The sequence below is a fragment of the Oncorhynchus keta genome, chromosome 20 (assembly GCF_023373465.1).
Source record: "Oncorhynchus keta strain PuntledgeMale-10-30-2019 chromosome 20, Oket_V2, whole genome shotgun sequence".
Lineage (NCBI taxonomy): Eukaryota > Metazoa > Chordata > Actinopteri > Salmoniformes > Salmonidae > Oncorhynchus > Oncorhynchus keta.
The window spans coordinates 6,684,339-6,798,926 of NC_068440.1; the positions used below are offsets into that span (position 1 = coordinate 6,684,339).

The 114,588-nt window shown below is 43.2% G+C and overlaps 7 protein-coding genes across 19 annotated transcripts; 3 read left to right on the forward strand and 4 right to left on the reverse strand.

The window, feature by feature from the left end:
* Positions 1-954: 954 nt before the first annotated feature.
* LOC118399032 (claudin-7-like) lies at positions 955-4,597 on the reverse strand. The gene has a single exon (XM_035794789.2). The coding sequence runs from the start codon at positions 3,427-3,429 to the stop codon at positions 2,731-2,733; it is 699 nt and encodes a 232-aa protein (XP_035650682.1). The 5' UTR covers positions 3,430-4,597; the 3' UTR covers positions 955-2,730.
* Positions 4,598-5,963: 1,366 nt separating this feature from the next.
* LOC118399226 (protein argonaute-4-like) lies at positions 5,964-38,373 on the reverse strand. Of its 3 annotated transcripts, none has more exons than XM_035795133.2 (17): positions 38,167-38,373; positions 34,666-34,837; positions 34,116-34,236; positions 30,915-31,093; positions 25,453-25,589; positions 25,230-25,364; positions 24,076-24,163; positions 23,661-23,808; positions 23,180-23,299; positions 20,562-20,723; positions 16,198-16,346; positions 15,728-15,912; positions 15,240-15,399; positions 14,576-14,891; positions 10,745-10,879; positions 9,943-10,244; positions 5,964-9,634 (listed from the first exon to the last, which is right to left on the reverse strand). In XM_035795133.2, exons 1-17 carry the CDS (start codon positions 38,183-38,185, stop codon positions 9,526-9,528), a joined length of 2,637 nt encoding a protein of 878 aa, XP_035651026.1. In that variant the 5' UTR covers positions 38,186-38,373; the 3' UTR covers positions 5,964-9,525. The 3 variants fall into 3 exon arrangements, with proteins under 3 accessions (XP_035651026.1, XP_035651023.1, XP_035651027.1); XM_035795130.2 differs by having other exon boundaries at positions 25,212-25,364; XM_035795134.2 differs by having other exon boundaries at positions 16,198-16,331; positions 34,666-34,849.
* A 562-nt stretch (positions 38,374-38,935) lies between these two features.
* LOC118399227 (claspin-like) lies at positions 38,936-55,624 on the forward strand. Of its 2 annotated transcripts, none has more exons than XM_035795136.2 (23): positions 38,936-39,209; positions 39,892-40,006; positions 40,306-40,664; positions 40,776-40,922; positions 41,148-41,283; positions 41,450-41,552; positions 42,874-43,433; positions 43,709-43,885; positions 44,077-44,231; positions 44,499-44,704; positions 46,957-47,009; positions 47,213-47,403; positions 49,261-49,879; positions 49,971-50,031; positions 50,889-50,955; positions 51,035-51,126; positions 51,623-51,781; positions 52,051-52,172; positions 52,300-52,430; positions 53,561-53,687; positions 53,811-53,887; positions 54,047-54,208; positions 55,235-55,624. In XM_035795136.2, exons 1-23 carry the CDS (start codon positions 39,186-39,188, stop codon positions 55,352-55,354), a joined length of 3,963 nt encoding a protein of 1,320 aa, XP_035651029.1. In that variant the 5' UTR covers positions 38,936-39,185; the 3' UTR covers positions 55,355-55,624. The 2 variants fall into 2 exon arrangements, with proteins under 2 accessions (XP_035651029.1, XP_035651028.1); XM_035795135.2 differs by having other exon boundaries at positions 38,937-39,209; positions 50,886-50,955.
* A 3,444-nt stretch (positions 55,625-59,068) lies between these two features.
* Positions 59,069-63,071, forward strand: LOC118399228 (UPF0500 protein C1orf216 homolog). Of its 7 annotated transcripts, none has more exons than XM_035795143.2 (2): positions 59,069-59,167; positions 61,281-63,071. In XM_035795143.2, the coding sequence occupies exon 2, from the start codon at positions 61,405-61,407 to the stop codon at positions 62,497-62,499; it is 1,095 nt and encodes a 364-aa protein (XP_035651036.1). In that variant the 5' UTR covers positions 59,069-59,167; positions 61,281-61,404; the 3' UTR covers positions 62,500-63,071. The 7 variants fall into 7 exon arrangements, with proteins under 7 accessions (XP_035651036.1, XP_035651033.1, XP_035651035.1 ...); XM_035795140.2 differs by lacking the exon at positions 59,069-59,167 and adding an exon at positions 60,077-60,168; XM_035795142.2 differs by lacking the exon at positions 59,069-59,167 and adding an exon at positions 60,175-60,349.
* Positions 63,072-70,854: 7,783 nt separating this feature from the next.
* LOC118399230 (proteasome subunit beta type-2-like) lies at positions 70,855-83,061 on the forward strand. Its single transcript, XM_035795145.2, has 6 exons — positions 70,855-71,052; positions 71,743-71,865; positions 72,069-72,139; positions 80,622-80,784; positions 81,058-81,107; positions 82,868-83,061. Exons 1-6 carry the CDS (start codon positions 70,962-70,964, stop codon positions 82,970-82,972), a joined length of 603 nt encoding a protein of 200 aa, XP_035651038.1. The 5' UTR covers positions 70,855-70,961; the 3' UTR covers positions 82,973-83,061.
* A 1,770-nt stretch (positions 83,062-84,831) lies between these two features.
* LOC118399034 (transcription factor AP-2-epsilon) lies at positions 84,832-95,314 on the reverse strand. 3 transcript variants are annotated; one of them, XM_035794791.2, is made up of 7 exons: positions 95,156-95,314; positions 92,369-92,812; positions 89,812-89,866; positions 87,475-87,706; positions 86,652-86,770; positions 86,193-86,331; positions 84,832-85,860 (listed from the first exon to the last, which is right to left on the reverse strand). In XM_035794791.2, exons 1-7 carry the CDS (start codon positions 95,198-95,200, stop codon positions 85,599-85,601), a joined length of 1,296 nt encoding a protein of 431 aa, XP_035650684.1. In that variant the 5' UTR covers positions 95,201-95,314; the 3' UTR covers positions 84,832-85,598. The 3 variants fall into 3 exon arrangements, with proteins under 3 accessions (XP_035650684.1, XP_035650685.1, XP_035650686.1); XM_035794792.2 differs by lacking the exon at positions 95,156-95,314 and adding an exon at positions 94,159-94,404 and having other exon boundaries at positions 92,357-92,812; XM_035794793.2 differs by lacking the exon at positions 95,156-95,314 and adding an exon at positions 94,159-94,404 and having other exon boundaries at positions 84,833-85,860.
* Positions 95,315-102,607: 7,293 nt separating this feature from the next.
* LOC118399035 (neurochondrin-like) lies at positions 102,608-107,940 on the reverse strand. Of its 2 annotated transcripts, none has more exons than XM_035794795.2 (3): positions 107,337-107,940; positions 103,815-104,986; positions 102,608-102,894 (listed from the first exon to the last, which is right to left on the reverse strand). In XM_035794795.2, the coding sequence occupies exons 2-3, from the start codon at positions 104,049-104,051 to the stop codon at positions 102,694-102,696; spliced, it is 438 nt and encodes a 145-aa protein (XP_035650688.1). In that variant the 5' UTR covers positions 104,052-104,986; positions 107,337-107,940; the 3' UTR covers positions 102,608-102,693. The 2 variants fall into 2 exon arrangements, with proteins under 2 accessions (XP_035650688.1, XP_035650689.1); XM_035794796.2 differs by having other exon boundaries at positions 106,719-107,940.
* Positions 107,941-114,588: the final 6,648 nt, after the last annotated feature.

Consider the following 114,588-nt stretch of genomic DNA (forward strand, 5'->3'; position numbering starts at 1 on the left):
TCTTTGCGAACCACTGGAAAACATCCCTGGTCGAATCTGTACTTGAAATTCACTGCTCGACTGAGGGACCTTACAGATAATTGTATGTGTGGGGAACAGAGATGTGGTAGTATTTTGAAAATCATGTTAAAATCCTATTGCACACAGTGAGTCCATGCAACTTATTGTGTCCTGTTAAGCACATTTTTACTCCAACTTATTTAGGTTTGCCATCACAAAAGGGTTGAATACTTTGAGGTAAGCTTTCATTTCTTATTCATTTGTAAACATTTCTAAAACCTTATTTCCACTGACATTATGGGGTATTGTGTAGCATAATCTCAATGTAATCCATTTTAAATTCAGGCTGTAACAACAAAATGTGGAAAAGTCCAGGGGTGTGTATACTTTCTGAAGGCATTGTAATAACCCTCACTGAATTTAATAAACTAATGTAGTTATTCTTTTTCATTGAGTCCTAGTAAAATGAGAACTACAGGATGTTCGCAAGAGGACTACCCGGTGGATGTGATTGTAGACCACCTGAAAAGTAAACAAAACATTTTTTTAAAGACTCTAATGGCTTGAAGGGTAAAGGAACAGACTGTGTTCGGGTTGACTGAGACTTTGGATGTGTCAATCCTGATAGGAGCAGAGCACCTGGATGTGAACAAGGCAGAGGACCATGAGGTAGACAGAGCATGTTAGAATTGTCACAGAGCTCTGCTACAACAGCAAAGACCAGGGCCCATATTTACAAAGCATCTCCGGATACGGTAAAAGGTCCAAGGAATCCCGATAAAACTTGTTTTTAAAACAATTTTAAAAAACTCCCAGCTCAGAGTAGATTTTAAGACAATGCCCAGACAAACTCTCAGCTGGAAATCACGACAGTTTGAGGTACCGCAAAGGAAAGATAGTGAGGACAGTAATTGACATTGTTGCAAATGATGGGGGAAAAACTTCAGACAACCACGGTGAATGTGACTGTACATGTTAATGTTGCAATGGGAAAACGTTTGATATAATTTCACGTGACACAATCACTTCTCTTATCGCCGAATATATTGGCATGCATAACTTTTTTTTTTACCAATTCCGATGGTTGTTAAAAAGCATCATTGACAATATTGCAGTGATATCAAAACACTCGTCACTCCCGTTTTAAAAAGAATTTGCTTTGGCCCAGTTGGCCTCAAGTCACTTGCCAATAATGTTTCATACAACTCGTGAAAGGTCATTGTTATCGAACACAATCAAAGGCAACATAATTCCTCAAGTGCCCAATTTAGGCATCTTTTAAAAATAAAAATACAACGTGGTATTGCACTCCAAAGGGATAACTTGAAATACCGATGAAATTCAATAAATGGAAATACATTTATTTATGAACCTATTTGTTATAAGTATTTAGGCATATCATCTGAAATCATTGGTAGAGGCACAAGAGATACTGTTGCATATACTGTAGATCTAGATTATTTATGGATTGACGATATAGAATTAGAAAACACAAACGACTCCAAAGCAATTGCATGTGGCACAGGAACCACTGACTCACTTGATTATTGATCAAGACATCCGCTGGTAATTTAACTGTTTAGGACAGCTCATGAGGTGTCCTAAATATCTGTCGACTAGGTGTGACTCTTATGACAAAAGAGGCTTCACGCATTGCTTTTATTTTGTACCCATAAGAGAACAAGTAAAATGTCTCTGTTCTCAGCATTTATGACCAATTGTCTATTCTGAGATGCTTTGTGGATATGGGCCCTGAGCTAGAATAGTAGAACTTCTGACTAAGCGAAAATAAATGTGGAAAAACAATGAAATTAAATTATAAATATAACTTTAACACGTTTTTTTATTTCTCCAACTATCTGGTTTATTCAGGATGGCTGCTCCTTTCCCTCACCTCACATGGTTTGCCCTTGCTGCCCTGAAAGATACAATCAATTTGACAGGAATTCCAAACAGCCTGTAAGAGGGCTAGATTGATCCATCACTATGTGCAAAGGGAACACTTTCTGTTTGGAGGTGTGCACAGCTGAACATTGAGCACATGACACCTTCAATATTCTGGGGAAACTTCAAAACACCCATCAGTTTGTCATGAACTATAACATATGGAAGGAAAAAGTTCAAACTTACTAAAATACCCTTGGAATAAACAGTTTATTCTGTTACAATTTTGACTTATTCAAACTCAATGAAGTAGTGCCGAGACTGAATTATTTCACAGATTTAATAGTCATCTGAGAAGAATTGTGAAAGAAATCACTCCAATCTTCACACCACAAGTCACAAAACCATAATATCTTAAAGGTGTTTATGGTGATTGATGTATCTTCCAGGCAGAATATTGTGATCTGTCCACGCACTAATACCAAATATCACAGTGTAATAAATGTGTAATGAAGTCAATAAGGGAATACATGAGGCGGATAATGATAGGCATTATGGAAACAGCCTCAATTTTTTATATATATCAAATTGGGCCGTGACAAAATACATTTGAAATATTTACAGTACATCAAACTGCTTCACGCTAGAAGAACGCGAGAGAACTGCAGAGTTTCAAATCTAATGCGTCACATCTTCAAAAACCTTCCAAGTCACAACACCTCACCTCCACTACTGTCAGTCACAGTTTTTCCTTCTCCAGCCTTCTACTTCCTCTTCTCGTTCTCAACCTTGCGCCTTCCCATACTCCAACCCTGTTGACATTCTTCTTCACATCTTTTCTCTGGACTACACGTATTCCTTTAGGGGCACGCTGTTTGAGGTGATCGGTTTCGGAAGATCAGGTGCGAGGGGGGAGGGGCGCGTGTTAGGAAAGCGCCGGCCCATGTACCCCCGGCGGTACTCCCCTCCTCCGCTCTCGATATGGGGGCAGGTGCTGCTCAGCACGGCCCCGCTGATCATCAGAATAACCGCAGATGCCCAGCCCAGGTAGATCGCCTGGCCCAGCTCTCGCTTGTACATGACAGGAACTTTGGGGTTGTAGAAGTCCTGGACCACAGTGTTGGCGGTCCAGGAGACTGGCACCAGCACGCACAGGCCCGTCAGGATGAATAGCACGCCGCCGGAGAGGGCGATGCCTGCCTTGGCGCGGCGGTCGTCACCAGCGCACGTGGTGCATTTCATTCCACAGCAGGACACGGTGCAGGACAGCCAGCCCAGGAAAATTGCCACACACATGAGGGCACGAGCTGCCTGGAGGTCCGGGGGCAGAGCCAGAATGGAGTCGTAGGTCTTGCACTGCATGTGGCCCGTGGCCTGGTAGATGCAGTTCATCCAGATGCCCTCCCACTTGATCTCGGAGGTGAGGATGTTGCTGCCGATGAAGGCGGACACCTTCCACTGAGGCAAGGCCGTCACAGCGATGGCCATGACCCAACCTGTTACCGCACAGGTGAAGCTGATCAATTGCATGCCTGTGTTGACCATGATGGCTGCTCTTGATGTCTTCTGACCACCTGAAACAGACCTTTACCCTGGTCTATGTCTTCTTTCTCACTTCAAGGCCCACTCCTTTGCTATAACTGCCTGCTCTGTCTGGGCCTTTCACAATCCTGAATTTGAGTCACTCACTGTCCTTTTCTGAAATTACTTTCCTTTCTCAAGCTTCTTATGTCTCCGTTTCTTTTCAACATCTGGTCAGATGTCTTCAATGTAGCTTTTATTTTTTAACTCAAGGTTTTTCCCCCCCAGTGATCGGAGTGACAGGTGATGGCAGAGGGAGAGAAGACTCCATTGCTTTCCTCCCTCTATCTATTGAAATGATTCATTATTTAAGAACCAATGACTGTGCAGCCACTTGTGGCAGCTCCCCTATTTTGGATTGATTGAGCTTCAGAGACGTCACCATCAGACCCAGTGGGTTTGTGCGAAGGGTACAATTGGATGTCAGCAGTTCTGGCCCTGTAACCTCACACTAACCCAAGCGCGGAGCTGATTACATGAAAAGTGTCTATTACCCCACAGGTTTGGTGTGGCCTTACCTAGATGGGTCATGCCAATAGAACCTGATACTCGATCAAGGGACATCGCTGAAGATGTACGCCATCGCTGGAAGGCAAAAACAACTGATACAGTCCCATGAGCAAAGAGGTTCCACAGAAGGTAAACAAAACAAAAAGACCGATGTCTTGATAAAGCGCAAATAAGGGCTTGGTCCAATTCTGGCCTTTCTCCAAGTGCATCCAAACTATGCCTCCAAATGCACCAAAGCTTGATGGTTGATGCAAAACAAGTTACACCGCTAAAGCTTAAAATGGAGTTACGGTGTCTTGGAGAACAAAGCCTTGGAAAATGAAGCGGCAGACCTCAGCTGCCGCTGGCGCCTGCTGGAGTGTCTTCGTCACAAAGGGCTCAGCCTGCCGAAGCCACTTCAGACTCTTACGCAGGTTCAGCTTTCTGCCCCCCCCACCCCCTCCCCACACACACCCAATTGGGTCAGTCCAACCCGGGTGTTAGGGTTGATAGTAGGTAAGACTACTTAGTCAGACTGCCAGGTAAGTGGAATAGTCAGTCCGTCCCTCCCATCTTCAGAACAGCCTCAGTTTACTGTCAACCTGTGAGAGCAGCACTGTGTGCCTGGAGAGAGAGAGGGAACGAGACAGTAGAGGGGGAGGGAGAGAGTGGTATCTGTAGGTCGATCAATAAACAAAGCCAATCCAGGGGGCCCATACAATGGGTCTTAAATGCTCTGCTTTTCTCTAAAGGAGCATTTTACATCTGTTTTATGTCTGGGGGTTGAGATGGCTAAAAAGGGGGCTAGGTGGAGTGGATGTTGTGTGTGTGAGCAGAATGAACCGGACTACAAAGCTGAACACCCTCATGAGAAATACAGGTCAGGTGTAAGCATTCACTTTCCATCAAAGGTGGTGTTACCTAAAGAAGTGCTATTAAAATGTACTCAAACATTTCATTTATACATTACATTATAATGTAATTGAGGTAGTTTGATTCTTTCACTCTTGGATGAAAATATGGTCACAAATAAAATATAATAATAATGGCGGATATCCCACTTTATGGATTATAATCAATGGATTTACACTTTACTGCTGCCTTCAGTTACAACTGTGTATACTGGCCAATAGCCCAACTGTGATGGAGAACAAATTAAATTTTTATTTCTGCTCACGACATCATTGATCCTTGGTGTGCCTATGTTGATGAATTAAATATGGCAACAAGATCTGCGGTTTGAGTTTCTCTTGTGTGAGTAGGACCTCTCCTTGACAACGGTGGTCATGACAACAGCACAGGAGCGGGGGGGGGAAAGAGGAACAGAGGCAAAGGATAGCTGTCTATTGTGAAAGACATGTTTACCTGTGGTACTACATGTGATAAATACCACAGCATAAGAAATCCACTGGAGTCATTAGCGCATACACACGAAAGTCAAAAGAAATGATTGACAAATATATTGCCAGGTTTCCATTGATTTGTCTAGTCGGTGCTTCAAAAGGCTGTACACACAATGTTTTACAGAACAGGATGTGTGCGCATACACCCGAACACACATAAGTAGTACATTTAAGATGGACATCCGAGTGTATTCATCTCTGAGATAGTTCTATCCGCTGACCACATTACTTATTGTCCCAAGTCAACAAATGCTGTCAACAAGTACCCTAAAGACTTCAGATTTTTATCTTTGGAACATGATACAGTGGCATTGTCATAAAGTGACAGTTTCTTATCTTTGGTTACCTTAAACTGTGAGTAAGAAGGGTTTTTTACCCTAGGAGTCCCATCTCCTCAGACTGCTATTTGTCAGCCAATAACAGACCTGCCCTGCCCACAGAGAAAACAATGCCATCTACTGGGCTATGCATGTAATCACTCAACAAATGTATTAGTACATTTATTACTAAGAATATATTATAAAATGGAATAGAAGACTAGCATTTTCCCTTTGTGTCATGTGTGGTGTTGGGATAAAAATAAGGAATAAAGCGGAAACACCAGCATATGATATAGGCATAAAATACCAATTTATTACTTTACACAATAACACAAATATTCCCTGCAGGCTAAAAAAAAAAAGTTTAAAACATGTCACATAGCAATACAGCAAGTGATTGGGCACCCTTGTGGGAGGGGCCTGAGGAAGCCCCACCCCTCCCCAGCAGGTCAGACAGGGTACTGTTCTATTGCTGTTGGACAGTCACACAGCTCAGAACACTAGCAGAAAACAGCAGAGCTACACACGAGAATAAAGAACTAAAAAAAAATGTACTTACACTTACAATGTCAAATAACAAATCTGTAGACATATCAAAGAGGAATTAAAAAATAAATCATGCTCTCTTTCAAACGGGGCACAGAAAGAATGGATCGTTAAAAATGTTAAAAAGAGGTATTCCTGTGGCTGTGGACGCCTTGGGCGAGGCCCCCCACAGAGAGGAAATGTGCTTGTGTGGGTGGCCAGCAGGGTGGCGCCACGAGACTAGGGAGCCCCGAGAGGCGTGGCAGGGGCACAAACCAGGAAGTGGAGGCCTAAATGGACGCTACACTGGGGCCTGTGAGGGGGCGAGCGGTCAAGTCTTTACCGGGCCCACGTTTGAAGAAAGTACCTCGTTTGTCTTCGGGTCACGATGCAAAGGCTCGAACGCTCAACCTCCAGTGGCCTGTGCCTCTTTTTTTTTTTTTTACTGACATTTGTGTACGAATCTTTCAAAAACATCTTGAAGAGACTGGACAATATTGCTAGCCTAAAACAGTCTCACTAAATTCATATACATTTACCCAATATTTCTTCTCCTTCTGTCTCGCTTGATTCTAAAAGAGTTTATTTTTTAATATTTTTTAATTTTATTTTTAGGGACAATACTCTGGCATGCAGGTGAGAAAAGTCTAAATGTTTTGACCTTTTTTCTCAGTGCCTAAAGAGCTAGTCCACCGAATGCACATTCCCACTGATTGATACAGGCAACAAAAAAAAAACTAGTTCCAGAAACGGCGACAGAGAGCAGACCAACAGCCACGTCGACAAGAAGAATTATACATTTTTACACATTCGAAAACTGGATTTAGAGTTCATATTGCTTTGCAATGATAATATGTTCAAAACTGAGGAGTCATCACCGCCTTTTGGATCCCCTGCTAGGAGACCACACCCACATCCTGCACACTCCTCCAGTCTGGTCACACCCACAGAGGGGCACAGACTACAACACCTGGCTCTCTGCAGCCCCCTTTCCCCGTAGGAAAACTAGTGCACGTCTTCAACAGCTCAGCCCCACCCCTCAAAACTTATTGCATGCAATGCCTGGAACCCCACCATGCTTCGCTCCCACAGGCCCGGCGCCCAAGCCCTCGACAGGCCGGCGCCCAAGCCCTCGACAGGCCGGCGCCCAAGCCCTCGACAGGCCGGGGCCCAAGCCCTCGACAGGCCGGGGCCCAAGCCCTCGACAGGCCGGGGCCCAAGCCCTCGACAGGCCGGGGCCCAAACTCATTCATAGCAAACCCGCTGCTTTACGGATGGTTTATTACAAAAGGGTTTTTCGCAGAGCCGACCCCCCTGGCGAGGTGGGTGCACCGCAGTCGACCCCCCCCTCCCCATCCTCACCGCAGTCTTGCACGGCAATAACCTTAACCACGACTGGTTAAATAGGATCTTTAACCGTGGTCGTGACTGGTCAGGTGTTCTTAGGTCCATGGGCAGTGTTTATGCTTTATGTCAATTCATATCCGGTTTTCAAAACCTTGTTTAAAAAAAAAATTTAAAACACCAAAAGTTTAGACTTGAATAGATATACTTGTTCAAATACACACAAACAGTCATAGATACACATTATGAAGTTCTAAAAATTCTACTCATTGCCTATTGCATACTTCTTTTTACCACTCGCTCGGTCCCAGTTTCTTCCTAATGCCAGCTTGGATTGTCACCTTTCTTCCATTTCGAACCGAAATCCCCTGCTGCCAACAGTACTCTTCTGCCTCCTGTTTTACCAGTCTGGGGTAACGGTGATAGCTCAACAGAGATCTTTCCTACTGGAGAACACAGCCAAACCCTTCCCTACTACATCACTGAGGAGCAGAAGGGAGCATAAACCGATACACCTTGGGCCTCCCTCCACCGTAGGCCAGAATGCTACCAAAGTGTGCAAATCTAAACCCAACCACTCTTACCCTGATCTAATAACTACACATCCGATTGCTGCCAGTCTGATAATTATCATAATCGTAGATAACAACATCAAATCTAACTACTAAGTCTGAACAACAGTTAAGATTAGCCACAAAACGGTTTTATATTAAACTCTTACAAATTCAGATTTTTGATTCTGATGTATAAATGCATAAAAAAAAGGTAAGAGAGTGTGCCCTCTGTTGCTTGCCTAGCGTCCCGGGTCAGTGCAATGAATTGGCCGGTAGCAAAGGAGACCTCAAAAGTTAAGCGAATGGGTTTTCCGCCCCCGAAAAATTCAGACGACTAGCGCCTTGCTAAAAAACCATGCGCCGCCCTAACAATGTCATAACCATTCAGACAAACAGGTTTAAGGGATGAATCCCCTTCCTCACATGGGGCACCAAATAAGGCGGCTTAGCCCAATGCCGTAACCCCGCAAAAGCTCTCAACCATTCAATAGGTCCCAATGCAGAGTCAGTCACATCGGCTAAACCACGGTTGCTACTGCTACACATACACCCACCGGCCTCTGTGAAGCCTGTATAGTTCAATCCGTTCTATAGATGCAAATATGTATATATATATATATATATATATATGTCATGTGTGAATATATAAAAAAAAAACATCAAATCTGAGGCATTTACAGCAGTTATTGATTTTCCCTTTACAATTCAGTGGCCTGCCATGAAACACACACACGTATATACACAAACGCACACGCACACACACGAACAAACACACACACACACACACTCAAGCACTTAATTCTTCACTAAATGGGAGAAGACTAATGGGTATGGATACCCAGGTGACCTCGCTTGTAAAAGACTGAAGAAAAGGAGAAAGTTAAAACACGATCATAAAAGAAAAAAAATATACATATATAAATATATCATTCTCAAAAGATCCTCTCCACCCATGTTTCCATGCAAACCCCCCATGACCCCCCCAACCCAAGAACTTGACAGATTTTCGCCCTGAAAGGGCTTTGAGGTAAAAAGTAGTCCTGCTTAGCTGGGAGAGCTAAGAGCTGCCACTGACAATTGGCGTCAGTCCGCTCCATTACTCAGTGTATCTTTCAAAAGCAAGAGACGTTCAAAAAACAAACAACCCCCTCCAAAAAAAAAAATGGCTCAACTTGTGTTTTTTGTTTGTTTTCTCTGTGCATCGGAAACCCCAACGGTCTCTCGGTGCCGGATTGCTGGTAGAGGGCGGCTTCGATCGGGAACGCCGGATGTCGTTTTTCCCAAAAAGGAAAATACTCCACTGGCATACTTCACTGGCTTCGAACCGCTTTGGTGCACATCAAGACGCAAGACAAAGATAGAGAAAGACTGGCAAAAAGAGAGAGAGGAGATAGAGGACAGAACTGCACACATTGCTCACGTGGCTCAGGCGAAATACATAGTGTGCTGAGTGTCATAGTGGATCTGGACTGCCTTGGCCAGGGCAAGGGGGTCCCGACCGTTACTCTGGCCCGACACGTGGCTGCCCTCCGCACTGCAGGACGAGAGAGATGGGCCAGATACATGACAAAAGTAAGAGAAAAAGAAAACAAATCCACTACTGTTGGGCTCCACCAACTGTAGTCATATTGAACAACATGTACCGTAATGTATTTGTGTCAACATGCCAAACAAAAACGGTATAGTCAGTAAAGCTAGATACACAATGTTGCAGATATAAATCGAACATATAGGGCAGCTAACAGAGTCCATTCGTGTCTGTTCTGACTAAAATAACATTTCCTGTTTATCCGTGATACCCCTCAGTATTCTCGCCTTGTGCCTTGCCACTTTCATCATTACCTGTCGTGATCTTTGTCCACCAGGTGGTAGCGGGCGCGGAAGGCCACCAGCCGGGCGTAGTAGGCTGGCGCGGGGATGGAGACAGAGCGGGTGCAGCGGACGTAGGTGTGGCACAGCTGGTAGGTGAGCAGCTGGAGCTCGTCGGCCGTGAAGCAGTTGTCGTCCCACAGGACATGGTAGTGGGAGGGCCGGCTGGTGCCCTGGATCCCAGCATGGCTGCACAGGTAGAAGTCAAACTCGGAGGGGTGGGTGATTGTGCTGTCCACCGTGGTTCCGGCTGGGACGTTGCCACTCTTTCCAACCTGTAGGGGGAGACAGTTGTGATTACAGACAGACATGCTGGAGTGCTCGTCGAAAAAGGGGCCATTGTTGCAACCCCTCTAACTTCAGCTGTGTCTAAATCATCAATCCAGTGAAATGCCAGCTCAGAGGTTACTCCAAGAATATGTGGTTGGAGAGGTGCATTTAAAAAGTATTGGAACACTGCCACAGCCCTCAAAGCCCTCCCTCATGAAATACTGTTCGTAGAAGTTGCCCCTAACCACAGATACAGGGTCAGAGGTTTCATCCCCCTGATACAGTTGGGTAATCTGATCCTATACCTGCGGATAATTTAAACCTCTACATCAGGGGGGGGTGTCAAACTCAATTCCTGGAGGGCTGCATGTCTTTGCTCCTCTCATGTACTTGAAAGATCTGATTTATTTTTAAGTTAAATTGCTTAGGATCTCCCATCAAAAACCAGACACAGCCCTCCAGGAATGGAGTTTGACAGCCCTGCTCTACACGGGTCTCCGCTCACTCTCTCGGTCTTGTCTGAGCAGAAGAGGCGGGTGTGGTGGCGTTTCTGAACCACGATGTAGGAGATGCCCGGTCGGTAGTCCTCCTCTAGGCTGATACAGGCCTTCCTGATGGCAATCAGCTCTGGCCACGCCACCTACACACAGTCACACATGGGGAAGAGATTAAAAAAAGTGAGCTTCACATTGAATGGAAAAATGCATTGCTATGACTCTCTGGTTGAAGCGAAGTCGGCTGCGTTAACATTAGAATTGGGCTGCCTGTGTATTGCCCAATTATTAGCAAAAGATCAGATTGGTAAAAAGAAAAACAAAATCATTGCAAAATAACTATTTATTTATATTTACTTAGTTTTAACTGTTAGTTTGTTTTGCCAATATTTCATTTGTTGTCAAGTTAAGGTTTCTTTTATTTTCAAATATCAGTTTACTTTGAGGGAAAATGTACTTACTATGACTGATATGTAGTCGTCTCAGGTAGCCATCTGAAGATGAATGCACTAATTGTAAGTCGCTCTGGATAAGAGTCTGCTAAATGACTCAAATGTAAAATCAGAATTGGGCTGCCTGTGTAAACGCAGCCAGATCCTATATCCAGGGCACTATGAAAAATTCAAATATCTATCTATCTATATAAACACACACACATTTCTTTGGTCTCAAAGTTGTAGAGACAGGCTCCAATTGGAGAGGGAGGTCCGTCCGAATATACTTTTGAGTCACTATTGCACCGTCAATGCCCCTGACAGGGTTTCGGCTGGGGTGAAAGCATTTCATCAACAAAATTATTACAATATCGCTCCCAGTATGTCAAGGGGCAGGGCTCCAGACTGCGACCATTTAGTCACATTTTGTGACCCTTTGACTTGGCTGTGCGAGTAAAGAAAAATGGATTGGTCACATTACATGGTCACATCACTCAAATTTTAAAAAACGTCCTATTTGTTTGCCGGCTAAAACCATGATTTGGTCAAACAGTTTTATTTATTTCACCTTTATTTAACCAGGTAGGATAGTTGAGAACAAGTTCTCATTTACAACTGCGACCTGGCCAAGATAAAGCAAAGCAATGTGACAAACAACACAGAGTTACACATGGAATAACAAACATACAGTCAATAACACAATAGAAAAAGTCTATATACAGTGTTTGCAAAGTGGCATAGTGGCAAAATAATTACAATTTGGCAATTAAACAACACTGGAGTGATAAATGTACAGAAGATGAATGTGTAAGTAGAGATACTGTGTTGCAAAGGAGCAAAAAAACAAAAGAACAGTATGGGGATGATGTAGTTGGACAAGGGGAAATGCATTTACATAATGGAAGACTATATAATGAATGTAAGGGCTGGGGTCAATTTGCTTCTCACATTGTATTATTTTCTTGATCCTTTATTTAACCAAGTAAGGCACCTTGTGCTGGGCCCAATAAAAGCACACTCTAAATTGTTCAGTTTTGTCACAACAATGCCACAGATGTCTATAGTTGAGGGAGTGTGCAATTGGTACGCTGACTGTAGGAATGTCCACCAGAGCTGTTGCCAAAGAATTGATTGTTCATTTCTCTACCAAAAACCACCTCCAAAGTTGTTTTAGAGAATTTGGCATTACATCCAACCCGACATCAACAGCAGATCACGTGTAACCCACGCCAGCCCAGTATCTCCACATCCAGCTTATTCACCTGCAGGATCATCAGAGACCAGCCACCCAGACAGCTGATGAAAATGAGGAGTAGTTCTGTCTGGCTCCCCAGTGGGTGTCCCTGGCTCCCAGGTGGGTGGGGCCTATGCCCTCCCAGGCCCGGCCATGGCTGTGCCCCTGCCCAGTCGTGAAATCTATCGATTAGGCCCTAATTTATTCATTTCAATTGACAGATTTACTTATATGAACTGTAACGACGAATTGCAACAAACACTCAAACTGGACAGTTTTCTCAATCTCTTCATTCAAAGACTTAATCATTGACACTCTTACTGACAGTTGTGGCTGCTTTGTGTGATGTATTGTTGCCACTACCTTCTTACCCTTTGTGCTGTTGTCTGTGCCCAATAATGTTTGTACCATATTCTGTACTGCTACCATGTTGTGTTGCTACCATGCTGTGTTGTTTTGTGTTGCTGCCTTGCTACGTTGTCTTTAGGTCTCTCTTTATGTAGTGTTGCCTCTCGTCGTGATGTGTGTTTTGTCCTATATTTATATTGTATTTATTTATTTATTTTAATCCCAGGGCCCCATCCCCGCAGTAGGCCTTTTGGTAGGCCGTGATTATAAATAAGTATTTTCGGCACTAAACTACTTCCATACATTTTTTCCATTAGTTTTGTGTTCGTGCTAGACTAAAACAACCAACATGTACGTGCTCGTGAGCGACTCACCTTTCCGTAAAATGGTGAAGCCCAAACTGTTCGAACGCTACAGACAGACGCTGTAAAAGCAGTAAAATCGAGTACCGTGACGATTGTGTGGGTCGTAGAGCAAAACGGAAAACACTATCGAACACCGTCATATTTTGAAGGACAAACCGTTCGGGCGCTACAGACATTTGTTCTAAGACTGATTTTTCGGGATGTCTCATTGGTCTGACAAACACCGCTGTTGCTCTGCCGCCTTTCACCGCAGATGCGGAAGGGCGACATTGGTGGATTGAGATAAATAAACTCCTTTCATTGAATGTATTTTTTAATTGTTTTAAATGTTCTCTCTAGATTAAAACAGACAGATTTGATGGGGAAGCACGTGAAATGCACATCTGCCACTGAGTGCAAAGGGTAACAGGCTACAACATTTTTTTAGGACACTCAATTGACTGTTTAATAGATTAATACATAGCCGTGAGTAGTATATGTAGTGTCAGCGATCTACCTCATGTGTTCTGAGTTTTCACTTCCTTGTGGTGAATTAAGACCCCTATGACATAAGTGCACAAATATTTAGGCAAATTCATCTCTATTGAACAACAAAATTGAGAAGCCCTATTTCAAAAGAAAAATATAACAATACCCACATTGGTTACAATACATGGCAATCACTGGATTAGGTTGCACATCAAATTATCTTGAATCATGCATTTCTGCTTGGATGTGTTCGATGAAACGACTTACTTCTTGACTAGCCTACAATCTCAGAAATCTACGACACAATCTAATGACTTCAGGGGATTACAAAAAAAAGTAGAATCCATTGTGTGACGCTGCTGGGGGGGGGAATTGGTGCAACTAAATCACGGGCTGGTGAAACCAACTGAAATAAAATGTCATCTGGGGCCCAGTCAAGGGGTGTGATTTTTTTGATCTGCTGCTGAGTAATGAGTTCTTCTGCCAATGCTATGCAAAACAATCTGTCGGTAGGACAAGGCCATGTATGTTTGTGCACATGGAAGTCAGTGATTTAGGTGACTAAAATGGCCCATTGTTTTGTTTATGACACACACACACACACACATACATATATAAAACTAGACGAAATCATTGTTCAAATGCCAAAAATGTGACTTAATTATATTTTAGTCAAAATAACAAAAACTAGACTACATAAAACAAAAAAGCGGTGCCAAAATAAACACTGGCACCTTCTAAACCCTTGGAGTACTGATAGAATATGCTACCCTTTACACCACTTAAGGTATTTCAAAAGGGCTGCGAATTAAAGCCTTATTTCATCTGAAATTTTAACAAAGAATAACTACTCAAAGGGTTAACCAGCCACCGACTCAATACAACACGCCATTTTGATCATGTAATTCAATGGTCAATTCAGTCCAAGGAGAGAGAACTGAACCTAATGGACCAAAATGACACACCACAGACGCGAATCACCCTCCCTGTTACCTGCTTCATTTGGCCCTCGGACACGCCGCCGCGGTAGTAGATGATGCGGGTGGGCTTGAAGCGCGTGGACTTGTAGAACTGGATGAGCAGCTCGCGCACCATGTTGGTCAGGTCCTGGATGACCTCCTGGCTGTACAGCTGCTCCTGGGACAGGTCCTGGCGCGACGTCTGCACGCGCACCGTGGCACAGTAGCGGCTGGGGTGGCCGTCCATGCTGCCCACCACCGCCGCGATGGAGGGCTTCTTGCCGTCGCCGGCTGGAGGGTGAGTGACGTCTGCCCCCAGGAAGATGACGGGTTGCTGGAACACAGAGGGTCTGGGGAGAAGAGGTTGCAATTTTTTTAAATTAAAAAAGGCAGATTTAGCAAATAAAATAAACAGAGTTTATGTCACGTGTTGCTTTGCTCTCAGAGAAGAGGTATAGGTCTGACACAATACAGAACACATTTGATTGACATGTCATGAGGTAATTGTATGTTGTGTGGGTGTATAGTGCCTTCGCTGATGACTAAGCAGTGGGTGCATTATTCCCAGTTTTACTGCATTTTGTTGCCTGCAGGCAATTTCGTCAAAGCAACGAAGGCTTGGAAGACCATCGTGAGAACATCCGTGAGGGTCAACAATGAGGGTCAACCTGAGTTAATGAGTGAGTGAGTGTCGTCACCTCTGGTGGGGCACCAGGACGTTGTTGATGCCCCCCAGCTTGGCGTTGATCTTGAGGCAGAGGTTGGAGAGGGTCTGGGGGGATGTCTTCACCACGTTCTTCACCTGGACACACTGAGTGGCCATGCCCAGGAGAGTGTCTCCTACCCGCTTCACCTCCGCTGTGGCACCAGGACCACAGAATAATAATGTAGCGCTAATAGTCTCAAATGCAAAGTGAAAAGAGTAGCTAGCAGATTGGTTCTCTTAACATACTAAGCAGGAGGAGTGAACTGGTGTTCCCTCAATTTCCACTAGTGACTTGAGGGTGTTCTTTCCCCAACCGCCATTTTCAACTCTTCCAATTACATTTATCAAATATTTTAGGCAAAGTCATTCAAAACCGTAAGACATAGGAAACGCATCAAAAGACAAAAGACTAATTGAAGTTAGTTTGCCCTTTCTACAAAATCGATTTCCCAAACAAAGAGGTATGAAAGTTATTCTTACCGTAGACAGGGGTTTTGCCAGGCAGGATGACCACGATAAGCTGCAGTCCCACATAAGTCAGCTTGAGGTGTTTGAACATGGGTTCCACGCTGTCCGCTCCCTGGGCGTATTTACAGAAACACGGCTGGCCCTGGATGGGCATACCGGCATCCTTCGAGATCTTTCTCAGTTGGTCTGTGAAGCTCCTAGAAAACCCATGAACAAACCTTTAGGGACTAGTCTAGAGCCAGAATACTGCATTCAAACTGTTGAACAATAAGTTAAAGTTTTGTGGTCCGAATCCTAACTTAATACATTTGCTCAACTAGTTTGCGTACATCATTGAGAGATGTGAATCATTTGAGATAAGCCCACAGATCTCAAGTTTGGATTTGGCCCTAAAATGAGTAGTGGTCACCACACAGACTAAGGATATGGGGATTTTTGGGTGGAGTGGTGCATCTACCAAGGTTGACGGGCAGATGACTCACTTGAGCAGGTCCTCTCTGCACTGTTTCTGTGGGGCGAAGCAGGCCACGGCCCACACCTTGATCTCGATCCCGGCGTAGAACTGCTTCCCCCGCATGTCCCACACGCCCTGGTTAGGCGTGGCAACTGTCTTGTTCTGCGGAGAGAGTCCCTACGCTCTTAGTGAACCCCCCGGTTTAACCAGCCGACACAGCAGATACAACTCCCCAGCACACACACACACACACACACACACACACACACACACACACACACACACTTGGGGTAGAAGATGACTCTTACCACTGATACAGCGACAGATCATTTTACATGTGTGTCTAAATGGGGGTGATTAGGATTGTGAGGGTAGGAGAATCTGACCCTAGATCTGTGTTCAGAAGGAAACTACTGTGTGCTCCTATTACACACTATCCCGTAGCAAATGGCTTACAGGTAAAACCTCCACAGGCTAGACAGCACCAGAAGCTTATTCAACAGGGCAGAACATTCATGTATAGAATAGACATGACAGTCATAGTTACGATTGTACAATACAGGATATGCCCAGAATTTTCCAATCTACAGGTGAGCAAATACTTGACAATGCAGGCTTCCACCCTTCCAGTTATAAACATATTTTGCTGATAAACACTTAGGTGCCATGTGTTATTGATTTATCACAACTTAAGGAATAAGGCACTGGGGGGTGTGGTCTATAGCAAATATACCATGGCTAAGGGATGTTCTTATGCACGGCACATCGCGGAGTGCCTGGATACAGCCCTTAGCCGTGGTAGATTGGCCATATACACCACAAACCCCAGAGGTGCCTTATTGCGATCATAAACTGGTTACCAAAGTAATTACAACCGTAAAAATATGTTGTCATACCCATGGTATACCACGGCTGTCAGCCAATCAGCACTCAGGGCCTAAACCACCCAGTTTATAATAAAAGCACATAGGGTACAGGTCAAAAGTTGACACCTACTCATTCAAGGTTTTCATAATTTTTTACTATTTTCTACATTGTAGAATTATAGTGACGACATCAAAACTATGAAATAACACATGGAATCATGTAGTAACCAAAAGTGTTAAATTAAAATATATTTTAATTTGTACCCACCCATTGCCTTGACAGTTTTGCAGACTCTTGGCATTCTCTCAACTAGCTTCATAAGGAATGCTTTTCCAACAGTCTTGAAGGAGTAGCCAAATACGCTGAGCACTTTGTTGCCTGCTTTTCCTTCACTCTGCGGTCCAACTCATCCCTAACCATCTCAATTGGGTTGATGTCGGGGTGATTGTGGAGGCCAGGTCATCTGATGCAGCACTCGATCACTCTCCTTCTTGGTCAAATAGCCCTCACACAGCCTGGAGGTGTGTTGGTTCATTGTCCCGTTGACAGTCCCAGTGGGAACCACATGCAGAGTTAATCTGTTCATCTACTCTGTGTCTCACAAAAACATGGAGTTTGGAACCAAAAATCTCAAATTAGGACTCAGATGAAAAGGACAGATTTCCACCGATCTAATGTCCATTGTTCGTGTTTCTTGGCCCAAGCAAGTAGTGGTTTCTTTGCAGCAATTTGACCATGAAGGCCTGATTCACAGTCTCCTCTGAACAGTTGATGTTGAGATGTGTCTGTTACTTGAACTCTGTGAAGCATTTATTTGGGCTGGTAACTAATGAACTTATCCTCTTCAGCAGAGGTAGCTCTGGGTCTTCCTTTCCTATAGAGGTCCTCATGAGAGCCAGTTTCATCATAGCGCAAGATGGTTTTTGCGACTCCACTTAAAGAAAAGTTATTGAAATGTTCCGTATTGACGGACCTTCATGTCTTAAAGTAATGATGGACTGTTGTTTCTCTGCTTATTTGAGCTGTTCTTGCCATAATATGGACTTGGTCTTTTACCAAATAGGGCCATCTTCTGTATACCCCCCTACCTTGTCACAACAAACCTGATTGGCTCAAACACATTAAGGAAAGAAATTCCACAAATTAACAAGGCACACCTGTTAATTGAAATGCATTCCAGATGACTACCTCATGAAGCTGGTTGAGAGAATGCCAAGAGTGTGAAAAGCTGTCATCAAGGCAAAGGGTGGTTACTTTGAAGAAACAAACATAAAATATAGTTTGATTTGTTTAAAACATGATTCCATGTGTGTTATTTTAGAGTTTTGATGTCTTCACTATTATTTTACAATGTAGAAAATAGTACAAATAAAAGAAAAACCTTGGAATGAGTAGGTTTACAAACTTTTGACTGGTACTGTATATCAGGATCTGTATCCACAAAGCGTCCACAAAGAGTATGAGTGCCACTGCTAATCTAGGACCAGTTTTTAATTTCAGTTCATAATGAAAATAAGATTATATGGACAGATCCTAGATCAGCATTCCTAATCCGAGATGCTTTGTGGATACAGGCCCAGATATTATCAGATCATTCTAGCTATGAATAGAAGTACCTTCAGTGTTCAGTGCCCATAGCGTCTACTTACATTTTGCATTGTGTCGAGTTAGCTACCCTCTCTTGTAACAATTGGGCAACCATATTGTGTTCTCCAGCAAGCTACACATGTACTAAATGTGCAATTCAAGAAAGAAACAGCCCCGAATACTGGGGTGCTGATCCAGCATGGAATCACATATACATTAGATTGTGATTACACTGAATACTAATACAGTCGTGCACATCACATCAAATGAACAGCAAGTGATGCTAGAGAAAGGTTATCAGTGAATAATTAAGCGATGATTAGCAATGCTCTCCACTGTAATTACAGCAACATTTTATAAACACCAGCATGATAACACGGTGATGGAGTGACAAACACAAGGAGAGTCACTTTTCCCATCACAAACCTATTACGGCTACAACAATATAACAGTTGAAAAGATCTGAAAGACGTGCCAGTCAAACAAATGAATAACTAACTGCGACGACAAAAGCAATCAGTCCACATTTCAGAGGATGATAAAACTCCATTACCCAGCAGGCCAAACCACTCAAGAAGAGACTGTAAAATGGGCCCAATAAAAGGCGTATAACCCAGCAACACTGTGCCAAAACTGTTAGTACATCTCTATAGCTATTTCTGTGACCGAATGTTTTTCTAATGTGCAATTTCAAGCCAAGTTCAGATCAATTATCCATATGCAACGTGGTTTTTACAGTCCACATTGGACCTATAACGATGTCTGTGGAAGACGTCTACCCAAACCGAACACAATTACATTATATAAAGACTGTACTGAACTTATGTAGAGACCGTGTATATTGCCTACATCAACTCAGCGAAAAAGAAACGTCCTCTCACAGTCAACTGCATTTATTTTCAGCAAACTTCTCGTGTTCAAAATCAAAAGTAACAGTCAGTATCTAGTATCTCCCCCTCATGGACTGCACCAGATTTGCCAGTTCTTGCTGTGAGAATTCTGAACATGGTTTGATTTCGTTTAATGTAATTTTAATAATTAAAACCACATTAATTATCATTGAAAATTCAATTGGTTTAAATCTATTTCTCAGTTATCACTTGGCTTGTGTAAATTATGTAGTTAAACATCCTAAGGTCAACATCCCCATAGTGTTCACATCTCTCATTTTATTTTGTATTTTATTGTACCTTTATTTAACTAGGCAAGTCAGTTAAGAACAAATTCTTATTTTCAATGATGGCCTAGGAACAGTGGGTTAACTGCCTGTTCAAGAGCAGAACGACATATTTGTACCTTGTCAGCTCGGGGGTTACTAGTCCAACGCTCTAACCACTAGGCTACCCTGCCGTCATGTAAATATTGTAGATACATAAATATATTAAATAAACAATTTGGGAAATCTCCGGACTTTGCTCTTTTCTTCATTAGCATGATGATTTTAAAATTGGATTGGATTTTTCTAATCTGTTAAGACCTTGAATACATGTATGTTTAGTTTAGTTCTCTGTGTGAAGCAAGTTCATTTAAAGTTAAGCCTATGTGATTGATCTACATAAACAATGTTAACACACGGTAACCAAAAACCTGATCTAATTTACATATTCAGACAGCATTTTCAGCAAAAATATCGCCACAAATTTACCAGAATTATTTGCCAGAATTTCACACGTTTCCGCAACAGTTTGCCAAGAAACTAATTTGCATGTGAAAATAGGAGCTTGGAGCACATTTGAGGCAAATTTGCCAAACGTTTGCCACAACTGTTTGCTAGAAGCCTGTTTTTTTGGTAAGAGTTATTTAATTGAAATGTGTTGTGTGGCATGAAGTCTCATCCTCCTCCCCTTGGTTAATCCACTCACCGTTTTCATTCACACACACGAACACCAACAGCCCCTCTCTCCCGTGATTGGCCCAGCCCAGTGCCCTAGTACTCACCCTGCCACAGTCCCGCCCAGTGTCGGTACTAAGCCGGCCCCCATACTGCAGCATGGGTGCTGGGAGGACTCGGCCCGTCACCTCTGTCATGTCGTTGTGCACCACGATTCCGAACTCCTTCAGGTAAGGGTCGGGACCGCCCACCATGCTGTTGCTTTTGACCTGGGGGGGGGGGACGAAGAGGGAGAGAGGTTGGTGTGAAAAGGAGGAAAAGGGGTTAGAGGCAAGCAGAGAACACAGATTTCCTGCTAGTGTCTAGAACATTTGTGACCCGTTCCAGGAAGCCAGGCGTATGTCGCACGTCACAGGAAACGCATTTGAACAGCAAAAAAAGTTAACATTTTTGGGGGCAAGAATTCCTTCTGGACAATGTGAACTTTCATGTGCCTTAATAACAAACTTGTACCATCTGTAAATATGAACAAAACATGTGTTTAAAAAAATGACAAGTCTAGTTAGTTTAGCCCTGGAAAAAGACAGGGAACCTTCCCACTAGCCATGATTGGCTGATGGATGGGCCGAGAAATTAGTTCGGAATGGTCTACCATTAGCACGCGTCCGTCTATAACAGGAGCTGCTCATTATGTGTAGATAATCCTTTCTACCGCGACATTTAAGAAATCATGAACTGCAAAAACAAAAACGTGTTGCTACTGCTCTTATTAACATTGCTGCCCTGAATTTAACAGGTTCTAATCAATATAGAGCGCACACAATGCGTTTTGTGCGTGGAAGTGCTAAGTAACGAGTCTCAAAACAACACGTCCTGACCAAACATCCACAGCATGACAGTAAACACAGGGAGTTCTTTCAGAACAGTGCACAACGCTTCGACAGTGGGGGGGAAAAAAGCAGAATTAAGGGAGTACTATCGCTCAGTAGTAGTAGTAGTAGTAGATGTGAGTTTCTCTTTCAAAACAATCCCCTTGTACACAGCTAATAGCTAGCTAACGTTAGTACAGTAGCTAACTAACTTGTTTTGGCGAAGTAAAACCCTAAGTAACTGTACAGCTGAAGATGGAAAAACTCTGGCCTACTTCCTGTTGAAAACAAGTCTAGGTTGGAACTAATCATTTTTATTCTGGAATCAACTGATTGAAGCAAGATGCTTTTTGGAGGCAAAAACCATCTACAGCAGTTGGGTTGCTCATCTACAGCAGGAAGCAGTTCCCTGCCTGACTGAGAAAGCAGTAGATGTTCTGGTCCTCAACTCTGGTGTACTTAAAAAATAAAAACAAGTACAGAAACGCTCAATGCTGAGGATTACCTCAGGGTTGCACTGTCCAGAATTTAGCCCAGAACAAACATACTTGTTGAAAACTTCAACCAGCCACACACACCTCTCATTAGAACAGTGTGTTTTCTCTGTGTGATGTGATCAATCAGTTTATTCCAGTTCAAAATAAAACATTTATTGTATTTTAACAGCAACAGTTCCAACCTAGACTTTTTTTAAACAATACTTTCTACAGTAATTTGTTATCTGTACTGTTACTTAGGGTTGCACTATCAAAAACTGAGCAGCAACTGTTTCAACCTAGACAGATAAACATGAATTGCTATTTATTTCATTGTTGTTTGTTTGTCTGTTGCATTTGTTTTAGGCATAAGGGCAATTACATGTAGGGATATTTATGTGTAGTTGCATGTTGTTTTCATATGCTTGGGTCCCAGGAAAAACACAGAATTTCGAATTTGGGTCCCAGGCTGAACAAGTTTAAGAACCCCTGGTCTAAACAAAAGACGCCACTACGCAGGTAACCATTTCACTGTACCTTTTACACCTTCTGTATCCTGTGCATGTTTACCAGAGACGGTAATGTTAACATGACCTGCACCAAAGACCGATTATGATGTAGGCCAAGGACTAGATTGTGTATTTCTACTACTAATTTCACCCCTTTAAGTCTTTATCTTTGGTTGTTTACTACACTAACTTACACTGTTTAGCACACGGCCTAACACGTGAATCCTGAAAGAGATGGGCGGAGCTAAGGATTAAGAGGGTGTGAACGATGCTGAATGGGTGTAGACAAAGAAGAGCTCTCCAGTAGGTTTACCAAAACATTCACAGGCCATTTTCTCAAAAGTGGGGTTACAAGTATATCAAATGCAGTGTATGATATACCATTTTCTAGCTCAAGAGTCTCTACTTTTATCCAATGTAAAAAATAATGTAAAAAGTTACTATAAAAGGACCGAATCAAGATGGGTCACATTTTTAATCGTGAATCAATCATTTAGAGTTCTACCTAAAATCGACTGTCACAAATACCAGTAATGGCTCAATCAATTCATAAAGCCTTTTTTACACAAACAGTTACTTTACACTAACCCAGCCTCAATGATTTGGGGGGAAATTTAATATTCAGAGTAGAGAAACCATATGACGCCAGGCAAGAGATATGTGTACCGAGGTTGGCGTTTCAAGACTGGGGACCATTTCTGGACAACCACACACACCTTTAGAAAACAGTAACACTGACATGGAAAAACACTCAAAAGACCCAACAGGGCATTTTCCTTGCAAAAAACCTCCCGGCTGCCTCAGACTACAGCTCTCCACTTCCTGTGTTGCAGTTCACACTTGCGCCACTGAGGGAGTAGTAATGACTCACCAGTCGGCTGATCTCTTCCTGCCTGTCGGGTGCAGAACGTGCTGTAGCTTTGATCATGGTGGAGGTCTGGTTGTCTGTCAGCTTCTTGATGCAGCGCTGCCCGGCCACAATGTTACAAACCTGTATGCGGACGGAGAATAGCTAGTTACTGAATAACGCCGTATTCAAGTAATGGAGAAACATGAAAAATGATTGTTTCTTATGGGACAGGTACTCTAGTTTCCGTCCATTTGGTGCCTAATGAACTGCAGTAAACTGGAAACTAAAGTCTGGCCATGCCTACGTCCCAAACCATTCCTTTTTTTCCCCCAACAATGCATAGGTGCATCAGTGAGGCCTTCGGGCAATTTCGTCAAAGCCACGAACGCTTGGAAGGCCACCGTGAGAGAAACTTGCAGCGATATCTTGAGTGCACTCTATACATACAGTAGGAGTTAATTTGTAGAGTGTGTGTGTGTGTCTTTTAGAGCCACTCTCTTACCTCCAGGGGTAAGTAGGTGTGCTTCTGTTCCTGTCCCACTTGTAGGCAGGGCAGGTGGGGATATTTCAGCTGTAGGCTGTACTTCTGCTTGAAGTACTGAGCCACGGTACACTCCATGGCCTGGCCATTCTCCAGCTGTAAGGGGAACCTGAGCAACAGGCAGACAAGGACAAAATACATACCAACAAATCGTATTAATAAACCAAAACAGAAAAATAAAAAGGAAAGAGCAATGCATCTCGTCATAGGTTTTCTGCATCAAGAGAGAAATTTAAAAAATAAAAATAAAAAAATAAAAAATAATAATAATAATAATAATAGAAATCAGAAGAGAAAAGTCACGTAGGACAGCTAGGGCCGCAGGGACATGTGAAAGCCCCTAACTGGAATGTGTAGCGACGAGTGCAGCACTTACGTTTGGTGGCTGGCGGGGCGGCGAGTGACATTACACACGCGATACTTCCTCTTCATCTGACCACAGTGGGTGACCTCAACTTTCAGACCTGGGAGCGAAAAACATACGCATAGAAACACCCAGAAGAGCACATCAAAATACGGCCACAGACGAAGACGGGGGAGATATAACGAGTGGAGTTTGAAAAGAGACATTTAAGCATCATTGACATTGAAAATGTAGACAGTTGGCGAGTCACTCTGACTGTCAAAATGGCCTAACTCGAACTTACTATTGCTGTGCATAACTCAAACCCATTCACAGCAATGCATGGTACAACAAAAGTTACAGTAAGTTAGAGTCAAGCACGCATATCTTACGTTAGGATTCAGCCCACAGTGCAGATTATGGGTGTACATCTCAGATGGGTGTCAAATCCATCTCAATTCATTTCCATTGAAAGTTATAAAAGGGTAATTTATTTTCAGTAAAGATTCTTCACAATGCTTAAGCTTCCTGAATTGAAATGGACTTGACACACGACCCTGAGGTACACTACAATTGTCTGGGTGGGTGGATGCTGTCTAATAAAGGTGTGGTTCACCTCCGAAATGTCACCCGTCCCTATGTAGTGTACTACTTTTGACCAGGACCCATAAGTAGTGCATTATATAGTGAATAGACTGCTTGGTTGCTTAGCAACAAAACCGATGCGTGCACAACTATGGGGCAAAACAGACGGGGTTGGCTTAGACTGTTGACAACATGTAAACTAGATTTAGTCTCCCAATATTTATTGAAAACAAACTTACATTTGCACAATGAGCACTTGTCTCAAATACATCATTACAGTTGTTGAATAGCGAATTTTTGCGAATTTTTGACATATTTGCATAGACGTGACATCAGTCAAAACAAGACATTGTATCAAGAGAAATATAAAACTAACTGAAACGAGACACCTACGATACCCCACATGGCAGCTTCTTGTCATTGTTGCTAGCCATCTGGCCATCCAGAATCACAACAACACAGAGCCTTCTGCCCCATTGAAGCGTGCGCATAGTTTTCTTGACGTTGTCAGCTAACACGTCTATAGGGTGCCATTTCAGATGCAGACTTGGTGTGTAGAAACACGGTAAAAACATTGGTCTGACCTGCAGGTCCCCACCCACCTCGGATCTCCTTGGTGAACTTGACGCGTTGGGAGTCGGTGAGTGGCTTGGTCTGCTCGTTGATGTTCTGGATGTCGAGCACCTCGCACATGAACTCAATCACGGGCTGGGCACGGTAGAAAGCAGTGGCGGAGACTGTGGGGGGGGGTGAAACCATCAATCTATGTTAAAGCACACAGCCTGGGATTTTTTTTTTTGTCAATGTATTGACTACTGCTCTTACCATCGATGTTGAGCATCATGTTCCACATGGCAGGACGGACCGACTGATGGAAGCCGAACCACACCTCCCTCCCTCCGCCCAAGGGGTGGTAGTAGCCCTCCGGAGGGGAGAAGAAGGAGCGCCCCACTGGGGTGTACCTGGAAACAGCCACATGGACAGTCCGTTAGGAGCTGAATAAATAAATGCCGGACAAGCTTATTCTGTGAGAGATCTTTATGACACAACGCAAGTTCCCTCTGGGGGAAAAAAAATACATCTCCAAAATAAGGTCTCACTTTTGTTCTTATGGAGTAACTCAATAGGCAGAGTTACTCGTTTGGTCATTTTGTATGGTAACAGGCCATAGAGTTATTCACTGTCTATATAGGCAAAGCCATTTGATATAGGATACCAAGCAGTAACAATGCCAAGAACAACAACTGATAGTATGATAAGAGATGTTATGGGGCCATGTTATAAAAGCCATGGGGGTCATGACATTTTGTCAACCGGTCATGCGAAAGACTGTCGATCTCACGGTAATTGACCCGTTAATTAACAGACATGTTTAACATCTCCAATCCTACAAGCCGCTGAGGCGCCGCCTTTGGAACATCTACATTAAAAAAAAAAAAAAGTTAAATAAATCAATTACAACACAATCGCAATCCTTTATTTACACTGAACAAAAATATAAATGCAGCATGCAACAATTTAAGATTGATTTTCGTTATATGAACTGTAACGCAGTAGTCAGTTGAAATACATTCATTAGGCCCTAATCTATGGATTTCACATGACTGGGAATACAGATATGAATCTGTTGGCGTGGATCAGAAAAGCATTCCATATCTAATGAGACCACCATTTGCCTCATGCAGTGTGACATCTCCTTCGCATAGAGTTGATCAGGCTGTTGATTGTGGCATGGTTGTCCCACTCCTCTTCAATGGCTGTGTGAAGTTGCTAGATATCAGCGGGAACGTGAACATGCTGTTGAGCACGTCGATCCAGAGCATCCCAAACATGCTCAATGGGTAACATGTCTGTTGAGTATGCAGGCCATGGAAGAACGGGGACATTTTCAGCTTCCAGGAATTCTGTAAATATCCTTGCGACATGGGGCCGTGCATTATCATGCTGGAACATGAGGTGATGGCGGCTGATGAATGGCACGACAATGGGCCTCAGGATCTGGTCACGGTATCTCTGTGCATTCAAATTGCCATTGATGAAATGCAATTCTGTTTGTTGTCCGTGGCTTATGCCTGCCCATACCATAACCCCACCGCCTCTATGGGGCACTGATCACAATGTTGACATGAGCAAACTGCTCACCCACACGATGCCATCTGCCCGGTACAGTTGAAACCGGTATTCATCTGTGAAAAGCACACTTCTCCCGCGTGCCAGTGGCCATTGAAGGGGAGCATTTGCCCACTGAAGACGGTTACAAGGCTGAACTACAAGCTTGCAGATGAGTTTCCCTGACGGTTTCTGACCATTTGTGCAGAAATTCTTCAGTTGTGCAAACCCACAGTTTCATCAGCTGTCCGGGTGGCTTGTCTCAGACGACGCTGCAGGTGAAGAAGCCGGATGTAGAGGTCCTGGACTGGCGTGGTTACAAGTGGTCTGCTGTTGTGAGGCCGGTTGACGAAATGCCAAATTCTCCAAAACAACATTGGGGACTGCTTATGGGAGAGAAATGAACACTAAATTGTCTTGCAACAGTACTGGTGGACATTCCTACAGTCAGTATGCCAATTGCACAATCCCTCAAAACATCTGTGACATTGTGTAGTATGGCATAACTGCACATTTTAAAGGGGCCTTTTATTTTCCCCCAGCACAAGGTGAACCTGTGTAATGATCCTGCTGCTTAATCAGCTTCTTGATATGACACACCTGTCAGTTGGACAGAGTATCTTGGCAAAGGAGAAATGCTCACAAACAGGGATGTAAACAAATGTGCACAACATCTTAGAGAAATAACCTTTGTATGTGACTGGAACATTTCTGGGATCTTATTTCAGCTCATGAAACATTGGACAAACACGTCGCATGTTGAGTTTATATTTTTGTTCTGTATATTTTAGGCAGGTCAAAAGAAACATGACTTGAAGAAAAATGTATTTCAGATGAACAGAAGGAGTTGCTATCTGGCTATGCGCCATGCCTTCTTTGGCTGTAGGCTTGTTAATTTAGCAGACAAGATATGCTTAAGTCCCGTGCCATTATCTTGTGATTTTATAAGAATATAACTGAACTGAATAAAATCGGAAGGAATGCTTTTAACCATTCCGGAGCGAGTGTGCATATCAAGTGGCTATGTTGAGCATAAAAGTGATCATTTGAAACAGGTCCTATACACTAGATTTAGAGTTATTTGTCAACTTTAATTATGAATGATACAAACCTTAGAATGACTTAGAAATCAGAAGATATGGGCAGCATGATGCAATGATAGGCTATTGATGACTTGAGCAAGTACCAAAACAGCTTGCCCAACGCATCACCGGGGGCAAACTACCTGCCCTCCAGGACACCTACGGCACCAGATGTCACAGGAAGGCCAAAAAGAGCATCAAGGACAACCACCCAAGCCACTTCCTGTTCACCCCACTATCATCCAGAAAGTGAGGCCAGTAGAGGTGCATCAAAGCTGGGACCGAGAGACTAAAAAAACAGCTTCTATCTCAAGGCCATCACACTTTTAAATAGCCATCACTATCACATAAGAGGCTACTGCCCTATATACAGACTAGAAATCACTGGCCACTTTAATAAATGGAACACTAGACACTTTAATGTTTACATATTTTGCTTTACTCGTCTCATATGAATCATTTGTATTCTATTCTACTGTGTTTTAGTCTACGCCGCTCCAACACTGCTCGTCCAAATATTTATACATTCTTAATTCCATTCCTTTACGTTTGTGTGGGATGTGAAAGTGTTCGATATGGCTTGTTACTGCACTGATGGAGCTAGAAACACCCGCAATAACATCTGCTAAACACGTGTACGTGACCAATAAAATGTGATTTCATGTCATCCGTATGCACTGGAACGGAGGCCACTTCCCCACCGGTTTGTTTTTCACTCATGTGAGGGTAGGATACTCCAGTTATTTCACTCTCTCACTGCAAAGGTGATATTCCACCCAAACTCTGTGTGCCATGGGCTCTCCAATCCTGTTCCTGTAGCTACCCAGTACATACTTTGGGAAACCAAGTGAAATCTGTTGTGGAAAATGAATAGTAACCTGTTTACAGAAGGAAACCGGTGTCATTAAACGGTTGACAGCCCCTCTCGATGCGCGCTCGAGAAAGCAATGAGGGAGAGAGGGGAGGAGATTGAAATGCACAGTGGTGAGATACTGTTGCTAAAGGGAATGTGTCAGTCAATGAACTATGCAAATATAAAAATGCCCTATTAGTAAGCTATTCAAAATAAAATACAAAGTCACTAATTGTAGGCCAACTCTGAATGTATTTTGGCGTACAGGCTAGAGTCCAATTATGTACCCAAGACATTTTTGTAAGTTTTCCTGCCCTGCGTAATATGCGGGACACTGTATGTTGTTTAAAAAGCACAATCATTTTAATTGGTGTGTGCGTTTACTTACTCTCTCTCACACGCGGCAGCGTAGCCTAGTGGTTAGAGCGTTGGACTAGTAACCGGAAGGTTGCGAGTTCAAACCCCCGAGCTGACAAGGTACAAATCTGTCGTTCTGCCCCTGAACAGGCAGTTAACCCACTGTTCCCAGGCCGTCATTGAAAATAAGAATATGTTCTTAACTGACTTGCCTGGTTAAATAAAGGTAAAATAAAAAAATAAATATGAAATACAAATGGTACAGAGAAATAGTCCTATAATAACTACAACCTAAAACTTAGCTGGGAATATTGAAGACTCATGTTAAAAGGAACCACCAGCTTTCATATGTTCTGAGCAAGGAACTTAAATGTTAGCTTTTTTACATGGCACATATTGCACTTTTACTTTCTCCAACACTTTGTTTTTGCATTATTTGAACCAAATTGAACATGTTTCATTATTTATTTGAGACTAAATTGATTATTGATGTATTATATTAAGTTATAATAAGTGTTCATTCAGTATTGTTGTAATTGTCATTCTTACAAGAAACAATTAAAAAGACAATTCTAAAAAAAAAGGCTGATCAATCGGTATCGGCTTTTTTTTGGTCCTCCAATAAATCGGTATCGGCGTTGAAAAATCATAATCGGTCGACCTCTAGTTGTAAGGCAGGTCCTCACCAGACATCACTGGCAACAACATCGCCTATGGGCACAAACCCACAGTCGCTGGACCAGACAGGACTGTCGAAATGTGCTCTTCACTGACGAGAAGGTGTTTTGTCTCACATGGGGTGATGGTCAGATTCATGTTTATCGTCAAAGGAATGACCGTTACACCGAATGGAATGTGATCGATGTGGAGGGTCTGTAATGGTCTGGGGTGGTGTGTCACAGCATCGTCGGACTGAGCTTGTTGTCATTGCAGGCAATCTCAACACTGTGTGTTACAGGGAAGACATCCTCCTCCCTCATGTGGTACCTTTCCTGCAGGCTCATTCTGACATGACCCTCCAGCATGTCAATGCCACCAACCGTACTGCTCGTTCGGTGCCATGGCCAGAGAAGAGCCCGGATCTCAATCCCATTGACCACGTCTGGGACCTGTTGGATCGGAGGGTGAGGGCTAGGGCCATTCCTCCCCCGAAATGTCTGGGAACTTGCACGTGCCTTAGTGGAAGAGTGGGGTAACATCTCACAGCAAGAACAGGCAAATCTGGTGCAGTCCATGAGGAGGAGATGCTGCAGTACTTAATGCAGCTGGTGTCCACACCAGATACTGACTGTTAATTTTGATCCCCCCCTTTGTTCAGGGACACATTATTCCATTTCAATTAGTCACGTCTGTGGAACTAGTTCAGTTTATGTCTCAGTTGTTGAATCTTGTTATGTTCATACAAATATTTACACATGTTAAGTTTGCTGAAAATAAACACAGTTGACAGTGTTATATATATATATATATATATGGACAGTGTTTTCTAAGGTGGTGATTAATTTAAAACACCCATACACATATTAGAGCTTGTGTATAAACATAATACTGTTTTGATGTGGTTGATGTTATTTTCGATTTCATTTGCATTGATGTCAGTGGTCAGAGGAACAAGGAGTACCAGGCCATTAGTGACCTGATGATCGTTAGCGAATTGGGTACTACCAACGCATGTCCAGAGTGCATAAGAGGAGAATAGGGTGACTCAACACTCACGTTGAATTTTACTGCAGCTGACTGCCAGTAACACGGCCACCGCAACAGCCCTACTAATGACTAACCTTAAATTAAGACAAAACACATTATTGTATTCATATTTCATTTCTCACATTATAGCCAATTTTGACTCTGTAGCTTGGCAAATGTATAGCATAAGCCATGTTTACCTCATGGAAGGCAGGTGGCGGGTGATGACATCCAGGGCCTGAACAGAGTCCTCGGGGACCTCGTTGTGGCCTGACAGGGCCTCCAGGAGCATCTGCAGGCTCACCACTGACACCCACTGCAGAGACACCTTGAACATCTGGTCCTTACCCTCCCCCGGCAGAGTTACTTCCAGATCCACCTAGACAGGGAGAGGGCAGGGTGTTAGGAAATGGTTGAAAAGCAAGGAAAGCCACAAATAAACACATTTGTGACACGCTTCGAACCACACTGAGTGTACAAAACATGAAGAACACTTGCTCTTTCCATAACAGACTGACCAGGTGCATCCAGGTGAAAGCTATGATCCCTTATTGATGTCACTTCAAAATCAGTGTCGCTGAAGAGACAGGTTAAAGTATTTTTAAGCCTTGCGAGAAATTACCTATGAATTGTATATTTACAGTGCATTCGGAAAGTATTCAGACCACTTGACTTTCCCCACATTGTTACATTAACACCTTATTCCAAAATGGGATTACATTTTCTTCTTTCCTAATCTACACAATACCTCATAATGACAAAGCAAAAATGTTTTGCAGATCCTCTAAAGCTGTCAGGTTGGATGGAGAGCATCACTGCATAGCTATTTTCAGGTCTCCAGAGATTTTTGAGCAGGTTCAAGTTCGGGCTCTGGCTAGGCCACTCCACGACATTGATACTTGTGCCGAAGCCACTCCCATGTTGTCTTGACTGTGTGCTTAGGGTCGCTGTCCTGTTGGAAGGTGAACCGTCGCCCCAATCTGAGGTCCTGAGCGCTCTGGAGCAGGTTCTCATTACTTTGCTCCGTACTTTGCTCTGTTCATCTTTCCCTTGATCCTGACTAGTCTCCCAGTCGCTGAAAAACATCCCCACAGTATGATGCCACCGCCAGGTTTCCTCCAGATGTGACACTTGGCATTCAGGCCAAAGAGCGCAATCTTAGTTTCATCAGAGCAGAAAATCTTGGTCTGAGAGTCTTTAGGTGCCTTTTGGCAAACTCCAAGCGGGCTGTCATGTGCCTTTTGCTGAGGAGTGGCTTCCCTCTGGCCACTCTACCATAAATGCCTGATTGGTGGAGTGATGCAGAGATGGTTGTACTTCCGGAAGGTTTTACCATCTACACAGAGGAACTCTTCAGCGCTGTCAGAGTGACCATCGAGTTCTTGGTCACCTCCCTGACCAAGGCCCTTCTCCCGATTGCTCAGTTTGGCTGGGTGGCCAGCTCTAGGAAGAATCTGGTGGTTCCAAACATCTTCCATTTAAGAATGATGGAGGCCACTGTGTTCTTGGGGACCTTCAATGCTGCAGACATTTTTTGGTACCCTTCCCCAGATCTGTACCTCGACACAACCCTGTCTCAGAGGTCTAAAGAAAAATCCTTTGACATCATGGCTTGTTTTTGCTCTGACATGCACTGTCAAAACCTTACAGTGCATTCGGAAATTATTCAGACCCCTTGTCTTCTTCTGCATTTTGTTACGTTATGGCCTTATTCTAGAATAGATACAATAATTGTTGTTCTTCATCAATCTACACACAATGTCCCAAAATGAAAACAGCTTTTTTTTTTATTCAACAAAAACATTTTTACATAATCCAGACCATTTGCTATGAGACTCAAAATTGAGCTGTTTCCATTGATCATTCTTTAAGTATTTCTACAACAGGCGGCAGGTAGCATAGTGGTTAGTGCATTGGGCCAGTAACCGAAAGGTTGCTCGATCGAATCACCAAGTTGACAAGGTAAAAATCTGTCATTCTGGCCCGGAAAAAGGTAGTTAAACCCACGGTTCCTAGGCAGTCATTGTTAATAAGAATTTGTTCTTAACTGACTTGCCTAGTTAAAGGTTAAATAAAAAATAAAATTGGAGTCTACATGTGGTAAATTTGACTGGACATGATTTGGAAAGGCACACACACACCTGTCTAATATATACATATATATAATTTATTTATATTTTATCCAACCTGATATATATAAATTAAATATATAATAAATATAAATAAATAATATATATATTAGACAGGTGTGTGTGCCTTTCCAAATCATGTCTAGTCAAATTTACCACATGTAGACTCATATTTATAAATATATATATAGTCCCACAGTTGAGGTCCCTCCAAAGGTGCACCTTCCAACAGGACAACGACCCTAAGCACACAGCCAAGAAAACGCAGGAGTGGCTTCGGTACAAGTCTCTGAATGTCCCAGCCAGAGCCCGAACTTGAACCCAAACAAACATCTCTGGAGACCTGAAAATAGCTGTGCAGCAATGCTCCCCATCCAACCTGACAGAGCTTGAGAGGATCTGAAGAGAAGAATGGGAGAAACTCCCCAAATACAGGCGTGCCAAGCATGTAGTGCCACACCCAAGACGCTGTAATCGCTGCTTCAGGCGCTTCAACAAAGTACTGAGTAAAGAGTCTACATACTTATTATTTACTTATGTAAATAAGGTTGCTCTGTCATTATGGGGTATTGTGTGTGTCCCCCTTGACAAGGGGGAAAAACTCATTATAAAACAGATTAAAAGGCTGTAAAGTAACAAAAATGTGCTTAAAGTGAAGGGGTCTGAATACTTTCCGAACACACTGTACGTGTGCCTTTCAGAGGGTGAATGGGCAAGACAAAAGATTTTAGTGCCTTTGAATGGGGTATGGTTGTAGGTGCCAGGCAATCTGGTTTGAGTGTGTCAAGAACTGCAACGCTGCTGGGTTTTTCAAGCTCAATTAGTTTCCTGTGTGTATCAAGAATGGTCAAGAATGGTCCCACCACCCGAACAAATACAAACAAATACAGCCAACTTGATAACTATGGGAAGCATTGGAGTCAACATGGGCCAGCATCTCTGTGGAAAGGGCATGGACCTTATAGAGTCCATGCCCTGACGAATTGAGGCTGTTCGGAGGGCAAAACTTAATATTAGGAAGGCGTTCCTCATGTTTTGTACACATTAAACAAACTTGTCAAGGACTGGAAAACACAAATGATGACAATCGAGTTTGGGGCAAATCAATCGTGTGGTTCTGGATGGGGCAGGAAAAACACCTATCGAAACAAAGGCTATTCAAAACTCTTCCAGGAACTGATAGGGGTGCCTGGGAGGAGAAACAGACCCATTACATGGTCACAAAAACTAGAGGTGCCAGAGTCGTTAAGACCTTAAAAGACGATTGCTTACCCTGTCTCTCCCGATGGGTAGTGGATGGGCCGTGTACATGTTCCTCTTCCCGTCGTAGCCCGGCTGTCGATCACCAAAGATCTGCATCTTGAAGTGGCGAACCATTGTGTCCACTACCTCCCTGTGAGAGAGGGGGGAGAAATCATGAGATGGCCAGATAATGCATTCACACAGACAGTACTGCTTACAAAAAGAGCCGTCTCGACTGTCCTTCCCTATACATTCAAATTGTTCAAATAGGGTTTGGCCCGGGGTAGGTCGTCATCGTAAATAGGAAATTGTTCTTAACAGACTTGCCTAGTTAAAAGGTTAAATAAAAATAAACTTCCCACCGGCTGCTCTGTTAAAGACCCATTTTTATTTTCACACGTACAACTCACTTGAGTTTGACTTGTTTCACTGACAAATACACACTTCCATTCCCTCAACTCCACCCCCAAAAAATAAACCCTCAACGTATCAACTTAAGCTCCCCTCTCTCTGAAAATCCATTTCCACCTTCTAGTTCTCCTCAAAAAGAGACATTTCTCTCCTTCCCAGTTGTATTTACCTGTTAACCCTCCTTGGCCGTTTCTCAGGCTTGATGTCGATATCGTAGTGATAGACATCAATCTTGGGAATCTGCACCTGGAAGTGGTTGGCCAGCAGGCGGATGGGCTTCCCCACGGTGCCCATGCCAGGCCTCCGTGGGGGCTGGAAGAGGGAGGGCGGGGCCGGCGGGCCTATAGGGGGGTCCAAACACAGAAACACACACATTTGTTGGTTGATACATTCATTTCATATTCACTGTGTACCAAATGGAAGAAAACAGACAACAGTGAGGAGCTACCTGAACTTATTCAATAAGAAATGCTTGTTTTGTCTGTGGAGCAAAAATTGCTGCTACGGTGTGCTCTAACGAATAAGACCCTGTTAAAATGGCACTAAGAGGAAAGGACAAGTAAGTAGTAGTTAAGAGGCCTTTAGGGCTCAGACTAATTTGTTTGTTTTGGCAATGAGACTAAGCAGCACGGTGACCACTGGTGGGTGCAATTATTGGTACCTAAGCTATATGGATAGGATGCTCAGAAACTCATCAAAGCTGACCAACAAAAATTGGTCAGCTTTGAAGCCAGAACATAAACTGATGCACAGGGCTCGCCTCAGACAAAGAGCAGCACGTCAGACAGACGGCAGCAAGGCCAGATGAGGGTCTGCAGAGACAGCGGGGATTACCACTAGACACAACACAAACACTGCCTCGCCACACGTCTTATACAGGATGTGGCTCATACATTCAGTGTATATCCCACAACTTATTGTGTAGTCCTATTGTACCAAGCCCCAATACTGACTCACAGGCATGTAGTTAGCAATTTATACAGCCAATGAAAATGAGACAATTACTTGGGTGGATGTTGGGAAGTGAGATGCACCACTATTGTATACTTGTTTTACATTTCAATTGTCCTTGGTGTTAAAGACTATTACAAAATAGGGGGGACTATCCAATTTAACCTACCTACTCTGTAGACACTTAAAAAACGTTTGTCTTAGGCCTAGACATTCAAGATTCAGAACATAGAGGGAAAGGGGAGAGTTGAGTTTATCATGATTGAAGGCTGGGTGCAAGGGAGGGAGGGCAACGCTTACTGCTTTTGTCCTCTGCTTTCTAAAAACATCCTCATCCCCTCCTTAAAACACTCCACTCGCACCCGTCTTCTCACACCACGTCCCTGTAATAGTAACTGCGACGGGACCAACCACAACAGCCACAGGGATACACGGTGTGTGTGTGGGGTGTATAAAGGTGTGCATGTGCTGTAGGTAAGGTTCAGAGAGAGGGATCCCAGCAGGTGTAAGTCAGGTTGGGTCAACCCGACCTCACCCACTTTCACCAAGAACAGCACCGGATCTATATATAGCCCCCTCAGCTGCTGCCTCAGGGCAGTTGAGAGGGGCTGTCAGTGTGTCACTGTGTGATATGCCTGGACCCCTTCCGTGTCCTCAAACCTACACCAGATCCCTCCCTGAATGGGGGGTCTCACACTGGTACCTCAACTATGGATTCAAGTCTGCAGCAACAACCTGCAGGGCTTGGCTGGCTGTCACATGCACTTCAGGCAAATTGCCCCTGATCAAGCCCACTGCCCACGCAAATGAGAGCATTGTACATGGTCACGATGTGAGAATGCGGCTACATCGTGATTCTTTGGTGATCAAATCCAATCAGGGACAATCTAAAAAAAATAAAACAGCCAATTGGTTACCGTGGTTGCACTGCACCAAACGAGAATGCCATCAGAGAAAGCGGACCACTGCCAAAACTGCTGTCTGGTTATTTAATAAATGTGAGTAAATTACTGAGCATACCCAGCTTAAAATAAGGAGCACTGGTTGTTGACTAACTAACAGTCTAAATTGACATAAAAAAAAAGTCTGAAGAGTGACAGTGTGGCCAACAGTCTTAGGCCTAGCGGTTGGGAGTTCCAGGTAAAGGCAGTAGGTTAGGGTTCGTGGTGGTAACAGAAACAAAACCACCTTCAGTCATGGTCAACATACAGGCCCAATGACCATAAAACCTCCATGCTTTTACTCTGGTGCAAGTGAGAGACTGGGGAGGGACTTAAACCTGCAGACATGATGCACTGGGCTGATGAGTCAGTTAAACAATCATTGAAGCCTTCCAGTATACCATAAAATGCTAATTACTCCATTATATATGCCTAGGCATAAATGCCCAAGCTTGTGTATGGATGTAGCCATTGTGGCCATCAATTCCACCTAAAGTAACACTTAACATCTGCGTGGCAAACAGGAAATTGAGAAGAATGTATATGCTTGTGGTAGTAAACGACCGCATGGGTTTCATTGCTGGGGGAAAATTGTTTCTGTAAAGATCAGGCGACAAAAAGGCTGATAACTTGTTAATCGCTTTTAGGGGCGGCAGGGTAGCCTAGTGGTTAGAGCGTTGGACTAGTAACCGAAAGGTTGCAAGTTCAAATCCCCGAGCTGACAAGGTACAAATCTGTCATTCTGCCCCTGAACAGGCAGTTAACCCACTGTTCGGAGGCAGTCATTGAAAATAAGAATTTGTTCTTAACTGACTTGCTTAACTGACTTGTTTTTTAAATAAAGGTAAAATTTAAAAAATAAGGATAGGAATTCACACCAGCTGCATTAAAGTTATTTGTATATCAGGTGTGAAAGAACCAATTGGCAGTGCAGCATCTCGTACGTGATAGATAGCCTTTAAGTCAACTAGTAGCCATTGCGTCACAGTAAAAATGGTTTTGTTAAAGAGTACGTATGGAGTACACACGATCTATTCAAAAGCCAGGCTCCACTCCATGCATGCACGGGAGCATGATCATTTACCCCCAGGCGACCAAACCACTGACAGAAATCCAAGAAAGCATATCAACACGTTTTTAAAATAATGTACTGCTAACTAACAGTCGATGACATTTAAATATTTCAGCGTGAACAAAGACAGTGCTGCAGCATTGTAACGTTAGTTAGCGTCTCTCGTCACGTTCAATAGGTAGAAAGGAAGACAGCTAATTGTGCAATCGACACACTAACTACCAGGCTTCATATTAACATTTTCTAAAGCTATGTGGGCTTGAGGGCATACGTATTTCAACTGGAATCGTTTTAAACGCATCATAAAGCTGAAAAAAAGCGTGTTTGATGATGAAACGATAGGCTGGATAAGATACACGACACGGAAGGCATTGGTTAACCCCCCCCCCCACACACATACACACACACATACACACACACACACACTGCCGTCTAGCCCTAGTATCGAGCTGCGCGCTTCAGTTAGAAAACCAGCAGCCAAGATTGACGAAAACAATGTCTTGTCTTGCATAACATGTGTTCATCAAGCTGTAGTAGCCACGGTAAGAACCTGATCTCCGTTGTATTCATCTTACACGCGTTGGGCCTGATATGCTCGTTTGTTTTTTTTCTCTGTCGTCGAGGCCTACCAACAACCACGGTCCCCAGTTGAGCAATGAATAGGGGCACACTCTCCAGACACCGGATTCTCATATCATATTCTTACCGGGTCCGAGCGCTTCCATGGCCGAGGGCTCTCTCTCCGTCTCTGTCCCGGCCTGGCGGCTCCGTACCGACACTGAAATTGGGGGCGGTATCGCGAAGCTGAGGGGGGATAATTTAAGAAAGGGAATATAATGCGTAAATGTCCAGCAGTGTTGTGGATACGTTGTCTTCTGAGTGATTTAAAACAGATCCTGTAGATTTGGAAATGCGCATGCGCTAGGAGGTGCTTATAAATTCATTATGCGCTTGCGCAGCAGTATCAAAAGAACGCCACCCCATGTACAGTTACGGTTAGAACACTACTCCACCCAATTAGACAACATACATTTTTACTGTAAATGTGACTCATAATAAAACAGGTTACTAAGTCATAGTACAGTACTTAAAAGTAGCTGTATCTGACTTGTTTGTCATTAGACTATACATCATTTCATCCCCTATCTCCAAGTCATCTTGCTACATTTTCCCCAAACTCTTGTTTACCTTACCAGTTAAACACTCATTGTTATTTTGATTCCACTTACTTTTACTAACTCAGCTGGCAATATTTTCTTGACATTGCATTGAAAACAAAATGTACATTATCTGTGTTAGAAAATAAAATACTGTTTTTGTCCTGGAGTGGGGGGGTGGACATGTCTGGTCAGCTGTAGATTTACCAATCAAATGCTTCTGCTCTGTCATTGGCATGACCACCATCCAACGATTGGATGAGAGTGGATATCAATTGTGAGTATCATCCAATAGAAAAGCACAACGACAATAATTGACAGATGTGAGGATAGACTATCATTGTCAGCGCGCGAAAGATAAAACATGATAATTCAGAACAGGAACAAGCGGGAGGGAGAGAAAGCTAGCTAAAGGCGGATCAATAACACCATTCAAATTTATTAGGCAACATTTTTTATACCTATATTACTGTCTTGTGGTCGGAAAGAATACGGAAGTCTTGATTTCACGGTTTTAATGCAGGTTCACTCCAACTACACAAGTAAAAGGAGGATAAAGTAATTTAAGATGAGTGTGGTGATCTCGCAACAGGTAAGAAATGTATATTTTCAAATTGTTAGTTACATTAGCTAGCTACATACAATACATAGTTCAACACATTAAACCAACGTTAACTTGGTTAATTTTGACTAACTTTAGGTGGGGATTGAGTCCGCCATAACCCCATGCTAGTTAGCTCGCTAACTTCACCTGACTTTGTTACTGATTGAGTTGGATTAGCTAGCTAGCAATCCTCGTCCTTTGGCTAGTTTGATCGACTGTTTGTTAGACATTTGTATAGGGAAACAATGTGACTGTGTAACCAATTAACATTGTGTGAACTAAAAAAAACTATTCTAGCCAGTTTTCTATGTTCTGTGTAACATTAGCCACTATTGAATGTCCAGCTGGCTAACTACGGTAACCGTATGCTCTTTGTGGCAGCTGAGAGAGAAGGCGCCACAACAGCCATTTGGCGACCCAACATTGAACCACAGACAAGCATCACATTTAAGCAAGCAAGATCATTCACCTAAATTTACAATAGTTTTTTTTCTTCACATTTCAATTTTTCTATGTTTACGTCAGTTATACTTATGTCTTGTCACTAGAAAGAAGAAGACCAAGAAGACCATTATTATTTTGTAGGAAAGAGAGAAGGGCATCGTCACCAGCATGGTTCCCTCAAACAACATAAACATTTGGTGAATTTCTGACCCCCCCCTCTGTCCAGGCACTGGAGCTCCCTGCTGAGGAACCAGTAGCCGAGAGTGATTCAGACAGCGGGATGGGCTCACCAGTGGAGGAGATTGCTTCTAAAATGATTACCAATACTGTCGACTCGCAAGGTACAGTGACACAACATGGTTGATCAGTGGCTAAACAGACCACCTGACCAGAGCCCCCTTTTAATGTAAATAGGCTGCTCTGGACTGGGCCGCTTGCTTCTTGATAAGAAACAATAGATTGTCTAGTCTTTGACTTTAGACAATCCAATCATTGAAGCAAACTACGGTACTTGGCTGTTCAACTACCAATGCAAACTAACCTACTTACTTTAGTAGGAAATACTTTGCTTTGTGACGTAAACGGAATGCCACCTTTCCTGCATTTAGTCATTAAGATGGCTTGTAATATTTTTCCCCAGATTCAGATGATGACATCACAGTGAACCGGCGGTCCAGTTGTCGGAAGGCCCTGAGAGACAGTGATAGCGAGGAGGTTGTGCCTGAGATAGCAGAGGCTTTGGTCCTATCAGCATCCAGCGGGGATGAGATGGAGACTGCTGAGGAAGAGGTCAAAAGGGCAGAATTAAAGAGCAAGAAGATATCCCGGATAGCCCCTATCGACAGTGATGGCAGCACGCCAGAGGAGGAGGAAGAGCTGGTCAAAAAGGATGTGAAACTGAAGGAAGGGAAGAGGGAGAAGAGCCAGAGACACAGAGGGAAGAAAGAGAAGCGCCGCAATGCTGTGGAGCGACTGAAGAACAAAGAGAGACCTGAAGAGGTGAGAGGTTGTGTTATAGTGACAGTGTAAAATTCAGAGTTTTGATACAAAGTAAAGACTATTTTTCTAATGAAGTAAAGACTCCTTTTCCCGTCACTCTCTGTTTTGTAGGAGACCCCTTTGCCCCGTGCTCTGAATGACAGCGGCTGTCTCCTTGGTGACAATGACCTATATGATGCTGGTCTCGATGATGATGAAGAGGAAGAGTCTCTGGACGCCATCAAAGCAGCAGTAAAGCAGAAATCCAAGAAGCACAAGGTAAGAGCAACATTTTAAAAGTCCTATCTGTAGTTCAGGAGTAGGTGTGAGGTCACTAAAAAGCAAGCGTATGCCAGAAACAAATCACCCAGGATAACTTTTTGAATGTGAAGTGGTTTGTGAGTTCATTTGAATTTGACTAATCTTACATAGCTTTGTGTCTGTATATTGTGCTGTGCAGGCAGACGATGTGTATCAGAACTGGGCTTTGTATCTTTTCCTCAGGAGCCTTTATTTGATGATGATGATGAGGGAGATGATGAGGCTGGACCGAAACGGCGTCCCCAGGAGAGAAAGGCAGCTCGGGCTAGCAAGGAGGCCATGAAGCACCTGCACAGTGAGACCCAGAGGCTGGTCCGAGGTCAGTTTGTTCTTACGTGCATATTACAATAGCGTGTCCCTATACGGAGTGCATTGCCCGTGTTCCAATATGCTTTGTTTCTACATGGCTTGCTATACACTTTTCCTGTGTAGCTTCTATTGTCCAACTCAGTGCTTCTTGTTGCATGTTCTTAATTCCTTTGCAGAATCCACATGCGGGCTGCCCTACCACATGCCTGAGCCCAAAAGCATCGACCAGTTCTTCAAGAGGAGAGCCCGACCTGAGGGTTCTGCTATGGCACTACTGAAGTGGGAAGACATTTATCTACCAGGATTTCTTTACTTCTACCTGCTTTGTCTTTGCAATTACTGAACTATGCTCATCTAGTTTTGTCCAAATAATTTAAAGGGGCAATCTGATATACACATTGATTCTTTAAGAATATAACTTATAAATGCTTCATGAGGTTGGTTCAGCTGTCGTACCCTATCAGAACCCAAAATAGCTTGTTTAACTCCTTTGTGAACAATATCATTGTAAACAAATACTGTATAGTCTCAAAACATAGTTAAAACTATAATTGCATATAGATGTGGGGGGGGGGATCAATACAGTTACATATCGCAATATTATTTCCGGTGATATTATATCGATAGTTTGACTCCAATAACAACAACATACAGTGGGGCAAAAAAGTATTTAGTCAGCAACCAATTATGCAAGTTCTCCCACTTAAAAAGATGAGAGAGGCCTGTAATTTTCATCATAGGTACACTTCAACTATGACAGACAAAATTAGAAAAAAAATCCAGAAAATCACATTGTAGGATTTTGAATGAATTTATTTGCAAATTATGGTGGCAAATAAGTATTGGGTTGATGTCGGGTGATTGTGGAGGCCAGGTCATCTGATGCAGCACTCGATCGCTCTCCTTCTTGGTCAAATAGCCCTTACACAGCCTGGAGGTGTGTTTGGTCATTGTCCTGTTGACAGTCCCACTAAGTGCAATCCAGATGGTATGGCGTATAACTGCAGAATGCTCTGGTAGCCATGCAGGTTGATTGTGCCTTGACTTCTAAATAAATCACAGACATTGTCACCAGCAAAGCACCATCACACCATCTCCAGCTCCATACTGCATCGCGCCAGCCAGATTTTGTAACAATGCGCAAGGCTCAATATAGCTCCGCATTGACGTGATTGGTTGATGGTAGTTGGGGACAGGAGGTATAAACACACACTCACTTCCTTGACAACTTCCTTCACAACAGCTCTGCTTAACAGCTCTGCACTGCTCCGCGAAGAAGTATGAATGCCCTGACTTCTGTAGAGGCCGTATCCCTGTAAATGCTGCACGGCCAATGCGGACGTCGTATTGACCATGCATTGCCTTTTAGTATCGTGATAATATGGTATCGTGAGGTCCCGGGTAATTCTCTGATCTAATAGGTGGGGTCAGTCCTTGCATCCATATCGCTGTCTATGAATTTGAATTGTTACATTTCTCCTGCCCTATCCCGTAGCTTTTTACCAAAACAGTGGCGGGGATTCCATTTTGTTATTGTTTGAACTCCATATTGCCCCTTTTTAAGCATATAAACCCCTTTTATTTGTATTTATTTTTTAAGGTCTGCCAAGTATCAGGACTTGATAAAGGAGGCAACCCCAACACCTCCTCCCCCCAACCCACCCAAGGAGTCCCAACAGCCCTCAGCCTCCCTGGACCCACCCTCCACCCAGACCCAAGCTCTCTCCCAGCCAACGGCCACTTCCTCCCCACACCAGGAGAACCACCGCAGGGCAGGGGAGACCTCTCCAACCCAGGAGCTCGACGACAATGAATTCCCACTACCTGAACTGGCCGCCATTATGCAGGGGGCTAATATTTCAGTGTTTGGTGGTGCTGAAATTCCACCACCAGAGTATATGGAGGCTGGACCCCCAGAGCAGAACCAGGCAGATCCCTCTGACTCCCAAGCCCAGGAGATGGAGGCAAAGGCAGGGGATTGGGAGGGAGCTCAGCCGCTACCTGCTAGAGCCAGCGTGGACCCCATAGCACCACCAGTCAGAAAACTCAAGAAGGACAGGCTGGCCAGACTGAGGGAGCTGGGGGTGGAGCCCCCGCCTGTCCCCAAACTGTGTGCTGACGATGGGTCCTTTGATCTAGAGCCCCTTCAAGTTAACTCAGGTGAGAGCACCACAGCAAATGTTCAGCTCCATAAGGTCAGAGCTCTATAGCGCATTATTTTCCAAATGGTGGGTTTGGGTTTAAAGCCTTGTGTTTAGATGCATGCTTTTGTACATTTCATGTGGCACACAAAAGGATTTTGGTGGGTCACAACACAAGCACACTGTATTGTGGCGAAATGGGTGAGCTTGAATTGATTGGGTTGAGAAGAAACCCAGTCAATTTGCTTGTCATGTATGGTCCTCTGTCGTTAACCTGTTTGTTTCCCCCCTCAGGCGTGGAGGCGTTGAAGGAGCGTTTCCTACGTCACGTCCAGCCTGTGGCCCAGCCCAGAGGGGAACGCACCGTGCAGCTCAGCGTCATCTGTAAAGACAGCAACGAAGAACTCCACCAAAACACTGTCACCACCACCATCAGGGAAGGGGAGGAGGAGGCTGCACACACCGCGCCTGGTACAAACACACACACACGTTCTCTCTAAACCTCCACACACACACACTCGCTAGAGAGGCATCCCATACAATGCATAATAAGCCAATTTCCTGAAATCCACCGCCACACACACATTTCCAAATGTCTTAATTTCTCTGTCCACTGGCAGCAATATTCTTTCCTAACCAGCCTGGTTTCACCCTTTCCTCAGGTGAGAAGCTGACCGACCTGAAGTCCCGTTTACAGCAGGCCATGGCCGTAAAGAGACGGGAGGATCGAGAACGCAAGGCTGCCCTCCATCGCCTAGACAACGAGGACTGTGGCGAGGAAGAGGAAGAGGAAATGACGGATTCCGAGGGGGAAGAGGTAAGAGTGGATTGGCGGCTTTGACCTTCTACCTCCATCCACCGCACCTGCCTCAGGCAGTCTTGGGTTGCGTGTCAGTGCTTTCCGTACACTTTTCGCAGTGATGCTCCGCGATGGGAACCTACACATTGAAGACCAAAGCATTTTTAAGTGGAAAAATTAGAATAAGGGTAATAGAGGGAATGTCTTGTCCAATTAATGGTAATGGAACCATTAATTGTGTTTGTGTGTTTTCGGAGTTTGTCAAAAACCTATTTCTCTCCACAGGGTGTAGATGAGCTACTGGGTGGTGATGCTGATGGCGAGGATGAGGATGACGACCAGGATGATGATCAGGAGGAGGGCAGTGAGGCACAGAGGGGTGTGAGGAGCCCCTCCCTGTTAAGATTAAAGGGTCCCTCTCCCACACCAGACATGCTCAACACAGACGGAACCCTCATGCTGTTTGCGAGCAGTTCCTGCTCGCGCACGGGGTATGTGTGTGTGGCGCTGATATATGGGAGTCTCGGCGACGTAAATAGGCTGACAATACGTGGCCTTTAGATTGCAGGCCTGCATAAGGCAAAGTAGAATGCGAGGTAGTGCTCCATGTCGTTGGTCATGGGCAGCCTTGTTGTGTGGAGAAGGAAGTGCTGTCTATATTCAAGTGTCCAGATGTCAGTGTCCTCGACTCATTCTCGACTGTACTGGATTCAAGCAATGTATTGAAAAAGTGTAAGTCAGCCAATTAATATTAGCAGCAGATATGCACAGGCTTTTTCAGCAATGGGAAGATAGTGCCTCACCTGGCACACCAGCTGGTGAGCTACCGGGTAGCACGCGATGCGTGTGGGCAGATGGGCTCCGTTTGCAATTATACACTTCATTTCTGTTAATGTCATTTACTTAGGCACAATCTGTCAGTCAAATAAAAATCGGGATCGGATCCTAATGACACTTCAACTCGTCTGTGTTTGCGCATCACCTTGCATGTGTGCAAGACGAGTGGTCAGGTGCTCAAAGAAGAGAGCGAGACAGTCAGACATCGATCACACCGACCGCGTCATTGCGCAAAATGGTACGCGGCGTCATCTGGTTGTGTGTGCAACCAAAGTTCGACATTCACCTTCTGCTAGCATTTTCTGTCAAGCCCTCTACACATACAGTTTGATGCATAGGTTCAATAAATCCAGCGTACGCACCACACAGAACGCACTGCAACTGCCTCTGCATCGCAGCGGTACAAGGCACATGCAGTGTTCAAATGGACATCAATGTACTTCTGGTGTACCAAAATAGATGCACTGTCTGTGCGATTAAGACATTACTTTTTTTAAACGATTAATGTTTTTTTTTTTTTTTTTTTTTATCAATTATTTTTGACGAAATGAATGATCTTTTGGATTTTAATTTGTAGCCTTGCTCAACCTTTCCCCACTGCATTTCTTAGCCAGGTTCTGTAGCCGAGTCTCTCTCTTTTCCTTAGAGAAAATGGCTTCATTCTAGCTCTTACCGTTCAAAAGATATGATCGGTAATACAAGCGTATTTGTTTTTCTATCGTGCATTTTGCATTTAAAAAAAATTGTGTTCTAAAATTAGGCGACTGGGGGACTGGACCGTTAACCGTTTTATTAGGCTACACACTTGTTCATTCATTATACCTCATTAGCTAGCTATCGCTAACAACCTGGGGGCGCGCTCAGCAGGACACAACGTTTTGGAACGTTGCTAGAAATATGCTATGGAGAACAAACATGCCTCTGATGTATTGAATCATAATAAAATATATTTTAAAAAGTATATATTAATGGAATTTCTATCTTCAACATTCAAGAATGTTTTTCAACTTACGGTTTCCCAGGTAACATTACCAGTAGCCTATAATGGAAACATTTGGTGGCACAGAAAGGAAATGGGATAGCACACAAGTTATTGACAAAATTCCTCTTGCCATTACACTGACTGAGCAAATAACTTTTATTTTGAGTTCATTTGGACCCAGTGACTCCCGACTTGAGAGCTTGGACCAGGACTCCCGACTTGAGAGCTTGGACCAGGACTCCCGACTTGAGAGCTTGGACCAGGACTCCCGACTTGAGAGCTTGGACCAGGACTCCCGACTTGAGAGCTTGGACCAGGACTCCCGACTTGAGAGCTTGGACCAGGACTCACTGGGACTCAGATTTAAGCCATAGGGACTTGGGCCTCGATTCGGACTCAAGGTTTTGTGATTTGACTAAATCACTGGGCGAAACAGTCATTAGCTCCCATTCTACTTTTGGACATCTGAACCGGTTCATAACAATGGCAGTGACGGAGGTGCAACCCATAGTACTTTAGGAGACCATCTGGTGATCTGTGACCAGCTCGCTCTCGCAGAGCAAGATAATTATCACCTGGCCAAATAATTCTATATTGTTATGGTTGTCATATTTCTGCTATTGGGAGAGAATAGGATGTTCTTCCCGAAAAAGTTGGTAGGACAAGGCTATGTATGTTTGTGCACATAGAAGTCAGTGGTTTATGTTTACTATAGGTTAATGAGGCAATACTAGACCATCCATTATTCAAATGACACAAATGTGACAGACTGAATGATATTTTAGTCAAAATGACTAAGACTAGACTACATTTAAAATAGAGTACCGAAATGAACAGTGGTGTACGTTAAATGTGTATACTGAGTGAGTTAGTATGTGTGTGTTATCTCTCCCTCCAAGTTGTGACATTTTGTCTTTCTTACAGGGATGGTGTAAAGAGGACAGGGCCCGGTGGTCAAGACAGTTACACAAAGATGGGTGAGTAGACTGAACATCTCACTTTCATAGTAAATTATCATAACTATGCTACTTCATAAAATACTCTCAAATCCTTGATGCAATCAGGTGTCTCTTTTCCGTTCTAGGTTAAAAAATAGTGGGGGGCGGGCTTATGGTAATGAAAAAGAGAAGTTTCACTGGTAAAATTGTTTTGCAAGTTGTATGTCACTTTTCTACTACAGAGGAAGAAGATTCTCTGTCCCTGGCCAAGGACAACAGTCACAACAGTAGTTTTGAGCTGCTGGGCTCCATGCTGCCGTCCTACCAGCCGGTCAACCGCAGCACCACAGGAGGCAGGGGCCTGTCAGCCAGAACCTTTCGCTCCCCCTCACCCTGCTTCTTCAGACCCAGCTTCCTGGGATCTGCCTCCAAGGTGAGACGCTGACCGTTCAGGGGGGTTTAGATCCTGTATGTCTAGGGCACAGTGTTTTCCTTACCACTGTATGACAGTGTCAGAAGAGAGCCAATCGGAACCACACAGACCCAAGTATGCATGTCTCCTAGTAATGCATGCGTTATGTGAATTCAATCAGGGACCGCGGAACGATTTTGACCGGGGGGTGCAGTGACCTATGTGTGCTTGCCAATTTGTTTTCATTGGGCATCATAGTAAAGACTAATTTAACTGTAAAAAAAATTATTGTATTTTAAGGTGTCATGAACACAACCAGGCATGATGTTTCATCTGATGAACCACCTTTCCATCACGTCCACTGTGATGGAAACAGGAAGTTTCGGGACCGTTAAAAAAAAAAAAAAAAACCGCTGACAGATCATTTGTTTGTTCAACATGTGATCTTTGTCGGTAAAATTCATTACGTGAGAAATGGTGGTGGAAACGCCTTTGAGCCAGTATTGATATAATAACCATCATATGAAAGTAAACTATGGTGTGTATGTGTGGTCCTCCCACTACTAACTCAGTTTATTAGGCTACTGATGAAATAAGTTATGATGAATCTCACAGGGTGGCGAAGGTGGATGGTGACGAGCTCGATGCCCCCTTTCAATAAATAGCGAGGGTCTTATTCTGGTGACATGGTGATCGACGCTTGACTGCCATTTGACAATCTAAAAATCATTATCCATAATAAGCTAGTCTCATCGTGTGACCTAGCCTACCCACAATGTGTCTGCGAGCTGTTGGCTAGAGCGCACGTGCAAAGTCCACAGTAAGCACATTTGACTATTTAACGCCATGGTTTTTGGGACAAAACTATCGGTCGAGTTGAAAATGCGATGGAAAGACATTGAACTTTTTTCTCCTCTGTTTAAAAAAAATATATTTGTTATTTTTTTAACGCCGAACGTTCAGCGACTATTAGGCACACGTTGCCTGAATTCATTGATGCCTCCACTGCTGTTCGCATGCGTCACTGTCCCAGACAGTCGTCTCGGTCTACTTTCACCCCTGTTTTAGCGAGGGGGGGAATTCTGCATATCATTTCCAACATTTTGTAGGCTATTTGTTGACCGACTTAGGCCTGCAGCTACTATTCTCTCATTACTTGTTGCCTTAGGAGACAAAAAATCAGAGCTCACCAGAACAATGTAATACATTAATAGAATGGCTGTATCAGTAATAGTCCTAAACCTAATCCAGTTGACATTGGTAAAGTTTTGTCTTCCATTTCGACTCACAGAGCAAGGATGTGTAGCGACCGGGGCAAGCCTGCAATAGCCTAACTCTAATACAAATGTAAAAACATCGAAAGATTTTCCCTTCAAAATGTCTAAATGAAGTAGGTTCCACCGGTTTCAAGGAAACGAAAAGCTGTGAAAACGATCCAACATGAATCTGATTTAGATTTCAGTTTGTCCTGGAAGCATATGTTTATGTAGTTGAAATAGCCTACTGTCAGCTTTTGTCACTGACAAAGACGGGGACCGTGCTAACTGTGCATTCTCGTTCTCTCAAGATGCTGAAAGAAAGTCATATTTCTCCACTCCTATTCTCAAGGCTAAATTAACATTTGTTGTATCATTTTACTTCAGGAAATACCATTATATTAGGCAACATGTGAGAGTAATAGCCCTACAGTCAGTGTCTATATTTCAGGCTACGTTTAGGCTAAAACTTCTGTGTCCAAATGTGTATTTTTAGTTCAGATGAGCAGCAGCATGTTTATTGTTAAGTTAGGATTCAGAAAGGCAGTTTCTATAAATGTTGAGACGGACTTCTTTGAGACTCATCCCCAGTATCTCATCCCCCTCTCTCTCCATCCCACAGAGCTCAGGGAAACTCTCAGAGCCCTCTCTCTCGCTGCCCGTAGAGGACTCTCAGGACCTGTATGCTCCCCCCTCCCCCGGCGAGTCTTCTGGCCCCCTGGGGGCCCCGTCCCAGGGTCGCTTCTCTCTGGAGGAGGACTCCCAGCTTTTGGATGCCGACGGCTTCCTCAACGTGGGGCCCCGCACTGGCCCCCCGCGCTCCCACAAGAGGCAGCTCCTACTGGCCAGCCTGGATGAGAACGCTATGGACGCTAACATGGGGGAGCTGTTAGGAATGTGCTCTGGGGGGTTCGGGACTGCCAGAGAGGGCGGAGTGGGGGGGCTTGGGGCCTCGCAGGAGGATGAATTGTTAGGGCTGTGTTCTGGAATGTTCCCTACCACACAGACGGAGGGAGCGATGGAGAGGAAGAGCGAGGGAGGAGTTAGAGGGCTGGGGGCGACCCAGGAGGATGAGCTGCTGGGGCTGTGTTCGGGAGTGTTCCCCACCGCACAGGCAGAAAGGGAGAAGGAGGGAGCGGAAGGGAGGAAGAGGGAGGAAGCCAAGATGGAGTTGGAAATGGACCGAGACGATGACATGGATCAGCTGCTCGGCCTCTGCTCTGGGAAGTTTACTACTCAAGGTAAGCGTGTCTCCCAAGTACTGGGTGTACGTCTGGGTGATTGGGTGTAATAATGTATTGGTTCCATTCCTCTCAATCTCTCTCCGTATAGGTGTCTCCCCCTTGCGATCCAACTCTAGCTACGCCCCACACTCTTCAACTGCGGAAGACCGGTAAAAACAGCTAGGCTAATATTTTTTTAAACGCAGACAATCACTGACTCCAGACATTTAAAATGGAATTCAACAATATTGAATGTAGTGAACTTATTAGGAAATAAACTAAATGTATTGTAATTTATTAGAAAGTTCATTTATTTGTCCAAGTTAATAAGACAAAATGTAGTAATTTGTATTTTCCTGCACAGGAATATACCACTGTCTGTGTGTTGTGTGGTGCTCGTATGTCTAGTCTATGCTCTGTGCAGCCATTAGCGATAATGCTAATGATAACCTTCTGCTCTACTGGTAGATTGAAAGGCTTTTCCAAAAACCTTCTCAATTAAATGTTAACTACAAAGTAGCCTGGCAGAATGATATCATGATTATTTGCATTAAACCAACCATAATTTATTTTGCTACAGAAACACTGCCAACCGAACAACGCTTTCTGGCTGGTGTGCACATGCATTAAAAACTGTGCACTACACCTACAATTCAACATTTCTTAGATTTTACCAGACCTCAAGTTTTCTCCTGATGTAGTTTGAACATTGTTGTGGACTTAGAACATCCCATTCTTGTTTTTCTATTTTTTAAAGTGATTTTGAGGGTGAAAACCTGGGGGGAAAAGGATTTTTGAGAGAGAAAATAACAAAATCAGGCAAAAAATTAAACTGATTTGATAGGGCCCTGATATTGTATCTGATGACTAATTTACCTTCTCGGTATCAAAGTTTATTCAATTCCGTAACGGAGTACTATGTTATACTTCTTGTACTTACCACTATGATATGCTCAGGCTATACATTGAAAGAAATCTACAAATGTATCCCCGTAAGGCTAAATGCTGTTCTGTGCTGTTTCAGAAGAACGAGACTGGCGGAAGAGGATTGTGAGTTTCGACTTTTGTCAGACGTGGAGAGCCAGAGTGAGCAGGTAAGACACACGCGATCGCACCTTTTGCATTGATGGCGTATACCCCAATCAGTTTAACTCCTTCCTCCTTTCCTTCCAGGAAGACCATGATGGCGACGAGGATGACGAGAACGAGGTGGAGGAGGAGGAGAGGGAGGCTGTGTTTGCACCCCGGCAAGGAAAGAAGAAAATGTACGTAGAGAACTGTTCCTGAATGATGAACTTACACAGCTCAAGTTTGTCACATGCACAAGTACAGTGAAATGTGTTTGGTGCTTGCTTTTTCCTGACAATGCAGTTATAATAAATATCAGTAGTACTATAAAGATAGAGGTTTAAGTTAAGACGTCTGTTGGGTTTCCTTGACGGTAGAGCCTATTAAAAGATGAGCTCAAAGACTGCATAGCACAGAAGGCATGTTTTGCTTTGGCAAAGAGGATATGGGATTGATTTATTTTTATAGTATTTAAGACAACATAGTGCCTCTACATTCACCTATACCTTAGTCTGTCAATATAGCTTTAGATCTTAGGATGAGTGTCTGTCGAATGTCCTATTTTTGAAAATGAACTCAATTGCACAAACTGTAAACTCCTTTTAATGTATCAGAATGCGGTTTGCACACAGAAGGATAGTTCAAGCCCACTTTGTATTCATGTCGTCTGGTTGTGGTTTCCGCTCTCTGCAGGCACATGGCAGAGTTTGTGGACTCTGAGGCTGAGCTCTCAGGTAGTGATGTGGGCAGTGAGGATGAGGATGACGGTGAGAATGAATATGAGGAGGAGGAGCTGCTGGACGAGCTGCCGTCTGATGAAGAGCTGCAGGACCAGGTCAACAAGATCCACATGTATGTACTGACACAAATACCCCCACCCTCAAAAAATAGCATTCTAAATACCTCGGAAACAAAAACAAAAATCTTAAGAACTTCTATACTCAATACTATTACTATTGGGTTACCTTAACAAAGCACAATGTGCTTTATCTTCATAGGTAATGTTTGGTAGTAGAGAAGTTTAATTTGTTCATTTTTATTGGAAAAGGCAACCGATCATATGGCGTCTGTGTGGAAGAAAAATGTTACCCTAAAGCTTAGTGTAACCCGCTCGTCTACAGGAAACAGGTCCTTGACGACGACAAGCGGCGACTGCGGCTGTACCAAGAGCGTTACCTAGCCGACGGGGACCTGCACTCAGACGGCCCGGGCCGAGCTCGCCGCTTCCGCTGGAAGAACATAGGTGGGTGTGTCCTGAGTTGGCGTCCTCCTTCGACAGATCTCCTGCTTTTCTGTTCCACAAGCTTTATTCAACAGTCGTGTTTTAACCCAATGCTGTCTCTGTTTTTGTGGTGCTTTTCTCTCTTTAGACGATGGCTTTGACATGGACGGAATGGGGGCAGAGGGGGAGGAAGATGAGGAGGAGGAGGAAGAGCTGGACCAGGCAGAGCTGCAGAGGAGGAAAGAGAGGCTGGAGAGGGAGCAGTGGCTACGAGAACAGGTACACTTCATGTACAAAAGTATGTGGACACTCCTTCAAATTAGTGGCTTCGGGCTATTAGAGCCACACCCGTTGCTGACCGGGCTATAAAATTGAGCACACCGCCATGCAATCTCCACAGACAAACATTGGCAGTAGAATGACCTTACTGAAGAGTACAGTGACTTTCAACGAGGCACCGTCATAGGATGCCACCATTCCAACAAGTCAGTTCATCAAATGTCTGCCCTGCTAGAGCTGCCCCGGTCAACTGTAAGTGCTGTTATTGTGAAGTGGAAATGTCTAAGACCAACAACGGCTCAGCCGCGAAGTGGTAGGCCACACAAGCTCACAGAACGGATCCTCCGAGTGCTGACGCGCATAAAAATCGTCTGTCCTCAGTTTTAACACTCACTACCGAGTTCCAAACTGTCTCTGGAAGCAACGTCAGCACAAGAACTGTTCGTCAGGAGCTTCATGAAATGGGTTTCCGTGGCCGAGCAGCTGCACATTAGCCTAATATCACCATGTGCAATGCCAAGCGTTGCCTGGAGCAGTGGAACCGCTTTCTCTGGTGTGATGAATCACGTGTCACCTTCTGGCAGTCAGGACTAATCTGGGTTTGGAGGATTCCAGGAGAACGTGATTATGCCCCAATGCATAGTGCCAACAAGTTTAGTGGAGGAGGAATAATAGTCTGTGGCTGTTTTTCATGTTTCGGGCTAGGCCCAATAGTTCCTGTGAAGGGAAATCTGAACGCTACAGCACACAATGACATTCTAGATGATTCTGTGCCTCCTACTTTGTGGCAACGGTTTGGCGAATGCCCTTTCCTGTTTCAGCATGACAATGCCCCCGTGCGAGCCATGCTTAATCGCCCAACCGATACTTGGTCATGTAGTGTATGTATAGCATATGGGAGTGTGTCGAACACTTGGTGTGTGTCATTCTATTCTGTCAGGGGAAACTCACTAGGAACCAAATGGAATGTAACAGGGAGGCACCTACTTGAATTTCTCCAATAAACTCATATTCGTTGCGAACCGTTTTCCTACGGTTTGGACTAATGATTACTCCCCTGGTTTGTATCCTATGTAGTGTGTGTGTGTGTGTGGTGTCTCATGTTTGTCTAACACCCTTTGACGTTCTAGTCGGATGCTAAGGCCAAGAAAGGGGAGGACTTTGACATGGACGAGGAGGAGGAGAAGATTGGCGAGGAGGACAGCCAGTTCATGAAGCTGGCCAAGAAACTGACCGCCAAGAAACTACAGAAGAAAGGTGAGCTGATGTACAAGAGATGGGAGATAAAATATATAAGAAAGATGACTGCGAATTTCTCAAGTTACGTTTTGTAACCCTCCCCATATCTCAATCCCTCAGCCTCTCTGTTTTGTTTTCCAGAGCTGCCTGTTGCACCCCAGGCGGACAGAGAATTCCCAGCTCAGAACCCCTTCCAGAGACCTTCTCAACCCACCATGGTCAGTACTTTCCTCATACTAGTCTGGACTTGAAGTCACCCTCTCTCCTCTAGTGTGACACTTATGATTTTCACTGTTGTGTAATCGGATCCTTCTAAGAATCTTTACTAGATGACTATGACCGTTTCACCTCCATTTAACCTTTGAACCCCACCTCAGGTGAAGAGGGGCTCGTTGCTCAGCCAGCCCCGCTCGGTCCTGCAGAAGCTGGCCTGTATCTCCGAGGGGAACCCGCTAGCCCCCCGCAACACCCGAGGGTTCGTCTTCCAAAGCCTATCGCCAGAGAAAGAGGCCTCGGCTGCAGAAGCCCCCAAAAAACAGGCAGGTCCAACCATAGAGAGAAAATATAATGGTGCTATATGTAACCCTGTGGGCCTAACGCACATAGTTGGATGATAGTTGGTCAGTATTGTGGCTACAACCGTGTGTAGTGTTTCAGTAAACATGTTTTTTTTTTCTTGAAAGCCTCTCTCCATTCCCAACAGTTTTTTTTTTTCTTTTTTTTTCTGTAGAATAAAAACATCCATTACACATTTTAAGAGTTTCTTCTCTACAACTTGTGACGGTTTGGTCATTACTGTACTTGTAATTCTAATCATGGGACTTTGGACTGTAGTGTAGTACCGATGTCTGACCATAGGGTGGTGCCAAAAGCCCAAGCTGTCAATGTTTCCCTGGTAAAAAACTGTGTTAGTGCAGTCTTTGTTTGACTTGAACCATTGCTTGCTCTTATCCATACCTTTGTTTTTTTACTATGTTTACATATACTGCAACTGGGTTTTTAGCTGAAAATGTGTACAGCATGACATAATCCAAACTGGATCTGTGTGGAATATCTATATTATTGCATGTATAATCTCTGAACCGATCAGAGAAGACTCAGCGTCAACATGAAATTGTATTTTATCTCAGGGCATTGACATTGTCTTTTTAAAATTGACTCAAATTTGTATTCGTCATGATGACATTTTAATTACAATTAAAATGATGCCGGATCATGCTAACCAGGTTAAGACTTTTGGGGAGTTCTGTTTTAAACTGAGGCGTAATTGATGTTTTTAAATAGCTGTAGTACTGCTCCGACTCATACAGACGTCCACAAACACAGCTGGACATGTATAATTTTTAATGGGACTCCACGCTGGCGCCAAAATCTCCCAAATAATTACATTCCAGTAAGAAATTAAGAATCCCGAAATCTGAATATTATCGTCATGGGGCGTTTGCTTCTAACGTGGTGGAGAGTTTGTTGACAAGCTCTGTATATCTCTGACAAGTTTTGGTCCATTATTTTAGCAACAGGAGTCATTTCCGATATTTAACTCTGAATATCTCTTTATTTCGCAGATGAAGAAGAGGGGACAAATCCAGGTTTTGGCCCCGGCTGCTAAGCGGCCATGTCGAGAAAACAACGCACCAGCAGCCAAAGGACCCCAAAGAAGTATTTTCTGTTACCTGGAGAACTGAGGTGCCTGACAATTGTGCCTGATGTGCCAATCATACACACATCCAGAGTGTGTACTACCTTGTAAAATCTGGTGTCAACAACATTCACACTTTCTCCGGGACCCCATTGACTCTTTTGGACACTTGATTGTGTCCTACTTAATTTGTGTCCTGAATCTTTTTTTTTCTTTTTTTTATCATGTAAATAGAATGGGTTTGATTTTATAATTTTTTTTCAGATTTTTAAATGTACTTGTTTTAAGTTTGTAAATTAAAGCGTATTTTACCACATGCTCTAATATCTGTTTTATCCTGGTGTGTTCTATTCTACTCACATGCAGGTTGCTTGTAGGTACATTGAGGTACAGCGCCTTCAAAGTATTCCTACCCCTTGACTTATTCCCCATTTTGTTGCTGCAGCCTATTTTCAAAATGGATGAAATAGAATTTTCTCTCCCATTTACACACGACCCCATAATGACAAAGTGCAAACATGTTTTTAGAAACGTTTGCAAATTTTATTGAAAATGAAATGCAGAAGTCTAATTTTACATAATTATTCACACCCCTGAGTCATATATGTTAAAATCCCATTTGGCAGCGAATTACAGTGATGTCTTTTGGGGTACGTCTAAGATTTGCACACCTAGATTGTAAAATATTTCCCTTTTTTTTTTTTTGTCGAGCTCTGTCAAATTGGTTGTTGATCATTTTAGTAAAAACTGTAGATTGGCCTCGGGAATATTCACTTGTCTTTTAGGTTATTGTCCTGCTGAAAGATCCCATTTTATTGGTCACATGCACATGGTTAGAGGGTGTAGCGAAATGCTTTTGCTTCTAGTTCCGACAGTGCAGTAATATCAAACAAGTAATCTAACAATTCCCCAACAACTACCTAATTAATACACGCAAATTTAAAGGGGTGAATGAGAAAATGTATAAATGGATGAGCGATGGCCGAGCGGCATAGGCAAGGTGCAATAGATATTAAATACAGCATATACATATGAGTAATGTAAGATATGTAAACAATTTAAAGTGACTAAAACAAAACGACTGCATAGTTTCCTTAGGACTCGAAGCGAGGCGACCATCTCTGTCTGTTGAAAAGCAGACTGAACTAGGTTTTCATCTATGATTGTCCCTGTGCTTGGCTCCATTCTGTTTCTTTTTTATCTTGGAAAAACTCCCCAGTCCTTAACGATTAATTACAAGCATACCCATAACATGATGCAGCCACTACTGTGCTCGGTAATATTTTTGTGGCAAATCCAATAAAACACTGAATTGCTTTGCAAAATATTTTGCAGTATTACTTAAGTGCCTTGTTGCAAACAGGATGTAAAAATGCTTCCTTTTCACTTTCAATTCAGTTAGTATTGAGGAGTAACTACAATGTTGATCCATCTTCAGTTCTCGTAATCACAGCCATTTAAGCTCAAAATGTTTTAAAGTCACCATTTGCCTCATGGTGAAATCCATGAGCGATTTCCTTCCTCTCCGGAAACAGTTAATACTGGGTGTAGTGACTGGGTGTATTGATACACAATCCACAGTGTTCTTAACTTCACCATGCTCAAAGGGATATTCGATGTCTGCTTTTTTCTTTATTTACCCATCCACCAATACCCTTTGTGAGTCATTGGAAAAATTCCCTGTTTTTTGTGGTTGGATCTGTGTTTGAAATTCACTGCTCACTGAGGGAACTTACAATTATCTGTATGTGTAGGTATAGAGCTGCGGTAGTCATTAAAAAATCACGTTAAACACTATTTTTGAACACTGAGTGAGTCCATAGGGGCTCCCGAGTGGCGCAGCGGTCTAAGGCACTGCATCTCAGTGCTAGAGGCATCACTACAGACCCTGGTTCGATTCCAGGCTGTATCACAACCGGCTGTGATTGAGAGTCCCATAGGGTGGCGCACAAATGGCCCCATGTCGATAAGAATTTGACTTGCCTTGTTCAATTAAATAAATAAAGGTGACTTAAGCACATTTTTACTCCTGGCTTGCCACAGCAAAGGGTTTAATCCTTATTTACTCAAGACATTTTAGCTTTTCATTTTGAATTCATTTCTAAAACTTTGGAAAAACATAATTCCACTTTGACATTATGGAGTACAGTGGTGGAAAAAGTACCCAATTGTCATACTTGAGTAAAAGTAAAGATAGAAAATTACTCAAGTAAAAGTGAAAGTCACCCAGTAAAACACGACTAAACACTAGTAAATATTCTGAAGTACCAAAGGTAAAGGTATAAATACTTTTAAAAATAATTTCTTAAAGCAAACCAGACGGCACAATGTTTTATATATTTATCATTATCCAGGAACACACTCCAACGCTCGGACGTCATTTACAAACGAAGCAAACGTGTGGTTAGTGTGTCCGCCAGATCAGAGGATGTAGGGAAGAGCAGGGATGTTCTCTTGATAAGTGTGTAAATTTGACAATTTTCCAGTGTTGTTAAGCATTCAACATGTTACGAGCACTTTTGGGTGTCGGGGAAAATGTACGGAGTAAAAAGTACATTATTTTCTTTAGGAATGTAGTGAAGTAAAAGTATGAATGGTGAAGCTCAGATACCCCCCAAGAAAACGATTGAAGTTGTATTTGTATATATTTTTTTTACTTAAGTACTTTACACCACTGATGGGGTGTTGTGTGTAGGCCAGTGAAGACAACATCTCAATTGAATCCATTTTAAAGTCCGGCTCTAACACAACTAAATGTTGAAAGAGTCAAGCGGTGTAAATACATTCTGAAGGCACCTGTATCTGACTTAGCTTCGGTTGGGACCCTAGTTGGAGAAATGCCCCTTCCACCACCACACTAAGTTTTGTGCAAATTTTGCATCGATGTCAGTAGAATTGTGCGAAAGTATAAGTAACATACTTAGCGCATACTTAAATGTGTCCCTAATGTCACTCTCGCTCTCTGCACCTTAATTTTGCTCAGTCTTACCTTGGCTTCAGAATTCAAACAATAGAATATAAATAGACTTTGACGGAACCATGACTGCCCCTTATTACTCCCATCCATTCTCTGTTGACCTCTAGGCTCAGATAGGACCACTCTTGGTCCAGTAAAGATAATTGCAGTTTATAATCTAATGATTATGATAAGTGGCTAATAATAGGAACTCGTTAGGAGTACTTTTAATGACCGCTTTTATCTCTCCATCTCATTAGTCCATGGTGATTTAGCAGCAGGTCTCGGGGTTAGGGGCTGCAGGAAGGCTCATTACACAACATTAGGAGCAGGCATAGGGGCTGGAATGAACCCCATGTATACCCTCTTAGCTTTAGGCGGAGATGTAATCCTTGGTTTTATTTATTCAGTCATAACATTATCCCAACTCCCAAAACCAAGTCCCCCTCGTTTGAAAGATGGGGAAATATTATCTACATTTTTTACAAATGTGGGCCCTGACCAACCGCAAAATCTAATGGAAAAGTTTTTATTTTACTCCCAACTTAAAGGAGGCTAGAATAATTCACCAGAAACATGAGATCTTTCACTCTCCGTGATGCTTCCCAAGGGGTGGAAAATCTAAATCTAATTATTTGATTTACTTTGTCTTGGCTAATTGAACGATCTCTGTTCGAGAAGAGAGAGCTGTAGGTCCACTCTACTGTGGTTTTCTGTTCTGTATCTGCCGCTATGCATTGTGGTGTTGTGAGCTGACGGTATAGCCATGGGTCATTCCCCTTGGCCACTGTCACAGTAAGGACTGGTGTTGCTTGAGATGAAGCAGAACTGAGGGAAGTGGGTCATTACTCGGGGCTGTGTAAAAAAAAAACATTTTTTAAATAACAAGGTCTTATTCACTAGGTAAGTCATGCTCTTTTTATTCAATGCCTGTGTTGTGAGATGGGTGCTTATGAGTTGCCTCGGTTGCGCAATAACCGACGCACAATATTTATTTAGCGCCCCGAGGGACCTCGCGGATGACCCTTCGTGTGAACATTTGGTCCACATGCACCGCAAAAGCATGCTCTGTTTCCCTCTCTCTGTCTCTCAATGTTTGTATTTTCTGGCCCTGTTGCTATCTGTTTCTCTATATCGGTGTCCTGCTCCACGGTTCTGTGTTCGGTTTTGGAAGATGGAGATGATTTTGCATGTGATGAGGCCGCGGGCGGCCGCTGTGTTTGATGTATTTTTCATGTGCTTAGGCTACTATTGAACGATGGGGAGGAGGGGACAGCCTGGAGGTGCAGCACTTGAATGGGGATGTTGTTGAAGTGGAAAGGGGTTAAGGGGGGGTTGGGGTTGGGGGGGGGGTACGCTCTTCTGCCGCAAGCGACAGGAGATGGGGAGGGAGTATACTTGCAAAGTCTGTCTGATGTGCCACACCTCCTACCCGAAAACACACTCGCACTCAACACAGGCGTTCTCTCCAATCTAATACCGACAGATACAGTCACCAGTTTAATGCAACAAATGGCAGTCTGTCTCCCTTGGCAAAATTATGAGAATGTGTTATAGGTTAGTTACATTTGAGTAGCCTAAACAAATATGAGTTTGTGGTATATACCTCTCTAGTCGTACTTTCCCTTTAAAAAAACAAGGATATGGTGAGACATTCCAATGTCATTTCTGCTGCACTCTACTTTCTGCTCACCTCTCTGCATTTTCCCGTTCTACCGTCCCTGCCCAGTTTCGGAAGTGAGTCATTGGGTAGTCCGTTCTATCAGAGTGCTAGAAAGAGTGGATGAGAGAGCGAGAGGGGGGGTAGTCGCAGATAAACATCACATAGGAGGGTCGACCAGAGGAGGGGGAAATAGGGAGGGCTCCCAATCTACTTCCTCTACGAAGCACTTTACGAGCATACGGTAAGACAAGGCCCTCTTATGTATCGATTCACACAGTTGTCAATCCGAATGATTGTGTAATCAGCGAATGAAATAAGGAATGGTAAAGGTTGTTTTGTATAAGTGGAAGCGAGGCTATCGCTGCGGACGAGCGAGGAGAACAAGGATATGGGGTGAGCTGATAGCGCTGCTGATGAACTAGGTCTGGGCTATTACGTAACGCACAATGGAGATTAATTCATCTTTTATATTAATTTAATAAAACCGTGTTTCTTTTTTGTCATCTATTTTTCTCAAACAACATTGTGTAGGTAGGCTATTCTAATGATTTGTTTTATGATAAGTTATAAGCATATGCTTTCATCGGGGGTCGTCGTTCGTTCCTGTCAAATCGCACATCTTAATTTTGTATCTGCTTAATTAATTTAAAGGAATTTTATGGTATTTCACTTCTGACTGTCACAAGTCTAAGAAGACGTAATTAATGGTGCATAAAGAACATCCTGTAGTTGACAGCTTTTATAGCCTAGCCGAAATATAGGCTACAAGAAGGATGGGAGTGCGTTTTATTGTTGGGCTATTGCACGAACCTCAAACGAATATAAAGCATAATATTGATATGTTATATCACATCACCCAATGTCGATTTTACTTGATTACTTGATCCTCACCAATCGAGCTCCAATATTTACGTCAGTGCCAGTACCATATTTACGTCAGTGCCAGTCGCAACCCCGGAACGTTAGTCGCTGTCCTTCAGCACCACGTGCCTGCGCATCATGAGACAGAGCTGAGAATGAGTGGCAGTACCCCGAAGTAAGGATTAGTGAAATTTCCATTCTGAGGAGACATGTAAATATTTGATGTTAATATAGGCCTAAGTAGTGGGCAATTGGATGCACGGAGAAGCTACGATTTAATATATTAGAACGAGACGGAATGGCAGCGATGGCTAGAAGATTAACTGGTAGTAGGCTAATATCAAACTTGTGAGTTATGCAGCAGCGTACTGGACTGTATCAGAGAAATGAGTCAAGATTTATCTGATATATAGTGAAGGATTAACCTTGAAACAATTGCCTTAATTAACTTCCATATCTTATTCCCTTTTCTCTCTCTGCTTTTCTAAACAGTGACTCTCAGTCAAGATCAAGAAGTGAATCTTCAACAAGAATTGAGTCTCGGTCAAGAAGACTTGAATCTCATTCACGGAGAATTGAATCCCCAGCAAGAAGAAGTGAGTTTCAGCCAAGCAAAATGCTCCACCAGGACAGACCCGTAAACCCCCAGTACCGAGGCCAGGGAGGCACCTCGTCCCCACTGCGGATCCTCAGCAACAACAGCCAGCAGCAGGGGGGCAAAAGGAAGCAAGGCGAGAAGGACAGCAACTTCAACTTCCTGGGTCAAGACGATGACGTCATGACGGGGGGAGACGAGAATCGCAACCAGGTGCGTCCTCGTAACCTGGGCCCATTGGGCCGCGACCAGCCCCACCTTCCCTCCTCCTCCAACCACTACGGTCCGGGGCCCCTGTCCCCGCTCTCCCGTCTGCCCTGCTGGAGCCCCCTGGAGTCCCTGCCTGAGATTGAGAGTGGGGACGATGGATACGGAAGAGTGCCCCCAGATGGTGCGGAGGAGGGCAAGATCGAGGAGGAGATGGGGAGGATGAGCGATGACGAGAAGGAGAAACAAGACCTGGGGGGAGGTGTCATGAAACAGGGAGTGGTGGTGGAAGAGGAGGCGGAGGAGGAGGAGGTGGAAGTGGAGGACCCAGAGGAATGGGGCGACAGCGACTCAGACTTTGAGTTCAGCTACAGGTCCAGTGGTAGCCTGTCCTCTCTCAACATGGAGAGCGGAGGTGAAGGGGCTGGCATGGGAGGGTGGGACCGCATCGGTGTGGGGGAGCCCAAGCCTGACCACCACCAGGGGGGCAACCAGGAGACCCCTGCCGCCCCAGCAGGCCCCCTTACCCCCTCTTTGACCAGGAAGTGGGATGACAAAATGGAGAGGAAAAGGAGCAGCAAGCCTCTGAGAACGGGGAACAGCCTGCTTGACGGAGGAGCATTGTCGGACTCGGACACGGACTGCGGCGAGCTGCCTGAGCTGGAGGACGCCGTGTGGACCCTGAGGGACCGCGAGCGCTTCAAGGCCCAGGAGATGGAGAAGCACCAGGCCCAGCTCACCATGTACCGCAGGCTGGCTCTGATCCGCTGGGTCCGCAGCCTGCAGGGCCGTGTCCAGGAGCAGCAGAACCGCCTCCAGTCCAGCTTTGACGTCATCCTCGACCACAGGAAGGAGCTGCTGCGCATGGGCGCTGCCACCACTGCAACTGCCACAGCCAGCCAATCGTAGAGGAGGAAGGAAGCACAGAGGCCCCAACAGGAAGTGGTCACCAGCAGAGGAAGTGGTCACCAGGAAGTGGTCACCAGCAGAGACCGGCCAGTCGCTGAAGGGGAATACAAAGGCATTGTTGCCTTGGCCATGGTTATTATGCTTATTGTGTCCTAGACTTGACTTTTCCCGAAACTAGACAATCTCCAAGCATCCTCTGAGATTTTACTCTGATGTGGTGTTTTAATACGTTGGTAATGCAGTTTATTTTTGATTTGTTGGCGTCCTACCCTGTGTTGAGATCCAAATATATCCAAGGCACCTTTCTTCTTGAGAGCCATTATGACTTTTGTCACCCTACCCCTGCCAAACTATGGAAATATATAACATATTATATGAAGTTTAATATATGCCTGTATCTTCAAATGTTCTATATACGTGTAGAATGTACTGTTTTATTTGTCTCTATAACTGTGGTATAATCCCAAAATATTCCAAATACAACATATGAGGTGAATTGTTTATTTTTATTTTTATTATATGTATATCATGTTTGTCTTCTCCAGTGACATAATAAAATTGTTTTAGAGATATTCGTGTATTGTGAGTTAATAATGTATAAAGTTATGAAGAAGATGTTGGGATTTTACTAGTCTATTTGCACTCATCGCACAGTATAAAGCCAACGTCAACGTTAGGTCGGTGTACACAGAAAGGTGTGGATTAGCAGAATAGGAGAACAAGTAGGCAATGTCAGATTGTTTACATCGAGCGAAGACATGCTAAACCTAAGATATAGGCCTTCGTTTGAGATCATTATCTGCGAATTATGTTGATCTTCAATTTGAGATGAAGGAATTGATCCTTTTCATAAAGCACTAATAGAACCGTTAAAGCCTCTTTGTATTCGTTGTTTAAATATATAAATTGCAGCCTCTGGTCCATGATATTTTTACTACAATCGTCTCTTTATCAACAGCACAAAGTTCGCTTGTATCGCCTCATCATGAGTGTGTTCTGTTGGGGGTGTGATAGCCCTGTGAGGAACATGCATCAATCTTTATAGGCATGGTTACTGCGTCTCTCGTCGCCGCGGGCAGGGAACGTCTAGCCGTACTGTGTGTGTCTGTGTGTGTGCTCCCAGAGATACCAGCCCTCGCCACCTAATCTGCAGTCTGAGTTGAGCTGGTCCTGCAGAGTCCAGTCCCCCGGGGAATCTGTCAGTTTGCGCCCCAGGGCCCGGTGGTCCTATCCGGCCCGGTGAGCAGCCTCCGGTCCAGTCCCGCAGTATGAGCCAAACCCCGGGGCAAATTTGTGATAATCCTCGTTTATGCCTCCGAACTCCGGGCGCTCAGGCTTATGTTCTAAAGCTTATCGCCTCTCCTGGACGCAGGCATGACAGTGAAAGTGTGAGACAATTAACATATTTATCTGTTGTTTATTGGCTTTTAAGCGGGATGTATGTAGGGCATCAAACGGGGAAGCGTCGGGGATAACCAGCCAACACGTTTGTTTGTTCTGTTATTGTCCTGTGTACAAACACCGTTTCCAAAAAGCGCAGAGAAACAGTACACGGGGAGAACAAAACCCAATTTTGAGGATATACAATCACTATTATGTAATAAGGCTATGTATTTACAGTGAAGTTAAAATGCGAATGGAAACGTTACTCATAGGCCTATAGCCTATAAAATGAGATTGTTTTGTTACCTAGTCTGCCCTACCAAGCAAAAGAGCAGTATCTTCACATTAATTGGCCTCAACTCCACAAAGGGCCAATTCAAGCAAATGTTTATATTGTGTCTCTCTCTGTAAGGAACAAAGTTTTCTTGGATGCACATTCTAACTCAAATCGGTATTCTGCGTAGTGTCTCACGTTAAACACCGTGCCCTCACCCTGAACACATCTCTTCGTTTCAGCGACACTGTATAATAGGTTCGCCGCACCGCGGGACACGAGGCATGTGTGACGGGGGCTCTGCTGGGCGCGAACAGCGACACCGGTGAAAGAGCACCCCGCCCGGGGAGAAGCAGACGCACGGGGGGGGCTGCGGGATGCCGCACCGTCTCTCTCCTCGAGCAGAACTGCTAATTTTTGTCGGTTAAAACGAGCGAAGATAACGTTAGCAACGCTGTTTGAGGCGTTTTCTCCCAAATTATCGCGGGCGAGAGAAAGAGAGAGGTGCACACAGCTGTGGCTCCTGTCACCCAATTCGGTTTCAAGTGTTTCTCTGAGATATTTGGGAAACAGCTATTCACCTGCTCATTAAACTAAAAAAATGGACTGTATGGAATTTACAGTTTAGACTTTTGGGGATATTGTGTAAACATCTGGCAACTTTGCCACTCCGTGCGCGCATTCGTGGGTAACGTGGATTTCAATAGCAGTGGAGTTCTGCCTAAAACGCTTACCATTGTCATGAATTATATTTTGTATCAATGATATTGCCTTGATTTAGCCTACCACCTGTAATTGTGTAAATCATGCATTGATCGATCACCGTCCAGATCAGACTCGTCCATCCTATGCGTAATAGTGCCATAACGATGGTGATTTTCAATTACTTGCCTTTTGTTGAAGTGTTTTTTCCCCCATCACTCCGTCATGTCTTTTTCACATGACAATGACAACAAGCTTAACCCACCATGACACAGTATCCTCACAGATAGAACAATGAGTGATAGTTGTACAAATCTTTGGTATCCAAGAGTAGGCCTATAAAATCGAGTGAAATAAGAAAATATGGTTTAGTCCACCAGAGGGCGCCTATTCATCACATAGCCCGTTGGTCACTTTTTTAAATAAAATTAAATAGCGTGTGAAGAACACAAGGGGGCACTCTTCTGTATGATCCAATGAAGTACAGTAGCTTCAGTTCAACCCCTGTGTTTTTTGAGTTGGACATACAGGCTCCAGCTACCCAGTGCTGTCGGATGAGTCCATAGAGCAGACTCTCTCGTCCCTCTCTTCTTTCTCTCCCTTTCTTCCCTCTGCCTGATGTAGTGTGACAGTGTGCTAGCCCCCAGCACTCTGTTGGCGTGGAAACAATCAGCTTTGACAGAAAGGGGGTGGTGGGGGATTGGGGGAGGGAGGGCAGAGGGCTGCGGCCCGCGGCCTGTGTATGATGAACTGGATAGAAAGACCTGTGGCCAAAAGAGAAAGAGCAAACATACAGCAGAATATAGATAGATAGATAGATAGATAGATAGATAGATAGATAGATAGATAGATAGATAGATAGATAGATAGATAGATAGATAGATAGATAGATAGATAGATAGATAGATCACTTTTACTAAGAATCCACATACCAAATTGAAAATTAACTAATATTTCCCATGAGCCATATAGTATATATATATCCTTCTTGAGTATGAAATTGTGTGGGTGGTTTGAGTGCTGGGAATTTTCTTTGTTTTCCATTGAAAATAAAACAAATTATTGGTTCATTTCCAGCCAGACTTTGTAAAATTGTATATATATATATATATATATATATATATATATATATATATATATATATATATATTCATTTAATTCTAATTCGCTGTTGTGGATACTGATATATGTATATGAAGATATTTTCCAGTCATTCATATATATATATATATAAATGAATGACTGGAAAAGATCCTCATAGAAATACTAGGCACATTTTAATTAATGAACTGAATATCAAACCACTTCCTGAATTGCCTAAATTGGAAATGCTTAACGAATGCTCAAACTACCTTCGGTACAACTGGAGGGCTGTAGCGTTACAACAGAAAGCACAACTAGGCTATATCATCATAACCTTTACAGTTCTGTGAGGATAGAAATTGTGCAGAGAGCCTTAACAAAAGTGTTGATGGAGTGCTTTAGAAATGCCAAGGAGAGTCAGGGATGGACAAGATACATATGTCCTCATATAGAGAATGGGAAGTGCTCTTTGCATGACATGAAAATTAATTCATCCACACATTTTTTATTTGATTTTAATAAGATGTTGAAAATGTATAAAGGTCAAATGTATCAGAAGTCCAAAGGCATATATGTTGTAAAGTTGCTATTGAAATGTAGGCTATGCCTAATAATAATGTTATTCTCCATAAAGTAAACCACCAAAACAAGAGGCAAGAGGACAAGAGACAAGAGGCCTTATTGACAGATATCCTCATGAATGCATAATTCATCGAGGCCTGTATTTGTTTTTATGTTGAACATAACACGGCCTAATTCAACGAAGTCACCATTCTGACGAATGCGTCATCATCTTAATGCACGTCACTGTAGGCCTATGTTAACATATCAGATTTAACAAACCTGTTGGCTGACTTAAAAGGATGACCCTGACTGGGACCACAAATGAACCTAGGCCGATACAGTGCGCCTATAGGCCTATATTTCAATTTGCTGACATGCCCGTGGAAATATTAGGCCTTCTGAAGTCCTGTATCACTGATCATTTCCCTGCCTGCTTGTCCAAGTCTGAGGGGTCCTCTGGTGGTTCGCCGGGACATTCTGAATGTGGGGGTCTGAGACTGAGAGCATTTTTGGTGGGGTCTGGGGTATAAGGTTCAGCTGCCTCGGCTGCATTAACCAGCTAATAAATATGAAAACAGCGTGTTAAAACCTTTATTCGTTCTCTGATTGAAATGATTATACCCTTCTATAAAGTCCCATGTAAATCCCGAAACCTCATAAGGCCCAATGTTGTCCCATAAAACTGTGTCGGACAATAGATGGAGGAAGGGGGCTTTTTCACGCATAAGGGGTTTTCACAAGAGCACATTGAGTGCAGCCCCTCCGCGACACGCCCAGGGATTATGTGGCTGTCGGTGAAAGCGCTTCGAGGAGCGGCAGGTGTGTGTGCCAGGCACGGGGGTCGTGCGGCCGGCGACAGTAGGGGAGCTGGCTATGTCGAATGCGCGCAGCTGCCGGCAGGATTTTTTTCAGAGCTTGTCACTTCCATTTAACTTGCTCTCTTTCACCCCCTTGAGATGAAGTGGTCTCTCGTGCCCAGGTTCCCTCGACGTTCTCTCCCGGTTTAGATACGAAAGGGACCACTAAACGGTGACATCCCATCAACAAACGCGAGCGGGGGCCACTACCCATCCCGCCCCAGCGCCATGAAATTGTGGATTAAACCGATAAACGGGGCCACTGATACCGACCTCGCATTTCTTCAGGACCTATAATTGAATGCCAAAATCTAAGAAGGCAAGGTTAAACAAAGTCTTAACACAATAACTCTGTCTATTCCCTCGACACTTCCATTCAAGCCCCAGATTTCTAAATCATGATCCACCACATCATAGGCCAGTCTGTTGGTTAGTGTGAAATTGTTCTTGCAATATTGCAGTAACGTATCAACAAATTAAACAGGTTACAGTCTAGCCTACGCGGCCAATTAGGCTATCTCACAAATCCATGCGAATGTTGTCTAAAGTCACAAAGAAAAATCTGTGTGTGAAGATCAATAATCTTATCTCAGTATATTGAACCATGTCAAAATGCTTGAGCCTCACAGCCTCGTCTTCCAGACTGTTTTTATCTTTCAGTGTTTACAAAAAGACAAGCATATTTATTGGGGTTTATTTGTATGGTGAAATGGGGGCTTTAACCAGTGTAGGCTATTCCCTCAAATGGTTTGCTCCGTGCACCTTGATCCCTAATCTCTGTCGTTCAAACCATGTCCCATTCCAGAAACTCTCCCCTTAGGGCAAGTTGGGTCCATACATAATCCTCACAAACTCTGTCACGTATCCCACTGGGGTTTGGCTAAAGTGCTATGTCTGTCAAAGCACAACATTGTCTGCTTTTCACACCATTTCTGGCAAAAAGGATTAATTCCCCCTATAAATACAAACAATAAGACTAAATAACAGCAACCTTACAGTGTGTGTGTGTGTGTGTGTGTGTGTGTGTGTGTGTGTGTGTGTGTGTGTGTGTGTGTGTGTGTGTGTGTGTGTGTGTGTGTGTGTGTGTGTGTGTGTGTGTGTGTGTGTGTGTGTGTGTGTGTGTGTGTGTGTGTGTGTGTGTGTGTGTGTGTGTGTGTGTGTGTGTGTGTGTGTGTGTGTGTGTGTGCGTGCGTGCGTGTGTGTTAGAAGTATTGACTGAATGTTTTGTGAAGATACATAGAAGGAGAAAAAATCTGCTCAGTTCACTAATGTAATTCATCATATTCTACTTGCTGTCTCGTGCGGCTTCAACCCGTGAGTCTCTCTGCTGTTTCCACGGCTGTCCAAATGGACAGTGCTGTAGCAGTAGCCAGTGAATAAAATGAAATATGAAATAGTGTGATAAACTGGTAGATAATAATCTTTTCATTAAACTTTCATCCCGGGCTAACTTAAATATTCAAGAGGCCAATTACATAGCTTGTATCTTTTTTCTTTAACAAGAGCAGTCAGGGTGAGTGTATCTCGCTTAAGGGTTCAGTGAGAGCATCATTACTGAGTGGTCATGGGGGAGTTGACCCATCTCTCATGTGCTGGGCAGGAACCAGACTGAGAGATGGAACAGGCTGGCTGATGGCTGTCTAAATAAAGGATAGACAGACAGAGAGGTGTATAGATTTTCCAGGCGGATAGTGGAAAGATGTGTGCATTGTGATGTGTGCCACAAACAGTGTGCGTGTGCACGCCACTCTGATCTAGTCTCTCTCTCTCTTTCTCTCTCTCTACTCTCTCTGCTCTCTTGCTTTCTGTGTGTGTGTGTATGTGTGTGTGTGTGTGAGTCAGTGTATTAGCAGTCAGAGCACTGAAGCCCAGGGGCGATTCCTGTGTGTGCTTGCGATAAAGGGGAAAGGGAGGAAGGATAGGGGGGAAAGGGTGGGATAGTGTGTGTGTGTGTGTGGGGGGGGGATTGTAGAGGGGAGAGAAAGAGAGGATGAAGTTGGAAAGGGGGGGTTGTGCAGAGAGAAGGGGGGTAGAGATAGAAAGAAAGAGAGAGTATGAAGAAGGGGGTGAGCTGAGAGAGCTTCCTCTGTGCTGTCAGTGCTCCTGGATCATGTCCCCATTGGGCTTTCTCTCTCTCTCTCTCTCTCTCTCTCTCTCTCTCTCTCTCTCTCTCTCTCTCTCTCTCTCTCTCTCTCTCTCTCTCTCTCTCTCTCTTCCTTCCCTCCCTTTCTCTTTCACAAAAAGAGGAGAAGAGTGTCTTGGCAGGGTAATTAAGAATGGCCTCTAAACACAGGAGTATGGCAGGAACGCTCCAGATGAAAGTAAATGATTAAAATAATTACAGGCTCAGAGCTGACGAGCCGCAGTGTGGGGTGGCCGCCGGACATTTGTCGGTAATTAGATAATTAATCTGAATGCAAATGATGAGCCCTAACGAAGCAGTCAAGCTGAACCAGCGACAACTGCCGAGAGTGAAATAAGGGGAGAGAGAGAGAAATATGAAAATGGGTATAAAATATCCAGCTTCCAAAGTCAGCCTGCCAACACACAAAGCCAACACACATCAGAATTGTAAATCAATAACTCTAGCACCCAGTTTGAGTGGAGCTTGTGCATAAAAAAACTCCTCACATCTCTACATCTATAACTTTCACTCATTGTGACAAGTAGACATGAATAACTTGTTAAAAATACACAAGCTTACAAAGGGTGCCTGACAGTCGGAGCTCGAGAAACTGCATAGGAATTTCTAATGTTACAAGGTGCATTTCAGAGAGCTCAAAATGGAGGCTTACAAAGCCCAGATAGACAGAAAAAGACAGAAAACTAATGATGAGTAATGCTAAGACTTTCTGCAAGCAGTTTAAGTGCATCTGCAAATTGTGTGTTTATGGCTTTCTAACCTGTGTGTTGATCATTTTCTAACCTGACATTCAGCAGGCTACAGAGTTGGGAGGTTTGGACCGAACAAACTGAACGAGCAATCCCACTTGAAAACCAAAGCAAACGGAAATCATACTCAATAAAAAGACAAATTCATTATACAATCTAAGATGTATTATATAAAAAAATGTTTTTGCTTTTATGCAGAATGTGTGTGTGTGTGTCTCTTTCTGTCTGTGTGTTCAACATTTTTTTTAATGTTTCTTCTTTGATCTTGCTTTAGGCTATTAAACATCCCAATTTAATTCAATACAATTAAGTAGTCTGTATATTCCAGAGATACAGTAGATTGTACCACAATCATTTGCAGTAGACTTTCAGTGGCAGCACCCAGACTTGGGTCATCACTAGTTACCACAGCCACAAAATTGTAAACCTCGCCCATTTCTGCAATCTATCTTCCTAAAATATTATTTTAAACCTAACCCTAACCACACTGCATATCTTACGCCTAACCATTTCTGACTTTGTGGCTGTGGTAACTAGTGGAAACCCCAGACCTTTGTCACATGAGAAGGAGAAAAACGTCATATTTCATGACGTCAACATTATGCGCCTATCATTCAAGTTTTGCTGTGTAATCTGAGGAAACAAACGAGGTTGCGTTGTTCCTCAGGCAAAACTTTACTTCAAAATTGTTACTCGGAAGTGACAGTATGGAATATTTGATCGGAATTCAGGGACAAGACTTTGTCCTAGTTGCTGCTGATAATGTTGCAGCCCACAGCATCGTTAAGATGAAACAGGGTATGCTCGTTTGCAGTTGGCTAGTCATTGCTCGTTTGCAGTTAGCTAGTCGCTAAATTAGCCTGCTTTTGTTAGCCATGAACTCATTTGTAAAATCAGCAAAATGGTCTAAATATTTGTCTCACACATTTCAGTTTTGAATCATATAACGTTACTGAAACATTAATTATAATTGTTGTTAGCTAAGCATGCTAGTTTACATGTTATGAGATAACAGTAGTTTAGCAAACTAGCTAGCATCTATGTGAGCTAATCAGCTAGGAAGCTTCCTCCCTGGCCAATGAGTCGAGATCAGAAAAGCGGACACTCGCTACCGAATTGATTTGGCTTCCAGTTATCACCAACGTTTGTTTGTTAACAATTGTGTTGGAAGAGCTAGTAGGCTTGTTAACTTGCATGTCCACAACCCCCAAGCAGATTTGCAGATTTGCTTTAGCTACCTAAAAAGGCAAGCCATCTAGCTAACTCCCTTCATTCAATTGTGAAAGTGAAAGTCAGCAAGGAGCGCACACACTAGCAGGCCCAGATTATTATCAAAATGACTTGCAATATTTTCCCTCAAAGTAAGAAAAGTCTGAAAGAGTAGAACAATTTGTAATCAAACTAACTTCAAGAATGTATTATTTGGATTTATTTCCTTTCGGAGTGCGTATGTGATTAAATAACTAACACATTGTCTATCGCCCTCAGACCAGGACAAGATGTTCAAGCTGAGCGATAAGATTCTGTTGCTATGTGTGGGAGAGGCCGGAGACACAGTGCAGTTTGCAGAGTATATTCAGAAGAATATTCAGCTATACAAAATGAGGAATGGTAAGTGCCACCCATTTCTTGTTTCTCTTGTGTCAAAATAAAGATGGCCTAGTACTACTCATGCCACCGCTACTGACATATGTGCATTCAATACTCGTTGTAAATATTGTTTGTACATTTTATTTATGAATGTTTTTCCACCGGTTATGTGTTACCCCATGGTGACATCTCATGGGGCTTTCCTTTCATTTGGACTCTTTCAGGTTATGAACTCAGTCCAACAGCAGCAGCCAACTTCACACGCAAGAACCTTGCAGACTACCTTCGAAGCAGGGTAATTATTTAATGTGGACCAATGCTTTTATTTATTTCCAATGTAGCCTAGCATACCATACTGCGATACTCCAAAGTTGTTCTGTGCTATTGCCACTTAGCCAGTGTCTTGGCTGAGCAAACCCATTTTGGTGATTTCTGGTATGTCATCAACATAAATCAATCACAGCACATTGTTGGACTCATTCAGCAGTTTTTACCTGAATAAATACAATACCATTGGAAGTTAATGTTGAAAATTCAAGTTATACTGATCAAAAATATAAACGCAACATGCAATAATTAATGATTTTACTGAGTTTAGGTTCATTTACATCATTGGTTAGAGGAAAACATACATAACACAGATGGCTACATTTTGGAATGTTGTATTTCAATATGGCGGTCGCCAAAACAGAAAGAAAAACACCACTGTTTAGTCAATCATGCCTAAATTCCTAATTTGGCCCTCATACTATCATGGTCACCTAATCATCCCCAGTTTGCAATTGGCTTATTCATCCCCTCTCTCCTGTAACTATTCCCCAAGTCGTTGATGTAAATGACAATGTGTCCTCAGTCAATTTACCTGGTAAAATAAAAATCTATTATCACTTTGATATCAATTGCGTTAGAGGGGGAGATGAGGTTGCATGTCCTATTAAAACTAACATGCTGACCAAACCGACCGCGCACATGTTGATTTTGTACACCCCACACCATACACGATCAGGATACTATGCAGGTTGAAATATCGAAAACAAAGTCTGAACCAATTATATTAATTTGGGGACAGGTTGAAAAGCATTAAACATTTATGGCAATTTGGCTAGTTAGCTTGCAGTTGCTAGCTAATTTGTCCTATTTAGCTAGCTTGCTGTTGCTAGCTAATTTGTCCTGGGATATAAACATTCAGTTATTTTACCTGAAATGCACAAGGTCCTCTACTCCGCCTATTAATCCACACAAAAACGGTCAATCGAATCGTTTCTAGTCATCTCTCTTTCTTCCAGGCTTTTTCTTCTCTTGACTTTATTGCGATTTACAACTTTAATAAATTAGCGCCACTGACCTCGTTCGTCTTTCAGAAACCCACGTGGGTATAACCAATGAGGAGATGACATGTGGGTACCTGCTTCCACAAACCAATGAGGAGATGGGAGAGGCAGGACTTGCAGCGCGATCTGCGTCACAAATAGAACTGACTTCTATTTTAGACCTTGGCAACACATGCGCTCGTTGGCGTGCGCAGTGTGGGTGCAATAATTGAATAATATAGGTTGCTACATTTATTTTACAACGCTCACGCATGTGTCTCAAACTGTGTAGTCATCCTGTATGGCTCCTATCTATATTTTGTATGGTGGATGTTGATTTCGGGAGGCTGCCATCGAGGAAAATAGATATATTATTTTGCTTATCTTCAACGAAACTCGACCCACAGTAGGATACCAACAGTGACAACAGTTGACTGAAGTTTAACTGAAGTCTTGCGACCCCTTGTATGACAACCAAAGATATTGATATGTTTTAAACTGGTTGGAACCAAAATAATTTTACAATCGTATAGTTCTGAACAGACCCCCCAAATTGTTTCATTCCAATGTTCTGACCGGCAACAAAAAAAAGTACCGGCTTATATCGTAGGTTTTGTAACCTGTGAAATCAACAGTATTTTACTTTTTGCTCATTGCATTACCAATCAGTGCTTATCATTCAGACAAGCTAGTTGTTTACATGCATGATAGACGTACACGTGTAGCAAATGGCTCGAGCGAGAGCGAGGGAGGGTAGAGAAGGCGGCTTGAAGCGCTGTGCATCTTGTTATGACGTATTATATGAATAAGGTCCACAGTTATACTTAGGAGCTGTTTCTATAGAGGAACTTTGAATGCCTTTTAGGTGCTAGCTAGCTAACGAGCTAATGAGCGAGGTAGCTAGCTAACGAGCTTATGTGTGCAGAGCGCACCAGAATTAAAAACACATCTTTGCCTTGTTGTAGTTAATTAATTCAATGTGAAATGTGATACCTAAGCCTATAGTATCCTTAACTAGCATTGAACAAGTTAATCCATACATCTCTAGCTCATCAAAAAGCTCTCTCCCTGTCTACTGAATCAAGCTTGTAACGTCAGTACAGTAGCCTAAAGCTTTGGAGGAGCAGGTAGCCGAAACACACACACAGGCAAAGATTTCCAGCTTGCAGGTACGCTGGAGTAAGTGTCTGAGTGAGTGAGGCTTTGCACAGGGGTTTTTCTATAAATCATGGGGCCAATGTGTGACATTAGGATAAATAAAACAGACTTTTATCCAGGTCCACACGTGTACTTAGAGGAATATATGCACATTTGCCCATAACGCCACCTATGCAACAACATAGGCCTTATACATCCTTTAAGCAGGGCTCATACAGAGAGTGGCAAGTCAAATTCAAGGACGTCTTCAAGCACTTAATTGTAATTTTTATATAATTGTACATAAGACTGAATATAGACCCCCCCCTCAAAAAAAAAAGTGTTTTAAAAAGTAGGCCCTTACCACTTTAAGAATAATGCATTTTTTTTGGCCTTGTCAATGTATTGATATTCAAATTATTATTACATTTTAAATTATGTGAGAATGTGGAATTGCCTGACTAAATAAATTGGATACATGCATGGAGATTTTTCTGTAGCCTATGTGGCCGACACAGGCACACATCATAAAGCCATGAATAGCTGTAGCATTAATCTCACCATCGCTGTTTTTTTAATGAGCAACCAACCAAAAACCTTGTTCCCTTTTGTAATGGAGGGATTTGTATAGGAAGCCAAGTTAAAGCCAGCATTCGATGTTGTCGTCCTCAAAACTACACATAGTTTTACCGCAACAGAGTAGCGCTACACCTTTCAATAGAGTCAGCTGGTATCAAACCAGTGGCCACATCTCTCTCAAAAAAAAAATATTAAAATGAAATCGCAAACAATTATAGGGGAACAGGAGACCCTATTGGCTACAATAATTACAAGGACTTCTCAAGCACCAACTTTAGGAAATGTCTGATTTTCAAGGTATGTCTGTTCCAGTACATGAATTTCTGAGTACATGAATTTCTCCAACAAGTTCAAGCAGCCTAGGCTACTTCAAGCCCCTTGTATTGTTTTAAAATTGCAGGTGTAACATGGAAACCAAAATGTATTTGTCATGTTATTTCATGACCTGATCTACTAGGCTATGTAATTTGTCATCTTTATATACATAATAATTAATAGTGTTATGTTGGGTGTTGCGAAATAGTCTATGATTGCGCACAGTATACTCCGTGTCTAATCGAAGGCGCCAACACACGAAAACACAAACTCATTACCTTGACGCTTTCTCTGTTAAATCTGACGACACCCTGCTGAAAATCAAGCAGAGAACAGATGATCAACATCAATATGCTAGGGATATTAGATCCAATGTGGATCCAGGCTGTCTTCACCGGCGTAACGAATGAGAGACATAAATATTCTAGACATTCCTCGCCCAACACCTTTATTCCAGCACTGGGACTGTTGTGGTAGTCAAACAGCTATTGGTCACTTGACTGTCATTCAGAAAATGATTTTCCAGGATTAAGACGTGTGAAAATATCACAATGAAGTTTAATTATTTATTTTTTTAACCTTTATTTACCTAGGCAAGTCAGTTAAGTTGAAATTCTTATTTTCATTGACGGCCTAGGAAACAGTGGGTTAACTGCCTTGTTCAGGGGCAGAACGACAGATTTGTACCTTGTCAGCTCGGGGATTCGATCTTGCAAGCTACTAGTTCAACGCTCTAACTACTAGGCGACCTGCAGCCCCTAATTAAACAGCTCAACACCAAATGCGCATCCAGCAAGTATTATGCATCATTATTGAAGAACCACATTAATGGCATTATTGATTTAGGTTTTAAGTATCAGGGTCAGGTGACTCTTTCGGTTAGAAGCATTTGATTTTCCAATTGCATACATTTTTGGGGATTTTGTGTGCCCATGAAAACTGTTTTCACCCCGTAACATAAGGAGACACGAAATGTTACGTAGTTATACTGCATTTCTGAGATCTATATACAAAAAAACTGTCCACCAGCTAGATCCAGGATTCTTACAGGGTTCAAATTCAATGTATAATTTAACGGATTAATACTTCATATATGATATACTTACAATTGACACTGCTATACATGCAAGGACAGAAAAGTATTGTTTTATGTCAGACGATTTTGGGCAAAAATGTCAAGACACCAACCATGAGAAATTAATTAACAGGTTTTAAATGAATTTGATTAAATACAGCAATGTTCCCCCTTATAGCTTAATGTAATGCCATGACAAACAATTATAGATATTATCAATGACTTATTGACTATCTATAGCAAGTTGTCCAGCGTAGGAAATCCTCACTGGTACCCTAGTTTATACAAATACCCAATGGCACTTTGTTTTGTTGTGGCACTATAAAGAAAAATGCCTGGGACGTAAAATCCAGGTTATAACTGGTTCCCATGCTCTTAACGCTTCTGTTCCGGAACAGTATGAATCACTTTAGTTACGTTTGTTCCTTGAAAACGTTTTATTTTCGTGTTTTCAGTTATTTTCCTTGAACCGCTTCCAACCCCTGGTTTTAAGCACTTGGTGCTTCTACACCTGCATTGCTTGCTGTTTGGGGCTTTAGGCTGGGTTTCTGTACAGCACTTTGAGATATCAGCTGATGTACAAAGGGCTATATAAATACATTTGATTTGATTTGATCTTGTATCATCGTTTTGACCAATCTGAGGTTAAAAAAAAAGATGTGTAATTCCCCCCAATTGGATGTGGTCAAAACATCAGCTTGTGTAATGTAGTAACACATACTGTCCACATGAAAAGTAGTGTAAATATACATGAATTAGATATGTCAAAAGAATCTTATTTTAGGATGATGCTGAATTATTTGTTCAAATATCACATAGCTATATTTCTCACTAGTTTAACCATTTTTAAAGATAGGGGGAGGGGGGGTGCTCCTAAGCAAAATCTTACCAGGCGCTTGTGCAGCGGGCTGAATGTTTGACGTCCCTACTATGTCACACATTCAGGTCGGATTTCAGTCTAATGGACCTGCGACACTTAACTTTTGCGGAGCGCGAGACATTCCCGTTGTTTTCAGAGGAAAACTGGGCACAAGCATACCTGTCTCTTCCAGCGAAGCAGCTAAAAAAATCAAAACTACTGCTGTCATGACGCGCTCGCGTAGCACACGTTACACGCATCTTGTCTCCGTTGTGTACCTCTACTATATCAGTCTGAGATGTGGGTGACGAGTTTATTTTGACTGATCCAGAGACTGTTGTCAATATGTTGTGAGTTGGCCCAAGTGTCGCTCCAGTCTCAAGGGTAGGCAACACCTGCGGCAGAAACAGAGCGCAACCCATCGGGTGCCTGTCCTACCACTCCCTGGTTGTGAAGCATTGAACGTGTGTGTGTATGACGATTGTGTGTGTGCCAGAAGGAAAGTGTGGGAAGGACATCCGAGTCAAGTCTCCTCGTATCCGTCCCTCTCAATCTGATATGGTTGCGGCGAGGTTAATGTTAGGAGTAGTGCAGCCGCTGCCTGTCACAATAGCAGAAGGATGAAAATAATTACAAAAAACAATTAGTGGGGCTGAGGAGGGAATGTGGGACACAGGGAGGGGGGAGCAGAGGGAGTGGGAGAGGGAGGCTCGAAAGGGGGCCAGTCCCAAGGGCTTTGAACTAGGCCCAGAAGTCAACACTGCACAGAAGGGCGTGTGCAATTGAGTCGGTGTTACAGTTGGGCTGCTACTGGTTCAATATATGCTTTAGATATGGGATAACATTACAAAATATTCAGAAATTCATGCCTGCCCAAAGGCAGTAAAAACATTTTTTTTTTTTACCCTGTGGTACATATATCCTTGTTAATGTATATTGAATTTCCGTACGCTGTTCTCAGTTCTCGCAGGGCTTCCAAACAGTTTCTCCTCGACATCCCACACCTTCCTTTAGCTGTGCTCTCCAATTCACACCCACCCCAGAGTATTTGGACATGCACATATGTTAGATAAACACGTTTTCCACACGTTCCGGAACATTTCTGAATGTTTCTCTCTCGTCCACCTGAGTGGAGGGTCGCGAAGCTGTTAAGCGAAGAGGATGTCTCTTGTGGTGCGAAAACATCAGGGGATGAGTGGTGGTGATAGAGCTTGGCATTGGGTGGGGGTGGGGGGGGGTGCACTGTGTACCTACCAGGAATGGTGTGAGAGAAGGGCAGCCTGAAGTCAACTGCATTATGTATTTCAAAAACTCTTTTCTTAAAATGGACAGCACAGCCACTGTTCTTGTTTAAGAGCGGTGATGAACTTTACAGGCTTTCTCTGTTATAAACCATTATGTCAGTCGTGTGTAGCCTCTTGGGTTGTATCCCAAAGAACAAGTAAGCCCTCTTGCTTTATTTAAAGATTTAGCAAAAAGGCCACGGCAACAGTTTGCCCGGTGCTAGTGTTGCATTTGGGGTTTTTGTTTTTAAGTACAGCGCGGGCACAAATAATTACTAGTGCCATATTGCACATGACTCCCCTGTTCCAGCACAGATGAACAATTAATACAGCAGATTGAGTGGAAATGCCAATAAAGAGAACATGTCCTGGGGCACGGTGCAAAGAGGGTGGGAGGGAGGGCACGGTGCACAGAGAGGGGGAGAGAAGGAGAGGGGGAGCGAGCGCTGGCACGTGGAAGACGAGAGGGAGCGCGAGCAGGGTTGATTTACCACGGTTCACTTCGTTCATCACCAGACACAACCATACATCCTCCTTTTTAGTTGAATGCCTAATACCGTTGGACACCCTATCTCTCTGGTGTGTGTGTGTGTGTGTGTGTGTGTGTGTGTGTGTGTGTGTGTGTGTGTGTGTGTGTGTGATGAGGTTCTTTTGAAGACATATGTGTTTGGGACTTGGCCTGAGTTCAGGTGCTGGATTTAACGAGCCTGCTTGCCTGGTGGCCTCCTAGGTGTCATGAGGAGGAAGGGTTATTTCGATGCCAGCTCCAGCACTGTATTTTTTACGCCGTAACCTGTAAGACAGGTGTTACTTGGGTGAGTGTGGGTGGTAACCTGTAAGACAGGTGTTGCTTGGGTGAGTGTGGGTGGTAACCTGTAAGACGGGTGTTGCTTGGGTGAGTGTGGGTGGTAACCTGTAAGACAGGTGTTGCTCGGGTGAGTGTGGGTGGTAACCTGTAAGACTGGTGAGTGTTGGTGACGCCACTGGGGTGTTTCCCGGGGGACACCAATGAGTTAAGGCATGGCCTGGCGAGACGTAACCCCTTTCCACAGGGAGCGTGACAAGTCAGCCTTTCTTTCCCCCGAAGAAAGGGTCTCGCACATAAACAACGTTGATACTTGTGGCAGGTGTTCAGATGACAGCAGGTTACTGCAGCTCAGGGGATGTCACGTTGGACATCCACTGTGTCGCTCTCCCTCTAGTACTGGGTTCATATGCAAAGCTTAGCTGCTGAATTGTAACGTTTGTTTCATAGCGTCAGTGGGTTTAACTCATTTGAACCAGGAAACTCCGCAATTGTCAAACGTCAATCCAGGGCGCGGCGCCATGACCGCTTTCTGTAACTTCAATTTGTCCTGATAGGGGGATTATAACAAGGAGGGAGGATGGTGAAAGGGGAGAATTGCGAAAGCGGAGAAGAGCTCATTGAAATGGAGTGGCTAGAAGGGTAAAAAGTAATTTTAAGGGAGAGGGAAGGAGGGAGACTACTTCAGAAGTTTTTAATGAGCCCTGGCATTACTCCAGGGCATAGGGTGAAGGCGGGAGTGGGGGGGCAGCGGGGGTCCGTTTCCCAGCAGATGTCACACTGCCAGTGACACCACGACCCCCTCCCAACACCCCTCCCAACCCACCTACCCCCCCTCAGTCCTCTCCAACCCATCTACCCCCCCCCCCCACCCTCCAGGTTGTGACAGTTTCACACCCCTCCCTGTTCTCTTGTGCTGCTGTTGTTTTACCTCCCGTTTTGTTTACTTCCAAATCAAAGCTGATCATTAATAGCAGCGACGTTTGAACAATCTGAAAATAACTTGATACTGGGTATCTTTTTAGTTTGCTTCTTTTGTGCTCTTAATCACACTGCCACTTCCTAGTGTCTGGCACCCAGCTTGTGCAATGATGGTTCAGTGTGCTGACCGTAGAGAGAGATCGCTAGAGAAGGTGTATTATTAAATAGTTTCGTCGCATTGCGACTGACTATTGGTCGATGTCGTAACACCAACCTCCGAGGATAATAACAGAGGAAGAGAAAACAGGACCTTTGTTGTTTGAACGCGGACAAAGAATTGTAATTGTGTGTGTCGTCCTTCATCACATGCCCATTGTGAGAACGTTGTCGTAACACCATAATGTCAAGATGTGGCGACAGTATCGCCGTAACAATCCCAATTGTTTTCCCATGTCTTCACTGACCCATACCTCCTCGTCTCCTCTCTCACCAGACTCCCTACCATGTGAACCTGTTGCTGGCTGGGTTTGATGAGACGGACGGCCCAGGGCTCTACTACATGGATCACCTGTCTGCTCTGGCCAAGGCCCCCTTCGCTGCCCACGGCCACGGAGCCTACCTCACCCTGTCTATCCTCGACCGCTACTACAGACCAGGTGGGATCTCTCTCTCTCCCTCTCTCTCCCTCCACATCTTTTACTGTTCCTCTATTTTATTGTCCTCATTATCTCTCCCTTTTCTCCTCTTTCTGCCTCCGTCGCCCACTATCTTCTGCTCCATTCCTCTTGTCGGTTTCCCCTATTCTCTCTCGCTCTCTCAACACTCTTCATGGGATTTAATATTAAATTATTGAAGAGTTCTTGTATTTAAGTTCTTCTTCATCTGGACATGAAGCTAACCATAATTCTCTCATCACTCTCATGCTTCAGATCTGACTCGGGATGAAGCCATGGACCTGCTGAAGAAGTGCATTGAGGAGGTGAGCTCGTTTGTTTTTCCTGTTTCGAGCTAACTGAATGACGGCACTGTGCTTCATCACCACCACCTTTACGGGGCGGCGGGTAGCCTTGAGGTTAGAGTGTTGGGCCAGTAACCGAAAGGATGCTGGATCGAATCTCCGAGCTGACAAGGTAAAAAAAAAGTTATTCTGCCCCCGAACAAGGCAGTTAAGCCACTGTTCCCCTGTAAGGCTGTCATTGTAAATAAGAACTTGTCTTAACTGACTTGCCAAGTTAAATAAAAATACAAATTTACATTTACATTTAAGTCATTTAGCAGACGCTCTTATGCAGAGCGACTTACAAATTGGTGCATTCACCTTATGACATCCAGTGGAACAGCCACTTTACAATAGTGCATCTAAATCTTGTAAGGGGGGGGGGTGAGAAGGATTACTTTGTCCTATCCTAGGTATTCCTTAAAGAGGTGGGGTTTCAGGTGTCTCCGGAAGGTGGTGATTGACTCCGCTGTCCTGGCGTCGTGAGGGAGTTTGTTCCACCATTGGGGGGCCAGAGCAGCGAACAGTTTTGACTGGGCTGAGCGGGAACTGTACTTCCTCAGTGGTAGGGAGGCGAGCAGGCCAGAGGTGTATGAATGCAGTGCCCTTGTTTGGGTGTAGGGCCTGATCAGAGCCTGGAGGTACTGAGGTGCCGTTCCCCTCACAGCTCCGTAGGCAAGCACCATGGTCTTGTAGCGGATGCGAGCTTCAACTGGAAGCCAGTGGAGAGAGCGGAGGAGCGGGGTGACGTGAGAGAACTTGGGATGGTTGAACACCAGACGGGCTGCGGCATTCTGGATGAGTTGTAGGGGTTTAATGGCACAGGCAGGGAGCCCAGCCAACAGCGAGTTGCAGTAATCCAGACGGGAGATGACAAGTGCCTGGATTAGGACCTGCGCCGCTTCCTGTGTGAGGCAGGGTCGTACTCTGCGGATGTTGTAGAGCATGAACCTACAGGAACGGGCCACCGCCTTGATGTTAGTTGAGAACGACAGGGTGTTGTCCAGGATCACGCCAAGGTTCTTAGCGCTCTGGGAGGAGGACACAATGGAGTTGTCAACCGTGATCTACAAATATATAGTTATGCCCCCCCCCCCACCACACTTCTAAAACCAAAGTTGCGCCCCTGTGTTCTTGTGTAACAAAGTTGATCTGCCTTTCCAACCCTGCACCCCCCAAAAATAGTTGAGCATGCCGTGCTCTTGATTCTACTTATCTGCCCTGAAATACACTCAGTGGCCAGTTTAGTAGGTACACCACCCTGTTCACGAAAACTGTTTGTTCCATGGCTTGCTGTATAAAGCAGGCAGATGAGGCATCAAGGCATTCAGTTACAGTTCAATTGAACAAGTGTGCAAAACGACTGACCTAAGCGACTTTGAGCATGGCATGTTCCAGTTTCCCCGAAACGGCCTCCCTCCTGGGCTTTTCACGTACGACAGTGTCTAGGATTTACCGAAAATAGTGCGACAAACAAAAAACATTCAGTTGCAATCCTGGGCGAATAAAAACTATTTGTTGGTTTCAACTCATCACATTTGGAGATGTTACGGGATAATCACAATCAGCACTCGGGTGCATGTGACTTTAATTTGTCAAATAGAGATGTCTTTATATTAGGAAAACAACATTTTGCGAGAACTGTTCTAGGAACATAACAGCCATAACATGCATATAGCTTTGTTTCTCCTATATATGACTCATGACCTAACTGCCCCTCTCTCTCTCTCTCTCCGCTCCAGCTGAACCACCGCTTCATCCTCAACCTGCCCTCCTTCAGCGTCCGTTTGATTGACAAGGACGGCACCCATGACCTGGAGAAGCTTATCCCTGTGGGCGCCAAGTGACCGCTCACTGCTTACCCCTAATGCCCACATTTTTGTACCGTAGACCTTGCCCTTTATGTTCCAATAAAACGTGACGCACTGTTGAGATATCTTTTTGTCCTCGTAGTGCTTTCTTCAGGCTCCCCTATAAAGAGAACAGCCTTCTGGCTGTGTACTCTTGTTGTCGCTGTAGTGTGTGTGTGTGTGTGTGTGCTCCTCTGTGTTTGTACGTGCATTGTAGACCATGAGAAAGTGAAAAGCCGTATGACCAGAAATGAATAATGAATACAAATATATAATGATGGACCTTCCTAAAAGTACCTCAATTAAATGTGGGTATTTTCATGACTTTATTTCTACTGTAGTTAAGTAACAAATAATTACATTTTACAGATGTTTATTCTTTACACAGTATATTTTAAGTATTATGTGTATATACTATATACAAAGCCTATTGAATTTTACCTACAGTGGTGTAAAGTACTAAAGTAGTTTGGGGTATCTGTACTTTAATATTTATACTTGTGACAAATTTTTATTTTACTTAACTACATTCCTAAAGAAAATATTGTGCATTGTACTCCATACATTGTCCCTGACACCCAAAAGTACTCATTACATTTTGAATGCTTAGCAGGACAGGAAAAGGGTCCAATTCACACATTATCAAGAGAACATTTATTTAAATAACTGCTGTCTGGTTTGCTTAATATAAGCAATTATTTATATTTTTGAAACTTAAGAATATTTAAAACCAAATACTTTGATACTTTTACTCAAGTAGTATTTTACTGGGTAACTTTCACTTTTAATTTTCTATTAGAGGTATCTTTTACTAAAGTATGAGAATTGGATACTTTTCCCACCACTGATTAGCTGTAACAAGTATCACCCTAATTTTCCTCTGCATTCAGGAAAAACTAAACATCCGGATGGGAAAACTGGGCCACAGTAGTGAACATCAAGCCAGTGTGTCCCAACTCCTCTCTCCAAATCACAGACAGGTGATTAATAAACATTAAACAATCCCTCCTCTCCCAAACACACCGGAATCTGACGGGAAGAGCAGCATATGTTTGCCTGGAGGCACAGGGAGATGGAGAACAACCCTGCTGAGTGTCAAGATATTGGAGAGGGGGGGGAGAGAGAGAGGGAGGGAGGGGCAGGTCACAGGGAGATAGATGGATGGGGGAATTGACACTGGAGGGAGGGGGCAGGGAAGGAGGTGTAGAGAATAGAGAGAACCAGAGAGAACGAGCAGGTGATGAGAGGTGGTGTAACAACAGATGAGGGAGGGGGACGGGAGCTGAGGTGTGGAGTTGTGCACTGGGGTCGTGGCGGTCTCTCAGGTACCGGTGGGGCTGGCTGCTGCCTGGCGCGGTGACACAGTTGCCGCTGTGATGGTTAGGGATCGCTTTCACCTCATCGCTTTGGCGTAAATGGGCTCTGAATTTTGAGTGGCCCCTGGGGTGCAAGTTCGCATCAGTAATTATTTTGTGTGAGAGAAAGCGAGGTGGGTAGTGTGTCTACAGTTAATCACAAGTGGTGAATTGCTACTTTTTCAGAATATTCTGTTATTGTAATGATTAGCAACAAATATCTATATTTTTACTTTTTGTAAATATTTGAATTTAATATCTTAAATTATTCTTGAGATTTTTTATATCATTTTCTAATCACCAGAAATTGTACTTTTTTTAACCATTAATATTTTGAAGATAGATCTATTTTATGGCCCGTGGCTTGTAGGTATTAAACTCCTGAATAAATAAACGTATTAGAATAAACCTTGAATTGACATTAAAAATATTGCCGTAGGAAAAGCATCCTTTCACCATCGACAGTGAATGATAAAACATGATACCCAGACAGTCCGCATCAGTTATTCTTTAATAATATATTACATTTATGCCGTAATACAATAATTATAACAGTAATAACATTAATAATAAACATACACAGTAAGTACAAAATGATTCGTTTTTTTTCTTAATTTACCCACACCTACCCTCCCCTTCAACCATAGCTGCCTCTGACACCACGCCCCCATGCCCACCCCCAAAACCTCAATTACCCAGCAGCACCCACATAGAATCGTAGTACACAAACTTCCCATCCTATGGGGTGGAGTTGGACAGTAATCCAATGTCCAGATGAGGAACAAGCAAAACTGAGAAAGTTGGTTGTAATGGATATGGCTCATCTCTTGTGACGAGATGTTTTCAAAGTGGGTCCAAGTCCAGACAGTCAAACAGACCTTGAAGGGAAGTAAGCATAGAGATAAATAGTTGTATCTCTTTGGGAAGTAGAGGGGGGAAAAGCAGGTTGGGGTATCATCTTGACAGTCAGACAGGGACAGAAGACCAGAACTCATCCAGAAAATGTCATTGGCAGTTAGAAATGGACACTGCCTAGAAAACCAGCAGCCCAGAAGAAAAAGTCCATGCGTCTTTGAGTGAGGTGGCCGACACATATACAGCACAAACATCACCACGCCCTTCCCTGTGAGGGATCGGGCCAGAGCAGGAATTTCAGAAAGAAAATCTCAGTTATTGTCTTCATAAAGGAGGCTACGAGAAGATGGAATTGAGAACTCAGTCCGTCCGTCAACCTCCAATCGCCATTCTCCTCCAAAGACGTCGTTGAATTATTTGCGGTGCTTCATCTCCTTCTCGTGGTGCCCCTTGCCACCCCCCTGGTCCTTGTCCAGCATTTTGATGGCCTCCACCAGGTAGCTCTGGAAGGCGGAGAGGGCGGCGCAGATAGCGGGGGTACCGAAGCCATGGGTGAGCAGGCTGAAGTGGGTGAGATTGCTCTGGACCCCGTGCTCCAGACAGGGGTTGGGACGACTCGCCCCCAGAGGAGAGCGGTCCTGGGACATCAGGTCCACAAACTCCTTGCAGATATCCCTGAGGGAAAAAGGGTAGGAGAAGGGTTAGAATTCTTCAATGCTAACGTTAAGTTTTGAATAAAATGTTCTTCATTATACCCGTCAACATTTTCAGGTCAACATGTAACAATGTAATGGGACGATAATCACGGTCATTAAAACTGTACACATTTCCTAAATAGCTGTCTGCTTAAGTTGAGCTGAAAATCTTTTTTAGTTGGTGTCTACCCTTCACTCAATGCACACTATATATATCTGTTTGTATATGCGATACTGGAGATTGTTCAGTATTAGTGAGACTATCTACTGTAAGAGTATACTAGGCCCAGACGGGGATTATGAGACACTCACTTGGTGGCCAGCAGCATACTGCGTCGTGTGGGAAGCTGCTCGGGGTCACTCTGCCTACACAGATACTCTGCTGTCGCTCTGGCAGGGAACTCAGTCTCGCACACATACCCAAAGTCACGGGCCAGGTGGACTGCCTCACCTGGAAGAGATAGAAAATAATGATCGGATGTCAATTTGGAAGGTTGGCAGGAAATAAGGCAAAACATAGCTCTTTGTGTGGATTCGCCATCGGGTGATGTTACTGAAGGGACATATGTTGTTATTACTTTATTACCAATTTACATTCAATTTAATTGTGCAAATACATTTTTGTTGAAAAGTGAATTACAGTGGCAGTAGATTTTACTAGAGATTTTTACTCAGCGATAACTGGGAATTATGTCCTCTACTTAGATTTGTTCTTTAAATCTGTGTGTGCGTGTCTGTCAGTACGTCTAAAAGTCACTGTGGGCCCCTTACCCTCCACTAGAGCCGTCAGGAGGGTGACGTTGGCGGCCTTGCGTCGCCCGGCGGGGAGATTAAGCCCGATCTTTTCCAGACGCTCTCTCAGACAGCGCCCGCCATTCTTTGACTTTGCCCTGGAGGGAGGAGACAGGAGACAGAGAGAGCAGCTTAAGACCTGTCTGTGTGGCCACGTAACAAACCACGGAGCCTAGTCCCTGGCTGCTCACTGAGTGTCCCCTTGGCCATAGTCTAGTGCTGCTGCCACTTGAGGGTTTCATTTCATACCCAGCCATCATCATGTCCTGAGACATCTTAAGGCCTGTCAATAAAGACGTCTGGCTGACATGTCTATGGACGCATCTTAAAGACACCTCAAGACATCTTAAATATAGAAGACGTCTTAGAAATAATAAGACGTTTTAGGACACGATAAAGAGTATTTCTGTGATTCCATTGCTTTTTACCCTTTTTTCTACAGTTAGATATGGTGCTGAAGAATTTCATAGTAGGCAATGATTTGAAATATGAACCACTGCAATCTAACGTATGAACAACGGACAGGAAAAGCGCTTCATTAAAAAAAAGCTGCATTAAAAATTAATAGAGGAATTTAAAATGTTTTGTATAATGTATGCATTATTACAATCTCTGTGGAGGAGTGGGACTTTTCTCACTGGATACATTAAGCAATCAGGGGTGACAAATAATGTATTCTATGGTTCAGAATACATGAATATATCTATTGTTCAGACTTTCCTTATTTGATTTATTATCATGTGTGAAGCCTGTCCACTGTTTCGCTCTCCCCACCCCTAACTCCAAACCCCACCCCTCTCACCTGCGGAGGACTCCGCCCAACAGGGAAGCGTTCAGGCACTCAGGTGGGGCCAGACGTCGCTGCACCTCCCCCACGGTGACCTTGTACTTGGAGGTGGAGCTGAGGAGGGAGAGGCGGCCGGGGACGGAGCAGAACACCTCCCCTGGGTTGGACACGGAACCAATCCCTAGACCATCCTTACTGAGGTGAAGAGCCGACAGGGAGGAGCCGTTCAACTTGGAGGGGATGGGAACTGTGGAGGGAGAGGGAGAGGGAGAGGGAGAGGGAGAGGGAGAGAGGGAGAGGGAGAGAGAGAGAGAAATGGCAAGATAGGAAGAGGAGGAGAGATGATATAGGGAGAAAAAAAAGAGTAAAGTTGAATAAAAATCATATTTCCACAATCCTTTCTGATATACTTGAAAAATGGTCATCCTTGATGTTCTAATGAAAGCAATGTGTTTATCACATGGATAATAAATTCAGTGGCACATTTACAGCTCTAATTCTGGTACCACTATTGTTGTTGTTGGGGTCACAGCAGCTGGGTGCCATGTTTCTTTAAGTAACACATCTCATATAAAACTTATTCACTACTTTCACAGTCACTTTTCTCTGACTGCTAAGCTTGAAGACCTTCATTCTCAAGTACTGAGTGTTGCTAGAACTTCAATTGCCACTTTACAGGTTTAAAATCTGGGAGAAAATGGGGCAGGCAACACTATCATATGAATGCAAATTATAGAATTGCTGTGCCTAAGAAAGCATTTGAACCATCAAAATCGAAGCTTTGTGGTAATATCTGCCGTTACTTGAGAGGAGTATTCGGAAAATGATTACGATTTAAACTGCCATTCAGTTCCTAATAATGATTTGTGTTGACGTAAAAAAAAAAATTAGTCCCCTTAGCTTTTTCATTTGTGCTCAAACATCTTTGTTACATCATCTTTTAAACCTTTAATTTGTTTTCATGAGATTAGCTGGTGGAGCCCACTAATCACACATCATCCCATGCCAGGACTGTGGGCTTGGATCTAAAGGCTGATGAATTGAGAGCATTGAATGAGCCCTTTCCCTCTGAGAGCATGTGTCTGTGTCTGTGTGTGTTATGTACGAGTGTGAATTAATGTGTTTCTATGGTTTAGAAACTGTATCCTCGTATCCTCTCTTGCCCCTGTGTCTGAAAATTTCTCTCTCTCTCCCTCTCTCTCCCTCTCCCTCTCTCTCTCATATATAATCTATACCCAGCTCCCTACTAACCTTATCCCTTTGGCTCAGTGCATCCTCCCAGTGACTAGCTATGCTGTTTCAGAGTTATTATCTCTGTGCCTACTGCCAACTGTGCTAGTGCTGCCGATGTGATGCCGTCTCTCCACTCTCTCTCCGTGGGCGGTGTGCATCTCTTTGCGACGCCCCACTGTGCGGCACAGATTCCCGGACAGAAGGGAGCTCTCTGGATCCCCCATTCAGAGCCAGCCAGGACCGGCCATGGAGCAGCGAAGAGGTCTCTAAGCCCTCTTTCTCTCTCTCTCTCTCTCTCTGTTTCTCTTCTCTCTCTTTCTCCCTCTCTCTCCTCAGATCCCCAGAGCAGCTTATTCGTGTGGGCTTTGAGTTTGTTCTTATGCTCTTAAATCTGTGTGCCATGAGTACGCGCTGTAATTGATACATAGTCAACCTCGGCGAATCACTGGAACGATAGTCATTTCTCACGAAAATGAGTGTTGGTTGCAACATGTTAAGCGTTGTTCATGCATAGACGCCATGTCTCCAGTGTAGTCACTCAAGCTGATTTGGAATTCAACTTGAAATGGTTAATCGTGCCCCTGTGTCTTGTGAAAAATCCTAGTTCTAAAGTGTTGGTAATATTAGAGTGATCATACGCCTGTGAATTTCCCCAGAACTCCTCTTTTATCACTTCTTTCCCCTCCCTTTTTCTTTGCCCCACTTCTCTTCTCTCCTCCTTGCTCTAATCCCCCTCTCTCTCTCTCATATGACCATGAACAGTTCATTAAGAATGACTGCCTTCAGGGTGAAGTCTGCAGCCGAGTATTAGAGGACTTCAAATGAAATAGCAAAACAGAATTATTTATAGTGTGTGTGTGTGTGTGTGTGTGTGTGTGTGTGTGTGTGTGTGTGTGTGTGTGTGTGTGTGTGTGTGTGTGTGTGTGTGTGTGTGTGTGTGTGTGTGTGTGTGTGTGTGTGTGTGTGTGTGTGTGTGTGTGTGTGTGTGTGTGTGTGTGTGTGTGTGTGTGTGTGTGTGTGTGTGTGTGTGCTGGAGGGGTGGTTGGTGTTTATAGGGAAGGCTGCCCACAAACACACACACACACACACACACACACACAGAGTTCTGCCATCCCTTACCTTTCTTAATGACGGAGTGGTCCAGGATGCCCAAGGCTGATCCCTCCTCCATTCCCTGTGTTGGGTAGATACAGTGGGCAGTCAGGATCATTTATTCACTACCCTCACCAGCCAATCTTAAACCATTCTGGGGCCAAGTGCAATCTATAATTTAGCTCTTATCACAGTGTATGAAAATTATAACAGTTGATGGGCAGTTTTGCTACAGTCTCGCGCTTCGTTAGTGCAGTTTATTGAGAAGCCGGCATTCATTCTATGTTGAGGTGGTTATTGTAGGGCCAATAATAATGTATATTCCACTTAGCAGGCACTTTTATCGAAGGCCAAGTGAATACATTTACAGTGTATGTGAGCTCTATGAACAGAGTGGAGTGGTGGTCCAAGACGTTAACAAAAGAGGTTAATTGAACTATTGGTTGAAACTGGCAGTGCAAATATACAATGTTGTGTGATCAGGTAACAGAAAAGACAAAGATTGGCCCAGCTTAATATTGTCTTTACTCTATGAAAACCTGGACATTGAACTGACATGTTTTGTGTTTGTGAGCTGAGGGGGGTCTTAAGAGAGGGCTATTGGCATGAGAATCAATCACTTTGGTAAGTCTATGTCTTTTGCACATTTTATGTTGTGTGTATTTTTGATATGTTTAAGTTGTAAATGAAAAAAAAAACGAATTTTCAATGTGAATTCAAATCGCATCGGAAATTGTGAAAAATGTCATCTTAAGAGACCAATTTTCAAGTCCCTCTAAATCTTTATATAAGGATCTATCTTAAGCCTACATATTTGTATATGGGAGGATTAGGCTGCCTACTTGTCTATTCAGCAAAGACACACAAAAAAGTAGCTTGTTTATACTAACACACTCAGACATCAGGGGCCTGCCATTACTTTTTGTGTTTATATAATTGAACTCCAAAATAAAGTAAACAAAATAATCCCCTATAACAAATTCAACAAACATTTCAACATGTTAAAATTTGAAGTGCTGGGTCATTTCTGGGGTCTTTCTATGATATTCGTCATTTAATGTACTTTCACTGAAATTCTACATGTGTCATGAGAAGTATGTTTTACAAGGGGCTCAAACGTGCGAATTGAATGCATTAATCTAATAAAGGGTCTGTCAAAAGAGGGCGTTTAACACAAACATGCCCTGGATGACTCCATGCCTGCCTGGTTCTTTGTATTAATGACCACGGGAATCAATTTGTTGCGCCGAATTGTGTCAGAGATGCAGGATTCTTTGAACAAATGCGTCTGAATCTGCAGCTGCTTGTGTGTGGTTGACTACTCAATAAATCCATAGCAACGTTGAAACTAATTATTTTTGCTAAATTGAAAATGCATACCATAGTATGTTGAACACTTCTCCCTATGCCTTCAATGGATGTCGGCTAGAGCCATCAACGAAACGTTGGCTTGCTTCATGTGTTTGTGGATAGCCCACAGGCTTAAATCAGCCTTGAATTTTGCCAAACAATTAACAAAACAACTATTTAGTTAGGAAAGAATTACAACATTCCTAATATTATATTTAATATTATTACTATTATGCATTTCGAGGATATTTCCAGATTTTTTTTTCTTCAGGAGATTAACATAAATTATGTTAGTGTTTTCGCTGCAATTAATACATTGTCAATAGGCTATTGAAATTAGAAATAAAGTAGGTGTATGTAAGACAATTGTATAAATCAGCCTATTCATTTGTTGATATTGTTTTGTTGATATTTCCGATATCCATGTCTATTTAAATTTATTGAAAGAAATGGCTTATCCAAATGATCTATTTGAGAATTGCGTCCACAAAGTAGGCTAATATAGTTAAACATATCACTATATGTATTCAAGGTCTAATAATGTAATTGTTAGTTGCTATCAGATGTAATTGTTTGATCTCTGCTCCTTATATTTACCTTAACAACACTTTGGGGATTAGGTTTAACTAATATAATTTTTAAGCTAACGAGACAAGCGAGGCCCTGTAATTAGTGGACCAATTCCATTTAACATGACTAGGCCTACGTGTATCAACGCAATCATCACGTTCCCAGCCTATTTACAAGGCCTATTTAAAAGATGTCCACGGTCTCTAAATAAAGTGTTAAAACGGTGCGTATACTCTTTACAATAAGATCAGGGCGAAGAGCAAGGTCATTTCAATTTGACAGGTGACCACTTCGATACAACTACTAGTCCAAATGTTGGTAAATATGCAATATTTTACAATATGAATTGCATTTACAATTAGGTATGTTGGTAGGGTGGGCCCTTTGGAAGAAAAAACGATAGGCACAAAAATAGGCACAAAAAGAAATGACTATCACAGTAACAAAAGAAAAGTGACAGAAAGAATCCTTGCCATACACACAATTGTTAGAATCGTTGTTATAGATTATTCAATTTAAAAAAATAGTAAACTAATGCAGCAATTATCTACATAATGGGTGCATGGTTTAGGCTTTTCGCTGGAAGGTGACTTTTACGCACGACCAATAGTGTTTGTGAATGAGGGAAGGAATAATAAAAAGGTCCACGCACAAATAAACCCACCTGCATGTCCTCCAGTCCGTGATGTCCAATATGCATTCCAAGAGGACCGTCTCCTAGAGCTGCGGCACCCTCCCCGAGTCCGTGGAGAAGCCGGGGTACACCGGGGTACTCCCGACGGGGGTCGAGGCTTAAAGCCCGGTGTGACTGTGACAATAGCGCCCCCTCGTCCGACCGCGATCTCTGCGAGTGCCATGCCGCTTGCTGATGCTGATGGATGGAGTTGATGGAGTTGTAGGGGTCCGATAAGTGAGAGTATGCAGAGTCCTGGCTCTGGGAGTATGAGAGCGAAGACTGTGGGTATGGAGGGGGGAAGTACGGAGGTTGGAAATCAGAGGCCGGTGTGTGGCAAAGCGGGGGAGCCGAGGAGTAAGCTGCCTGGTTCAGTGAGGAGAGTTGGGACAGTCGCCCACTCGGTGAGGAGCCGGTCAGTCCGTCTGCGCGGTCCTGTGCGTAAATTAAAAAGTTGGTTAGGCTTGTAAATCAACACATGTTATATATTACATACAAATGCGTCGATTAAATGCACCAAATGTCAGGCCTATAATTCAAGTTTAGATATTTATTTTTTTCGATTCAAATGATCTTTGCAAAACTATAAATAGTATCTTAAACTTTATCATAAGCACATTATAATTCGTTATTATTATGTTAGGTGATTAACTGAACTGCAATGACATTTAAATATAACACAAAAAGAAAAGGACGTTAGAAATACAATTTAAATCAGTTCGATAGCCTATATAAAACTGCACAAAACTTAGTCTAACATCTTGACCACAAAACAATACAGTGTATCCTAATATTCAACTATTTAATTCTAAAATGTCCAAATAACTCAAACGGAGGGTTTGATTTGCATGCAGACAGACAGCAGGTTCCCCTGGCATCGCTGCCTGGCAGTGTCAAAAAGGTCATGGCCACTGAGAACCCCAACAGAACAAAGGACAGGTATCTAATGCGCTACAGCATTATGTTGCCCCAGGAAATACAACACTCAATATGATAAAATATGTCACACATTTATGACTACAAGAGCCTATGAAATATTTACAAAATATTGCAAATATTTCCAAGTGAAATATAAAGCGATATAACCTAAACATAACTTCTTTAGCCATTTTGTCTGAATGAATTTGGGAGTCGTGATGTAATAGTGTAATAACATACCATTATCAATGCAGTCATTTTGCAATATTCTCCAATTGTCATGTAGCCTACATTCCTCTCCATATGCATGCACTTCCTGGTTTAAAAAAAAAACGATTTTTCTGAAGCTGGGTCACTCGGATCAATTTTGTTGTTGGAACATTGTCCATTTTTAGAAACGAGCAAAGGGGGGGACTTAAAAGCAAAAGGTCATTTAAAATATGTATACAATTCTAAATGTCAACATATAACTGATAGCAACTAGACTAATACAGGCTACCATCTGTATGCCTTGTACACTTCACATGTTTAGCCGTTTCAACTTTCATTATGCTCACCACAGCAAAACGCAATGGGACTTTTCTCTCAAAGTGTCATCCTCGTTTAGTTGGCCCTCTTTAAATTAATATTTCTACGGACACTTTGATGCGGTCCGATTCTCCCTCCATCTGACATTCCGCATACAGCCGATCTATCCAGACAGCTGACAATGACAGTAGCGGCGCCGCAAGTGCGAAGTTAACGTGACGTATCTGTGCCCACTCAAATCAAGACAAAGTTGTAGAAATTGAAGATGACAAGACCATATAGGACCTAATCTGGGCTGCAGACTAGCGCGTAGTATTGAATGTACAGGGACTCACCATAGCCGAATATGTGTGGACTAACATCTCTTCTGGTTACCAAAAATTCACAGTCTAGGATATGGACGCCGTCAATGTTTTAGCTACGTCACCAAATAGTTATAATCCAAGCTACTTTCATCTGTCTACAAGATCCATGCAGGAAGTAGCTCAAGCTTCTTTTTTTCTTTCTTTTAGAAATGTCTCAACGTGTCAACCCTCAAGCACGTGCGGTTTAAGGATGCTTCTGCGACACGCTGTCAGAAAGTGTCCTAAATTTTCCCCATGCGCGCTACTTATAGGATTCTGAACGCTCTCAACAGAATGAAGGGAGGGGTGGGGGGGGTCCAGTTCTCTTAAAGAGATATTCATTCAGACATTCATTCATTCTCCCACATTTATGTTTAAAAAAAATATTTACCTACCTTTCCTTTCTTTTTAGATTAGACGGTTGTTAAATGTAGTTATTAAACAAGCCAAGCATCCCCCATTTTATTTGCCTCCTGTTTTAAACGCCAAAAATGAGAGGTCTTGTCCCCAGACAATCTAAAAATAATTTTGGCACGCAATATGCATCAAATATCCTACTTGCTAGGCTATGAATCAATATCCAGCCTTCTTTTTTAACTGCCTCGTAATCAAACCATTACGCACGCTATCCATCTGGTTCAACTTTTTGTTAGATGATACAGATAATTCAAAACAACTTTTAAAGTGTTCTTGAAATATATTTACAGAATTTTGAATAATTTAAGAGTGCTGCCTTCTACAATGAGTGAATGTTATTTATAGCATTTCATGCACCCAAATTGGAAAACTTACCATTTGCTAAATCGGTCCTCAAACTCATTATAGCATCAAACGAGTTTTAACACGAGTTCTTGACACTTTACACATACTATTTAAACAAAAGTGTATATTCATTGCAAGCAGCCCTACCAGTAAAAGCACGAGAGAAAACAATTTTCCAAATTCGTTTACCATTTTATAAACTTCAAGCATAGCCAAATAATGTTACCTGAAGACAGTAGGGCTCAGTCTTCGTTCGCGATTTCCAAAGCATGATGACGTTGTTGTAAAGGGCGGCTGGGTTGCAGAGATTAGAGTTAGGATGGAGCAGGAGGTTATAGCGGATACCAGGAGGATGGATAGAGACGAGCTGAAGGTAGACTGAAGAGTGAGTTAGTTGGAGTAGCGAAGCACTAGTTTTGTATGAGTCACATAGACAACATACGGAAGTTTGGGGAGGGGTGTAAGGGCGGGAGGTGAGGGGAGTCAATAGGGCTGCTAAATTGGGGCTGAGAGAAGGTGAGAGTTTCATGCCAAAAGGAAACGTGTATAGATTATATTTACACAATCAGATTTACCAAATCGAATCCATGAAGTTGTACGGCAATTAAGGGGTATGACCATGACATTTTAAGCAAACTGTATAGTGACCAGATTTGAATTAATTACAGGCAAATAATTTTTCTCATTAAGTATTTTTGTAGATATAGCCATTCAAAATGAATTATTAGAAATGTACACTCAACTGGTGTCTTTCTTGCTACTGTATCATTTGAAAACTTTTGTCCGGTATTTGGAGACCCTGCTTTTTTTGATCAATTACATGTATCGGAAATTAAACATCATCGTCATGCAGTGACATTCTCTTTTTGTAAGAATGAAATTAAGAAAGTTAAATTCAGCTAACGGTAACTTGACATTTCGGAGAAAATAAGTCAAAACTAAATTCTTTCAGTTTTATGGATTGTGAATCTCATCTGACAAAAAAACAATTGTTACACTAATATATCAGTGTCAAAATAACTTCAATAAGTAACCCATGCATAATTCAGATATTTACCATGACCCGAAGTGCCACACTGCAGTCAGAATGCCATCTAGTGGTAGAAAAAGCAACATGCATGGAGACATGGAAAGACATTTGTTTACCTTAACTACAGTACCATAAACATTACCAGTGAAAAGTTTGGACACAGCTACTCATTCCAGGGTTTTTCTTTATTTTTACTATTTTCTACATTGTAGAAAAACTATGAAATAACACACACGGAATCATGTAGTAACCAAATAAGTGTTAAACAAATCAAAATATATTTGATATTTGATATTCTTCAAAGTAGCCACCCTTTGCCTTGATGACAGCTTTGCAGATTCTTGGCATTCTCTCAACCAGCTTCACCTGGAATGCTTTTCCAACAGTCTTGAAGGAGTTCCCACACATGCTGAGCACTTGTTGGCTGCTTTTCCTTCACTCCGCAGTCCAACACATCCCAAACCATCTCAATTGAGTTGAGGTCGGGTGATTGTGGAGCCTAGGTAATCTGATGCAGCACTCCATCACACTCCTTCTTGGTCAAATAACCCTTACTCAGCCTGGAGGTGTGTTGGGTCATTGTTCTGATGAAAAACAAATAATAGTGCCACTAAATCGCAAACCAGATGGGATGGCATATCGCTGCAGAATGCTGTGGTAGCCATGCTGGTTCAGCGTGCCTTGAATTCTTTTTATTTATTTTTTTGACCCCCCTTTTTCTCCCCAATTTCGTAGTATCCAATTATTAGTAGTTACTATCTTGTCTCATCGCTACAACTCCCGTACGGGCTCGGGAGAGACGAAGGTCGAAAGTAATGCGTCCTCCGAAACACAACCCAACCAAGCCGCACTGCTTCTTAACACAGCGCTCATCCAACCCGGAAGCCAGCCGCACCAATGTGTTCCGGAGGAAACACCGTGCACCTGGCGATCTTGGTTAGCACGCACTGCGCCCGGCCCACAAGTGTGCCTTGAATTCTAAATAAATCAAAGTGCCACCAGCAAAGCACCATCACACCTCCTCCTCCATGCTTCACGGTGGGAACTACACATGCAGAGATCATCCATTCAACTTTTCTGCATCTCACAAAGACTCGGCGGTTGGAACCAGACATTTCAAATTTGGACTCATCAGACCAAAGGACAGGTATCCACCGGTCTAATTTCCATTGCTCGTGTTTCTTGGCCCAAGCAAGTCTCTTCTTATTATTGGTGTCCTTAAGTAGTGGTTTCTTTGCAGCAATTTGACAATGAAGGCCTGATTCACGCAGTCTCCTCTGAACAGTTGATGTTGAGATGTGTCTGTTGCTCGATCTCTATGAAGCATATATTTGGGCTGCAATTTCTGAGGCTGGTAACTCTAAGGAACTTATCCTCTGCAGCAGAGGTAACTCTGGTTCTTCCATTCCTGTGGCGGTCTTCATGAGAGCTAGTTTCATCATAGCTCTTGAAGTTTTTGCAACTGTACTTGAAGAAACTTTCAAAGTTTATAACATTTTCCAGATTGACTGACCTTCATGTCTTCAAGTAATGATGGTCTGTTGTTTCTTTTTGCTTATTTGAGCTGTCCTTGCCATAATATGGACTTGGTCTTCTGTATACCACCCCTACCTTGTCACAACACTACTGATTGGCTCAAACACATTAAGAAAGAAATATATTCCACAAATGAACTTTTAACAAGGCAAACCTGTTAATTGAAATGCATTCCAGGTGACTACCTCATGAAGCTGGTTGAGAGAATGCCAAGTGTGCAAAGCTGTCATCAAGGCAAAGAAAGGGTGGCTACTTTGAAGAATCTCAAATATATTTAGATTTGTTTAACACTTTTTTGGTTACTACATGATTCCATGTGTAAATGTCTTCAATATTATTCTACAACGTAGAAAATAGTGAAAATAAAGAAAAACACTTGAATGAGTAGGTGTGTCCAAACTTTTGACTGGAACTGTATACTGAACAAAAATATAATAAAACAAAAATGTCCATGTAAAGTGTTGGTCATATGTTTCATGAGCTGAAATAAAAGATCCCAGAAATGTTCCATGCGCATAAAAAGCTTATTTCTCTCAAATTGTGCAGTTGTGTAAAGTACTTACATAAAATAACTACTTAAGTATATCTGAACTTTACTTTACTATGTATATTATTGCCGACTTTAACATGTACTTGAGTTTGAGTTTATTTTATTTTTACAGGGACAGTGCTCATTAATCAACGTTTCAATAAAAGTGCTGGTTTTAGCCAGCCGGCTAATTTTGGGCAAGTTATTAAAAACAATATATACAATCATTGAGCAGTGAGCACACACAGAGCAACATAGGACAAGCAAGACATAGCATACAGACAGAGCAACATAGGACAAGCAAGACGTAGCATACAGACAGAGCAACATAGAACAAAAAGCAGCAAGACAAAATTCATAAAAGCAACAAAGTGTTTCCACACCTCACAAGCTACAGACAACAGACAGCATGGAAAGCGGCAACACACAGCTAGGGATTATGTTCACAAATCTGATTGACCTTTAGCCATGTCTTCATGCATTTTGTGAAAGTGTGATATGTGTTGCAGTTATGTGTGTCTGATGGCAGTGTATTCCAGACATGGGAAGCTCTCACAGAGAAAGCAGATCTACTAAAGGTGCTTTTCCTTAAGGGAACTATACAGTCACCTCTCATGGCAGACCTTGTGCATCTGCTGCCATACGTTTGGGTTTTCTGTTTAACAAAAATACTGAGTGGGGGGGGCAGGCCATTTAGGATCTTGAATACAAGACATGCGTTGGTGTATTGCACAAGATTTTCCCAAATCAGGAGCTCATGCTTTCTGAGGATGTAACAGTGATGATGGCTATTGGGCTTCAAGCACTTTGAGAGCCTGTTTGTAGACAGACTGAATAGGTTTTAATGTTGTACAGCAAGCTTGGGCCCAACTAGTCAAGCAGTATGTTAAGTAGGGGAGTATCATAGATTTGAAGTACAGTTTTGCTACCTCTGTAGTCAAACAATTTAGTATAAATCGGAAATTAGCTAGGTTGAATTTGGTTATCTGAATTAACTTTTTCACATCAAATATGATGCCAAGGTACTTAAAATCAGATACCACCTGAAGCTTCTCGCCTGACACGTAGACATCTGGCTCAGTAGCATCTGTTGCCCTCTTTGTGAACAACATGCAAACATTTTTTTTACATTGAGATGCAAACACGAGTCACTGAGCCACTTTGTAACCTGGACCATTACAGTAGTGAGTTCTTGTGCAGCGTGTTGTTTGCTCTTTGCATGCACATATATCACTGTATCATCTGCATACATTTGAACTTCAGACCCAGTACAGACAGAGGGCAGATCCTTAATGTACAGGCTGAACAGGAGGGGTCCCAGTATTGACCCTTGTGGCACGCTCACATCATAGCTAAGAGTGGGCGACAGCTCATTGCTCACTCTGACACACTGAGTTCTGCCTTCAAGGTATGATTTCATCCATCTCAAGGCATCAGGGGAAAAGTTGAACTTGGTCAATTTTGTGATGAGAATCTCATGGTTAACAGTATCAAAAGCCTTCCTTAGGTCCAGAAGCACAACCCCAACAACGCCCCCTTTGTCCATATTGGACATCACATTTTCCAGAAGAAAGCAGTTGGCCGTTTCTGTGGAGTATTTCGCTCTGAAGCCAAACTGCATGGAGTGTAATGTGAAGGGGCTGTTGTTGAGGTGGTTAATCAGTTGTTCTGCTAGGTACAGGTAGTATACTAATGGGCCTGTAGTTACTCACGTCAGCAGGGTCGCTTGATTTAAAGATGGCCGTTATTATGGCCGACTTCCATACCCTTGGAAACACCCCGAGACCAATAGCTGTGTTGGTGACCTTAGAAATGGGGCCAATGAGTGACTCTTTGTAGTTTTTAAGAAAGGTAGAGTCCAGCCCAAACACATCTTTGGCTTTAGAGTTCTTTAGTGTGCTAATCACTTCACTGCATTCCCAAAGAAAATAATGTACTTTTTACTCCATACCTTTTCCCTGACACCCAAAAGGACTCGTTGCATTTTGACAGGAAAATGTCCCAATTTTAACACTTATCAAGAGAAAATCCCTGGTCATCCCAACTGCCTCTGATCTGGCGGACTCATTAAACACAAATGCTTAATTTGTAAATTATGTCTGAGTGTTGGAGTGTGCCCCTAGCAATCCACCTGGAATTTGAAATGGTTTATACTTTTACTATTTAAGTACATTTTAGCAATTCCATTTACTTTTAATAGTTAAGTATATTTAAAACCAAATACTTTTAGACTTTTACTCAAGTAGTATTTTACTGGGTGACTTTCACTTGAATCAATTTCTATTAGTAACCTGTAACATACCTCGTTCAGTCTCCTCTGGACTTTAAATGGCCCCACAAACCGTGGACCCAGCTTCCGGCAGGGCAGGGCAGGTTTTGGTCGAGAGCCAGACCGCGAACGCTTGAACCATTCGTACATTTGACTCAAAAAGGTAACCAAGGTACAGTTTGGGACTGGTGTATCCATCTATTGGCCCTTTGAGGACATCAACATTTGCCAGTGGATTCAGCACCCTGCTGCTCACAGACTTGATCAGGCTAAGCAAGCTGTCAAGTAGCTTAAGAGGATATACTTGCTCTCCCCCAAAAGCCTTGATGGCCAACTGTACCTCACCCAGCACTGACGTCAAAAAAGTCAGATACAATATGTTTTGAGGATCACTGTACATGGAGTATAAAACCTCAGCCATGTAGCAGTGTTCACTGGACTTGGTGACTGCGAAATGCAGCCTAAGCTCCTCCCACTGGTCCAAAATGTGTGAAACCGCGGGTTAAATGGAGAGCCAACGTGTGGCACACCCCTTGGCTATCTGTACAGGTTTCTGCCCACAGTTGATGTTCTCATATACTGAAAACTGAAAACCAGTTATAAGTCTCTTGTACCAAGTACTCCACACTACGGGGGATGGTGTCATTGGAAGCATAACTTACAGCAAGCTGTAGAGAGTGGTGCTCATGGCGAATAAGAACCAGATATTTGAGGCAATACTCCTCCTTCAGCACTTTATGGACCCCATTGTTAATCCCCGTCATAACAGAGGCATTGTCAGTCCCTATCCCCAGGAGTTTCTATTTTTTAAGACAACACTTCTCGAGGAAAGCCACAGCAGCACGGGGTATAGATTTGGCATTTCCTCCCTCCAACTCAACAAACCCCAGAAATGTTGATACAGTTGCCTGCTTGGTGTCACTAAAGTACCTTATCACAACCCCCAGGTACTTGGAAACACTTACATCCGTGGACTCATCGAGGAGGAGGCTGAAACGCTGCTCACCCACATCTGTGGACTCATCGAGGAGGAGGCTGAAACGCTGCTCACCCACATCTGTGGACTCATCGGGGAGGAGGCTGAAATGCTGGTCACCCACATCTGTGGACTCATCGGGGAGGAGGCTGAAACGCTGCTCACCCACATCTGTGGACTCATCGAGGAGGAGGCTGAAACGCTGCTCACCCACATCTGTGGACTCATCGAGGAGGAGGCTGAAATGCTGGTCACCCACATCTGTGGACTCATCGAGGAGGAGACTGAAACGCTGGTCACCCACATCTGTGGACTCATCGAGGAGGAGGCTGAAACGCTGGTCACCCACATCTGTGGACTCATCGGGGAGGAGGCTGAAACGCTGCTCACCCACATCTGTGGACTCATCGGGGAGGAGGCTGAAACGCTGCTCACCCACATCTGTGGACTCATCGAGGAGGAGGCTGAAACGCTGCTCACCCACATCTGTGGACTCATCGAGGAGGAGGCTGAAACGCTGCTCACCCACATCTGTGGACTCATCGGGGAGGAGGCTGAAATGCTGGTCACCCACATCTGTGGACTCATCGGGGAGGAGGCTGAAACGCTGCTCACCCACATCTGTGGACTCATCGAGGAGGAGGCTGAAACGCTGCTCACCCACATCTGTGGACTCATCGAGGAGGAGGCTGAAATGCTGGTCACCCACATCTGTGGACTCATCGAGGAGGAGACTGAAACGCTGGTCACCCACATCTGTGGACTCATCGAGGAGGAGGCTGAAACGCTGGTCACCCACATCTGTGGACTCATCGGGGAGGAGGCTGAAACGCTGCTCACCCACATCTGTGGACTCATCGGGGAGGAGGCTGAAACGCTGCTCACCCACATCTGTGGACTCATCGAGGAGGAGCCTGAAACGCTGCTCACCCACATCTGTGGACTCATCGAGGAGGAGGCTGAAACGCTGGTCACCCACATCTGTGGACTCATCGGGGAGGAGGCTGAAACGCTGGTCACCCACATCTGTGGACTCATCGAGGAGGCTGAAACGCTGCTCACCCACATCTGCGACCAACTTTTTCAGAAAGTATGGTGCTAGAACATCATTAATCATTTCTGTGTACTTTGTCCTGTGCATTTTTAAGTGGGTAGCAGCAGTGGAGTCTGCGAAAGTGTAAGATGAATTTAGTTCTTATGTTTAGTTTAGTTCTTATGTGTTCATTAACCCATTCAATTAAAACACTCAGTCCGCTTCTAAGAATTTGTAAAGTTCTTATTTGCATAAAATGGACAGAGACCAGCCACCAAAATTAGCCAATAGCATTTATTCTCGAGAGCTCTGGTCATAATACCATAATACGTTTCTAACAAGGAACAGGAAGTCCTTGTTCTAATTCTTGACTAAAACTACCTTGGAGCAGTCACATACAGACATCTCTGACATCCAACTGGAAAGAACCTGGAACTGACTCTCTCTGCAGATGGCTTCTGGCATAGCCCATCAGGAATGGCAAGAGGGCGGTCACTTCCTCCTTGAAACAGGAAATCTCTTCTGTGAGCCAGGCGCAGAGGGAACGGATTGTGGTGAAAATGAAGGGGTCGCCGTAACGACTCGGATCAACCTGAGGAAAGAGGTTTAAAAGTTTGTTTCAGAATCAGTTAGCATTCTCAGTCATGAGTACTGAGTACTCTTTGAGCAAAGCTGAAATAGTGTGTTATAATGTATTGGGTAAATCCATTTGAATTCAATAACTTTTTGAACAAAACCATCAATATATATTTGCCCATTGTAGTGCTCAGAGAGTTACTGTTTGGACCTGAATGCCACAATGTAAATGTGCTCAAAGTTGACCTACTTGCATACCCCACAATACCATGAGATATGACACCAGAGCTCCGGGTCTCCACTTCACGGCTCTGTATGGGTTTGACTGACAGACGTTCTGAACTTGAGCACCACGTACAGAAAGAAGTTGCCCCGATCCCTCCCGCTAATTGGGCAACTTTAGCAAATGTTTTGTTGTCTGAGTGAGGGAAATGCTGCAAATTACAAGGACACTATGTATTTTGAATTATGATTATTTTTTTTTAACTAGGCAAGTCAGTTAAGAACATCAATGACGGCCTAGGAACAGTGGGTTAACTGCAGAATGACAGCTTGGGGATTTGAACTTGCAACCTTCCGGTTACTAGTCCAACGCTCTAACCACTAGGCTACCCTGAGACGGTGAGGATTATAACAATTCACCACACACACACACACACACACACACACACACACACACACACACACACACACACACACACACACACACACACACACACACACACACACACACACACACACACACACACACACACACACACACACACACACACACACACACACACACACACACACACACACACACACACACACACACACACACACAGTTATCTTGTGGGTGACATGATTTTAATTTAAACTAACTATACTTTCTTACAGACACTGGCTGGCGAGTATAATGAGTATGAATGCATCTTGTTTGCCTCGTTCTCTTACCTGCTGCAGGTGATAGATGACTGCCGAGAAGGCCTCCCCCAGAACCCGGAGGACCTGCCTGCTCTGCTGCAGACTGAGCCCAGTGATGGCTCTCTGATGCTGGGCATTGCTCTGCTGGGCGACTCCCTGGCTGCTGCAGGCCTGCTCCATGGCCGCCTCCATGACGCGGTAGCAGGAGGTGAGCGACTGTTGCAACTGGGGGCTCAGTTCTGTATCGGGGGGCTCCTCCAAGTCCATCACCTTTACACAGGCCCGGTTTACCAGCAGGCAGCAGAACTTAGGTTGCACCACAGGCTCCTAGCTGCACAGGTCCAACAGGCAGGTGGAGAGGACTAACACAGGGCCTAACTTACCTGGTGTCAGTTTGGCCTGCAGCATGGGCCTCAGGGCCGCCCATATGCTGACCATAGTTGGCGTTAGGTCAGTATTCTTTGGTGTCCCACCTGGCAGGGGGAGGAACTGCGGCACCAGGACACACATATCGAACTGGGTGTGGCCGGTGGCTTGGCAGAAGTCTTGTGAGACTCTGGCCAGGAGATAGAGGTCGGCTGGGTGCTTACACCAGGCTCTCTCTGGTTTTTCCTGAGAGGAGGGTGCCCAGGAGGGGTAGTCCCTTTTCATGACTCTGTTTCTGCTCCAAGGCCCGATATAAAGCTGTGGCAGCACGCCTTACCAGGAGCTGATCTGGGACCCTGGGTAAAGCGCACACTGTAATCAGAACCTGGTAACAGTCTGTAGCCAAGGCCTCAACCAGTTTGATTGTTGAATGGGAAGTTGTAGCTCCATTCTCTGCAGTACCGTCCTCAGAGCCTCTAGGGCTCTTCGCATCCTGAGCTGGTGCTTTGACTCCTGCGGTCTCCCGGTAGTGTTCGTGCTCTGTGATGACTGTTCAGTCTGGCTTGGCTGGTTCCATCTCTTGTCTAGCCTGGTGCTTGTTTCTGTGGGCTCCATTTGGGCCCATCGACCAGCAGCCCTAGCAAAAGAGGGATGGTGGTGAGGAGCTGAGGGCAGCCAGCAGAGCTGTGCCCAGAGACAGAAGCTCCTCTGGGGGCAAGCCGGAGGCGTCACTCCCCCAGACTGCAGTCACCAGCAGGCGAACTGGAAGACTCAGCGCCACCGCCTCAAAGATGCGCCACAGCGTCGGACTGTCGAGCTGGCCACAATCGTGTGATCTACAGAACAGAAAGGATTGTGAATATAAGGTTGAGAAAATGTTTACCAACAATACCAGAATCAATAGAATTCCTAAGGGTTGAGTGATTAACCGAAATGAAGGTTATTTTTTACCAACATATTGACCAACATATTGCAGTTTCTCTAGAGATAAAGCCAATCCAATCTTAACTGTGCAATGAGGTAGGGAGTTGTAGTACATAAAAAAAGTGACAATGACAATAATCCACTGCGCATCTACTGGTCTGTGTTTATTTTATGCCAGCTACTGAGGAGACATTAGAATGTACAATCTTGAGGGGGATATAGAGAGCCACTGTTGCTTCACAAGGTGTCTTTACCTGAAAATACATGATCTAAATGATTGATAGTTGGTATTCAGCAGTCATAATAATATGCCTTATTTACTTTGAAGAACTACGAAATAGGGATTTTTGTCAGACAGCAGAGGCAGCAGCTTTATAGAGATGAGACGACGACTTGGAACGAAATAAAGTCTTCAAATAAAACAAAAGTAATATACACAAATGAAACATTTGATTAAAGTAATGTGAATAAATGATGGTTAATAAGTGATAAGCAGTAATAGGCAGTCACTACCATCATGGGACATTTATTAACCATTTTATTGTGTTACAGCATTCAACCAAAATAATCGAAACCCAAGATAATTTTATAATAATCGAACCAAAATCAAACCGACCTCAAAAAGCAATAATCGCTCAGCACTAACAATGACATATATTTCTCACTCATTTGACCACTTGGAGAGTTTAAAAATGCTCTCAAACAATTTAACCTGCCAATCTAGTCTAGAGCCTCCAGTGTATGTGCAGCAGACAACGTTTGACGTCCGTACTTTTAAAGGATGCTAACATTACCGTTACCTTATTCCTTAAGGTTCAAGGAACTTATATCACTTCAGAGGTAGACTGGCTCTGGCTGCCAAAACAGCCAAATACTCCATCTAAAAGTTAACTGATTCTCAATTGCGATATGGTTCTGTGGCTGTTCCACTGGATGTCATAAGGTGAATGCACCAATTTGTAAGTCGCTCTGGATAAGAGCGTCTGCTAAATGACTTAAATGTAAATGTAAATGTGGTTCTAGAAACATAAAGCACTTTACTTTCAGAACACATCAAAATAATTTCACAAATGCAAAAGACACACTTACTGTACACCAGTAGTGGTGCCAGCTGCTGTTTACGATGAGGGAGGACACAACACATTTTTTTCATGAGCATGCCTTTTTTTAATTACAGGATATTGGATGACTGTCATTCACATTCCTTTCACCCAGATCAATGTAACATCGATAGGTTTAGGCTACCTCATGATATTCAAATTTTACCTGCACCCATTATGAGTTTGCTACAAACTTGACTATGAATTAAAGTTTACAATGTAGGTGCACAGGTTAAGAGAAACATTTGAGTAATCAAGGTGACAATGACAAATTCAATACCACCTTGCACACTCTTGCCTGTATCTAGCTGATCTAGGGTGTAATCATTAATCCAACAGTTGTAAACAAGTTTCTATTGGACAATTTCAGGTATGTTTATCCCCGTTTCGTTCCATTTGCTTCCGTTTAAGAAATGTTTTCAACAGAATGGGTGGAATGAACACACGCAAACACAGTTCACTTTCATAGCAGCCACATACAAACAGCATGATCACTTTGCTCATTGTATAATTCCTTCTTACATATGCACTCTCCTTCTCTCACCTTTTCCCTTCCGCTTGTGGACTTAAGTGCAGAACACATCAGCTGTCTGTGATCAGATGAAAAAAACACTTCTTGCACTTCTCCTTCATTTTTTAAATCAATTAATTAATTTCTTCAAAACTGTTCATCTATTGTCTCTTTTTCTTTGAGTCAACTACTCATCACATTTTATGCACTGCAGTGCTAGATAAGCCTCTTAAGGCTTTTTTTATAGTCAATGTACCCAGAGATGGATGGAAACTAGCTGTCCTCCGGCTACACCATGGCCCTACCATGTGCTGCTGAGGCTTGTTTATTGCAAAACAGTGTGATTTAATCAATTATTTGGTGACGTGAATATATTTAGGTTAGTTTTACCTAAAGAATATATATATATCAAGTTTCACTATTTTTACACTGCTGTACACTGTTTTAATCAACTTTATCGCAGTTTTCACAACAGGTTTCTGGCGGCCTTCTCCCTTTACACAGGTGTTAGGCGCATGCTAGATAGCTAATTAGCACAGGTGGTCCCTCGCGCTGTAACCCTAAAAATGTGTGTATCAATTTAACGTTGTCTTTTGAAAATGATTTCTGACTGATATGAAAGATGAGGTCCTTATGCTTCCCAAACCGTACCGCAAGCGATGAGTGGTAATGTTCAGACGGAGCGTTGGGGCTCTTCCCCTGTTCCATACAGAAGACGCATTTCATCACTTTAGTGTAATGGAATGGAACTGAGAGTCATTCATGGTCAAGGGGCTAAGCTAACTCATATTGTTTACGTTCCGCGTACATATATTTTAGCATTTTATTTGGCATACATTAAAAACTACTGTGATAAAATAATACATGGAAATAGTGCAAGTAGCTACAAATATTCTCGCATTTAGGCTAGCTGCGCTCTTTAGTTATTCATTCAACTTTCCGCACTGCACATGAAAATGAGATCTACCGTAGTCAGCTGTCAAAACAAAGATGGTTACAACAACCAATCAACATTATGGTTACAACAACCAATCAACATGATTAAAATATAATAATCGGTCAATCATGATTAACTTCTTTGACATGTAAGGTCGACATTTTGGTTGGTGTTCCGGTTATATTTTTGTATTGGCAAAGCGAAATTGCACATTATTTCCAATTTTAATGCAATTACATGGCTGGGCGAGACCGAAATTATTGGATTAATCGTGTTCAGGTTTATTTCCCAGTGAAGGCGCAACCGCTGCAAACAAGACCTCTGAGAAGCCAGCAAGAATAAGCAAGACCGAGCAAGGCCGTGACATCGGCGATTTTCCTTGAAAATAAAAGTCCCGCAATGAAGATGGTAATAAATTATACAAATGGTCGAAATTCATAACATTTATTTTGGAAATGTTTTTTATTTTGGACATTTTGTTTAACAATATCAAAAAATGAAAAAAAGTTAATAGGTTTGATAGCACAAATCTTATTATAACAATAGCAATATTGTTAACACCATTAAAAGTAATGATTACTAGATAGTTATTATTGTAACATCAGCAATACAAATAACAAAACATTATTTATAATGCTAGTGTTAATAATAATATATTAGGCCTATAGGCCGCTAAGGTCATTAACAACATTTGATAATAATAATAATAATAATAGGCTAATATATTAATATTATAATAACAAACTTTAGAAAACATTTAAATCCCATTGTTATTTAGCACATTCCTATTGCACGATGTTCAGTATGTTTAAAAAAAAAATTGGACATGCATATTGCACCGTACATAATTGCCTATATGTTGAGTCGTAGTAAAATTGGGGTCAATTCTACTCAGGAGCACTTCTAGTTTCCTAATCCAGAGTTTACGCTCCAATTAGTGTCGCTGCTCATTTTGCTCCCCTTAAAGAGTGACCAATCAGTTTAAGAACAGAACGTTTTTTCATATTGGACAGACATATTGCACTGTACCGTGCCTGAACATTGTGAACTTGTGCCTGAACAAGTTCCTGGCAGCCGGGACCCACCTGGGAGGTACCAACATGGACTTCCAGATGGAGCACTACACGTACAAGACAAAGAGTGATGGTGTGTACATCATCAACCTGAAGAAGACATGGGAGAATCACACCCCGCTACCATCTAGAAGACAGAGAGAGTATAGGTATATCAAAGCTGGGACCAAGAGACTGAAAAGCTTCTATCTTCAGGCCATCAGACTGTTAAATAATCACCACTAGTCGACCTCTGCCCAGTATCCTGCCCTGAATTTGAGTCACTGTTACCACACGGCCCTATGTAGATAGTCATTGAACACTGGTCACTTTGATCATGTTTACACACTCTTTTACCCAATTCATATGGGCTCCCGAATGGCACAGCGGTCTAAGGTACTGCATTTCAGTGCCAAGAGGTGTCACTACAGTCCCTGGTTCGAATCCTATCTTTATCACATCTGGCTGTCATTGGAAGTCCCATAGGGCGTTTCACAATTGGCCCAGGGTCCGGGTTTGGCCGGGGTAGGCCGTCATTGTAAATAAGAATTTCTTCTTAACTGACTTGCCTAGTTAAATAAAGATTACATTCAATTTTAAATATATATATGTGTTTATAAAACTAAAATATGAACGCAACATGCATCCATTTCAACAATTTTACTGAGTTACAGTTAAGGAAATCAGCCAATTGAAATACATTCATTAGGCCATAATCTATGATTTTCACATAACTGGGCAGAGGTGCAAACATGGGTGGGCCTGGGAGGGCATAGGCCCACCTACCTGGGAGCCAAGCTTGTTTACTGCCTTTAAAAAATACATGGCTGACTTGCTTAAACAAATGTGGTTTCTACTGACAATTGAGATGTGCAAACTATGGCATAAGGGGACGACAAGTGGATAAGAGGCAATCCGTCATTTCAATTAAGACATTAATGAGCGAGCTAGGACGGACGTAGTCAATATAACTATTTGTTCAGCACTTTTGAAATGTACAGCGACAGAATTCAGATAATGGGCCGTTCTTACAGTGTTCTTCCTGTACACCAAGTCAGAACCGTATTATAAATAAATCATATCATATTTTCTTAGTCACATGCGGCAAATACAGTGAACTTACGAGCCCCTAACCAACAATGAAGTTATAAAAAATATGGATAAGAATAAGAGATAAAAGTAATAAGTAATTCAAGAGCAGCAGTAAAATAACAATAGCGAGACAATATACAGGGAGGTACCGATACAGACTCAATGTGCAGGGGCACCGGTTAGTTGAGCTAGTATATACATGTAGCTAGAGTTATTAAAGTGACTATGCATAGATGACAACAGAGTAGCAGTGGTGTAAAGAGGGGGTGACAGGTGGGGGGAGGGACTGCAAATGGTCTGGCTAGTCATGTGACTAGATGTTCAGGAATCTTATTGGTTGGGGGTAGAAGCTCTTTAGAAGCTTCTTGGACCTAGACATGGCGCTCCGGTTCCGTTTGCTGTGCGGTAGCAGAGGGAACAGTCAGTGACTAGGGTGGCTGAAGTCTTTGACAATTTTTAGGGCTTTCCTCTGACACCACCTGGTATAGAGTTCCTGGATGGCAGGAAGCTTGGCCGTTCACACTAACCTCTGTAGTGTCATGCGGTCGGAGGCCGAGCAGTTGACATACCAGGCAGTGATGCAACCAGTCAGGATGCTCTCAATGGTGCAGCTGTAGAGCCTTTTGAGGATCTGAGGACCCATGCCAAATCTTTTCAGTCTCCTGAGGAGGAATAGGTTTTATCGTGCCCTCTTCACGACTGTCTTGGTGTGCTTGGACCATAATAGTTTGTTGGTGATGTGGACACCAAGGAACTTGAAGCTATCAACCTGTCCCACTGCAGCCCCGTCGATGAGAATGGGGGCATGCTCGGTCCTCTTTTTCCTATAGTCCACAATCATCTCCTTTGTCTTGATCACGTTGAAGGAGAGGTTGTTGTCCTGGCACCACATGGCCAGGTCTCTGACCTCCTCCTTATAGGCTGTCTCATCGTTGTCGGTGATCAGGCCTACCACTGGTGTGTCATCTGCAAATTTTATGATGGTGTTGGAGTCGTGCCTGGCGATGCAGTCATGAGTGAACAGGGAGTACAGGAGGGGACTGAGCACCTCATGGCTACAGACGTGAGTGCTGCGGGTCAGTAGTTGTTTTAGGCAGGTTACCTTAGTGTTTTTGAACACAGGGACTGTGGTGGTCTGCTTAAAACAAGTTGGTATTACAGACTCGGACAGAGAGAAGTTGAAAATGTCAGTGAAGACACTTGCCAGTTGGTCAGCGCATGCTCGCACTACACGTCCTGTTTAAATGTTGACCTGTTTAAAGTTCTTACTCACATCGGCTGCGGAGAGCGTGATCACACAGTCCTCCTGAACAGCTGGTGCTCTCATACATGTTTCAGTGTTATTTGCCTCGAAGCGAGTATAGAAGTAGTTTAGCTCGTCTGGTAGGCTCGTGTCACTGGGCAGCTCTTGGCTGTGATTCCCTTTGTAGCCTGTAATGGTTTGTAAGCCCTGCCACATCTGACGAGCGTAGTACGATTCAATCTTAGTCCTGTATTGATGCTTTGCCTGTTTGATGGCTCATCGGAGGGCGTAGTGGGATTTCTTATAAGCTTCCGGGTTAAAGTCCCACTCCTCGAAAGTGTCAGCTCTAGCCTTTAGCTCAGTGTGGATGCTGCCTGTAATCCATTGCTTCTGGTTGGGATATGTACGTATGGTCACTGGAATCCCGGAACATATTCCAGTGTGTGCTAGCAAAACAGTCCTGTAGCTTAGCATCTGCTTCCTCTGACCACTTTTTTATTGATCTAGTCACTGGTGCTTCCTGCTTTAATTTTTGCTTGTAAGCAGGAATCAGGAGGATGGAATTATGGTCAGATTTGCCAAATGGAGGGCGAGGGAGAGGTTTGTATGCGTTTACGTGTGTGGAGTATAGGTGGTCCAGAGTTCTTTTCCCTCTGGTTGCACATTTAACATGCTGATAGAAATTTGTTAAAACGGTTTAAAGTTTCCCTGCATTAAAGTCCCCGGCTACTGGGAGTGCCGCCTCTGGGTGAGCATTTTCTTGTTTGCTTATGGCGGAATACAGCTCATTCAATGCTATCTTAGTGCCAGCCTCTGACTGTGGTGGTATGTAAACAGCTACAAAGGACACAGATGAAAACTCTCTCGGTAGGTAGTGTGGTCTATAGCTTATCATGAGATACTCTACCTCAGGCGTGCAATAGCTTGAGACGTCCTTAGATATCGTGCACCAGCTTATATGCCCCCTCATTAAAGGGGTGCATATAAGCAGACAATGAAAACTCTTACAATATTCAATGATTACATTTCTCTAAAACAGGTTATAGGCTACATGTGCACCACAAAGTCAGAACAGTAGGCAAAATTAAGAGGTGAAAATAGACCAAATTATTAGGGTGAGGCACATGGGATACTGACAGATTATTACACAACATACACTTAGTATTACTTTCTTAGCTACAGTATAATACCTCCTTGGCATATTACATAATTTATGCAGCAGCATACAAGACATTTTTGGACTCACCTTGTTGTGCTGTGCTCACTTGAACAGGAAGGTGGTGCGGCAGTACTTCGTGGGCAAATTTTGTCATCAAAGTCTGGCATTTTCTGGATTTATGATGCTTTCAAAACAACTGGGAACTCAGGAAGAAAAAAAAGGTTGAATCATGATGATGTCAGTGATCTTCAGGTCAAACTCTAGAAAGAGGCCCGAGTTCCCGATTTACAATTCCGAGTTGGATGAAAGTGCAAAACGTATTTTCCCAGTCATAACTCGTTTTTCCTAAAGTCAGATTTTGCAGTTCTGAGGTGTTGTTTTGAGCACGGCACAAATCATGCTTCATTGACAACATGACGAATGTTGAATGTTTATCATTTTAAACTAAGAAAATAAACCCTTAATCTTAGACTTGGGACCACACAGCCACTCCACTGTATAGCAGGCTAATGATTGCAATGCTTGCATTTAGCCACTGTTGAATTAGCCATTTCCAACTTGTTGTGTAATGTTTATGTCCAATTGCCGATGAGCACTATTTCTCTTCACATGACAAGGATTAAAAGGATTTGCCAGTAGATTGTCGACTTGATTCATTATGATGACTGCTAGCTAAGATTTTGAAGGTATGATGCTGACATGATCAGTCCAATCAAAGCTACAGTAGGTATAACGTGATTTGACGTAATTCTATCTGTGGCCAATGACCTTGAGCCTTCTTGGATGCGCACTTCTAATGGCAGCACCCAAGGGGTTTGAGTTTTCAAGATAAACCCTTAGGCTTGGTGGTGTCGTATTGTCCCCATGAACGACAGAACACTGAGCCAATCACGGCACAACGCTTCGTATTTTCTGCTGGCTTGCCCCACCACCACAGAAAGCACTGAGCTAGGATGAAACACCTGCATTTTGGAGTTGCCTTACTCAAGAAAACAAAAAAGAGACCACGTTTGTATGCGGCTTTATTAACGCAATTATATATATATTTTTTTACAATGTTTGCAAACTGATATATGACACGTATTAATGCCAAAATAACATGCAAAACAGGCAAGCCCCCACCAAAAATAATTCAAATAATGTGGGGCTCAAAAATTGATTGGTCGCCACTGTACATATTCCAGACTCTGACATTGCTCGTTGTAATATTTTTACATTTCTTTATTCCTTTCTTTATATTTTGGGGGATTTGCGTGTATTGCTTTGTATTGTTTGGTAGCCTATTACTCCACTGTTGGAGATAGGAACATAAGCATTTCGCTACACCCAAAATAACATCTGCAAAGTATGTGTACATGATCAATAACACTTGATTTGATTTGATATAGCACTCTACAGGAAATCTCTTGATTGTTTGTCCAGAAAACCAGGTTCCAGTATACTCACTAGAATATATAACAGGTGAGTTTGAACAAACACCTGCGTCATAGGATGCATTGGATACCAAAATAGCTTAGAATGTAAAAGCCAAATATCTTACTATCTAAATTCTGGTGGACACTTTGGAAAATATACAACAAGTACATATTTTCAAAAAAGCATAATTTATGCAGAACAAATTATATCATGATGAAGTTAATAAATCAGACACTTTTAAAGAAATTGATCATGAACAGTAACACAGAAGTTGCAAATTATATGCAAGATCCTCTCTTGGCAGAGTCAGCCCACTGGGCACAAACTGGTTGAATCAACATTCTTTCCACGTCATTTTTTTTTGTGAATGGGTGATTCTTACATTTAGCAACATGATCTTACTGGGATACTGACTCAAAATATACATTTGATTTGTCTAGCCAAAACTCTTGGCCTGATGCATGTTTTGGCACATAAAGCTGGCCTTGGAAAGATTTAAATGTGTAAAGTCCGCAGCCTGCTGATCATCATTAGAATAATGTAGGTTATTTACAGGTATGTCAGTCAGTTAACACTCCACCTACTGATCACATTGTTTGCTTCAGCAGTTAGTTTCTCACCCACATAATCGCCTGCTAATAGTCGGAATTTGGCACCTCCATTATAGGGCAAGCCAAGAGTGCAAGTCTGGATTGGATGGCATTTTATTTCACACTGGAAGCAAACATTGAGTAAACTAAAATATTTAATTATATTCCTTTGTAATTAAAATATAGTCTTGAATTTGTCAGTCAGTCAGCAGAGTGTTAAAGTGACAGTACAAAAGTGCAGACTGCACCCTGGTGTTGAGGTTGGGTTTTATGGACACAATTGATAGTTTTTCCCTGTACAGTGCTATATTTGTACCATATTTGTTGGGTGTCCAGAAGCTCCACGCTAACATTTTGTTCAAACTCACTCCTGACTCACTACTGTTTTGTAGGCTACGTAGTCTTGTGAATAGG

Coding starts and splice junctions, on each gene's coding strand:
- LOC118399032 (XM_035794789.2), bottom strand. CDS start 3,429: ATGGTCAACACAGGCATGCAATTGATCAGCTTCACCTGTGCGGTAACA.
- LOC118399226 (XM_035795130.2), bottom strand. Junction 23,809..24,075: donor CGCCCCGCCAGCCACCAAAC/GTAAGTGCTGCA, acceptor CCTGTTGCTCAG/GTTCCCCTTACAGCTGGAGA. Junction 10,245..10,744: donor GCTCAGACAAGACCGAGAGA/GTGAGCGGAGAC, acceptor CTCCCCCTACAG/GTTGGAAAGAGTGGCAACGT.
- LOC118399227 (XM_035795135.2), top strand. CDS start 39,186: ATGAGTGTGGTGATCTCGCAACAG. Junction 49,880..49,970: donor TGGGAAGTTTACTACTCAAG/GTAAGCGTGTCT, acceptor CTCTCCGTATAG/GTGTCTCCCCCTTGCGATCC. Junction 53,888..54,046: donor GACCTTCTCAACCCACCATG/GTCAGTACTTTC, acceptor ACCCCACCTCAG/GTGAAGAGGGGCTCGTTGCT.
- LOC118399228 (XM_035795137.2), top strand. CDS start 61,087: ATGGCAGCGATGGCTAGAAGATTAACTGGTAGTAGGCTAATATCAAAC. Junction 61,137..61,280: donor AGTAGGCTAATATCAAACTT/GTGAGTTATGCA, acceptor TTTTCTAAACAG/TGACTCTCAGTCAAGATCAA.
- LOC118399230 (XM_035795145.2), top strand. CDS start 70,962: ATGGAATATTTGATCGGAATTCAGGGACAAGACTTTGTCCTAGTTGCT. Junction 71,053..71,742: donor CATCGTTAAGATGAAACAGG/GTATGCTCGTTT, acceptor TATCGCCCTCAG/ACCAGGACAAGATGTTCAAG. Junction 81,108..82,867: donor TGAAGAAGTGCATTGAGGAG/GTGAGCTCGTTT, acceptor TCTCCGCTCCAG/CTGAACCACCGCTTCATCCT.
- LOC118399034 (XM_035794791.2), bottom strand. CDS start 95,200: ATGCTTTGGAAATCGCGAACGAAGACTGAGCCCTACTGTCTTCAG. Junction 89,867..92,368: donor ACGGACTGGAGGACATGCAG/GTGGGTTTATTT, acceptor TACCCAACACAG/GGAATGGAGGAGGGATCAGC. Junction 87,707..89,811: donor CCACTCCGTCATTAAGAAAG/GTAAGGGATGGC, acceptor CTCCCTCCACAG/TTCCCATCCCCTCCAAGTTG.
- LOC118399035 (XM_035794795.2), bottom strand. CDS start 104,051: ATGGACTTGGAGGAGCCCCCCGATACAGAACTGAGCCCCCAGTTGCAA. Junction 102,895..103,814: donor TCATCTATCACCTGCAGCAG/GTAAGAGAACGA, acceptor CTCTTTCCTCAG/GTTGATCCGAGTCGTTACGG.